The following is a 143282-nucleotide window of genomic DNA, read 5'->3' as shown; positions in this document are numbered from 1 at the left end:
GGTTGGAGGCACATTTTGAGACGGCTGTTACAGACAAACTTGCTCCTCGTCTTACCAACTGAGAGGTGAGGATACAACTGTTATATGATGTAGTTACACCTGCGTACAGTGGAATGTTTTCATCAAGATGTTGTGATGTTTTTTTAAAGATAACCTCGACATGGCACAGGGCAAAGAGATCTTGTTTCAGTTAGCGCTGGTGCTGTCGGTCGCTCTGACCTCTCTGAAAACACTCGACTCAGACCAAGAGCTGCAGGACAGCGGGTTCGGTCAACCGCCGCCTCGCCACGGCCTCAAGCTTCTGGTGTGGTACGTTCAGGACTGCGTGGACAACAACATGGTGGCTCTGTGCGATCCCACGCTAGGAGAGTACGGATTCCATGAGTTTAAGAACCAAGGGCCCAGGCGTCTGCTTCCAGTAATAAAGGACAAAAGGCAATACAAGTACTACACCGTTGGAAACCTCCACGCTGCCCACGCCGACAAACTGCCTTACGAAGTCAGGAGGTACTACAACCGCAGCGACCCTGAAAGTAACAAGGACAGAGTTTTGGTGAGATACAACATGAACAACAAACACATTGAGCAGATCTACGCATCTGGACATTATCAGCCAAGAGAGACGTACATAATTGGCCCCAATCTTTTTGACTCTCTTCGACGGCCAGCAGCCAACATAGAAATGTGACCTACCCCCCCCCCCCCCCCTCCAATTTTGCCTGAAATATTTAGCTCGTGCTTTTTGTTTTCAGAATGTGGAAGAAAAGTGCCAGATTACTTTGATTATTGTGTCAAAGCTTCAAAGCCAGCCTGCTTGTAGAATGTAAAGTGTACAATGACAATTTAAATAAATGTTCAAATGTGCTGCTCAAGAATATTGTCTTTCTTCAATAACCGACACATTGGTGTTTTGTGTGTGAAATACCGACGCTTGGGCATTGTCGCTCAGCATCAGAGGCACCCTTTAACGTCTGCATGTGTTTCAACTAACTCCGATCTAAACCCATCCATGTCATCAGTAGACACTCAGAACAACTGACGTCATTAGAGCGAGAAGTCACAGGGTTTACATGACATTATGTCCACAGCTTACTTCAAGATGCTACACAAAAGGCTTTATATGACAACCTGGCCAATCAGAAGTGAGTATAGCACCAATATCTGAAAATACAAGTGAAGGAAATGAAAGAGACAAATCACGTGGAGACCAGATGGTACATCCTGTGTACACAGAGCAAGAAGACAACATGCAACTTGATTAAAGGAAATGAGAAAAGCACAGGAAACAAACATAATGTGTAATGTGTTTGTCTGTACTTTTTTTCTAAGGCTCTCAGGTGTTATGACCTTACTGTCGAGGTAAAAAAGTACCACCAAAAGTATAAAAACTCTCAATGTGAAAGTTCCACAGAGCTTTATAAATTCCTATGAACTCCAATATCAGCTTGAATAGCCGGCAGTCAATCAAAGTGTTGACTCTAATGAGTTGTGAAACAGGGCGGCGCACACCTTCATGGCCAAAAGGCACAGACTCTCGCAAAAGTCACTTTCAATATTATGATGACAAAGCACCCTCGTGCCTGCAGTCGTCAAAACCCACAGAAAGGCCTCATTCATCTTCCGCTCTCCTCTGTTGCCAATGGGAGGACACCAGTTAGAGCGCCACGCACTCACAGGTTGAATTCAGATTTGATTTGAAGCTCCCACTGAAAAATATAAGAAGGCTCGTGAAAGGGCCCGTGAACAAGCAGGACCAATCTTAACCGATAACAGAGATTTATTGGGTGCTCGCTTTGTGCTGAAATATGTGGCACACTAAAGATACACCGCGTGTTTTTGTTATACTACCCACAGATGGCTCAAACCCCAACATGTCCTCTCAGTTTACTGCTCGTACGTTAAAACTTGATTTCAGTCCCGGTTGATCTAAGTTATTGGTGGAGATTGGTGGAGGAAATAATACAGGTTCATTTTTGAGTTTGCCAACCACTGCAGGCAGCACACACATATTAATGAGCTAGTGTTAGAGATGCAGAGGAAGTCGAGCTAGCGTTAGCACTAGCATTAGCACTGGCATTAGTCAGCTAGTCTGCTACCATGTTTACTGCAGGGCACTTGACTATGGAAACTGATCATATAGGAAACTGTTATAGATCACCATTGGCACTTTATTCTATGGTGTTCCATTAGCTTTAAAGTCCAATCAAAGTTAAGTTGCTTAAAAATGTTGTGTCTGCTATAGCACAGGCTACATATCTGTTCTGTTCTCCTTTAACAACAAAAGTAAGAAAACAACAGAGAGAAAAGGTTTTATACATTTTTTGGTTTTGTGATGGTGCCCCTTTTGCATAAATTCAACAGAATACAGTTCTAGTATCCATCTATGTAGATGGACAACCGGCCAATCACAGCACAATAGGGCGGGACTACATAATAACTACATTTTTATTTTTAATGATAAACTATACAAAACATTCCAAAAACACAGACACATGTTGGTGATGCAGACATGTCAATGCGGTGTCCTTATCTGTGAATTTCAAACTCTGATAAAGTTATGTGTACATGACTATTCATAAATCATGTAATGTTGCTGTCAATACTGAACATAACAAGTTGTGAAAGTATGCTTTTCTCTTGGCTATCATTTTAAACTCTCAGGGACATTATTAATAGTAAGGGCGTCTCTACGTATTACCTTGGTACAATACAAGGTTTATTGTACCAGCAGCCCAACTACCGAAAAGTAGCCTCATGGGGACTTTGGCGGCCTTGGTCACATGACCAGTACATTGTACTGGTCCCTTCAGGGACAACACATGTATAAAACACATCCATACAAACTGTGGCTTCTGAGAATGTTTCATGCCACATTTTAATAAAGAACACGAAAGAAGACCAACAACAAAGAATTGAGGGAAAAGTGCTCACACACTTTCTTCTGTATTCTGTATCGTATCACTGGCTGTGCATCCCTTGGGCGCACAGTGAAACCCACCACGCATGATTTCACTAGTGACGATGGAAACCATATCACAGAGGGGTAATTACACAATGCAAATACACAGAAATAGTACACGGATAGCGTTGATATAATAACTCTAAATCAGAACATTCAAAATATTCAAAACATTCCCTCTATAACTTTTTTTTGCCTTATAATCCTTGCATTATTTTCATATTACTCATTTCTGCGCCACACTGTGCAAACTTTTCAATTCGAGGCTTATTTCACAAAATGTGTTTTGCTCTAAGTCGTATTTGAGGAAAGATTTCTAATCGCTCTCGATTTATTTTTGCCACAAATTTGTCAGAAGTTTAGCCGATTTCTGATTTCATTCATGTTAGCTTAAGGTTGTGGTTTGGGGTTGCATACGTTTTTAGGAAAGCGTAATTCTCCAAATAACGAATGTAAGTCAATGAAATGTCCCCTAAAATGACAGAAGAAATGCCTTTGTGTGTGTTTCCTCCATGACAGCAGCTGAATGCAGATAATAGCACTGATTTACACACTGCACTCCCTTCCCCGTCCTCTTGTTTTGTTCATCTTAAATGGGCTTGAATGGAAATCAAACTGAAGGCGGCTCTTAGTGGATGCAGGCTCTGATGTTTCACTCTGCCTGTCCATGCTTAACGGAGGACATGTTTTCTCTGAGTGGATGGTCGGGGGGGGGGTCCGAGCTCTTTGACAGAATTGTAAAGCGGCAGAATGAACAGATGTCTCCCAATGATTAATGTTCCTCCCTGCCTTGCCTCAGAGGAGCTGCATGCCCATGCATCTCTAACCCTACACCTCCTCCCCCACCACTCCATGAAGCTATAAAGCTAATTTCTTCGACTCACAGCTTTCTCTGTCTCCTCTCTTAAGTTCATCTCCCCTCTTCATCTTTTAGATTTCTCCCTCTAGAAAACATTAGCTCCAATTTATTGCATATTTTATTTCTTTTTAGGGGGGGACTAATAGAAGTGCTACATTCCCTGACTGTTGAATTTCATGGTGAAATGCTGGGTTTTAGTCAATATGTTGGACCTGAAGGACGTCATATACAGTCCAATTTGTACCTACCGTAGTGTAAGGAATTGAATGGAAATCCCCTTGTACTGTAGACGTCAACACTGTGTAGAAGCGATCAATCGGAGAGAGAAGCAAATAGAAACAGCCAGGCGCTTTCCTCTCCTTGAATGTAATTTAAAGAGAAACCTTTGGTCAAGTGGTGTAAGCCTGACCCCTACTGGCAAAGCAGGATTGTTATTCCTTTTTGCTTTAATGTGCATAAGACGAACGAACATAAAAGTGTCTGATTTATGTTTTTAGTCACTTCTCTGTTCTCCTCTCCAGATTTTCCTTCAGTTTGTTCCAGCATGCGTTAAGTGGACAACACACTGGGCAGTTGCCCCTCACATCACACAGCTGATATACACCAATGATTGAAGAAGAGAATGTAACACGAACACTAAAACTGCATCTTTCAGTTTCTCAAATTGTCTCCCTTAGTCCGTCTCCTCCTTCCTTTCTTAATGCATTTCTTTTTGGACGGGCTCCCCAAGAGAGACGCAGTGCAACAGCGTCCCCTGCTGCAGCTCCGAGGACAGGAGGAAACCCACACACGGTCTCCGGGGAAATTGGCCATTAAAATCCAGCACTGCATGGTAATGAATACCGGGCCTATGGTAAAGGCCTCGCATTAAATATTTACAATGTCGGTTAATATTTAATATGGTAATTTTGTATTTAAATTGGATTTAATATTTAATATAAATACAGAGCTAAGTGGGGGTGTACTATTCTCAAACACCAATCCAGACACCATCCGTGTGACTGGGGGAGTGGATGACACGGACAGCATACATATGTAGATCCTCAGAGCTGGAACACACGCACGCTCAGACCGGGACACACGGACACAATATACACCCTGCCTGCAGCACGGGGTTGATCACTGAGTGTTAGAGGGAGCCTGTAGGGGAGAGCGGGGTCAGAGCAGCGGGTTTGATTTTAACTGTGACAGTGATGTCACCAAGTAATAGATTTACAGGATGTTATAGTTTAGTGTGACTCTTCTTGGTATTTCAGGATGTCGTGCATTTTCTGTATATTACCAGATAATTCTAAAAATTAACAATTTGAAAAATGCAACTTGCCAACAGTGGTGTGAGATTAGTGCCAGATAAAGGTTCCACTGAGGATAAAATACTTTAAAGGGGCAATCATAGACTGTGTAGAAGATGATGATACCCATATAGGTCTGAAGAGCCGTTGTGATTCTCAGTGACTCTGGCTGTCGCCATCTTCAACTCTCAAAATGAGCAAAGAGATAGATTGTCAGTGGAGATGAGGTGAACCCTGGATGACACAGCAGAGGAGACAGCTAGTAGCTAGCGTCATGAGACAGCACCCACCTGTCAGTCAATGCAGCCACGCCCTTAGTTATATGTCACTGTAAGGCTGGAAGATCGCTGTATGTTGTACCCATCCAGGTCCATCTCCTGCCCACCCAATGTGAGACTTTGCAGTCTTAATTCTTTATTTTACATGATTATGTGGACAAAATGAGTTTGTGGGATATCTACAAATGACGGCGCATTATTTTCCGTTATCTTTCGTAGCTACGAATGCCACATAAAACCAGCCTGATAACACGAAGCCTGCTCCCAATAGGCCTTTTTTCACAGCAGACATTTTGTCTTGTTTTGGGTCCCAGTTACACTCCCAGGTTTAAGACACTTGTGCTGAGCCTCAAATATGTGTCTCTGTTGAGCTGTTTAACAAAAGACCAGAAGAAGGAGGCAGTTAATAAGTTACAACAATAGCTATTCATGAACTGTTTGGGCGAGACAAAAGTTGTATTACCTTTTACAGATCAATGCTCTCTCCGAGCAGATCATTCAGTATGATTGTGTTCCTTTAACTAGACAGACAGAATGACGACAGCTAGTTTCAGTGTAACTTTAGCTGCCATTATCACAGAGGACAGACCCTGTGTGGCTATCTCCACCCACTGCTTAAAGGGTGCATTTACACCTTTTAAACAAAAGGCTAGAATGTGTCTCACACCTCCTATGATGTGGTGTGAACAACAAGGTTTCAATCCATCTTGAATGAGTTTTTGATGCATTTACACATCTTTTTGGAGAAACATAGGCACTGCTTGGATTAGGCCACTAAAGCACTTGGTTAAGGTTGTGGAAAAATATAAGATTTAAAAAGCTAACTGGTCGTGAACATGAATGACAAATGAATCAAATGACTCATGTGTAATTATCACCAACTCTTTAGTTCACCTCAACTCTTTTGATTTTCTCAATCAAACCCATTTTGAGCCACAGTGGGCACCTTTTTGTTGTTGTTGTTCTTGCAAAGAAAAACTCTGATCATTCGACTGTACAAACCGCAGAGCATTGAGCAGCTAAAGAGCCACGTATGTTTTACAGGTGCTGCTGGAGACGGAGCTAATAGAGAGAGAACAGTGGACAAACACTCATCAGGTGGACACAAACATGGAGCACATTATAAAAAAACTTTAAAAGGCTGAAAAAGAAAAGAAATCTGCCTTCAACTTTGAATGTGTTTTCACTTTCTTCCTGCCTCCCTAATCAATTAAATCAAATGATAGACTCGTGACCAATTTTGAGTGCACTTTGCTGGAAACGAGAGGCGGATGGCACCACTTCTCCTTCAGTTTAACTCACCCAAGTTTCCCTTCGGAAAAAAAATCGAATCCCTTCCCCATATGGCATTGGCAGGCATTAATATAAATTAAAAATGGCAAGAGAGATAGTGAGAGAGAATCTGATCCATTTTGATAAAATTCCAAATTGTAATTTCTTGGTAAAAACACACACAAACGAGACCGAGTGCTTGATACGCAGCACAGATTGGTGAGGGTGAAATTGAATGAACGTCTGACCTATTTGGCGCGGCACGCTTAACTGTGTGGGCACGGCACAGAACTGTGAGCGACGGCATCAGGAAAGATTTCTCAACGAGAGCTGAGATGAGCACACAAGGATGTCTGAGGGCGCGTCATCCTCGGCAGTGGCCATCGGGTAAGCTGTCATATCAGACAGCCGGACCAGAGGAGGAACGGGGAGCACAGGAGAGATCCGTCCCTGCCTCCCTACAATCATCTTTTTTTATTTATTTCTTTTAGCTCTAAGCAGACATTATGTGGTTTGCCCGAGAAGAAAGTGACGGAGAGGATTCACCAGACGTGAGCTTTTCCCATCAAAGCGGATAGTGCGGACAGAACCAATCCATCACTGGAATGAGCTTCAAGCTGATGAGGTTTAGACAGACTGTTAGTTCTCCGGTGTGGCACTTTTCTTTTCACCCATTTATCTCTTGGTTGTATCATTCATCTTAATTTCATCCTTCCCCTCAAAGATCAGTATTCGGTGTCCAAAATGAAACGGCTCTACTTGAAATACAGGGTCAGATCTCCTCACATTCCCCTCTAGGGTTACCTGTTAGCTGTTCATTATTGTCCGTCACTCTCTGATATCAAAATAATACAAGTGTCATTTCCTATTAGGTGCATCATCTCCAGCCATAATGTACCCGTGCATCGTTTAGCACAGACACACCACGTTGTGTGAGAGCATTGACACTGAAACGCACCACTCCACTTGCTTGCTTTACATTTGATGAAATGAAGATCAGATCATATCCATTGCCTCCACATAGCTCTCAACGTGGCCACGGCCTAACTTAAACAATGTTGCATCATGGGAATCAATGTGTCAGTTCAATGCCTTAATGACTCCTCTCCACTCGTGCTACCATTACAGTTTTGACATTTAGCATTTTTTTGTACTTGTGGCTGGAGTTGCCACTGTTTGTATCACTTGAATCACCATTTCTAAGCACATCGCGACATTCTCCAAACAAATAGGGGGCAGCTCACCGCTACGACTGGGCCCGTGAAATTACTTATAAATGACTTAATGAAAGTCACAGTGCTTTCATATGATCTTCACATGTGGCATCGCTTTATTTTATTTTATTTGAACTATCTAAACACACACAGACAGTACCTTCAATGTGGAACCGCTCCGCACCTGTGATATTGGTAACAGGAGGTAGCTGGGAGTGTACTCTGTAGGGTGAGGCCCCAGGGATGAGGGCCAAGCCGGATTCTGCGTAAAACCGCCCAATATTCTGGTTCTGGCACTAAGGCAGGCTTATCACACTTTAAGGAAGGCAATACAAGCTGCTGAGCTACTTACCTCGTATCACGTGTGAAACTTACGACTTACTGCAAGCCATCTCTTCTTTGCCGCTTTAGTATTCAGCCAGAGTGCTGTTCTATAAAAGTTGATAATGTGACTTTGCCTCTCTTGGACACTCCTCCCAGTTAGATTTTCTCTCAGAGGTCAGCGTGTCTCAAGCAGCATTTCAGTCTGCCGTGCAAATTCAATGGGTTCAACTTCCCCGCATGCTTCACGGCCAAAATTGTTCTCCTTCTTTCACGGCTTTTAACTGTGCAACTTCAGTTTCAAACTACCAACTTATTGCACATTTTATATTACTCACATTTTAAGACATTGTGTGAAACGCTGGGATGTAGGAACAGGACGTAGACTGTGTCATCTTCCCACTCTCAGTGGTTCAGTAGATTGAATCGTAAAAATTCAAAGTTGAAGGGAGCGGATAATCCAATCCAAAGCTGTCAAATGAACCCAGTGTTTGAAGGGTATCTGAGGTAAAGCGTGCAATCTACCAAACTGCAAGTCAAACGCACGGCATCCACTCTGGATTCTAATACCCTAAATCAAAAACAGGACGTCGAACGCTGAGGAGGGTGCACTTATATCTCACTGACGGTCACTCCAATTATCTGCGATGGAAGTGCATCCTCATGAGCCACTTTTCTATAAGAAGCTTCCGCACATGAATATGAATCAGAACTAGAAAATGCATTTCCTGCTGAAAATGTGTTGGAATGCTGAAATCTGAAATTAATCTCAAAAACATTTCTGAAAATAGATATCCAATTTTTAAAAAATTGCAAAAAGCTTAATAATTCAAAAAGTTGAAAGATTCCAAATATGAAGTTATATTGATTTTTTTAACAAAAAAGCCGGATTTTGAGCTTGTTTAAATACAGTTAATCCATGGGGCTTTTATTTTTAAAGGGTGGGGCTGGGTGGGGGAGAGGGGGAGAGGAGACATAATCATAAAGTTTGACACACATATACAGAGGTTAGTAAATGCCTGGCTTCATCACAAGCATTTCAGTTAGAATTCACTCTTTTGGGCTTTTATTTTGAAATGGGGTGTGTGTGTGTGTGGGGCGGGGTTCCTCTAAAAGTCTCTAAGACCTGAATGACTGTATGAGAGAGAGGGAGCGAGCAAGAGAGAGGAAAGAATTAGTGAGAGAGAGAGAGACACAGACAGTGAGAGAGAGAGAGACACACACACACACAGACAGCGAGAGAGAGAAGAAAGAATTAGAGAGAGAGCGAGAGACTGATATCTCTGGCAAACTTTCTTATTTGGAGATTGTACTATGTTTTATCTTTTACAGCTTACACGACTATTGTCCTGCTCTGCCATGTCTTTCCTCGCCTCTCCCTCTTGTGTCGCGGTGTGTGTAAATGCCACTCGAATCAGGAAACTTATCAGAATACCCACATTTGATTGGCTGAGCTGCAACATGTAACAGCTGCAACAAATCATGTGTGTGCGGCTTTTATTTTAAAATGGGGTGGGGGGGTCCTCTAAAAGTCTCCAAGACCTGAATGACTATGAGAGAGAGAGAGAGAGAGAGAGAGAGAGAGGAGTGCATGTGTGTCTGTGTGTTGATCAACATCCCTAATTAGCTTAATCAGAAACACCTGTGTCCTTGCAGCTTTTTCATGGAGATAAAACAGGGAAACACCTCTCAAACAAATCCTCAAAACTCCCATAACCGTAGCTCCTATTGCTCCGACATTAATAAATGAGAGGAAGGATGAGTTGAAGAACAGATCTTGTAAAAATTGTGTCTGTAGTGTAAAAAATGTGGCTTAACTGGCGATCTAGAAATGGGGTACTGTGTTCTGTGGAAGATGTTTTTGAAGCAAAATTTAACATTCGTCTCTATGGAGCAGAAAGTTGGTTTTCCTCTCAATTAACGGCTTCTGTGTCAAATGTGGAAATCTGTGGGATTCCACAGTCATTTTTCTACAAGGACAATATTAGCTACTTTTACATCCAGAAATGATGCATGAAGAGTGAAGATTGTGGACACAGTGGCAAAACACAAATGTTTTTTTCACAAGAATCGCAAACTGCTCTTCACTCTAGCGGTGACATCACGCACTCTAAGCTGGGCAATACACACCCATTATAAAGTCAGAAAAGGGCTGAAAAATCATAAAAGTTAAATTGCTGCAGTTCAAAAAGTTGAAAAGATATCGGAAAGCTGAATGATGCGGCAATAGTTCAGGGTTTTCTCAACATTTGAAAGTTGAAATGGTGTCTTTAGCTGAAAGTATGAGGAAGTTGAAGGATTTGAAAGTTGAAGAAGTTTAAGAGGATTTGAAAATATTCTCCACAGACATCCCATTCAAAAATAAAGTTGCTAAAAGCTTAATAATTCAAAAAGTTTAAAGGTTAGAAATAGAAAATGTCATAGCAGATATGAGCTGAAGGAGCTGAACATTTTGATAGTTGAACGGTTTCTGTAGCTTAAAAAATGGGGGGGGACGGAAGAAATAGTGGAACTAGAAAAAGCATTTCCTGCTGAAAATGCGTTGGAATGCTGAAAACTGAAATTAATGGCAAAAACATTGCTGAAAATAGATATCCAATTCAAAAACAAATTGCAAAAAGCTTAATAATTCAAAAAGTTTAAAGATTACAAATATGAAAAGTCATATCACACCTCTCCTGAAAGAGCTGAACATTTTGATATTTGAACAGTTTCTGTGGCTTAAAAAAATTCATCAGTGGTGATATTTGTAGTAGTAGAAGTTGTAGTATAAGTATTATTAGTAGAAGTATTAGTAGCATTAGAATAAGTACTAGTAGTAGTGATATTTGTAGTCATAGTAGAAGTTGTAGTTGTAGTAGAAGTATTATTAGAAGTAGAAGTATTAGTAATTAGAAGAAGTAGTAGAAGACCTCACAACTCCGCAATATAAGCTTACAAGTATAGCGCATATTATTTAACACTGAATCAATATATTTTATTTACAGTAGAAGTATTAGTAATTCGAAGAAGTAGTAGAAGACGTAGTATCAGTAGTCATAGTAATAGCTGTAGTATTGGTCGTAGTATTTAATATCACAGTAGTAGTAGTAGTAGTAGTAATAGTAATGGCAGTAGATGATGTAGCAGTAGTAGTAGTACTAGTAGCAGTCGTACTAATAGCTGTAGTAGTATTACTACTTTTAGTAGCATGAATAGCAGTAGTAGTAGTAGTAGCAGTTGTCGTATAAGTAATAGTAGTAGTGGTAGTAATAATATTGATGGTAGCAGTAGTAGCAGTAATAGTAACAACAGCAAAAGTTATAGTCGAAGTAGTAATACTATATTAGCAGCAGCAGTAGTAGTTGTCGCAGTATTAGTAAGAGCATTCATTTTTTTAACAAAAAAGCCTAATTTTGAGCTTGTTTAAATACAGTTAATCCATGGGGCTTTTATTTTGAAAGGGTGGTGCTGGGTGGGGGAGAGGAGACATAATCATAATGTCTGACACACATAAACCGAGGTTATTAAATGCCTGGCTTCATCACAAGCATTTCAATTAGAATTCACTCTTTGGGGCTTTTATTTTGAAATGGGGTGTGGGGGGGGGGGGGGGGGTCCTCTAAAAGTCTCTAAGACCTGAATGACTATATGAGAGAGAGACAGACAGGGAGAGAGAGAGAGAAGAAAGAATTAGTGAGAGAGAGAGAGAGAGAGAGAGAGAGAGAGAGAGAGAGAGAGAGAGAGAGAGAGAGAGAGAGAGAGAGAGAGAGAGAGAGAGAGAGAAGAAAGAATTTGTGAGAGAGAGAGAGAGGAAAGAATTTGTGAGAGAGAGAGAGAGAAGAAAGAATTTGTGAGAGAGAGAGAGAGAGAGAGAGAGAAGAAAGAATTTGTTAGAGAGAAGAAAGAATTTGTGTGAGAGAGAGAGAGAGAAGAAAGAATTTGTGAGAGAGAGAGAGAGAGAGCAAGAGACAGAAGAAAGAATTTGTGAGAGAGAGAGAAAGAGAGAGAGAGGCAGAGAGAGAGCGAGAGAGAGGCTCTGATATCTCTTATATAATATATAATCTCTTATATAATACAAATCTTTCCGAGTGCCACATTAGTGATGTCACTCTGTCAGCAGTGGTCCAGGTCTGCACTGTTAGCTATAGCCATCCATCATACTTAATGACTCTGTGCTAATGTACTAACGATTAAACACGCTACGCTGGAATAATAACTCTGTCTCATAATGAAACCATTTCCAAACACAGCGCAGCAGTGTTTCTATTGGTCCAAGCAGCACGTCCACTCTGCCAAAGTTGGACACATATATAGTCTGAGCTGCGATTCGTCCGGAGCTGGATAGGAGATGCATGCTTGAATTTGTCCAATATGACATTCATGCATTTCAAAAAAGGTGAAAAGGATCTAATATCTAGTTCCTCCACAAAATATTCAGCTTCCACTGTCTTTGTTCAGATCAGAAAAAAACATCAAATACATGATTGAAATGTCTTTATTGTTCTTCTATGAGCTTCATTTCCCCCAAAAAAGAGCACAGTATAACCAGACATTGTGTGAGTAGAGCATTATGGTTGCTGTGTGGCCATCAGCAGTTTTTTAAGGGCACATAAACTGGAATGAGACTGCAGCACAGATCAGCAAAAACAGAGCAGCCCGTGACTCTCCCTCCTTGCATCCTAGACACAGTGTGAGCGTCGAAGGTGTGCATGTGTGCAGGGTTGTGAGAGACAGAGCCATACAGGAAGGCAGGTTAAAACAGAGTTTATATGGATCCGTCCTGACCTCTGAAAGAGAGAGAGAAAGCGAACAGGGCAGGGTTTATTAGATTACTACTGACGGACTGCCCTTCTACGCGTACAGACACCGTGAAGACAGAGACTGATCCTCGGCTCAATACTGCCACCAAGTGGGAAAAAATACAACAACTTACTGCTAAATAACTAATTCTAACACTTGGAGGTATTTTTGACTGTGCAAATCACTCATTTAATTAATAATTGATTCAGTATGACTCTTCAAGAGGAAGAAATGCTGCTTTATGAGGAATGTATGGGCAACATCAGGATATATGAATAACTCAATTATGATAGGTGTGACTTGAACACTGAACAATTTTACAGTAAATGCAACTCTTATTATCTGCACAAAGGTTTTAAAAAAGACCTTCACACGCTGGCTGGTAACTAAATCTTTTTTCTACATGGACATGATGGACAAATGTTTCCATCACAAATGGTCTAAACTAGAGTAATGGTCCCCGATGAACGCTGTTTCCTCTCGCTCGCATAATGTTTGCAAAAAAACTAAAGTGAAACTTACGGATCCTTTTATGAAGTTCAAGTGATTGACTTGTGAGGAGGATGTTGCGCTCTGCAGTCTTAAAAATAACGAGTATAAATCAAATAAAAATATATATTATATATAAGATAAAATAATTAATATTTCTCTCTTTCTGTCTTGGCTAATCACACGCACGCACTCACTCACGCACGAACGCGTCACTGAATGCCATGGAAACGGACCGACCGAGGTTACTTGAGGCCTCAGAACGTTCTGATCGCTCACTCTGCACTTGGACCTGAGCGTAAACACCTCTTGGACATATCGTGGAGAGCCGACTCTTTGAGTGTTTAACTTCTTGAGAAAAGCTACTTGATTCGAAACTTGTTGGGAAACTACTACATCGCTACTCTCGTGGACAACAGAAGCGCCTGAAAGATCTTCGGCTGAAGGAGGAGCACCTGCGGGGAGTGTGCTGTGAGAGATGGCCCATACCTGTGCTGGTAAGTCAACGTATACATTTATTTGAGCATTTGTCTTTTGATTCACCCCCTTCAAAGCATTTAAAGCATTCTCAGTTTAGAAAGCAGTGAAAGGTGAACAGTTTACACTATATTATCAGGCCTGTCGGAAACAGACACTCGTGTAAACTGATTATTCGAGTGACAGAATGTCTTAAATGTTGCGGGACATCTGTGTAATGTGTTCACAATAGTGTAGATGTTTAATTGTTGGAATGCTGTTAAGCATTCCAACAACGTTTTGAATTATTAAGCTTTTTATTTTCAATGGGATCTCTATGGAGAATATTTTCAAATGGCTTCAGGCACACAGGTGTTCGCGATTGAGCCAATTAGTGATGTTGATAAACACACAGACTCACAGACACACGCGCACATACACTCCTCTCCCTATCTCTCTCTCTGTGTCTCTCTCATACAGTCATTAGGTGTTAGGGATCTTCAGAGGTCTCTCTCTCTCACTCACTCACTCTCTCATTCTTTCTTCTCTCTCTCTCTCTCTCTCTCTCTCTCTCTCTCTCTCTCTCTCTCTCACTCACTCATTGTTGGAATGCTGTTAAGCATTCCAACTATTGTTCTTCGAATCTTTCTTCAACTTCTTCTATTTCTTCCGTCGCACCACTTCTCCTCCTTCATTTTTTAAGCTACAGAAACCGTTACTGCTACTACTGCTACCATCAATATTATTACTACCACTACTGCTATTACTACCACTACTACTATTACTTATACGACAACTGCTACTACTACTACTGCTATTCATGCTACTAAAAGTAGTAATACTACTACAGCTATTAGTACGACTGCTACTAGTACTACTACTGCTACATCTTCTACTGCCATTACTATTACTACTACTACTACTACTGTGATATTAAATACTACGACCAATACTACAGCTATTCTTCTACTTCTACTTCTAATAATACTTCTACTACAACTACAACTTCTACTACGACTACAAATATCACTACTACTAGTACTTATTCAAATGCTACTAATACTTCTACGAATAATACTTATACTAAAACTTATACTACTACAAATATCACCACTGATGAATTTTTTTAAGCCACAGAAACTGTTCAAATATCAAAATGTTCAGCTCTTTCAGGAGAGGTGTGATATGACTTTTCATATTTGTAATCTTTAAACTCTTTGAATTATTAAGGTTTTTGCAATTTGTTTTTGAATTGGATATCTATTTTCAGCAATGTTTTTGCGATTAATTTCTGTTTTCAGCATTCCAACGCATTTTCAGCAGGAAATGCTTTTTCTAGTTCTTTCTTCTCTCTCTCTCTATCTCTCACTCATTGTTAGAATGCTGTTAAGCATTCCAACTATTGTTCTTCAAATCTTTATTCAACTTCTTCTATTTCTTCCGTCGCACCGCTTCTCCTCCATTTTTTATGCTACAGAAACCGTTCAACTATTAAAATGTTCAGCTCTTTCACCAGAGGGGTGCTATGACTTTTTATATTTCTAACCTTTAAACTTCTTGAATTATTAAGCTTTTTATTTTTTCAATAGGATCTCTATGGAGAATATTTTCAAATGGCTTCAGGCACACAGGTGTTCGCGATTGAGCCAATTAGTGATGTTGATAAACACACAGACTCACAGACACACGCGCACATACACTCCTCTCCCTCTCTCTCTGTGTGTCTCTCTCATACAGTCATTCAGGTCTTATGCTGCGTTCACACCGGTCGCGTTGATTTTTTGACGCACTGCAAAATCGCGTCCAACGCACTGCACAATCGCGTCCAACGCGCCGCCGGTCGTGTTCACACCAAACGCCGCAAAATCTCGTAGCGCCGGAGAGGGGGCGTGGTTTATCGTCCTGGAAGCCGTTCACCTGGCCGCCATTTCTTTCCGCTGTCAACCATGAAAGGAATAAGGACAATTGCTGCTTTGTACGTGTTGTGGAAGTCCCTCAAACATCGGAATGCCAAACGCCGTCATGTCTGGTTCATAAATTGTTCAGAGGAGCTCCGTGGATTGTATCGAGCTGTATTCACTGTCTAGCAAGCCACCGGTCGCTGTTTACTACAGCTGTAGGAACACAAAATAAACTGATTTGGCTGTGATTCAACGGCAATAAACCGACAAAAAGGGACTCCGAAATAACGACATAATGATGCCGATTTGTACTTGTCTTCTCCGACAAAAAGGGACTCCGAAATAACTACGTAATGATTCCGATTTGTAGGTTACTGGTCTTCTCAATGGAGCTCTGATGGATCGGTGCTAGGCTATGCTAACATCGTAGCAGCTCCACCAGCACTCAATAACGTCACGTAGACGTAAATACGGCAGCGTCTATTCATTGTTTGTACCGTATGGTTTACACACACACATGTATACACATAGTTTGGTCCGGTCTCTGTTGATATGAGGTATCGTAGAGTTCTGGGTGAACACAGACGGCTACAGGATTTATTTCCTGATTCAACAACGGCAGGAAGCCAGTGATGACAGGGGGAGCAACTCAACGCTGATAGGCTATCGCGCCTCAGCGTCACGCGATTATGTCGCTGAAGTTGAAAAATTTCAACTCGCGCGTTGGCGATTTTGCGGCGTCCAACGCGTCCACCGCGTCCAACGCGCCGCGCCATCGCAAAATCGCGGCGCGCCAGTCTCATCGCGTCTGTGCATAGACTTTGTATGTAATCTCGACGCGCGTCAAAAAATCAACGCGACCGGTGTGAACGCAGCATTAGTCTTCGGGATCTTTAGAGGTCTAAATACTAATACTTATACTACAACTATGACTTCTACTACTACTATTACAAATATCACTACTGCTACTACTACTACTAATTATTCTAATGCTACTAATACTTCTACTACTAATAATACTTCTACTTCAACTACAACTTCTACTGCTATTACTACAAATAACAATATTTGTTTAAGCTACAGAAATTGTTCAAATATCTAAATGTTCAGCTCTTTCAGGAGAGGGGTGCTTTGACTTTTCATATTTGTAATCTTTAAACTTTTTGAATTAAGCTTTTTGCAATTTTCTTTTGAATGGGATCTCTATGGAGAAAATCTTCAAATCCTGTTATACTTCTTCAACTTTCAAAGCCTTCTTCTTCCTCATACTTTCAGCTACAGACACCATAGTTAGTAGTGGTTTCACGGATCACGGATCGATCCGTGATCCGTTCGGATCACCCCTCACGGTTCGGATCACTCATGAACCGCGGATCAATCGAGTATTGTTTTTCTTTTTTACAGTGTAATCATAGTGTGTAATAAAGTTCTACTGCTGCTGTTCCTTTTCAAGTAACAAGTCCCCGAATATCAATGCAGAGTGTCAGTGAACAGATATAAAGCAGTAGTGTGTTCACGTGAACGGAGCAGCTTAGAAGCATTTGACGGTGAAGTCATGGCGAGCGGAGGAACGTCAGAAGCCGCGGCGGGGACACTCCGGTGTAGAAAACAAAGGATTTCTAAATCTGGTTAAAATGCTTGAGCCACGCTACGAAGTCCACTCACGCACCCACTTCAGTGTGAAGCTGTTCCAGACCTCTATGAAAAGGAAAAGACTGTAGAGACTGCTTTCACCACGGCGGAGTGATTCTTAGTCCTGTAGATACGCCCCCTCTGTGAGAGTCACACACACACACACACCTGGGGCAGGTGCTGTAGACACGCCCCCTCTGTGAGAGTCACACAGACACACACCTGGTTCAGGTGCTGACAGAAGTGTCAGAGTGAAGCTAGACAGGCCCAATAATATTCCAGTCACCACAGAAAGGTCTACCCTCTCCCCAGACAATGGAGATATTCTCATCTAACAGACCATTACGTTCCCCTTTTTGGCATCTAAGGGATGCGGGGAGTAACGGTTCCCGGGGAAAGAGAGACTGAGCAATGATGACGGTTTAACAAAAGAGTATTTATTGTGAAAAGGCCAGCTGCCTGCACGGCAGCAGAAAAAAACTACTTTCTTATAGAAGTAAAGCGACACTATACATACAACAGCCCACAAGACTGGAACAAAGGTGCAAATGGTCCACAGCAACACACACGCAGCTCCACCACTACGCATTTCTCAAGGGTTGTCAGCTCCAGGTAGGTGGGATAAAGAGGACTTTTGTAACTGTTTGATAAACGGCCCAATGATTACAATCTCTCTTTGACTTTCTGCTTGACTATCTGTCTCTTTGACTTTCTGCTTGACTCTGGTTGACTCTGTCTTTATGTCTGTCTGTCTGTCTCTCTGACTCTGTCTGTCTGACTTTCTGTCTGTCCCTCTCATTTTTTGACTGACTTTCTATCGGTCTCTTTGACTCTGCTTGACTCTGGTTGACTCTGTCTTTCTGTCTGTCTGTCTCTCTGACTCTGTCTGTCTGACTTTCTGTCCGTCCGTCTGTCTCTCTGACTTTATGCCTGACTTTCTGTCTGTGTGATTTTTCTGTCTGTCTCTGACTTTCTGCCTGACTCTTCATACCATAAGGGAGAGATAGATAGTTGATAAAGGGTTGTATATGACTCGATATTAAGTCCCTGGATAACCTTCTATGAGCCTCTGGTGGTGGATCGGATTAAGAGGACTTTTGTAACGGTTGTACAAGTCCCGGGATAAACCTCTATGAGCCTCTGGTGGGGGTAGGTCGGATAAAGAGGACTTTTGTAACTGTTTGATAAGTCCCTGGATAAACCTCTATGAGCCTCTGGTGGTGGATCGGATAAAGAGGACTTTTGTAATGGTTTTATAAGTCCCGGGATAAACCTCTATGAGCCTCTGGTGGTGGTAGGATCGGATAAAGAGGACTTTTGTAACTGTTTGATAAACGGCCCAATGATTACAATCTCTCTTTGACTTTCTGCTTGACTATCTGTCTCTTTGACTTTCTGCTTGACTCTGGTTGACTCTGTCTTTATGTCTGCTGTTAAGCATTCCAACAATCTTTATTCAACTTCTTCTATTTCTTCCGTCCCACCTCTTCTTCTCCTTAATTTTTTAAGCTACAGAAACCGTTCAACTATCAAAATGTTCAGCTCTTTCACCAGAGTCGTGCTATGACTTTTCATATTTCTAACCTTTAAACTTTTTTGAATTATTAAGCTTTTTATTTTCAATGGGATCTCTCTCTCTCTCATACAGTCATTCAGGTCTTGGAGACTTTTAGAGGACCCCCCCCCCACACACACACACACACACACACACACACCCCACTTTAAAATAAAAGCCGCACCCACATGATTTGTTGCAGCTGTTACGTGTTGCTAATTAGTGTTGCTAATTAGTGATGTTGGTAAACATCCAGTCTCACAAGGCAAGGCAAGTTTATTTGTATAGCACATTTCAACAACAAGGTAATTCAAAGTGCTTCACATAAAACCATTAAAATCATCAAAACATAAGGCAAAAGAAAAGGAGATTTAAAAACAATTAAGAACATTCATTAAAACATTTTTAAAAAACAGTGCAAGAACTAAAATGCAGTAGTAAAATGCAGAAATGCAGGAAATTGATTAATATATGAATTGAATGTGGTTCAATTAAAGGCAGCAGCAAACAGAAAAGTCTTCAATTTTGATTTAAATGAGCTGAGGGTCTCAGCAGACCTGCAGCTTTCTGGGACTTTGTTCCAGATATGTGGAGCAGAAAAACTGAACGCTGCTTCTCCATGTTTAGTTCTGACTCTGGGAACAGAAAGTAGACCGGTCCCAGACGACCTGAGGGGTCGGGATGGTTCATAAGGTAGCAGCAGATCAGCGATGTATTTTGGCCCTAAACCATTCAGTGCTTTGTAAACCAACAGCAGGATTTTAAAGTCAATTCTTTGTTGGACAGGAAGCCAGTGCAAAGACATCAGAACTGGAGTGATGTGATCCACCCTCCTGGTCTTAGCGAGGACTCGAGCTGCAGCGTTCTGAATCAGCTGCAGCTTTCTGACGGACTTTTTACAGAGACCTGTAAACACACCGTTACAGTAGTCCAATCTGCTGAAGATAAATGCATGGACAAGTTTTTCCAAATCCTGTTGAGACATAAGTCCTCTAATCCTTGATATATTCTTCAGGTGATAGTAGGCTGATTTTGTAATTGTCTTGATATGGCTGTTCAGGTTGAGATCTGAATCCATAACTACACCTAGATTTCTGGCTTGGTTTGTGGGTTTTAACATCAGTGACTGAAGCTGAGCGGTGATTTTCAATTGTTCATCCTTGGTACCGAAAACAATTACTTCTGTTTTATCTTTGTTTAATTGAAGAAAATTCACACTGAAGAAAACTCACAGACACACATGCACTCCTCTCTCTCTCTCTCTCTCTCTCTGTTCTTCTCTCTCTCTCTCATACAGTCATTCAGGTCTTAGAGACTTTTAGAGGACCCCCCCCCCACACACACACCCCATTTCAAAATAAAAGCCCCAAAGAGTGAATTCTAATTGAAATGCTTGTGATGAAGCCAGGCATTTAATAACCTCTGTTTATGTGTGTCAGACATTATGATTATGTCTCCTCTCCCCCCCACCCAGCACCACCCTTTCAAAATAAAAGCCCCATGGATTAACTGTCTTTAAACAAGCTCAAAATTAGGCTTTTTTGTTAAAAAAATGAATGCTCTTACTAATACTGCGACAACTACTACTGCTGCTGCTAATATAGTGTTACTACTACTGCTACTACTACTTCTACTATAACTTTTGCTGTTGCTACTATTACTACGCCTACTGCTACCATCAATATTATTACAACCACTACTGCTATTACTTATACGACAACTGCTACTACTACTACTGCTATTCATGCCACTAAAAGTAGTAATACTACTACAGCTATTCGTACGACTGCAACTAGTACTACTACTACTGCTACATCTTCTACTGCCATTACTATTACTACTACTACTACTACTACTGTAATATTAAATACTACGACCAACACTACAGCTATTACTATGACTACTGACACTACATCTTCTACTACTTCTTCTAATTACTAATAATACTTCTACAACTTCTACTACTACTACAAATATCACTACTACTACTACTAGTACTTATTCTAATGCTCCTAATACTTCTACTCATAATACTTCTACTACAACTTATACTACTACAAATAGGTGGAGCCCGGCGTGGTGGGTGGAGGTCAGGTGGAGCCAGGCGTGGTGGGTGGAGGTCAGGTGGAGCTCGGCGTGGTGGGTGGAGGTCAGGTGGAGCCAGGCGTGGTGGGTGGAGGTCAGGTGGAGCCAGGCGTGGTGGGTGGAGCTCAGGTGCAGCCCGGCATGGTGGTTCGAGATCAGTTGGAGCCCCTCGTGGTGGGTGTAGGTCAGAGGAGGCTCGTTGTTGTGGGTGGAGTTCAGGCGCTCCGTGAGATGCTTCAGGTGTTCTTCGCGGACGACGTCGACGAGGACGAGGAGGACAGCGACGGCAATTCCGGGTACGAAGACTCTTCCGATGACCTGCCGGAAGTGGATGATGAGGAGGAAGATGATCATGAACAGGACCGTGTTCGTTTCGCTCGACGTTTTGTTGTGGAACGTCCTCAAGATGCTCCGCCCCCAGTCCCCCCAGAGGTCAGAAGAGTCCGGTCCGGTGGACCGGTGAGGACGACCACGAGGACGCGACGCCCTCAACTTCAGGCCTCGGATCCTCCATGAAGAGGACCAGAGAAGAGGACGACAGGGAGTCGGCACCCTCCACTTCAGCCTTCGGTCCCTCCACAAAGAAGAGCAGATGACTACAGATGGTCTCCAGAGTCTCCACCCTCCACTTCAGGCCTCAGCTTCCCCCCACCTAGAAGATACTGGCAGCTGGCTGAAGACAGCGACTCGGATTGAGACCGACAGCATGTTTGCTGCAGGATTATAAAACCTTTGCGTCTGGCAGGACTGATAAAGCACCAGACAGCCTTCCCTTGCGTCTGGCGGGGTTGGCGATAGGCAGCATCCTGCAGCAGAGCTTTTAAATATCTCTTCTTTGTTGATTTTCCATTTCAAAAATGGTTGATGCTGGACGCAGAAACCAGAGGTAAGTTAGCAGTGAAGATTCTGTCACGGGAGTTCAAGATCAGGACCCAAAAGCAAGACTACAGGACACAGAATCTGGTAAAACTGATTTTATTTTACCAACATAAAGGACAGGAATGTGTGGAGCCCGTGGTCCGACACAGGGTGCAGGCCGGATCGACTGTGTGATGTCCTGTGGATCGACACCGGAGAGGAGAGCAGGGGAAACACGGGTAACACACAACTGGTCAGACAGGGATCCTGACAGGTTGTTCACTTTACTCACGACTCGGATTGAGACGGACAGCATGTTTGCTGCAGGATTGTAAAACCTTTGCATCTGGCAGGACTGATAAAGCACCAGACAGCCTTCCCTCGCGTCTGGCGGGGTTGGCAGAGCTTTTAAATATCTCTTCTTTCTTCATTTTCCATTTGAAAAATGGTTGATGCTCGACGCAGAAACCAGAGGTAAGTTAGCAGTGAATGGTTGTTATTCTGTTGTGTATTTTTCTTTGTAAAGTCTAGATGTCATTACCAGACAGTCGCTGGATGGTGCCCCATGAGTGGTTTAGGTTCTGCATCTCCTTCTCCACAGTTCTTCTCTGTGTGTTTCTTGGTCGGCCTCTTTTTCTTTTCCCTTCTGGTGTCCAATGTAAGGCTGTTCTTGTAATATCAGCAGGAATTTTTCTCAACACATGTCCCATCCATCCCCATCTTCTGCTCATTAGGATGGTCTCCATGCATTCTTGTTGGCATTTGTCATACAGTTCTTTATTTGAAATGGTGTTTGGCCAGAAAATGTGCAGTATTCGTCTTAAACTCTTGGTGTGGAAGGTTGATAGTCTGTTAAGGTCTTCTTGTGTCATTCTCCAGCATTCAGAACCGTACAATAGGGTGGATAAAACACTGCTCTGATACAATTTAAGTTTGGTCTTGATGGCGTACTGCTGTGACCTCCATATGTTGACTTGTATCAGACAGAGGTATGGTAAAAATTACTAACGTAATGAAAAGTTTTCCAAGTCTCTTTTACTCGCGTATCGATGGCTGTAACACAGGAAGCAACATCCTGGATCTCCTAGACAACAGAGACCACAGGACCAGATGAGAAGGATGGATGACCACAGGACCAGATGAGAAGGATGGAGGACCACAGGACCAGATGAGAAGGATGGAGGACCACAGGACCAGATGGAGAGTGGCGGTCGCCTTTCTTTCAGTGGGCTGAGTAAGTAATCCCTCACTAAGACGACAGTATCAGTAATAAGATTCCATCATTGAACAATGTAAAGGTAGTTGAGTTAAAAGTATTCATCTCTTGTGTTTGTGTCTCACAGGGCAGGACTCCTCTGTGCTTTTTTCTCACTCCTGGGGCAACTGAGAGTGGACGTCTTCCAAACCATCATCCCAGGAAGACCCACCACAGACCACTGAACCACTCTCAGCACCCCAGTGAGTCTGAGACCCAGTGAGTACGGTGACATCCTCCCTGCCCCTCCCACCCTCTGACACCACCCGCTCCACCCACCAGCCCGGAGGACGAGGAGGGTCCCGTCCCCACCGGCACAGAGGACGTAGTTTGTCTCCGTCTGCTTCTTCTGTGCTGGTGGGTTTGGGAAGCACCTCACACACACAGGAAGCCGTCAGCAGCTCTTTGCATCTGCTCACAAGTCAAGAAGGAGACAGATACATTTGTCACATAGAACACAGCATGTTCATGTAAACTGTATGTACTGTATGTATACTGTTTACAGAGGAGCACAATACAAATAAATGTGTGACAAACTTTCTAAATATGTCTTTGTATTGGAAACAATATCATATTACTGATATAGTTCAAAAATCTGACAATGTACGACAATTAATATACAATAAATATTGTGCAAGTGATCATTTTATATCTTTTGGATTTTCATTTGACTCAAAGGCTGTTAGTGCTGTTAAGGATTGATAAATATAATATTACATGTTGATATAAATAAAATAGGGAAAGCTTTAGATTACTGCCCCAACCTACAGCATAATTCTTGCCAATTTAATTATAACTAAATCATAAATAATTGAAATCTTTACTGATTGTTAACTAGTACAGAACTGATGACACATACATGTAGGTGCAAGGGAACAAGATGTGACGTTAATGAATGAGGGGGAAACAATGTGGGAACTTAATTAATTCATGTCATTATTATAATTTATATGTACATTTATGAATATATATATATATATATATGTATATAGGTGTGTGAATGAAATAAAAAAGTTATTAATAAATACATTTTAATTACAAGAACTATAAATGATTGAAAATGAGTTATTGAACATAGCAACTGATTGAATTATTAACTGATTATTCATTTAGAAAAACTATATTATGAAAAAGAACTATGAATGAATTATTGAATATATGATTGAAAAACTGATTAAAACTAAAAATCTTTACAGTATATTAATATCTGTACACAGTAATCCTTCTGAGCAGGCATTCTAGGCAGGAAACAGGAAGTCCTCTGTAGCGTAGGCCGTCTCATTTCGGAGACCGCATGGTCCAGCCTTCGCGGTCCTCAAAGGACGGCTGGGTCCTCCGAAGGATGCAGCCCCTGAATTGAGACACAGCTACTGACTCCAATACAGTGGCTCGGATCAAATGGTTCATCATCTGTATAGAGAGTGTAATGAACCCAGCTTCTACTACCCTGGAGTTCAGGAATTAAATTAAACACCGTGCAACATTATAATTGAAACTAACTGGTGGTCAAAATCATAGCTGCTCAACATCAGGATCCATTATTACAAAATGGAAAGAATATGACAACAAAACAAATCTTAAAGAGAGGGCCAAACCCCAAGGACCAGACAAGGAAGACATTAATCAGAGAGGCAATGAAGAGTCCAAAGGTGACCATTAAAGAGCTGGAAGAGTCCACAGGGAGGATTTGAGTTTCTGTCCACAGGACCACTTTAAGCTGTTCGGTTCATTTGGTTGTTGTAAAAAGATAGAAAAGCTCCAGAACGCTTTAATTAGCAATGCCAGCTAGTGACATACAACACAGTGCAGAAGGGTCGGTGGACTGTCACTACACAAGTCCTGTTTCATGAATGGAGCATTTCTTCTTCTTTGTGTTGTTGAACAGCAGTTAGCACCAGCTGATGCGCTATATCACCCACTTTGCATAACTATTATGTCGGTCAAATTCTGAAACGTATTCCCCAAAACTAGTCTTGTTGAGCGGCAACGTTTGGAAATAATATGACAATATATGACAAGTCTTGTCTTTAATTTGAATTCCCACTATAATAAATAGTATAAATTGACCATGCTTACCCATATTTCTGTTCCATAAAACCATATATGCAACAAAATGCTGATTGATAAGTGTTGTTCACCTGCATCGGAAATGCTGACTTAAAGTCCCTCTCTTTGTTGTCCGGTTGCAGTCTTTCTCTCCATGAGCACAGCTTTTCTCACTAACCGCACACTAACAGGTGGGACGTGAAATACGTTGAAGGCAATGTTGCTGTAGCCTTCAACGAAGGCCAGAGGCCGATGCGTGTCCTGGAGCAGTTGTATCTTGGTGACGTTCGCCTCCATCAGCAGGTGTGTGTACATTTTCATGTCGAGATTCTTGAGACTCAGGTCCTCACGTTTGTCATATCTGTTTAAAAAGAAAATAAAAAATACAAAAATGACTGCGATAGTAATGTTGGGTGCATTATTTTTGGACAGATTTTCGTTCAAAACGAAAACACTAACCTCCAGTTTCTGTTCTGCTCTAAGAAGCGAGACACTCCAGTTTCAGCAGCATAGGTGTCGATATGGACAAAGACATCTGAGGTGTCAGAGGCATGGTGTAACAATGTGAGAAGCATGCATTCAATGACTGATGTCAGTATACAGTCTTATCATAAGACTGGTGGAAAATTTTCGAGGTAGGGCCATCCTATCAATTTCAGCAAACATCCCAGTATGATTTAATGCAAAAAAAATGAAAGTATCAAACACGCATTACTACTTTGCAGTTAAATATTTAACATTTATTCCAACACGAAAAAAGCAGTAAATAACACTTATATAATATAATATAATATAATATTACATGTTTATTTATTGAGATGCCCCTATGGACCTTGTTATAGGAGGTAAAGATCAGGAGAAGTAACATGAAGGGTAATTATGAATACTGATGTTAAATTAAGCTATGATGAGTTTTCACTGTTAATTTAACATCTCTATTACATGTTGATGCCTCCATGACCAAGTTAAGCAGATGAGACTGAGGACAACTAAATACGTTATTAGCATGACGTCATCCAGCTAGCCAAACCTGTCTGGTGTACAGCTAGTACAGAAGCTTCGCATGTACTGCTTCCCTTTCCCGCGAGTCTGCTGTCTGATTGTGAGGTCAGGCTGATCTGATATCAGCTCTTTGGCTGCAGAATCTCCGCCAAAGTTCTCCTCTCAAACGGGGGTTGGAGGAGGAGTGCTCGCGCTGGCGCTCGCCTGTAGAGACTTCTCCTGACAAGAGCGCGCAGCTAGGGGGCCAAATCTTTCTGGCCCCACACTGAATCTATTTGAGGGCACTGATTGGCTAAATTGTATGTCACTCATTTATATCTTGAATCAGCAATTGGCTAAACTGCTTTATAGACCCGCCTCTTTTGGGCCAAAACGATTTGGCCCCCCTAGCTGCGTGTTCTGAGACGTGTCGTGCACACTGGCGGAGAGGACGAGCAGACGAGCACACAGGCGGAGAGGACGAGCAGGAAAAGCATATATTTTGCGCAGATATCATATTTTACACATATTACTGGGTACATTCCATAGTTCAAAAACACAAATATTGACAATTTGTATAATTTATGATTATAAATACCATTTACATCATTATACATATTCAAGACGTCTAGTAGTAGTAATGTCTCTGTGTAGTAAACAACTGTCAAATCAAATAAAGAAAGCACACATTATATTTTAACAAATATTATTCTCATTTTTCAAATTTAACTGGATGGATTATAAATACATAGAAATACATGAATACATGTTCTTCTCATTTCAAGTAAAATAATGGCTGGATTAAAAAATTAATTACGTAATGAAATTCTATTTAGAAAAAATATTTTCACTGAATTGCCATGCAGCTTTAAATTCAGTTCATTCAGGGTGAAGTGAAAAATCCACAATATTATATTTTTCTCATCTTCCAAAAAGAGAAATTAGTGTTTGAAGAATTCACCTATATGAGTCTGTCCAGTCAGAGTCTAATGACTCTGGTCTCTTTGGCCATTTCTCTCTTTTGGAGATCATCCTATGATTTGACTTTCACAACTCACACCACAAGTGCCGTAAATGCTGGAATAATTCCACTGCATAAAAAATTCCCTTCAAAATAAAATCACAAATTCTTTTTGTTTGTCAGGCAAAGGCCCGCGACCCACTGAAAACGGGTCCGCGACCCACTTTTGGGTCGCGACCCACCAGTTGAGAATCACTGGTCTAAAGCATGTGAAGGTGAAGGTGAAGGTGTGAGCGCATCAATGTATAAAAAATATGGAATGATATGTCATATCATCTATAACTTGGGTAAGTGATTACTTCAATATGAAGGAAATATTCCTATTCATTGAATCATCAATTGATCACACTAACAATGTGAGCTGCAACTAACAATTATTGTCATTATTGATTAACCCGTCAATTGTTTTTTAATCGACTTGCAGATTAAACGACTAATCGTTTCAGCTTTGAAGAATATCATATCATCTTTAAACGTAATTTAAAAGTACAGCATTAAACGCATATACATTTTTAAGCAACACTTTTAGGCAAAGGAAAGGAAGACAAAACGTAAAAAAACAAAAGTATCAGACACTGATATAATTGTATATTTAAAAAACAAAGAAACACAAACCAAATTCTGCGACCCATTGTGTTTGCTGGTGGCAGCGCTCCTGGAGAGTTTATGTGTGATATGTAACTTAAATATATTTGTTAAGTGCACGTGGCACTGTTTTCTGGAATATGTAGAACTATCTACATGTTATTAATTTGGCTTCTGGTGGTCAGTTTATCTTAAATAAAATGCAGCCGATCAGAATAGCATAATAATGGTGAATTGATCAAAGTATTTTGTGTGCGTCACATTCTACCTGCACAGAGGTACAGCGTGTCCACATACTTTTGGCTATGTATCGCCACAAAACCTTTCTCGGTCTGCTCGTCAGTCCATTGGGTATTCATTTCCGATGACGGATTTCTTTCGAACCAATCAGGTTGGTTTTGTCACCCGGGTGCTGTTGCGGGAACTGCCAGACACTCAAACTAGCAAACCACGTCGGAGGACGTCTCAATCCACAAGTGTTCAGCAGAGAGGAGAGAGCTGACAAAGTGGAGTCTGTAAGGTGAGTTCTGTCGATGCAAGACTGATACATGCCGCTAATGAACGGGTAGTGGGTAGAGCGTGTTCCGCATGCAGTGGGAAGAGTTAGCTTTTCTAGCCAGCTAACGTTACTAGCAAACATAAGGAGATGAGCTGCTTAGCTACTGCTAGTTGTATCAATTTTCCTTAAAACACCGGAAGTAAGGTCAAACTTTCTTCAAAATAATAATTGATGCTCTACGTAACTGCTCTAGCATTTGTGCTACCGGTGCTAACCCTTTATACAACTAACCTAGTAGACAACTTTATTTTGACAGTTGGACGGTAAGTGGTAACGTCAACGTTTAAGTCCGTCTCTTAAGACCTTGCTGACAACGTCCCGTTCGCTCTTAAATGTATTTCAAAATGCATATCACTATTCGTGTTGTGGTGCACTGTAACCACGTATAAATCGTCAGGTTATTATGAAAGATTCGGCATAAGATGTATGTTTCTAATGCTAGTCCTGTAATCAAAGCGAGTGCTCTTCTGTGTATTACATGTTTATTAACAAAGGAAATGATAACTTAAACGATGTGATTACACTGCTTTGCTTAGCCTGTTATTTACAGTCACAAACATCATCCATAAGTTATAGGCAACTATTGTCCAATTATGTCTGTCATAAACTAAGGTATTAATAAAAGCTTTGTAAATAGTTATTCCTCAAATTCATACCTGAATAAATAGGAACAAACTGTTACACTTGTAAGTGAAGTTGAATGTGTTTGAGCTGTTTTCGCAGCACTTCTGTTGAAGGCTGTCTAAGGGATTTCTGTTGTCTGGAGTAGAACTGGCTGATATTTAATATATGAAGCCTAAATCTTTTCACAAAGTTGTGGCAATATTTTGGGTATACATTTTGGTGCCTTCATACAGTATTTCATCTTCACTGAGGATGAGTTGGGAGGGAATATCTTCACCATTCAATTCACTTGAATACATCGGTCATCAACCCCAAATGAATATCTGCACCACATCGGCCGACTCATTGATCGCCAGTATTTAGTGTTGGCATTCACAAGGACAAGAACACATTTAGCCATTTAATGCTTAACGTATGTAACAACATTTGTTTCAAAATATTCGACACTCGTGAGGTGTCATTTCTTTCCCTAAATTCTTCTTGTCTTTGTCAGCTGTCTTGGTTCCCATTGGCTGATGGGGTGGACAGCATCACTATGTCTCACAGACTGACCATGGAGGAGCTCGATGACCAGTTTGAGCTGTTCTTGAAGGAGGTAATGTAACTTAATGTACAGTATGGAACTGTTCAAAGATTATCATGACACACATTTAGATGGCATGAATCACACTCACAAAGACACGGAGATGCAACATGGCTGGCTTCATCTGCTTGTTAAAGTGATGCCTGTCCTTCATTTAGACATCGATGTCTTTCAATGTTTGTTGTGGCTCAGTTCAGGACAGGACATTTATAGAAAGAGAGAACATAGTGTTTGAACACAGTGGATGTCCCGTTTGTTTGTTTTTTGTTGATATTTACTGCTATATTACTTCTTTACTTATTTATAATACTTGTTTTGATCTTGTTTTTTACTATGTCTCTTGTTTGCACTATTCTGTATGCTGTATCTCTCTGACGTAAACCTGATTTCCTGTCAGTCCGTTTCAGATGACTCTGACAAGCAGCCCGGCGCTAAAAGCAGTCAGAAAGATGAGGAACACAGCGGCGGAGGAACGGGGAGAGGTAATAACGAGGAGAGGATTCTCCATCAAAGAACAGCATGGACGTGGAAGTATCTTAAGAGCGATGCCTCCCCCTGGGGCTGGGCGGTATACCGGTTTCAATTTCCCGTACGACATGAATTTTTCATATACCGTCATACCGGTGCACAGCCGAAACAACTTCTGTTGCTCTTCAACAGGCAGCAAAATATATTGTTCGCAGCTAGGAGTGCTCTGGACGGAGCTAGTTATCGTACCTGTATTGAGAGGGAACCCTACTCATGGTTTACTTTTTAACTTTATAACAACAATTATTATAACAACAATTAACAACCCACAACGAATGCTCTTTAACAGGGCAAAACACCACGACACAACAGTTTGTGACAGATAAACAATTTGTAGCACGAATAATTGTACATTTATAAAATTTCTCCGCCGAACTGCATGCTGGGTAAAGCATGGAAATCGGAGGTGAAGGAAACAGGAAGTGACGGAAGACACGCCCACACAAACAGCTGTTCACCGCTGAAACTTAACAGCCAGCCAGCAGAGGCTGATGGCTGATGTGTAGTGAATCACATCACGTGATGCAGATAATCCAATCAAAATGCATTCTGACTGAGTTGAGCTGCACCATGATACAACGTTCAAGTTGTGTAAAGTAAAATCCCGTCTTAATCTCTTTGGGTCGAGGCTTGTCATTAAGGAATGACTGTGGATTCCACAGCCAGACCAGCTGAGAACATTATATTTTCCTGAATTTAGGCTTTTGCATTTTCTAAATGCTCGGTACATAGTTACAGCCTTAAAAACGAATAGAAGCTGTGGCGCCATAATGTGGTTATAAGGTGGTATTTCAGCTGCAGGACCACTACATTGAGGCGGAAAAAAATACCGTGATATACCGTGAAACCGGTAGAGTCTTAAAAAATACCGTGATATGGATTTTTGGTCATACCGCCCAGCCCTACCTCCCCCATCAGGTGGAAGTCATTCCTTATTCACAGGGCAGAATGAGATGCAGGAAGAATCTCTTTGGTTTGTATCCTACTCCAGGAGCGCATTGTCACTGACAACATACATCTATAATGACTTGTGCTGTACACACACAATTATTTGGAATTGACGAAGGCATAAGTGTAATTTTTCGCTGTATTCATGTCGGATGGGAGTTACGGACAACTGTCCAGAAGCTTTTGTTGAGGTTATCGTTAGAACTGAAAACATGAGTCAAGTGATGAATTTGCAGCTTTCTCCTTTTTTAAATGTATTGATAGTGAATTGAATATATTTGGGTTTTAGACTGTTTGTCGAACAAAACAAAACATCACTGTGCATTTTTCACTATTTTCTGATAATTTTTAACTGAAAATAATATGCAGAATAATCGATATATCTACAGTGCCTTGCATAAGTATTCACCCCCCTTGGACTTTTCTACATTCTGTCATGGTATAACCACAGAGTAACATTGATTTCATTGGGATTTTATGTAATGGACCAACACAAAATAGTCATTTGGAAGTGGGGGGAAACATAGCGTTTGGCCTCAATGCAAAACGCTATGTGTGGCGGAAACCCAACACTGCTCATCACCCTGAGCACACCATCCCAACAGTGAAACATGGTGGTGGTAGCATCATGCTGTGGGGATGCTTCTCTTCAGCAGCTACAGGGAAACTGGTCAGAATTGAGGGAAAGATGGATGGAGCCAAATACAGGGCAATCCTTGAAGACAATCTGATGCAGTCTGCAAAAGACTTGAGACTGGGGCGGAGCCGGAGGTTCGTCTTCCAGCAGGACAATGACCCTAAACATACAGCCAGAGCAATAATGGAATGGTTTAGATCAAAACATGTTGCTGTCTTAAAATGGCCCAGTCAAAGCACAGACCTAAATCCAACAGTGAATATATGGCAACACATGAAAATTGCTGTTCACAGACGGTCTCCATCCAATCTGACTGCGCTTCAGCTGTTTTGCCAAGAAGAATGGACGAACATCTCTAGAAGTGCAAAGCTGGTAGAGACATACCCCGAAATACTTGCAGCTGTAATAGCAGCGAAAGGGGGTTCTACCAAGTATTGACTCAGGGGGGGTGAATACATATGCACTCAACACTTTTCAGATTTTTATTTGTAAATCATTTTGCAAATCCCCCCACTTCCAAATGACTATTTTGTGTTTGTCCATTACATAAAATCCCAATGAAATCAATGTTACTCTGTGGTTGTACCATGACAAAATGTAGAAAAGTCCAAGTCTCTCTCTCGCTCTCTCTCTGTCCCTCTCCTCTTTTACGACTGATGGCTTCAGATGTCCCACTTGACAGTTTCCCCGATTTCAGCCAGTTTAGCATATTTAAATTAATGTTGCTGAATGCATGAAGTTCGCTGTTAGCGGAGGTTAGCTGCACAAGCTAGGCTGGCTAGTGTGTACGACTGGCGGCAGGCGCAAGACTGCCGGAAGGAGCTCAAGTGCATTTATTAAATTGTACGTTTTTAATTTTAAATCTTACAAAGGGAATGTTTTTATTCTGTGAAAAATCCCACTTTTTAAATTAAAATTACATTTTTTTTTAATATTTAATATTACACCATCAGACCGCCATTACACTTTTCCTCTCGTGCACCCCCTAGAGGCAGCTCACCACACTTTGGGAATCCCTGGAATAGACTAATGAAAAACAATGACCGTCCAGCTTATGTTTGAAGGAAGGCCTCTGTATTGTCAGTCTGAAGAACATCTGAGGTACTCGTATGTATGTTAAAGGGAGACAGACTCCCTCTTGCGCTCTCTTCCTGTGCCTGTAGGCTCTATCGCAGCGAAGCACAGAGAGAATGGCCTTCTTTGGGATTACGTTAGAAGACTGAAAACTAAAGTAAGATAAGTCCAGTCCATCCAGCGGTCTGTGTTAAAGAGGAGAGGGGGAGCAGCCCCCCCTGAACACTACTAAATGAAACCAAGCAGCCATCTTTACCTCATAGGGATGTGTAACCACTTCCTGTCCATTCAGCGTCCATCCTCCTTGAATACAATGGGGTGGGTGTCAGGTCCGTGCTGCCCTACCATGGATGGGTCCTCCTGGAGTCTTGCAGGCTGTTCTCTGACACAGAACTCTGAGTTCTCTGACACAGAACTCTGAGTTCTCTGACACAGAACTCTGAGTTCTGTGTGGAAGATGTAGAATTGATGTCGCTACCCCTGTTGTGTTTACACCGCCAATACATTGCTGTTTGAAGTGAAATCAACAGTGAGATTGATCTTCTTTTGAAAATTGGCTTTTCTTTGAAATGGGCAACACAAAAGCACAATCCATTGCAGGGAATTTTAATAAAAGATGGCCAGTGTGTGTGGATGAATGTCAAAGCCTGGTGTAGTTTAGATGTTTCATTCTGATAGCTATTCCAGATTTCATTTGACAGTTCACCGACATTATTTACTCTGTTTCTTCCTGCTGTCCGAAGTCGTCAGCGCGGAGCACTTTTATAGGCCGGTCCCCAAACCTCGCTGCAAAGCTTCTGATAAACCGGTTCAATTGGACACGACCCACAAAGATACAGCTTTGAGGGTTTGCCGAACCGTGGAGAGACACAGAACTCCGTCCGATGGCGCTGACAGTGTGAGCAGTGTGTCAGGAGAGAGGAGCCCTGATGAGGCTCCACCAGCCAGCACTGATAGTCATTCCCAAGATGGTAACTTCAGCTCGAGTTCTCAAACCCTCTGGTAGTAGAGTAGTACCACTAGTTCTGTTACGTTTCTGCCTTTGTCTCTGTTAAGCTTTGAGTTTTTAGATTTGATGTTGATGTTCTTCTGCCTGCCACATGAAACTAATAGTCTTGTAAGTTTGCTTAGCGATACATTAGATATATCTGTTGCATCGGATGTAATTGGTTGTGTCATTGTTCACTGCCTGATGGAGGTTCTTCATTAAATCATTTTGATAAACTGGTAATTACATTTAACTTCCTTTGAACTTAAATGTCTCCAATTTAACTTTAGCAGAGAGTGGTTGGCAGTACAGGGTCATAGTAGTAGTACACAGTGTGTGTCCTCCATCCATCTCAACATAAATGGGAACACGTGAAATTGTGATATTTTTCACCATTTAGCATGTGGTTTATTAAGGATGACCACAAACGGCCTCAAGCTGGAAAGAGAGAGACAAAAGTCTAGTAAGTTGTGACGGCACTGACCGATGAGGAGAGGTGGGTACAGAAAGGAGAGGAACGATATTCATTCTAAGAAAATGTCCTTAATATTCACACACTCTTTTGGTTATATAGACCTGTGTCAGCATCGAGGCTTGAGTCACAGATTCATCCAGGTTCCATCAACCGGTACTCGCAATCAGTCTCCACCTGCAGCTGATAGTCCTCAGTGTTGAATTACAGTTGACACAAGAGGAATAAATGCTCTAGAATAAATACCTCCAAGTATAATAAATAGCTTACAGCTGTTAAACAGCTGTTAGTCATAATCTCTGAACAAGGTTCACTCCTGCTTTTCTATGACACTTCCCTCCAGGACTGCTGGGATCTGGGAAGACTTTCAGGAAGTCTGTTCGACAGGAGGACGAGGATCCAGGAGATGCTGGTTTGAAGGAAGACGGGCTGAAAGCAGCTGACATCAGCAGAGACAGTATTGAGCTAGAGGGTGAGTCGAGGACAACAGATGAGCAGGGTGAGACATGGGGACAAATACTTCAATGCCTCCCTGTCAATGATAGCTGTGGCGTTTTTTACGTCCGTCATTCCATCTATTCCGTTTTCATGAACGCAATATTTCAAAAACATTGTGAGGCAGATGTCCAACTGGATCAAGGATGAACTGGATCGATTTTTCACTGTGACCTCATGTCCGTCCCATTCTCCTGAACGTGGTTTCTCAGGAACTTCTTGAGCGAATTTCCTTACATTTGGCACAAATGTCCACCTGGACTCAAGGATGGATCAAAGGTCTTGGCCATAACTTATGAATCCATATACTAATTATGACAATTTCACACAAAAGTGATGACATTTTGGACGGATATGGCTGTAAACTGCAACATGGTTGGTGGAGGCATACAACCTCAATCTATTTTTGAAAGTCCATTTTGGCTGGCAGTTAGTTGGATCACATTTCATATCGAAATCAAAACAATGCTAGTTGTCTATGGTTGAGGTTTTCTAAAAATATCTGACTAATAATTCAGTTGAGAAATATCACACTGCTCTCTTTTTGTGTGCAGACTCAGTGACGTTACCAGCTGCTAACACGACCGGCTTGGACACGATCGAGGAAGAAGAGGAGAAAGCCAGGTTCTTTGCCCAACTAGAGGCAGGAGCTCTGTCATCTATAGATTACTCCATTCTGAACAGAGAGCTGGACTTAACAAGTTCTGCCATCGCTACTAACCTCAGGTATGTAAGCAGCCATGATGGCATATTACACTATGTAAGCACTGAATTAGTCTGAACAGATCAACCATGAAGGAGTCCCACGTCCAGATGTTTTGGTGCCAACACATTTGTGTTTGCTAGACTAAACCTGCTTGTTGCTCTTCTTGAAAGTGGCGTTTGTTTTCCACTCCATCAGTGTTCTCCAGTTGCTTGCACACGTTGCTTGTACAATGCACAGTACTGGGCTTCCTTTTGGCAGACAGTTGGACCTCATGCAAGAACATTTTCGTATTCATAAAGGTTTTACTCTTTCTGTGAGGGTCGCTCGTACAAGGGTTCAACACCAGATTCAGCAAATCCTCTTGAAGACACAAACTTGCTGTGAATGGCTCGTTTCAACTTCATCAATGTACTTGGGATGTTTGTAAAAATCTGATCATTAGCATCAACGCCTCTAAATGACTTTAACAGGCCACCGGGTCTGCCATGAAACAGAAGGAATACAAAGTGTCAAACTGCGGAGCTTCAAGTCCTGCTGTTTGTCAAAAATGTATCATATTTAACTCTGCAGCTGTCATTGTACAGTCGTACTAAGACAGAAAGGTTACTTTGTTGCAAAGTGGGTGGTATGTGCAAAGATACAAAGCCGGTTCCCCTTTAAATCCGAGTAGTTCATGACTTGTGAGGCGGTCATGGATTATGAGAGGATACACTCATTATAGGGGATGTTCACCTGTAGAAAGACTGTGGGAGGGTAAGACATTTCTTGGCAACGACTGAATTGCAAACGTTGTGTTGCAAATTGTAAACACACTTTTTCATAGATTGTATCGACGATTGGTAACATTAACGGTCAATCAATGGAGTAATCGTAATATTAAAATAAACTTGCTGATACCAAATTATAGGATAATATTTCCACAGCAACGTATTGCATATTCTCTGGCAGCATTGCCTATGAAAAATATATAGGTGTAGAGGCCAAGACATATATAACGCATTCAGTATAATTAAATAATGGATTACATGAGTAAAAATAATCTCTGCTAACGTATAGTTTTAAAAGATAGACGCTCAAAATCAACTAAATGTAACGATGCAACAAGAGAGAAGATCCTAACAAACATGTCAGCATCCTGATTTCTGCTTCACTTAGCATGTCGACATAGTTGAGTATAACATGGTACAACCTGGTCCTCATCACTCCAGCAGCTGGAAACACTACGGCTGTATCCAATGAAGCTTAGATTGAGGTTTACAAATGAACCTTTCTAATGTCTGTCATCATATTTAATGAAAAGATGAGGAAATATGGTTTATACGTGTTATTTATGGATATCCAGAAATACTGGTGTGCCAGCTTTGCCAGTCCGGGGAATCTGGTTGACTTATCCAGTCTGTCAGCTTTGTGTACAAGGATGGGTAAAAGAAGACGTTCTAGACCTCCTTGTCTCCAGCTAAAGCCATGTCAGTCAAATATAAAGACACAGCACACTACCAGCAGTCTGGGTTAACTAGATGTAGCTTGTAAGTCATAAAAGAATTTTCTTCTAAATTTACTGGTGACATGGGTCATATATTGTTTTGGAAAATCCCCTTGTCTGGTACAAAGTAACTCCTGCACTGGATAGCTAACGTTCTGCTACGGATCATGAGTTTAGTAAATATTGGACTACTCTTACCTCTGTGATATTAACTGTAGATGGGGCTCGGAGGTTCCTCAGCCCTTGACAGATGTGCCAAAAGTTAATGTTGAGCAGTGGAATTGCACACTAACGGACCACATGCGTACTTAGGGGGTCTTGGACACCGTGTCTTTGATGCTGCTCTGCCCTTGGAGATCAACATGGTGAATGTAACGTAATGAGGATGAATGTCGTCCCTCCAGGAGAGCTGAGGAAGTCGTGGGGCAGAGTGATGATGAAAGCAAGGCCAGAGTCCCAGAGACGGTCAGAGAGTCTCCAGGTAGGACTAATACACCTTTGAACCCCTTTAAACCTTCATCTCTGTCTGTCATCTGAGTATCTCAATCACATCCTTTCTCTCTCTCTACAGGATCTCCTCACTACAGCGAGGACTTTGAGGAAGAGGAGAGCAGAAAAGAGCTGCTGGAGGAGGTTTGTAGTTTATGATTAAACTCAGAATGTGTTCTTTGGTAAGTTCGGACTTTATTAATAAACAAAACTATTTCAACTTGAGGTTCACTCACTAACTTTTCAGCTTTCAGCTACATGACTACTGTTGGGATCTAAAGGAGCGTGTTTGGGTTATCAGCATTTAAGAAACTGAATTCTTGACATCAATAGAATTATTGATGTATGTAACAATTATTAATGATTATTAATAAAAACGGGGCACCACCCTGCGAACAGGGACCAATAACCAAACGATAAAACTAAGTCTCATAATTAGTAGTCACTCATAATGTCAATAGTCTGCGTATGACTACACATTCAGTGACAGTGAAGGTTTTAAGTTCGAGCACAGGCTACTACATACAGTCTTATCAAATACATATGCACAAGTAATCACAGACGACTGCTCCTGAAAGTATAACAGAGTTTATTGAATCAAAATAATAAATGATCAGATCAATTACTATTGCAACCAACAAACGTTATCATACAATTTTATATGCCTAAACTAAAGAATGAATAAAATGGATGAGAGTGTATGTCTGTGTGTGTGTGTGTGTGTGTGTGTGTGTCTGTGGGTGAAAAGGAGGGGGAGTCTTACAGCTACAGCTAGAGACTACAAAGATGGCGGCGTCGAGTGACGCTGGCCAAAAGGGGAGGGGCCTTAAGAACTACAGCTAAAAACTACAAAGATGGCGGAGTCGAGTGACTCGGACAAAATGGCAGTTAGGCTGCTGTATGTAATCACGTGTGCCGATGCAGCACGTGTGTTGTGAGGCGATCGTTTCAACGGGGTTTTCCCAGGGGTAGAGCTAGGAGCTGTGTGTGTGCGTGTTACGTGAGAGGAGGAAAGAGAAAAAGGAGCGAGAACTCTACGTGAATCACACTTCGGCGTGCGATGTTGTAGGGAGCCTGAGTTTGCTGGTTCTATCATGCATACGTATACCGCTGTCGTCTTTGAACTGCCGGTAACTTATGCCGTGATAAGCCACGCACCTCAGCTCACTCACAGAGTCGAGTTAATGAAAAGAGAACTTCCACACGGAGTGGAAGACAATGAATGAAAATAATCCCAAATAAACAGTCATAGCAGTTAATACACGAATACAGCGGCGCTTCTCTGCGCCGTAATGATTGCGCAATATCTCAATATCACGCGACAGTAACTTAACACACAAAAACACGGGAATATCAACATATAAATGAATGGCCTGAATTAAACTTCCGTTAATTTAAGCTAAGCTATGCCCAAATGCCAAGAATCTTACTTGTCGATGCTTCGTTGCAACGTGGAAGTGTTCGTGGCAAAGTTGTCCTGTTTCCTCGAGAGGAAGGGGGGGGGGCTGCTTCTCAGCGCGGCGTTTGAGCTGGCGCTGTTTCGGTCCGTCGTGGCGTGAGCTCGCTCGGGAGCGAAACGCAGACGTGATCAATCCTCGCTGCAGGGAGGATGACCTAACTTCGGCTGAGACGACGTGGTCCGTAGGTCTCCCGGTAATCATCGGTCAGGAGAGAGGCGTTGTCGTCTTTCCTTCGCCGGAATGTGTGCACCAAAAAGAAAAAGGAGCAAAAAGCGCTGAACGGATCGCTGAAGCAGATTCGTTATCGCGGGCTGTTTCGTCCAGCGAAATGGCTCGTGACCTGTCAGGGTTTGAGTAGGGGAGAAGGGCCGTTGCGTCCTCGTGGCCTCCGTCGTGCTGGAGGGGGGAGGAGAGGCCGATGTATCTTCATGCGTCCAGGACGAAGGTCCGGGTGAAGAGCGGTTGCGTGCTCCCTAACTCAACCGAGGTCGAAGGGAAAAAGCCATGAGGTGGGGGAAGCAGACAGTTTTGTAGAACAGCGGCTGAACCACAGGGGTCCTGGGCCTCTTGGCCTTCGGCCAATGAGATTGCAGCGGTTACCATGGTTTTTTTTGGGGGGGGGGGGAATTCACACCCGAGTGTGAAATTCCTTTGCTCTTATCAAACTACAAATCAGGATGAAACCTTTGCTTGAAAAAGTTAAGGCCTGATTCTCTTTGTCCACAGCACATATTGAAGCCATTTGGTCAGACCCCAACACTACACAGCGATTGGCTCAGTAGTCATCATGTGACCTATGTGTGGAACTTCAGTTATTTGTCAAGTGGCCATATATTTTGTAAGCCCTGTATAAAAACTTGTTGCTTGAAAGTTATTCTAATTATATGGATCTTGTGCAAACAAGATAATACATTGTGTGCATAAGTAATTATCGTGTGTATAAAATAATTTTTTTAAATGGAGGCTGACTTCCAAAATCTCATACTTTACTTTTAGTACGTACTTCAGCTGCCCTTACAAAGTACCTACTGGTGCATGTAGTATGCATTCAATGGGGACATACTACCTGGTAGGGCTGCACGATTATGGCCAAAATCATAATCACGATTATTTTGATCAACATTGAGATCACGATTATTCATTCATTTTAGGGACATCTTTTTATTGCACTTTCACGTTTAAATGAACAAGAACACTGCTTCCACTTCCATTGTTGTGCTACATTCTGACTAATGTACAAATCTTTGCATCAAAATAAAACTTATACGGTTCTTATTCACCTGAAGCAAAATATAAATGACCGTCTGCTCTCTGTTCTGTTGTCTGTCTCGCTACTAATACTGGAGTCTTCAGGGTGCGTGCATGACACCTCCCATCTCGTTCTCCCCCCAGTGGTCGGCTGACTGTTAGTTGAGGAAGCGCTTGATTTGATATGTAGCAGAGCACGCACTTTAAACGTCAATATTGCTGACGATCATGCTCATTTAATTGTGGCAGCCAAAATCGTGATCGCGATTAAAATTAGATTAATTGTGCAGCCCTACTACTTGGTCACAAATTGCGCATTAAACTTTAAGCCTTTCGCCTCTATATCTGCTGCAGTCCATAGCTGTCAGCTGTCATCAGACCTTCATCTGTCTGAGCTGCCGTACAGACTCAGCTGAGGGGTGTTGTTATGATTCAGGGACCTCCTAGACTGTGGGGAAACCACATGTGATCCAGCCTCTGATAAAAAGACAGCCAGTTTCAATTATAAACAAAAGCATTTGATCCTTCTGATGCTAATACAAATACAGAGTTCAGTACATTAATTACAGTATCTATAGATATATATATATATTCTCTGCGCAGAGAGGCATTTTACCCTGATCCCAGTGGAAGCACGGCAGTCCTCCCGGTGAGACCAGAGGGAAAAAAAAGAGGCCGAATTCTTTCCCAGCAATTCCTCATACAGTTTGAAATCCCCTCCCATACTGTCTATCTCAATTCCTATTGGCTAACTTCGACTGGCTAGGACCCTCGCACGGGTGTGATCTGTAATTGCCTGTCTAGAAATCTCGCTTTCCCTCTGCTGTTCTAAATACATTCAATGACTGTCTTTTATGGCTTAACACTTCTATGATAAACATTCTATATAAAGTTTTGCAACTTTTGGCAAAAGCTTCACAAGTTTCACAAACATAGACATGAAGGTGCTACAAATTATACGAAGATGCACTTCTAACTACAAATTCTAAAAATTTCCACAATTATGAATATTCTAATTATGTGTTTCCAAAACACTTCTAATTATGATTTCTTAACACACACTTCTAAACCCAAATTTCCCACAGTGTCAGAGCTGCAAACAGGGTCAATACCATTAGCTATGTATCTCTTTATACTGAAATATCACAAACTGACATCTTGCTGCATTATTCAGTAATGCATCCTATGATCTTTTTCTTTTTTCCAGAAGTCTAAAATGTCTACAATTCTTGCCAAAGGTAAGAGAAAAAGACTGCGGTCATGGGTGGGTGTTTGGAGGAACACAGTCTTTCAGTAAAAGACTGTGTTGAGACAAACAAGCCGTACACAACACTTCTATCATTAAATAAAGAAGCACTACAGTGGAAGCCATGTTAATACTCATGATGAATGTGCGTAGTCTCACTCATGTCTCAAGTTTCCAGTTCTCTGTTATTATGTGAATCAACAATGACAGAGAAGCAGTCGTTGGCAATGAAAATCTCTATCTCAGGCTTCCTGTAACAGTGCTCATTGAATGTGCTCATTAGTTTTACTTGGAATGACAGACTGCCTACTCAATGTGTATACAGTATATTACTGCTATGGTGGGTGAATGGGAAAAGGTTGTGACCATGAATAATGATCTGAGCTGCAAACAGACAAACCCTAACTTAACTGTTGTCTCAGTGTCTCTCCATGATTCCCTGGATGACACCGGTGGAGAGGATGGAAGAAAGGACACAGCAGGGACTCTGGACAGAGGTAACACCAACACATAGGGTCAAGTAAGGAGGAGCACAAAATAAGTACCAAAACATATAATATAATGCAATCAACCAATAAATATTCCAAATTTACAAAGAGCAAGCTTTATTTAAAGCCATTGGGTGGTGTACTATTGCCCCTTTCTTATTGTTGGAATGCTGTTAGGCTGTTATTAAGCTTTTTGCAACTTTTTTTTGAATGGGTTTCTATGGAGAATATTTTCAAATCCTCTTAAACTTCTTCAACTTTCAAATCCTTCAACTTCCTCATACTTTCAGCTACAGACACCATTTCAACTTTCAAATGTTGAGAAACCCTTAACTATTGCCACGTAATTCAGCTTTTTGATATCTTTTAAACTTTTTGAACTGCAGCAATTTAACAATTATGATATTTCAGCCCTTTTCTGACTTTATAATGGGTGTGTATTGCACAGCTTAGAGTGCGTGATGTCACCGCTAGAGTGAAGAGCAGCTTGAGATTCTTGTGAAAAAAACATTTGTATTTTGCCACAGTGTCCACAATCTTCACTCTTCAAAAAATTACTGTGGAATCCCACAGATTTCCACATTTGACACAGAAGCCGTTAATTGAGAGGAAAACCAACTTTCTGCTCCATAGAGACCAATGTTAAATTTTGCTTCAAAAACATCTTCCACAGAACACGGTACCCCATTTCTATATCTTTCCCCCCCTCCTCCAACCCCCCCACCCCACACACACACACGCCATTTTTAAATAAAAGCCCCACAGAATGAATCCTAACTGAAATGCTTGTGATGAGCCTGTCATTTAATAACCTCTGTTTATGTGTCAAACGTGATGGTTATGTCTCCTCTCCCCCTCCCTCCCCCAACCAGTCCCACCCTTTCAAAATAAAAGCCTCATGGTTTAACTGTATTTAAACGTTTAGCTCAAAATTAGGCTTTTTTGTTGAAATAATGAATGCTCTTACTAATACTGCGACAACTACTACTACTGCTAATATTTCTAGTATTACCACTACTACTACGACTTCAACTTTTGCTGTTGCTACTATTACTACTACTGCTACTGCTATTACTGCTGCCATAAATATTATTACTACCACTACTGCTATTACTACCACTACCACTACTATTATTACTTGTACCACAACTGCTAATACTGCTATTCCTGCTACTACCAGTACCAATAACCAGTACTAATACTACAGCTATTAGTACGACTGCTACTAGTACTACTACTACTGCTACTTCAAAAACTGACTTTACTACTACTACTACTTAATGACTGTAGAATCCCACAGATTTCCAGATTTGACACAGAAGCCGTTAATTGAGAGGAAAACCAACTTTCTGCTCCATAGAGACCAATGATAAATTTTGCTTCAAAAACATCTTCCACAGAACACGGTACCCCATTTCTAGATCGCCAGTTAAGCCACATTTTTTACACTACAGACACAATTTTTACAAGATCTGTTTCTCAAGTCATCCTTCCTCTCAATTATTAATGTCGGAGCAATAGGAGGTACTAGGGGTGTCACGGATCACAAACCTCACGGTTCGGTTCGGATCACGGTTCAGGAGTCACGGTTCGGATCAACAAAGAAAAGGGGAGGAGACAAACATAACTTTGCTTTCCATTTATTAATTAAAGAACTTCAAGAACACTTAAAGCAAAGAACTTTGGGCTATAGTCTTACATGAAAACAAAAATATTGAAGATGTCCAATTTGAAACAAAATGAAATAAATAAATAAAAATAATACATTCAAGAATTCTGTTAAGTTTAAGTGCAACATGAGGTATGTTGATATCCTCGTCCTTTCATCAATACTGAAAGAAAGAAACAGCCAGTGAGCTTCCACTGTTTACACTGAACCGAACTGCTCAGCAACAACTTGGGTCTGTGTTTACTTCCTGTCAGGTTATGCCATTCAAATACACAATAATGTTACATTACTGTGACATTATTTTCAAAAAGATGAGAATATCTCCATTGTCTGGGGAGAGGGTGGACCTTTCTGTGGTGACTGGAATATTATTGGGCCTGTCTAGCTTCACTCTGATGCTTCTGTCAGCACCTGAACCAGGTGTGTGTCTGTGTGACTCTCACAGAGGGGGCGTGTCTACAGCACCTGCCCCAGGTGTGTGTGTGTGTGACTCTCACAGAGGGGGCGTGTCTACAGCACCTGAACCAGGTGTGTGTGTGTGTGACTCTCACAGAGGGGGCGTGTCTACAGCACCGGACTAAGAATCACTCCGCCGTGGTGAAAGCAGTCTCTGCAGTCTTTTCCTTCTCATAGAGGCCTGGAACAGCTTCACACTGAAGTGGGTGCGTGAGTGGACTTTGTAGCGTGGCTCAAGCACTTTAACCAGATTTAGAAATCCTTTGTTTTCTACAACGGGGTGTCCCCGTCGCTGGCAGACGGGATGGTGGCTCTTCATATGTTTTGCTGTTGTCGTGTGTCTCTCTTTTAAATAACGCCGACTTACCGTAACGGTTTGTCCACCACCCTCATCCGTCATTATACGTTACAGGGAAGACAAAATGTTCCCAAACTTGCGACTTAAATGACGCCGTGGCTTCTGACGTTCCTCCGCTCGCCATGACTTCACCGTTAAATGCTTCTAAGCTGCTCCGTTCACGTGAACACACTACTGCTTTATATCTGTTCACTGACACTCTGCATTGATATTCGGGGACGTGTTACTTGAAAAGGAACAGCAGCAGTAGAACTTTACACACTATGATGATTACACTGTAAAAAAAAAAGAAATACTCGATTGATCCGCGGTTCACGAGTGATCCGAACCGTGAGGGGTGATCCGAACGGATTACGGATCAATCCGTGATTCGTGACACCACTAGGAGGTACGGTTATGGGAGTTTTGATGATTTGTTTGAGAGGTGTTTCCCTGTTTAATCTCCATGAAATGGCTTCAGGCACACAGGTGTTCGCGATTGAGCCAACTGGTGATGTTTATAAACACAGACTCACATACACTTCTCTCTCTCTCTCTCTCTCTCTCTCTCTCTCTCTCTCTCTCTCTCTCTCTCTCTCTCTCTCTCTCATACAGTCATTCAGGTCTTAGAGACTTTTAGAGGACACACACACACACCCCATTTCAAAATAAAAGCCCCAAAGAGTGAATTCTAATTGAAATGCTTGTGATGAAGCCAGGCATTTAATAACCTCTGTTTATGTTTGTCAGACATTATGATTATGTCTCCTCTCCCCCCACCCAGCACTACCCTTTCAAAATAAAAGCCCCATGGATTAACTGTATTTAAACAAGCTCAAAATTAGGCTTTTTTGTGAATAAAAATGAATGCTCTTACTAATACTGCGACAACTACTACTGCTGCTGCTAATATAGTATTACTACTACTGCTACTACTACTTCTACTATAACTTTTGCTGTTGCTGCTATTACTACTACTGCTGCTGCTATTACTGCTACCATCAATAGTATTACTACCACGACTGCTGTTACTACCACTACTACTATTACTTATACGTAATAAGTAGTAATACTACTCCAGCTATTAGTACGACTGCTACTAGTACTACTACTGCTACTTCTTCTACTGCCATTACTATTACTACTACTACTACTACTACTACTGTGATATTAAATACTACGACCAATACTACAGCTATTACTATGACTACTGATACTATGTCTTCTACTACTTCTTCTAATTACTAATACTTCTACTACTAATAATACTTCTACTACAACTTCTACTACTACTACAAATATCACTACTACTCCTACTAGTACTTATTCTAATGCTACTAATACTTCTACTACAACTTATACTACTACAAATATCACCACTGATGAATTTCTTTAAGCCACAGAAACTGTTCAAATATCAAAATGTTCAGCTCTTTCAGGAGAGGTGTGATATGACTTTTCATATTTGTAATATTTAAAATTTTTGAATTATTAAGCTTTTTGCAATTAGATTTTGAATTTGATATCTATTTTCAGCAATGTTTTTGCGATTAATTTCAGTTTTCAGCATTCCAACACATTTTCAGCCGGAAATGCATTTTCTAGTTTTTAAATGTGTTTCTCCAGACATTATTAAGATTGGTTCACAATGGATCATTTATGCCCATCTCATCCTTTTGAAAGATGTAGCACACTCATTCTAGAAGATTCTAGATCTAGAGCAACCAGACACGATACGCAGTAATGAGCAGACTAGTTTCCTTCATGTATTGATGCATAACTCATGCTGCATTTTGTTTTTCTCAAAACATATTGGCTGTTACACATTAGTAATATATAAACATAACTTAAAGGGCCCGTCTAAAAGTATTACATTTTTTGAATTAAATATTGAGATGAATATCATTCCATAGTCTTAATAAATCATAGCTTATGTTCTGATGAGGTCCACAAACAGCAAACTGTTGTTTGGGCAAAATATATTCTCTCACAATAAATCATTGAGCTTCCTTTGTTTCTTATTAGTCAAATCCAAGACCTCACGTTTTTTGCCGTTCATTTGAAGCCATGTCATTTTTCATCATTAAAATGTCTAAATGACTTGACCTGCGTTGTATATTTTGTTGTGTTGTTTACTTTCATAATCCCACTATTATGATGGAGACACCACGAGTGGCAGAAAATTCCATGTTGTTTTTGTCACAGCGTTCTCTAAGTGAGTTTCCTTCCAGGCCAGTCGTATGTGCAGAGTGGAGCCTCAGACATGGAGGCTCTTCATGAGGCCTACAGACAGATCCATGTGGTGGAAGATTCAGATGACCATCATCACCATCATTCCTCTCTGGAAGCGAGGGGGCGGATCCACAGACCTGCGTCTCCATCGTCTCCTCCTCAACATGCCACACAGTGTCTTCAGCCTGCATCGACCAACGACTCAGGTCAGACTAACAACCTGGAGACCGTGACAATGAGGAGCATTTCAAAACCAGAGCAAGTGTCTCGGGGTTCTTTCCCAGAGAAATCACATGATTAGAGACTTTGCGTCCTGTATTCTGGTCATTTTTAAAGAAAATAACAAAACAATAAGTATACTGAAACAGAATTTTTATGTTAAATACTTTCAATTTTACTTTTGATTCTCAGGAAAGAGAATCCAATAATTTGGCACTCTGGCATTCATCAGTTTTCATTCATTAATTTTTGCCCTGCTCTAGTGTTTATTTCTCTTCGTATACATGCTCTCCATTTATCTCTTTGTCCTTCACTTACTGAAGGCCCTTTAAGAAGTGTTGTGCTCTGAACCCATCATTTCTAATGGCTTAGGGAAACTGAACAGAAATGGTGAGAACTATGGGACGGTGAAACCGTGAGAGGGCAATGGAGAATAGGAGTCTCCCAGAAAATCATGAGGGTTGTCGAGTGTAAAGGGTATTTGGGGGAATGGTGGACTCCCTCTGTCTGTCTGTATGATTCACTGCACTACCTGGAGGAATGATGCATCTACAAAGCTGCATCCCAGTTAAAGGCATGGTTGGTAATCTTGAGAAACCAGAAAGAGTACGCTCGATTTCAGAAATCATTCAACCTAAAAAGCCAGCCCAGTGTTGCCAAACCTTTTCTAATGAACGTATCTAGCAGCGCTAGCTCCAAAAGTTGCTAAATCTAGCGGAAAGCAATCGGCAACAATGATAGCCCGCCCCTTCAGGTCTTCTTCTAAAGCCACTCCCCCAAAATCATCATAATGACTGTAAACAATAAACATGGCTGTTGTTGGTATCCACAGCTGTTAAGAGCATTACATTTTGGCTGAATGAAATGATCGGACGGGCTCATCACAGTCCTTCAATAGCCACAGATACCGGTGTTTCTTTTCTTTCTTTTTTGTCAGATCATTTGATTCATTGATTTCTTATGTAGTGAGAATTTTAACAAAATATCAAAAATATGTCTGAAGAAGATTGCCAACCCTGCCTTTAAGGGACGGACTCCTCAGGAAGACACGACCAGTGTATTGAGTGAGACATTCAGGAAGTCCTTTTCACTGGTGCACACTGTATGCTCATTACAGGACTGAAGTATGTTGACTATCTGTTGTTTGTGTATCCAGAGCTTCCCACTGCAGAAGAGTTGATGAGACCCATCAGGCCAGAGAAGGACCATATCAGAGGCTTCACCCTTCAGCCTGTCAGGTTAGGACCGTAACATCTTACTCGGAATTATCCAAAATAAAGACTTCACAGAACTGTTCTGTACATGCTATGAATGTGTAGTAACAGAAGTATTGATAGTAGAGCATGCATATCAATAGAACTGTAATCCAGTTCAGACTGAGCCAACATCACTTTCAAATGAAGCTTTGAATCTGTCGTCATATTTTAAGACCCTAAAAAAAGAATCCTCGAATAGTTACATTCAATTTGAATAAAGTGATTTATCGGATTGAATGAGCTTTTTTATTTTTTATTTAATCAACTATCCTTAATTAATATAAGTCGTCCGTTTCGTTTCGTTGCTGCAAGACCGCCCCGTTAACACCGGTCGTCCTGTGTGTGGCGATCGGGAGAGCAAACTGTCTGACCGAAGTGACGGTAATGGTTTTGAAAGGCCAAACGCCAACAAATATGGAATGAAGCAGAATATTTATTGAGATAAAAGCATGTTGTGAGTTTTTGAATTGATTACACTCTGGAGTTATTGGAAATGTTCGGCTAACAAGAGTGTAAAACAATCCTACGCAGGCGCTGTGAGCAACACACAGACACATTCTCAGGAAGCGGGCGATAAGGCGTCGCTCCAACTTTTTATTTTTAATACGCTCTGCAAAACATCCTTACACTCCCTGCTCACTCGTGCTCGACTCCGCCCACATGCTCTGACATATCGTCCTTTTTCTCTAGATCTGGACACAAAAAGGATCGATGGCAGTTATTGTTTGACTGAAGAAGATTCAATACTAATTTGTACGGGATTATTTTGGTGGGAATACCAAATGATAAATAATAATAATAAGCCTAGATCAATACTAATAATGCCTAACAATAATAAGCCTACCTGTGAACAAACAGCCTTTTCTCTGCACCCAAAGGCTAAGCTTGTGTGTTTGTGAGTTCATCAACATGCAGTTAACCAGAATATCTATCATCTACAGTCTGAGGTATTTGTAGGATGCCACCTGTTCAATCGGAGATTGACTCAGGCAATATCCAACACTGTACCATCAACATCAGACACAGATCTAAGTCGTGCTTTATTTGACTTCCAAACCTGAATTTAGTTCTCAGCACGTCAAAAGAGGAACACAAACTGTTTTTGAAAAAGTTCAGCGAGGTTGTCTCTTTACATTTTCTGATTACAGTGCTGTAGGACTTGAGGACCGAGAAAAGACACCCCGCTTCTTGGAAAGGACTTTCCCAGACCTGGAGCGAGCAGAAGAGGCTGGCCCCGAAGCAGGGACCAGCCCCCCAGACCCTGCCAACCTGATGTGGAGCATCAGACAGGAAGTAGAGAAGCTGATGCAGGATCAGAACAAATGCTTGTCTTCCACCTCCTCTCAAGCTGGCAAAGCCTGGAAACAACAGGTGAGGAACACTTCACACTATTCTCCATCTCAGGAGTGCTTGGATTTGTAATCGAGTCAGACAGATCAGATCCAAAAGAGCAAAGGCTAAGCTGTAGCAGTCTGTTGTTACTGAAATCAAGTGGGCCTAATGTTTTCCCCAGGCTTCGCACGGATCCACAGTTCCTCATTCCTCTACATCCTCAGTGAGGAAACCCACGGTGGCCCCTATGAGAGGCAGGAGAGTGGAGGGGAGAGCAGCAGGGGCTTCCAGGTCCTCAGGGCTGAGTAGAGCTGCTGCAGCTAAAACCCAGCCTTCTGTTTCCCGTCCTGTGCAGCATCCACCAGATAAAGCCAAAATCACAAAGAGCCAAGAAAGAGAAGACTCAGGTTAATGATGGCACTCACACACAAAATATCAAGTCATTTAACTGCTCAGATGAGTTAGGATTAGGAGCTGTTTCTCTCGCTACAAAAGGTATATACACATTTATTTTTATTTGCTTTTAAATCCACGCAAACTCTTCTATCTTCCTCGTGTTATTTATTATCTTTGGAATTGATTTTCTAACCTTTCCGAGTCCCTTTGTGTCTTCATAATGCTCCTGCATGGCGTGGAGCTGTTTGCATCGATGTGTCATGCTTGGAGTTGTGTGTTTGTACATAACGGAGCTGAATACCTTCTATGTTTGTTTGATAAGCAGAGCCAGGTCTGAGGGTGAGCGGTGAGCTGGTGGCGTCTGTTCAGTCCTTAGTGGCTGTCCTCCAGCAGCAGATCGGCACCAGCGGCCACCAGGACGCCACCGACGCACAGGAACTCACCAGACTGACACATCGTCTTCCAAACAACGTAGGAAATACTACATCTCCAGTGTTCAAATGACATGCGTCATATAATGCTAACTCAGCACAGAGTTGAGCTCTTATTGATGGTCCACAGAACTATGTATGCAATCCAGAAGAATTAGATCGATTGAAAACATGATAGAAATGATGAAAAGAGAACAAGTCGGCATGCTTTGTAGTCGGGGATCTATGTAAACGAGAGGGTCTGTAAATGAAGGAGAAGTGTTGTTCCTGTATTGCAGGGCAGAGATACAGTTAGTTACTGTTATAGTGCTGTTTTACTCGGGCAAATGGAAGTGTGCGGTCGCTGTTTGGAGAAGCACGAGTTGTCAGTGTGCGCCGATGGGATGCCAGTGAGGGATCATGTCAGCGTGGCTGCGCTAGTTAATCCTACTGGCCAAAGTGTGAACCTCTGTGCATGTTAACAGCACATACCGTGTAAGGGTTGGTTCACCACAGTTCATGATGCATGAGATGTCAGTGTTGATGTCTGACTTGCAGAGGGAGGAGGACGGCTCTCTGGTGGAGGAGCTGAGAGTCCAGCTGGCTCACAAAGAGAGGGAGCTGCAGACGATGAAGGAAGGCGAAGAGGAGCTCCACTCACTCAGACAGCAGAACTACCTTCTGCAAAGCAAGGTGCTCAAGCACTCGCGGCTCAGGCCCTTTCAGCACGAAACATTCCTACCATGCCTTGTAATCTTATTGATGGCTGGACACTCCTTTATTTGATTACATGCAAAAAGAAGAGTCTGCACATCTGCAGCAGCAACAACGATACAGCAATAAGTTGTGTTGTTGTTTTTTCTCCTCAGCTGCGAAGTGCAGAAGAAGCCAGTCAGAAGAAGAGATGGGCCGAGGCCACCGACTCTGCTGCAGAGGCAAAGCTCCGGCAGATTGATAAAGAAATCAAAGAGCAGGAGACGCTCATCAAAGGTTACCAGCAGGTTCGTCTCCCTCAGTCTCTTGACGTGGTCGTCTTCACTGTTCATTCCTGTCACGGATTAATCAATCTTTTTCTGATACACTGTAGTTCCAAGCTTGTCGACTCTGTTGTGCTTTTGTGTTTACAGAACTGTACTTGCTTTGTTAGGGTGCCAGGATGCCGACAGAAAGACCAAACTACGTTTAATGCTATCGAACAAAGAGAAATTCTCCCTCCTCCTTCTAAAATGCTTCCCAATCGATAATAGAGTGCGTCCTTGTTTCATGAATGAGGTGGTACAAGAGTAGCAGCAGCGGCGCTGTGTGTGTCTGATCCCTGAAAGGTCCTGTACTTTCAGAAAGTACTATCCCTGACCACAGACTGTTTGGGGGTCAATGACCCAGGAACTTAAGTTAGACCCTGATCCTTGCAGTCAAAACACAATGAGTTCCTCCACAGGTTCCTGGGAAAGTTCTATTTTCTGCTGACTACAGAGTAAACGGTGAAGTCTCTGGTGTACAGGGACTAGTGAATCTGTGAGTGAGGGAGGGATTTTGGTCACAGCCTAAGTTACCTTGTTGGGCTCCTGGAAAGCTCACCTGCACATACAGTCTAACTGAGATAATGTCACATTCCATCGAGGTAAAACTCAGTAGTCTTACTTCATTCATTCTTTAAATGAAGCAGGCTGGTGTCTCAATTGCATGATGTGTCGTTTTTTGTGTTCCTTTTCTGCTTTTCTGCCTCTTGCAGTTTGAATAGTTGTTCTTATTCGAGTGCAGTCAAACTCGGGCTTCTTTTGCAGGAGAATGAGAAGCTGTGTTTGCAGATGAAGGCTCAGCAGGTTCAGAGTAAGGCCAACGAGGAGGCCATGTTTAATGAGAACCAGAGGCTGCTGAATGAGTTGGCTTTCACTAGGTGGGTTCAGTAAAGGTGTGTGTCAGAGGGGCTGACAGGTGAACATCCCAGTATGAATGTCTATTGAAAGTTGTTCAAAATGTTGGCCTACTTTAGAAAATGCACATGATTTCCTTTTGATATGTATGTATCCATTTATTTCAGAAAATGTATCGTTAAATGTTTGTATTCTTCACCAGGAAGCAGCTGAATAAAGCCTCAAGGACTGTGGGAAGTGTGTGCTTAATGGATCACACTCACCGCATTACGGACTTGTTGGCTCAGCTGAATACATTCCAGGTACGTACCACAGTCACTGACACGCTTCAGGTCACCTGTTCTGTTCTCCAGCCCACACGGAGAATTCACTACATCTACATGCACACATTGAGATATTCTAAACTGCCAACAGTAAATGAGCGACGACGGCCCATCATTGTCTTTCCTGTGCTTACCGGACAATGTGTGGAGATTGCAATTACAGCCATAGAACCAGCACCTTCAAGGGTTCCTTCATTCGTCATCACCGAGGGCTCAAGTTGAGTATTCAGTAAACCAGTTCGATGTGTTTCTGTGTGCAGAGGAATGAGGCCAAGCTGTCTGAGGACCTCCACATACTGACGCAAGAACAGCAGGCTCTGGAGGTAGACCTGCAGCTGGTGAAGAAAGAGAGGGACCTCGCTAAAGCTCGGGCCGTGTCTGCCTCAGGTAAACTGGACCTCGCTAAAGCTCGGGCCGTGTCTGCCTCAGGTAAACTGGATCCACAAAATCCAAAGACCAAGCTTCTTACAGACTTTTATACTAACAAAAAAGCGGAAGTGATCTTTGGTCTGACTGACGACGTGTCTCCATATTCTGAATGTGTCAGGTGACAAGACCTTTGAGATGCGCGTATTGGAGGACAAGCACAGAGAAGAAGTGGCGGCGCTGAAGAAGAAGCTGCAGTGGTTTGCTGAGAACCAGGAGCTGCTGGACAGAGATGCAGGCAGACTGAAGGCTGCTACAGCTGAGATACACCAGCTCCAAGAGCAGGTGAGGCTCACTTACCTCTTATCCATGTGTCCTTGGGCAAGACACTTAACTCCAAACTGCTTTGCTTCAGTGTATGAATGGGTGAATAAGTGTTAAAGTGCTTTGAATGATCTGAAGACTAAAAAAGTGATATACAAATACAGTCCATTTCCCATTACCCTTCAGTATCTATTCATCTCCTCCTCTTATGTTCTGCTCCTCACAGTAGCACATTCATTCATAGCATTTATCTACCGTACTTCAAAGGGCCACTTCATTTGGTCACATAATGATCTGTGAAGGGTTCCAGGCCCTTAACAAATCCTCCCAACCATCAGCTGGTCTGGATCACATCTGAAGCCTGGTTACTGGGTGGCCTTGTAAAGACAGTGTAGGGTTAAAAACACAATCGTGACTTGAGAATCCACCAATCAGTCTGACTCAAAGGGCGCCATTAAAGCGTGTTCCTTCAGATCTTTGACATTTGTAAGAGTAAAAACAGAATAACGTCTTTAAAACTTGTCAAAAGACATTTTTCTGCAGAAGACTTCGATTGTTTTGTGATGTGTTTTATCATCATTGTTCTAGTTTGCTCAGTTGTGATTTTTGCCGGTTTGTGTCATAATTTGTCAGTATGGAGAGTGTTAGATCCTGGGATACTTCTGGCCCGATACGGGGCTACTTACTGACTCAGCTCTCTATTAAAAGATTGTCGAGCTGGTGTTCTTGCGAGGGAACTCGCCTGGCTCTTCTAACTGCCGTTACTCCCGACGTCTACCCTGCTTCCTCCGGTCTGAGCGCGCTCGGCCGAGAGACCAGTCCTGGCCCCGGGCGCTCTCACCAGTCGCGTCGGTTATGGCAGCTTCCCTCTTATGGATCCGTGCTCTTGGTAAATGCCAGGTTAGGTTTTAACGGCTAGGATTACTTCTTTCTAAAACCGTAAGGGGTTGTTAAGTGGATTCGATCTCTAGGATAACCTTTCAGAACTCAGTTGTTAGACATACAATGGCTTTAACTTTTTACTGCCACGAGGAACTTTTTACGACTTGAGCAAATGAATGCACTTGAGAAATTTACTTTAAATGCAGATTAGATATTTATTGCAGGTTATATTTAGTTAGTTGCAAGGGTTAAAGCTACAGCTCACATAAAATGTCACTACACTAGATTCGTTACTTTAATTTTCTTCTTCGATTATACTCATTAGTTTTAGATGCCGAGACGGCTCGGTTGGAGCTGGATGTCCAATGGTGCGATGAAAAGGTTCTTTTGGAGTTGTTAGGAGCGAAGGTCTGGCCAGACCCTCGGTCCTCCTGCTCTGCAGCGAAGTCCGTTCAACAGTCCTCAAAACTCAGTACAAAGTCTTTCTAGGGCTGCTGCGTCTTCTCCGTTGTCCAGTTGTTAAGAATCGAGCAGTGGGGAGAGGAAAACTTCCGTCTTTAAATCTTATTGTCCACGAACAGCGGTCTTCTTTCCGTGAACAGAGACGAAGTCCTCAATACATCAGTTGCAATCGTCCGTATCTCCTCATCGGTGCACTTGGACGGCGCCCGTGTCGAAATCCCAGTGTGTTGCCTGCAAACGTCTCCTTTTATCCATCATTTGGGCTCGGTCGGCCCCCCCCCTGTTCAATACATGATCTCATCTCCCCACCCACTTGAGTGGGCGTTGGGTCCTGAACATGTCCGGACAAGTCCAGGCTTTATCCTGTATTATGCCCCTATGACTCATCTCTTGCGACAGTCTTTTCCTAACCCCACCCATTAACATCTGTTCCTATCTTCACTCTTTTTGCTAACTCATCCTGACAAAACACTTTTATCGCAGCTCCGGTCACACAGAACATTTGTTAATCAGTTTTTACATTTGTTAAATCACTCTATGCATTAAACATTCGTTACATATTGATTAAACATTTTGTTATATAATGATCATACACTTTATCTCTTGATTACACTTTATTCTGAGTATATACTTTGTGCTTTTATATCCTGACTCTCCCTTAAATGTGCAAGCATGTTACCGAGGCAGCTCTGTGGGCTCAACTCTTCTTGACAAGATGCATAGGTTTAGGTCTTTCACCACACTCCTCCATACAGATTAATACAATGATAATTACAGAGATTATGGATTTAAAGAACTTTTTCAGTATTAGAATCCCTCCACAAACACAGCTCCAACTTCCCCGTGTCGTCTGTCTGCACCGGCAACACTACAGCATGCGGTTCTCTCAGATAACTGCAGCCCGACCGTCGTTTCTTCTCCTTCCATCGCTCTCCATCTCTAGTCCGAACCATAGTTATGTATGTACCTCTGCCCCTGAGAGAGGATTTCTCTTTGTGTATGTATAGGTGGACATGACCCAGGGGGAGTGAGCGTGGTGGAGCTTTCTCATCTGCTACACTAATATTTAGTGTGTCTGCTGTGTGGGCATCAACTTGAGTTCTTGCAGCATCAGCAAGGGCTGAACAATTAATCTGAATTATTTGAAATCACAATATGGCCTCCAACAATTTTCTAATTCTAGGAGGTGATTTGTGAAATACCATTTTGACACACATACATATTGTGGTGCAGCAGAGATTCCTGGTCTACACATCATATTCTACAGACTCAAGAAAACATCTTTATTTTTGCAAAGATCACACCACAAGTATTTCATGTTTTTAATGAAAATGAGCATAATGATGTAAAAATCATTATTCCCTCAAATATCCCAAATCCTCTCACATCAGTAAATTAATTGCAATTAGATGTGTTTATTTTTGAATGGTTCAGCCCTCGGATCCGCGATGACGTGTGACAGAAAGCCAGTTTAATGCTGCTCACTGTGTTGGAACTGACAGCTTTCTGTCTCTGTTTCAGGTAGAGAGGCTGAAACTGGATGTGGGCAAAAGAAGCAGTGAGCAGCAGACGAAGAGCAAAGAGAAAACAGCGCACACGAAGAGGATGCTGGACCTTGAGCGACAGGTCTCTCACCCAAGCAAACAAGCTTACTAAACACACTTGTTACGCCCTCTTCCCCTTCCCTCTGCAGTTCATGTCCCTTAATTATTGCTAAAGAGTCTTTCTCTCTCCACCAGGTGAAGGAGCTGGAGCAGATACTAAGAGGCAGGAACCCAAACTCGCTGCCCGCTCTGATCTACGCTGCAGCCGCGGCCGGCTGTCAAGAGGACGTGGCCTCCGAGACGTCCCCTCCACCCAGCAGGATCAGCGCCCTGCTGGAGCGCAGGATCCAGCGTCTGGAGGCGGAGCTGGAGGGTCACGATGAGGAGGCCAAGCGCGGCCTGCGGGCCATGGAACAACAGTTCCACAGGATCAAGGTACAGCTGAAGGCAATACAGATGTAACAACCGCTGTGTGATGTAGTCACCTCTGTGTCAACTATTGAAATGACATCGTCAGATCAGTATCATATTATTGTTAAAGCAGCACATTGTACACTGCAAACATGCTCAGTGACGATGTAGGAACCACGAGTTACAATCTAACCACCAGGTCTGTGTTAATCATGCTTAAAGCTGGAGAGCAGAACTTTAACGTAAAAATAATCCTCCGTTATGTTCAGGTCGAACAAGGCCACACAGGGCTGATTAAGCCGATTGACTGCAGGAAAGCTCTCTGTGTTTAGCAGTATAAGGGAGTTGTGGTGTCTGTGGTGACTTTGCCGAGCTGGCGCACCTGAAACGTGCATTTTATGTCAACCAGCCTGAGAGAAAGGTGATAGGAAGGAGGGAGAGGCCCTTTTAGAGACGGGGCAGCAGCTCAGAATATGGCCCACGCTCTGGTTGGAAATCCTAAGAAGCATCCAAGAAAGTATCTGAGTGGATGCTCCAGACAAATATAGAAGCTTTGACGTTCAAAGGAAGGATTAAAGGACAAAAAGAGAAAGCGATCAACAGTGAGGACACTTCTGGGGGGGATGTGGCGAGTTCCCCTGCAGGCATATGTCTTGAGCACGAGCCTCCGCTGTTGGTGCTCGAGCTGCGAGCGCTCACAAAGGTGTTGATGCTCATCGCGCTGTTCGTTACATTACAAACAGAATGTCGTGTGAAAAAGCAAGATAAAGAGTGAAACCCATCGACAGTCGGTGTAACCGGCAAAACCCCACGAGTCAACCTCCACTATGACGAGGAGGAACTGTAACCATCTGTAAACTCATATCTCATATTCATGGGCTACAGAAATGAAGGTTGACTGTCCTGTAAACAATTCGATTCGGCTGCAAAATATTTACTGGAATTTAGATTATTAACACCTCCATAAAAAACGAATTGGTCTTCTATGGAAAATCTTCAGACATGTTTCTGTTGCTTTTGTCAGTGAACTATTTGTCACGTCGCGCACGCCAAGTCACAAAAATTCAGAGGTGCGTGACCAAGCTCCCCGACCACTTGCAGATCCTTTGCGCAGGAAGTGATTACGTCATTTTCTGGCGCACACCTCGTACCGGCGACTATAAACCAAGCTTAAAGCAGTGTCGGCAGTTTTAGTGTAATTCCTCTCACTGCCAGCGGGGGGAGACAAAGGATTCACTTAAGCGAGATGTTTCTGCTGCTGTTAGATGAGGAATACCACAGAATACATGTAATAAGAGGGATTTATAACCACATTGACCAGTGCAGACGATGAATGGGCAGCCAGTTAGCTTTAGCTGGACCACCTATTACATTACATCTGTAACGCTTCTCCCTGCACATAACAATGTTTGTCTGCATGGTCCCTTAAATATACTACTGCCACCTAAATCAATGCCAGCTTGTTTGTTTGTTTTCATGCCTGAGGAATAAAAAAGGAAAAGTGGTGGATCCTATCAGATGCTCAAATGCAAAAAACTGGCAAATCTACACTATTCTGAATTAAACGTTACATATTACCTCAGAAAATATATAAATGTGTCTCGTATACAAATGTATCTAATCAATAAAAATGTCTTTGGTTTTAACAGTCAAGTGCTGAAGTTGATCACCAGGATTTTCTTAAGTAGTGAGAGGAGACAGGATGACAGGATTGTGTTTGTTATCAGATTGATGTACACCAAGGACAAACACATTGTCATACACTGCAACACAACGCCATGCAAAACAAAGTGCTTTATGAAAGCATTCACATTGTGCGCACCGTTTAGCTCCGCTACGAGCAGCAGATCTCCGAGCTGGAGCAGCAGCTGGAACAGAAGCAGCAGCTGGAGCCCGGGATGGCTCGGGCTGGAACACTGGAGGAAGAGCTGCAGCGTGTGGAGGAAAGCCATCAGGAGAGAGAGAAATCTCTGCAGGACCAGATCCAGTGTCTCCAGCAGCAGCTCAAACACACGGTTGGCACAGGAGCATCCCAGGTCATTACCACGCAAAAACACCTTCCTCAGCTTTCACTGATTCAACACAACTCACAGAAATGGGAGATTCTTTGCCGACTGTGTAAGATATTGGTTTTAATGTGATGATTATGAAAACCTAGGGGCTTCCACAGGCCCAACCCAGTCCAGGCCGACACCAGCGCCAAGCCGAGGCAGCGTTTGGCGCCCGGATAGAGCGTCTGAACCAAGACCTGGCCTCAAAGACGCGGACCATTCAGGACCTCTGCCGCACGGTGGAGAGACTGCAGAAGGAGAGGAGGAACATGATGTCTGTCCCCAACCCACGAGCAGAAACGAAGAGACAGCCAGCCTCAGCCAAAACTACTGCAGGAGGAGAAGAAATGTTTCCAGCTGCTCACTGTGAGAAGACCTACCAGCCCACTGTCTTCACAGGTATGGATGTGGACGTTTGGCAGCAGGGTGTCCATTCATGTCTGATAACGGACACCTACAGAGTAGTTCCAGTTGAACTGTCCGTTCACGGTTCTGAATTAATGCGCTGGCTAAATTAAGTACAAAAACTATAGTTGAATGTCATGAGTGTCGTCCTTCAGTGCCTCATCCTCTGAACACCACAGGGAGGAGGCTGGAACACACAAGCTACAAAAAGAGTACCCGTCTCTCTGAACCTAAGGATATATGGAGCAATAGTGAGCTAGTCTTGTTGTTGAACTGTCAAATTATATTTACTGTTTGTTTGTCAGCAGTACTGTGTTGTTGACTTTGAATCGTATTAGCATAATGTTATCTTGTATCTGAGGTGCGTCCTATTTACTGGAGTAGTGAACAACGTTTCCATCCCATAAGTACCTGAGGGGATGCTAATGGTTGTTCCAGGTATTAGCAAACCCTCAGGTGCTACCAGGGAGTTGCGATTTTAGTTGCAGAACACATGGGAATATGAATAAATGGTGATCAATTTACTTAAAGGATAGATTCACTTTCTTGGGGTCCATCTACTCACAAAGATAGGATGTTAAATGCATATGACCGTTACTACCGTTATCACAGTCATCACTTCTGACGCGATGTAAAGTTAGATGTCTGGTGCTGCATGAGTTTAATGCTACGCCTGAGGGAGCCTCAGGTACGCTCACAGTCAGCTGAGCATTTGAACACTCATCTTATTTTGGTTGCACGTCTTTGACAGGCAGTCACATCTCGGAGGTTCTGCAGGAGAACGAGGCTCTGACGCGGCTGCAGCTGCACAGTGAGCAGGAGAGGGAGGCGTTCAGGTCGGACGCTGAACGAGCCAAGGAGAAGCTGTGCAGGTGCGTATCAGTACAAGCACATCAGCTGAGGTTTCCTGCAGAGCGCGGCTGCGATCAGACTGCTGACGTGAATGTGATCTGTTAGGCTGAAGGGCCACTCTGCAGAGCAGCTGTCCTCCATGAGGGCAGAGCACCTCAGGGTGCTGGACCAGCTGCGTGCCACCCATGCCCTGGAACACTCGTCCTCTAAGGTCGCCGAGCTGGCCAATAAGCTCAACACTCAGGAGGTACGGGCTCACTCACTGGTCACAACATCGTGAAATGACGCTGTCGCTTTAACCGTCACGTTTACCTGCAGATAACGGTGAAACATTTGCAAGAGCAGCTGAAAGAGCTGCAGGGAGCTAAAGATGCTCTGGCAATATCCAGGACCCGAGAGGACGCTCTGCAGAAGCAGGTGATGCTAGAAACAGTTCATCTGTTATTCATTTATTAGAATATAATGTTGGGACTATTTCGCTTGTTGTTTATCTTCTGGATTATTTTGTATTTGAGATTTCTTTTCATTATTTAGATTTCCCACCTTGACTCCAGTGGTGACCAAACCATGCAGTAGCTCTTAAATGCAGAAATACATCATTTAAATATATGAAGGCACCGGATACACATCGGAATGCTCTCACGAGATGAAAACACTGTATGCAACATGCTTCACTGGAAGTAGATGAAGGCAAAGAAACATGAAATGTGAGGGAATGTGGATCTTACCAGCATCTTTTTAGCAGCTGTAACATTAGCTGGTAATATTATTTTCATCCAGGTTGGGAGATCTAAAGAAGAATCGCTATTGAGAATCAATAGTTTAGGACCATGAGTCATTTAGGGCTTCCAAAATGCAGAGATGAGTGAGTGAGCTGCAATGCACAGATGTGCTCGGCGTCCCTATTGAATGGCGAAATGGCACAAAACATGCTCTGGATTGGACTTTTTTCCAACAGCATATCTTTTGAGAGTAGCAGAGAGCTCCCTTCCATTGATATGTAAATATATATTTCAAAATGTTTCCCTACTTGATTATCACATTTCATTAGAACCAAGATAAGAAGTGAACTCTTCTGTTTCTCATCATGTTAACATCAAGTCTCTGTCTTGTGTGTAGCTGACCAGACTTCTGAAGGAGCTGAAGGAAGCTAAAGAAGCTCAGAGCCCAGAGGTGAAGCTCCTGTGTGGCCTGGAGAGGAAGATCCTCAACATGGAGCTCAGACACCAACACAGAGAGAGAGAGCTGCAGCAGGTACACGTGATGGCACAGTGATGATGTAGAACTCTGGAATGACTTTTAATGTGGCGAGCTGCTTACTCATAAGGCTCTCACGTGCCTCTTGGTGAACTCCAAATGTGTTTTTCTTTCTATTTAATCATGAGACTTCTGAAGGGCATTGATGTCACCAGATCTTATTGAGGGGCTTGATAGCAAAGGGGGTGAATGCATATGCACCACTTTCCACTTTTTTATTTTCATTTCACCGATGTTGACTAATTTGTGTAGGTCCATTACATAAAATCCAAATATCCATCCGTTTCTTTATTCAGGGTTGTAATGAAACAAAATAGGAAAAACAGCAAATGAGGTGAAGACTTTTGTAGGGCGCTGTATACACGTACGTCAGTATCATTCAATGAACAGAAGGGTTTCGACAGAACAGAGCAGAAAGAGAGTTCACAAGACCGGCTCTAGACCATCTGAGCCGGCGCTGGGTGAATCCTTCAGGACAGGTTGCTCCATACCATCAATCGTCAGCAGCATGTCGTACTGCCCCGCCTCTGTCCTCCGTTATTAATTACAAACCAGCTGTTGCACCAACCCGAAAATAGCTAGAGTTGGAATTATTATATTCATGAGCTCTGTTCAAAATGAGAAGCTCAGTGGAGACTAAAGTTCCTGTGCTGAGAAAGGCCCAACAAGTATGTTTGATGCATCATCGGTGATGTAGATGACATACATAGAGACAGTATCATGAGGTGGCTCATGATTTTCACCCCCACTAGCCAACATGTTTGAAGACTCTGGAGGATATAGTGAACAAAGTTACTCCTCCCCCCCCCCCCCCCCCCCTCCGCAGGTGATCGGGGGCTCGCTGCAGACGTTAGAGGCCGGTCAGCAGTCAGAGGTGGAGAGCTGGAAGCGTCTGGCTCAGGACAAGAGCAGAGAGTTGGAGGCTTTCCGTCTGGAGCTAGACTCCATCCTGGACATCCTGAGACATCTCCAGAGACAGGGAGTGGTTCTCCCCCACTCCTGACCCCCCATCACAGCCCCCCTCACCCAGAGGAGTTAATGCACATGCAAGGTTTGACTGACATCTAGTTTGTGAAAGCTAATGGTAATAATGGTGTATTGAAGCCAAAGACGGACGACATAAGCAACAATCACTGTCTCAGTGTTAGAATGAGTTCACGTGAAGCTTCTATTGGCAGCCAGTGTAATATTAGTCAGTAGCCCCTCGAACAGAGATAGACCTGAGCCCTGGTCCACATCAGCAGTTGCTACTTATTATTAAAACATACAAATAGAAATAAAGCTTCAATGTACTCCGAGAGGTTGTTGGGTGTCAGAAACAGAAACATTTAAAGCCATGAGTGTGTAAACAATAGAACACGCATACTGTACCCGTTTCTGATTTTTGTGTGTATTTTGTAGCTGTTATCTATTTTTTAATTTAAATTATTGTAACTTATTTATGATAAAGTGGAAATAAATGTTTGTTTTTTCAAGTCTAAGCTGTGATACTCCTGACACGGTCACCTTTTTAAGTAATCTAATCCTCTTCATCCTAATCTTAATGCACAGGATATATTTGACTCAGGTTTTGCATTCTTTTGGATGCTGAATGGTAGGGATGAGCGGGTCGACCCACAGCCCGCAGGGTTTGGGTGAACTTACGGTCAAATATCACGGGTTCAAAAAGTGACAGCGCAGCGTTCAGAGTGAGTTATTAGTAAGTTACAGAAACGTGTGTGTATATATACACGTTTCTGTAAGTTATTAATGGATTGGACCATCCAAAGCTTTTTTGTTTCCCTCCTTTCCATTTCCCAACACAGCTCTAAAGTGAGTTGTGTTGGGTGATCATGATTAAAATGAATCCAGTAGTTCAGTGACAGTTGTATCCTTCTCAATTCGAATTGCATTTCTCTCATTTCCACATTGAATGTTGCTATTGGGTTTGATTTAAATGCACCGTACATAATCTCAAAGCCTGATATTTAATATCTTACTTTTTAAGAGATGTGTTTACTGCTGATCTGTACGCACAATCATTAAATATTGCTATAATTAATCCACCGTATATTGCCTTCAAAGCAGTTCTATCTGCCCCTCATTCACTTTCAATTGAACACCTCATTGCATTCAGTAGTTTCTTACCTTTGTCCTTTCTCAATATGTATGAAGCATAGAAATGAGCTGCTGATCAGTGTGCTCTTTACGGTGAATCACTGCAACTACCGAGAGGAAGACCACTTGTTCCCTCCTAATGCTTCCATTGAGTCCAAACAGTGCCAGTGCATCCGTCATGCAGCATTACACATTACAGCTGTCCCCACAGTCTTTATACATCAGCAATCACACTGATCGGTACAATCAGTGGATCCACCACCCTGGATGTCATTTAAAAACAGGAAGTTTGATAGGAAAACATTTATTTATTTATTTATTTACTTGTGTTTTCTTATGCCATTATGATTGGGCCTGATATTGAAGATAATGAGTGGCCGTACGTGAGGTCACTGGCTTTATTTCCACACTTAGCTCATTGAATGACCCTTATGTGCAGGTGGTGATGCTTTGCCAGGTGAGGTGACTGGAGAAGGCATAGCATGTGACAGTCACCACGGTTACGCCTCTGCTCTGATGCATCAGATAGCTTTTTTTTGTCTGCGTACAGTATGCTGTATATGTCATTATGGAATAAACCATGAATAAAGTTGTGTTCACTGCAGCCATTTTACTCACAAAAACGAATCATACTTGGTCATATATGCACAGTATTGGAAGATTTTTGAAAACTACTGTTCTGCAGTTCTTTAACACTCGGTGATGATAACAGATGATACAGATGATAAAAGCAGTTTCTTTTTGGCCTTGGGACCATATGATCTGACAAAACAAGCAACTTGAAGATGTCACCTGGATTCTAAGAAATGTTGATGGGTAATTTCTAACTATTTCTGGAGATGTAGACGAAACAATTAATCGATTAATTGGGAAATGATTGACAGATTAATTGATAATGAAAATCAGTCGTTGCAGTGATACAATATATTGGAGATAACATACACACATTGTTCAATATCTGATTTAAAGTAGCTTTTAATGGAATGTATAGCATTGCTTTTACATCATAAATGAGAGAATAGAATGTGGTGATGCCTAAACATTTTCACGTTAACTAAACTATGTCGACACATTTTTCATCGGGGTTTTATTTTGAAAGCGGAAGTCGCATTTTCCCCTCCCGTTAACTTGACGCCGCTCCGTTCCGTTAAGCTGCTCGCGGTGATAAGTAACGGACAGGTCAGAGACGGTCAGACCCCGTTCGTCGTTAACGAGGACCGACGCTCAGCGGACGTTAACAGGACAGCGCGCGCTCTTTCCGTCCTTAAACGCCGACGTCGTCGCTACATGCTCGCGCGGTTGTGAGCAGACAAGCGGACAAGATGATGCTTTCCCCGTGGGACCGCTGGTTCGCCACAAGCTGCTGTCTGTGCTGCCATGTCCGCACAGGAACCATCATCCTGGGGGTCTGGTACATGGTAAGCGCCGCCTGTCCTCATGTCCTCATGTCACTCACTGCTGCTACGGAGACATGCAGAACCCCTGAGGGGAGACGACTTCATCACAAAGCGTTCACAATGTGTGCAGCACTATTATTATGCGGGCTTCTCCCAATATAAAGCACACATTTGTACTCACAGAAAAGGTTTGAATTATTATTCTTTTTGAACAAATCTTGAATCTGCATAATTCTGGTATACTAAGTGACGGAGGCCTATAAAGGAGGGTTCTGTATATATAAACTATTACTCACTTCATTTCAGGTGGGTTTATCCTTCTCTACATCATTTATCTTACGGTTATACTTACGATTGGGAACCTTTAGAAATAACTCATAATGTGGTATTTCCTCTCTTGATTGCATCCCTTTGTTAAACTGAATGTTCAAATGAGAGGGTTAGCTGAACCAAACACCACATGTGGAGATATCCTGCCTCGCTCCTATGAATAAATCAGCATTTGGCCTCTTCAGGTAGCAGCTTTCGTGTCAGGCCTATTGACTGCCGAGAATTTTCCATTGCACTCACCTGATCAATGGGGATGTATGAGTCATCTGCATAATGAGCTGCGCCACCCAGACCGATACAAAGGCGTATGAATGTGGCTGGACTCAGAGCTGTTGCTGCAGACGTGTCGTTTAGCACACCTCTCGGAGAAGGTCTTGGTATCATTATTCGGGTTTTCTAGATTCTCTGTGTTGTGAAATATTTACGTGTCAGAATATGTGCGTGTCTGTCCATGTTGCCTTTAATCTACCCGCATGTCCTCTGTCCCTAAGCTCATCAATGGCGTGGTGTTGCTCATCCTGCTCACAGCGCTCAGCGATCCTGAGCAGTACCACCTGACCAGCGCTGAGCTGGCTAATGACCTGGATGTCATGGATGACGCCAGTAAGTAGCCCAGAGGGCCAGTAAATGTACTCTGTATCTCACAATACCACTATCGGCTGGGTACTTGTTGTTTTTAGCATTCTAACATCTTAACAGTTTCTGTTTCATATAATTACATTTGCTCAGGTCAGCGTCTTATTTGCATTCTGTAAGAAACCTGTGTGGTGTTTGTGTTCTACCTGAAACTAAATCTCCTACACCTGACCGTGACCGATGACTTGATCTCCACGTCAGTCAGCACTCCTTTTTAATCCAAATGCCCAAAGCCACAGACATGTCCAATGTCCATCTGTGCAGAGCATTTGAACAGCTATGCTTAACGGACCAGGTGCCCACTGGAAGTGTTCCAGTCTGACTGGAGGTGGGCCGCAGCACACGCTGCTGTTAGCCTCTGATTGGGAACGACTGTGCTGTCCCAGTTCTGAGGGATTAGAGTGTCCGCCTGTCCGTAGGGACAAGATCACTATGATACTGCTCAGATATGTTAGGGTTGTTGAATATTCAGATTTGACAGACAACAAGCTGTAGCGACAGTTGTTTGTTGTTTTATGTTTCTCTGAATGTTTGTCACTCCATACGGGTTGGAAACATGCCACTAATCCCGCTGAATAATAAATCGCATAGTCAACACATATTTTGGATGTTTTATTTTTAGCCATAATAACTCTGCGTGTGTTTGATGCCGTGCTTTTCTTGAGTCCCCAGTCATTCTTTTTGGGACATTGGCTCAAACACATTCAGCATCAAAGCCAACACAGCAGCCAGTTAGAGCATCACATTCAGAATAGGACATAGAGCTGTGAGACAGACAAGAGAGATAAGCCCAGCAGCCAATGAACAGGACGACTCTGCTGTTCCTGTGTTATCATATTCCTCTGCTATGTTGTTGTTGATGTTGAACACTGAAGGGACAAAATGTAGGATTTCTCACTTCCATGGCACACTCATTTTTTTGCGCATATGTGACTCAGATGTTTGTTTGTTTTTTCATAACCGTGTGAACAGCTCAAATCATTATGGAATCTGATCTTCTCAATTCAGACAAGTGGTCCTTAACCCTCTGGACCCCAAGTCTGTGGCCTTGGTTCTCACATTAGGATAGAAGTCCTGCACCTCTATGGAAACACAGCCATGGCTAGAAGTAGAGAGAACTAGAGATACAAATGTCTTTTGTGCAGTATAACACAGTTACATTGCCATAAAGCATACAAAAGAAAACACAAGTTGTATTCCTTTGATCATTTATTTACAAAAATTGTCAAACAATCTATGTATACAACTTGTTTTCAAATTGCTGCAAGTGTTACCAATGTTGGAACAAATGGAGGCTCTACGTGCGTCATACGTTGAACTATTTACATTTTTACAACCTCTACTTGCAGCCTCTCCTCAATGCACTGTGTTCAGAAGTCTGCAGTTCAGTCCAAGTTTCACGGAATTTTTGTCAAGTGACTGCTGGTCTCAGTCAAATCAATCATGGCTTCCTAGTTGCGCTGAGGAGCTCAGAATTTAATGTTTTTTTACAATATTTGGTTACTTTAAACGGTTTATTCGGTGGCGAGACTTTAAATGAGACATGTAGAATCAAATATTTTTGATGAAATGTCCCAGTTTTGAGCTTAGTTTCGTTTGCTTTTTCTGACGGAAGCGTTCGTCACACGTGATGTGTTCAGTGAAATGGAAGCCAGTGGAGCATCGAGCAGCTGAAGAGACTGTCAGCAGTGGGAGGAGACCAAACACAGAGCCAAAAGGAGAGTGAATATTGGACTCATCCATAGCAACTTGACGTGACTGTCAGTGGCAAAAAAAAAAGAAAATCTCATTCAATCTCAGCTTTTTGACCGACTGTTGAAGCTGGCCACAGTTTATTCTGTTGATGGCGTTTTAGATTATTGGTTTGGAATATTCCAGATGTCTGCCCTGTTGACACGCAGCTAAATTCAAACTCTGAGAAAGAAATGGTGAGAAAGAAATACTGCCTCTTTGTACACTTTTATGAGCTAGTGCGAGTCCATGACATTCTACCGGGTCACAGGACGGAGAAATGGACTGCGTTCTGGCTTTGTTGCCCGGCGCTCTCCTTATGCAACACGATGATTACTTCTGTTATTTTGATATGAGGTCAGGCTGACATGGCGCCTAGAGCTTAATGCCTTGTCTGGTTGACAGATGCAGCTCGCCATTTATCTCCTGCACAGAATTCGTTTTCAGCTGAACACGACGTTGTCAACATTTTCACAAATTAGATTTTGAAATCCGAATGGCGTGGCTGAGCTAGCGTGACCTCACGCTGACGTGTAACCGCTGCTCTCTCTGCCTCAGACATGTGCATCGCCTCCGCCATCTCTCTGCTGATGATACTGATCTGTGGGATGGCAACATATGGTGCATACAAGGTAAACTCATGATTCCTAAGATTATACTCCATTTCCATAACATAAACCGTTTTAAACAATACATTAATGCTGCCAGGCTACTGCTCTAAACACTTCTACTACATCTATGTTTTAAGTCTTTGAAAATAGAACGAATCCAGATTCCATCCCTACCCTTCTGTATTATTTGTGAACAAACTTCACGCTGTGATTTATGTCCACAGAGCTCAGCTTGTTCCTCTGCTGCTCTCGGATAAACACATCACCATAACTATACCGAAACAAAAGACATATCTCTGTTTCAGCTGCGCGCCGCTTGGATCGTCCCGTTCTTCTGCTACCAAATATTTGACTTTGCGCTCAACGCCCTGGTGGCTGTCAGCATCGTGGTTTACCCGAACACCGTACAGGATTACCTGCAGCAGCTGGTGAGGAACCTCAAGTGTTGAGGACAGAAATAGTTGGACATACAGCTGCTGATGCCGCTACTGTCCAGCGACTGGTGCTCCTTTAACCTCAAATGAACCGTCTGCTGCTTGTGTTTTTCCGGACTGCCGTGCAGCCTGATAACTTCCCCTACAAAGAGGAGATCGCTGCTCTCAGTAACGTGTGCTTGGTCCTCATCGTGCTGCTCTTCATCGGCTCTATTCTCAGCTTCAAGGTAAAGTGTTCATACCTTCCTTTACACGTCGTCTTCATGCAATTAGCAGCACTTATTCCCTGCCAGAAAAGATGTATGATGCAACATGTTACACATGCACCTGGTTATTTGATGTAACTTTTTGTACAGGTGAGGCTTTACATAGGCCCCATGTATTCTTTACAAGGTTTTTCTCTTTTACTTTTTGGAAAGAGTCGTGCATCTCTCAGCAGAGGCTGTCCAGTAGGCCTTGTTCAGTCGATTTTTTTAAATGTTTAAATATTTTATAATAGTAAAAAGAAAAGCACGAATGGAGATGACAAGTGTCCCCGGCAGCCATGAGAGTGTGACAGCGAGAGAAACTGAAGCAGCTAAATGTCATTATTTCCTACTGTGACGTGTTGAAATGTGAAATACGCTGAAAGTAGAATGGGACCTACTGATCCGTACTTTGTCGCTGTTGGGTTTCCCACTTCTGGGGAAGGATTTAATATCGAAGCGACAGACGACTAGTCAGCCTCTTGTACCTCTTCAGCCTGCATGGCTCCAGGGATGTCAGCTGATCCGCCTCTCGGTTGAGGCTGAAATATCTCAACAGCTGCTGGATGGATTGCCATGACATTTGGTACAGATACTCATGGTACCCGTCGGATGAACCATAATGACTTTGTCGGTCCACTGACTTTTCGGCCAACGGCAAGTACATGTTTTCACTTATCGGGTTTGCACAAAGCTTTGTACAGACATTCATGGTTCCCACATGATGAATCCTACTCACCCTGACTTTTCCTCCAGCACCACTATGAGGGTGAAATTTAAGTGAAGTATCTTATTAGCATTGGATTCATTAGCATGAATACCATTAATACCATTTATTGTGAGGACGACATGAATGTAATAACAACAGTGATCCCCTGACTTTGCATCTAGCGCCATCATTTTTTAGGATGACATCGCTATAAGGTCCCAATGTTATGTTTGTATATGCATTCATGTGCATATATAGTGAAGCATGTGTACGGGTATATGTGTTTATACGTCCATCTGACTGTATGCATGTACACATTATTGATCTGCTCTGCGATGCTTTGTGTTAACACTTACCTTATTGCTTTTATTGTCTTGTGAAGCACTTTGTAATACCTGGTTTAAAAAGTGCTATATGATTAAATGTTTTATAATAAATGTATATTATTATCATTATCATCAGGTAGAATTTCTCAATTCGTCCAATACGTGATTTATGACCAAATACCTGCAAAACTACTTCCCGTCAGCCTGACACGCTAAACTAAGATGGTGAGCACAGTAAACATTAAACATTAGCATGTTTAATACTGCTACTGCATACTGACATGGCTGTATACTGTGTCTTGTGAATATGGGGTTTGTGTTGTGTAGCTACAGACGATCCAGCAGAGCCCTCAGGTATGTTGTTGTGGTTATGATGCAGCTCTGCTGACAACCAAAAACATTTGTATCAAGTCTGAGATCAGAAGACAAACGGCTTATTTTAATAGCAGCAGTTATGGTTTGGAATGTGATCGATGAGTCATTTTAGATTGTATACGTCGCTCCTCCACCTTAGTGACCCCCAGACTCTGTTCTGGCCGATGGAATAACTTGCTTTGCACAATCAGCAGCATTATGACACTGTTTGCTCAGCGGAGTGGGAGCAAACTTAATTAAATGATCTCTATGCAAATGGTTCTCCTCAGATTCCCGCGGAGGCTGTTCAAACCTCTGTGAGCATTGAAGCGGCTTCTGAATTGGGTTACTACAGGAGTTAGAGAGCTCTGTCTGCCTTTGGTTTGTGCCAGCGGATGGATTCAGCAGATGGTGTTGTGATTGGCTGGGAAGTTCCAGTAGCATTCCTGGATGACGGAGAACAACAGGAACTTGTTTTTGCTCCTCTGAAGTGATGTACTGAGCCTTCAGATAGAGTCTGAATTCAGAAAGTGGGTGAATAGATTGTTTTCTGTATTTTCTGAGAGTCATTGAGAGGTTCTCTGAATAACCTACTTGTATTACAGCCTCTGTAATGTGCATGTTATCGTGGGGCCATCTGTGTGTGTTCCTGTGCAGAATATATGGGACAGGAACGTTACACTGACACCCCAGCTTCTCTGGGGATGAGCGATGAGAGGAAAATGGAAAAACTGGTTTCCTGGAACTAAAAACTATAGCATGCTCACAGTCGAAGACACAAAATGTTATGGCAATCCAGTCAATAGTTGTTGAGATGTTTGAGTCTTGACCAAAGTGGAGGTCAGACCAACACAGCCATCCATAGAGCCGTGGTGCTAGCAACCATTTGTGTGTTGTCAGGAGAAGCTAAATATGTTTACTTAGACACATTAAGCAAAGGCTTCATCACGTACCATGACCCTAAGTAGTGTTTTAGATTTTTGCTAAATAAGGTGTTGCCATAATGCAGTTGAAGCTTCTAATCTGCGATGGTGTTCTCTCTCTGTGTGATTTCAGGCCTACCTGTTGGCGTGTGTGTGGAACTGCTACAGATACGTGAGCGGCCGCGGCGCTTCAGAAATCCTGCTCTATGTCACGACCACGGTAGGTCACCTCTGCTGCTTCATACCATCAGACCCATATCACCATGATGACTTCATAGTTTAAAATCAAGGTTCAAAAGATAAGAGTGCTGATGATACATCCAGTAGTGTTGTCATTGTCAACAGGTCCTGTGAAAAGAACAAAACCAACAGTGTGTGCCCCGAACTCCTTTTACTGACAGAACCATGGCTGAGTCAATTCCTAAAACTGCTGAGCACTGTCGTTTTTTGCAACTTAAATCAAACAGGAAGAAAGTCTGAGACTGTTTTCAGCAGCGGATTCATTTATTAATTCATTTCTATCACCTTTTCCCCTGCCAGACCACCTGTGTGAGTGTTCATAATGTTTTCTAATGAGGCGTTGTGTTCTATGGACAGATAACAAGTCATTCCTCGTACGCAGTGTACAGCTGAACAAATACTTTAGTCAGCGTTAACTGTAAGAAATATTACCTCAATGCATTCAAATGTCTGGCTATCAAACCAAATGATTCACAAGTCACCACACGTTGATCAAATGTAGAAGTGAAAAGTACATCCACTGTGTGCATGTGTGCAATATGTTACATATGTTACCCTCCGGCCAGGCCAGTCTGTCAACTGTAAAGTCATCATGTCGGGGGAGGCAGGAAGTATAAAGATGGGCTGATGGGCTGTAGTAGCAGCCTGTTTCTCACGGGCTAGCGTGGATGATTGGACAGACTTGGACTGGCGGATCGGGCTCCCAGCTGGCAAAGCCATTATAACGTGGCGGAGGCACAGTGGTAGTACAGGAAGTGAGCTCTGGGTCGGTGTCCTGTTGCTCAGGCCTGACCGCTGTGACCCCGCTGCCCACACACTTAGTATATCTACTTCTACTTTGACAGAAAGGAGAAGAACAAAAAGTAAGGTGTTGAAACACTAATGACCTGTTTTGACTATCGGGAGAAGTGTGTCGATATCTGGCCTGCTCTGAGTGCAACATTCCACCCGCCACACTCGACACCCTTAAACACCGTGTGGCTTTATGTGATGTTTAGGATTTAAAGAACCAGAACAAAACAGCAGCCTCTTTATTTCCGAACACCCGACTCACCTCAGCAGGTATATGGTTTTTCAATTAGAGCCTAACATATTCAATTAGAGCTCCCCACAGACAACAGGCAGGTTCGTGGCAGCTAGTATGGCTATACATCAGTAAAGCAGCGGTCAGGTCAAAGGTCCACTAATGGGTTCCGTATGAGCCAAATTCCTTCACACATACAGAACTCACACCCACACAGTCAGGTGCTTTATTTTGCAATGAAGGAACAACAAACGCCTCATGGAACAAAATGAGAAGAATTTCTGTTTGTGAGGTTGGTATGGAGGACTATCACCCAACCGTTAGCTAACCGTTAGCTTAGTCCCGCTCCCTCAAATCACTGTTAGTCAATGTTTCCGTTCTCGCACAGCACACAAGCAGTTCACAGTGATAAATGGTGCAGATTTAATAATTAGTCATCTTTGAAACATGGGTTCTTTTATTTCACTCAGGGTTTTCAATTCTAACCAATGAGATGACGACTGACGCTAGCAGATTTCATCAGCTGTAGCTTGCTAATGCAACTAATGCTAATGCCAAAACTCCATGAGTTGGATGACTGGAAACTGTCTCTAGCTTAATTTCTTTATGTTTTCACCTGATTTGTTTTAAAATACAAAGCTTGTGAAACGGTCTTAAATAAGCTCTTGATGTGTATCGATACATGATGTGGTGCTAGAGGAGTGATGCTAAAGCTACATATCCCAGGTAAAGAGCTATAATTAGGTAAAAAGTTGTTTGCTTGATTTACTGGCCACTAGTTCAGGGCATTGATCCGTAGGAGAGGCTTTTAGAGGTTATTGATGACTGAATGCCCACATCATCCTTTAAGAGTTAGGATGGTTCACCTTCTCTGAGGAAAGAGTCTGTCTGTATGGACTGAAACCTCCAATGACACATTGTTTAAGACATGGCAGACACAGGACAGACACATAGTCTTTTTGTATTGAGAGAGCCTACACTTCTGTTAGCCATGGTGTCAACAGCAAAACTAGAATGTTGAGTCACACCTCAGACGTTCTGCCTCCACAGTCTCAACGTTGCTTCTTCTACCTGAGAAAGAGACGAGCAGAAAGCTTCTTGTCATTGCTCATAAGGCTGCTACGGGCAATTTTAGTTGTTCATTGTCTGTTTGTTGCATTATTGACTTACCTGCTGATTATTTTCTCAATGAATCGATACATCTTTTGGTGTATGAAAAGCCATCATAGCCCGTATTTAACAGTCCAAAACCCAAAGATTGTCAGTTTACTGTCAGACAACTTAGAAAGCTGTGACCAGTACGTTTGGCTATTTTCTTTTACTTACGACACAACTAAACTATTAATCCATTATCAAAAAAATGTTTTACAATAGATCTTATTTGGATCAATTGATCAATGTGTTGACAAATGGTTCCAGCTCTAGTCGATCAACAGTAGTCTGCTCATCCACGAAGGAACCAAATATCAAGCTGCTGTGTACCTCCCCGAGGTTATTGACATTTGCTTTGGCCCCTCCCCACTATGATCTCAATCTTACCATGTTAATGGAACAATCATTTTCACATAGAGCAAACAGCACATTACAATTTGATGGACAATTTCCAAAACAGAAGAGCACACTAATGCTTCATCCACTAGTTGAACACACACACAGTCGTCTGTTCCGTTATGACGTAGAATAAATAAATGTCTCTTTAGAAAGATGATCTTTCACTGTTTCTCAAACCTGACAGAGTTCTATTGTGAAGTGGAGAATAAATCTCCTTTACCGAGGCATGATTGTTGTCCTCTGCATATGGCAAATGCACCTTTTATGATCGACAACGTTTATAAAGGCTTTTTTATAAATGTAACTAATATATGTAATATATACAATGCAAATAAGATACAAAGAAACAAAGACCTGCTATCTCAACAGTAAGACAACCCTACCTTCGGTAAAAGAGAAAATATATAATAATCTTTGTGACACCATCCTAGCATGCAAGGTTGTTGTTGTACTTCATTAAAAAGCTTGTTTTCCATTTTATTCTATTCATTTCATGTAATGTAGTCTGTTGTTTTCATGGTGAAGTGCTTCCTGTCCACCAGTTTAATTCTCTCTGTGTTAAACGTGCCATACGATGATAGATGCCTTGTCTTACATACTGGATTGTACGTTGTAGATGTTATATCATGGAATTTGGTTTAAATCCTGTAGTTTAGCCTATTCAATGGGAAATCATCGCCATGTTTCTACAGTAGCCCAGAAGGGACAAACCAAACAGTGTCTCTAGATAGGGGACATTCACGTTGTTGCGTTGACCACCATCTTTCTCCTTCACACTTCACCCACGGGAGAAGTTTCAGTTGGTTGCAAACTGCAACCTCACCGCTAGATCCATCACACTGCCCCTTAAACCCAAAGGACCTTTTTACTGTTTCATTCTTGTGTGTGGTATTGCACCAAAGCTGGTGTCATATCATGTCACTTTAACAAAAAGCAATTGACAGAGTTATCAACATTTAGCACTGCTTAACACTATTCATTATGAATTGTACCTCCTCTCTTGCAAAGTTCACTCGTACTAATTAAATCATTTTCTCCTCCTCTTCGCCCCTCATCCCCAGGTGCTGCTGCCTCCGTATGATGACAGCGTCAGCGTCCCTCTCAAGCAAGCTCCTCCCCCCTACACCACCGCCACAGCATGAAAACATTCCCAGCATCCTGCTGACTGGACCCTGCTGTCAATATAACCCCCCCCCCCCCCCCCAGCAAGATGTATGCACCACACTGCCTCTCCAGTGTACACAGACGACACAGACATTCCAGTACACCCATGCATGCACCGACGCATATAAAATCATCGTCTGCACATGCACACACCTGCCACCGCCGTGACCTCTCATCCCTCCCCGTTATTTTATTGGCGAGCTCGTATTCTCTTCCATGCGTCCGCTCTGTTTCTGTTTCCAGACGTGATGTGCATTTCACTGCATTTGAACCTGGGTGCATAAAGTGTTAGATTCTATGTATTTGTATTGATCCTGGTCACGCTGCGTGTACCCGTAATAGTATTTTGTGTCCTATCTTTGATTGTCATATCTAACTTATGCCCAAATGATGGTATTGATGAGTGTACAGTGGTCGCGTGTTCCCCTCTCGTCTCTGCTCGTGATCAGGGTCGGATTGCCTTTATTCATAACTCTCTCTGATGGGGGCCCTTCATGGGGGTGACCCATGTGTGAAGTGTCACCTTGACTGGAAGTTGTCCCAAAGAAACGCATCTGCCTGTATTCTGACATGATCACCAAGCAACCTACTGTATATCGAACATATCACCTTTTACCGTTTTACTCAACTACAAAGCCATCAGTCTTGTGTTATCAGGGGGGTTGAGTTGTGCTGGTTGACCTTCATAACCTTTAAATGTAACCGTGTGTTTCTACTGATGGACGAGGAAAATGTATTCCCGGCTATTTATCTCTGTCAAAAGCACAGAAGCAGCGCTGATCTGGAATCAGTTTGCTCTATAAAGTTGCTATGAATGAGTCGCTCGAGGGAACCCGGGGCGGTGACTCTGGATCGGGGCCTCTCTCTGTCCAGGAGCTCAGTAAATACGGGCCCTGCTTGTGTTTTTTCAATTAAAACCAACGGGAGCTTCTGTTCTGTGTAAACACAAAGTCTGCTCCACCAGATGCAGCTATTGGCCGGCTGCTCCCTGGTCAGAAACATGTTGTGCAAGGACACACAAGTCAAACCAGAGGGCTGCTGCTGTATGAAAAATACAAGATGTGACATTTATTTGTGTATTAAAAGTCTAATTTCACCAACAGATGGTTGTTTCATTTTGAATGTACAAGGTATGAGGTTGTGCGTGAACTCAAGGTTTTGTGAGAAGAAGTGTTTGTGTTGCCTAACGGGCAGATGTGCCCCTGGAAACTGTTGGTAAGAGGTGACTGTGTGCAGGGTAAATGTGCTCATTGTGTGGAGGGCAGCCCCAGAGTGGTTAGAATTATGATGACTCTACTTACAGTCTTTCCATAAACTGCTCAAATGGGGATGTGTGGAGTTCATCCAAGCATCAATCAAACATGACTGACCACCTCGTTCACTGTGAACCTGTTAGACTGCAGGAGAGTATAAATGTATTTTCTCTTAGAGGATAGACTTCAAACATGTTCAAACTGAAACTCCAACTTTATAACAGTTTATTTGGATTATTTTTAAGAAGCAACACGGGAAAATAAGTGCAACGTCTAGCTTTTAAATAATAAATATCCCCGCTCCCTGTTAGTGAAAGTCTCCACAGTTTTTCTGAGCCGAACAAGAGGCGTCTCCATGGTTTAGTATGAGGGGGAGTGGACAGGGGAACTGTCTGGACAGATAGAAACAGACTGCAGGCTGGGATGCGTGCATGTTTACTGTCTGGAGCTTCTGGGGACTGATTCTTCCTGCTGGAGCTCCTCTCTTCACTCACTGAGCGGATCTATTGAGAAACCTGCAGGAGTTGAGGAGACATTTGATCACAGGGTGAGTCGTTTTTGATTTATTTTCCTGATAGCATGAGTCTGGTGTGTGGCTGAGCACTGCAGCCTCTATTTGCATACTTGGAACATTTTTTTATTTTTTTTAGGATAACTTGTCATTTTTATTTGTAAAACACATGGTAAAAAAGAGAGGAATCACCAGCTGGGACCTCTTTAAGGTTGCACATCGTCGTAGTTTCCATCATCTGCATCGTGAAAGGCCATCAAAGGCTGGGGGGGGGGGGGGGGGGTCCCATAAACCCTGTTAGGTACACGCTGTCTCTGTGTTTGGTAGTAAACACACAGCCTTGGCTTTCACTCATCAGAGGGGTTGCTCTGTGACGAAACCATTTCATCACACAATTTGTGAAATCGCTGTAAAAAAATCCTATTTAAAAGAAAAGGTAAAGGATAATTACATGTTTCAAATGATGTACATATTACATGAATCATCTGTCCACACATGACAGAGATACCGGACTGACTTATGGACAGTGAAACACATTTAAGCTTGGTACTGTGGTACAGTATGGAGGTCTATGGACCTTTAATTATTATTACATAAATAATAATAATAAACTTTATTTGTGTTTATCAAAAAAATACAAGTGCTTTACAGATACAAATAAAATATCAACACGTTTAAAAGGCTAAATTAAAAAATGTAAGACAAGAAATAAAAAATCAATCAAATAAACAGGCAGCTCAGATCTAATTAGAATATGCTTCCATATAAAAGTATGTTTACAGACCAGACAGCCTTATTTCTCTGTGGGATGCCACATGCATGTGTGACCCCTGCAGGTCTCAGGTCAGCTGCTACCATAAACTGCCTGGGCGGCAAACAGACACTGAGCGCTGATTGAGTGTCATCACCCCGAATCCTTTAATTCTACCATCTTACATGTTGCCTTAGAATTAAGATGTGGCCTGTATGACCAACGCAACCTCATTCTGCTTCTGAATGTGGACATATTGGCTACTTCTACACCGATCACAGACAGGTTTCAGACAGCAGTGGACATGACGGGTAACGGCTCTCCTGGGGACCGGATGGGGAGACAGTCTGTGCTTCTTGTCAGCCTCTCTTAAATCCCTTTAAACCACCTGTGTAGCAAAACACCCAAAAGCTCATTCATTGAGCGTTCTGCCGACTTCATATAGCGGCAGATGGGAAAACTCTCATGTGGAGCCCACATGAACCCAAAACACATGTCAATATGTTGCATTTCATCAGACATTTGAAATGGGCTCTTTCCTCTAGAAAACCGATGCTGTGTGCGCTACATTGATAGACTAAAATGTGAAATCTGAAGCTGAGGGGGTCAATCATTCAGGAGGTGAAAGTTCTCTCTATTTATATCCCTCATTAACTTAAATGTGGCATTTCACTCGTTACCTTACTGATACAAAGTCGCTATACTTGTTTCCTATACCAAGGAGCTTATGTTTTCAGACCTGCACGGTTGTTGGTATGTTGGTTAAAAGCAGATTTCAACAAATAATTAACAGATTTCAGGGAAATTTGGTGTATTGAGGAATTATGGATTTCTGGTGTAAATAGCACCGCCATGTGGCCATTTGTAAAGCCCATTACATTTTTATGGATTTCTGATCCCTGGAAACGCATCTCAATCAGCTTCTTACTACCAACGCAACATTTCCTGCCAAAGCTGGAACAGTTTGGGTTATTTCTATACAATAAGTTATTTCTAGATAAGAAGTACTACCCTGAGCCATCCACTTAGCACTTATTGTATTCATATTAGTTTGTTTCTGGACTGTACTTTTGCTCTGGTTTATGCTCTCAGGTGCTTGTTTAAAAAAGGAGATGCACTTTTGACTACTAGTGACGAGCAGTTCTCTTGAACACCAATGTTGAATAAACTTATTGTAAGTCGCTTTGGATAAAAGTGTCTGCTAAATGACTGTAATGTAATGTCATTTAATTTCACATGAGAGATTTCTGTATTTGTATCTTTTCAAAACAGATTTTGTTATTGTTTACCATTCCTCCCATAAGTTGCATGTGAAGTTATTGATTTGCTTTTTCTGATGTGTCATACCATTTGGATGCCAAACTCTGGGTGCAGCCTGATTGGCATAGACTGCCCTCACATGTTATTATGAGATTAAGATGACAGGTGCACAATTTTGGACAATCCTGCAAATTTTAATCGCATTCAGCAACGTGATATATTTTAATGCCATCAATTAGGAGTCTGACTTTGCATCAAAATCAAATAGGGCTGTGGTGTTCTTTAAACGTAATGACAACCATCAGCCTGACTGTTATTGTGTTTATGTTGATGCAGATTGAACATTTTCAAAACGAAAATGATGTGATGAAAATAACACATTTCCTTATTTTCCCTCTTGCCTTATTGCCTCTCTCTGTTTCGGTCTCAGTCTTTCCTGTTCAATGCAGGCTTGTTCTCTGCTTGCACTGCATTGTGGGATTGTTTCTATCAGTTCTTGCTCTTCTCTCTCTCTTGCGCTCTCTTAACGCTGCAGTTGTCACATCTTGTCAGAATGAGGTCCCTGGCTCTCTGCCTCTTCTGCCTGTTGTGCTGTAACACAGTCCGACTGGACAGACGGCGTCCCAGACCCATCGCGGCCAGAGGTCGCAATGAGAACACTGTCCAAACCAAACCAGCGGGTAAATCATCAGTTGGTGACCAATATGTGTTATGCCAACTGCATTCTCAATCTAAGATACAAAGTTGAACATTTTTCTAGAATCGAGTTTAGATATTTCCCCAAACTGAGCTCTGTGTTTGGAGCGTTTGGTTCCCTGATCCAAAACCTCCATGTCTTTGATCACAGAGAACCCCTGCAAAGCAATGCCGCTGGATTTCGTCTTTGTCATCGACAGCTCCCGGAGCATCCGCCCCAACGACTACGAGAAGGCCAAGGCCTTCATCGTCAACCTGCTTCAGTTCCTCAAGGTGGGCCCAGACGCCACGCGGGTCGGCCTGCTGCAGTACGGCAGCGTGGTCCAGCCCGAGTTCTCCCTCAACACCTACACCACCAAGGCCGAGGTGGAGCAGGCGGTGAGGAGCATGGAGCACCTCGGCACGGGAACGATGACCGGCCTGGCCATCCAGTACACCATGGAGACGGCCTTCACCGAGGAGGAGGGGGCACGACCTGCAGACCTGCTCATCCAGCGGATCGCCATGGTCGTGACTGACGGACGGCCTCAGGACACGGTGGAGGAGGTCGCGGCTCAGGCGAGGCAGGCTGGCATCCAGATCTTTGCTGTCGGAGTCGGCAGGGTGGACATGAACACGCTGAAGGCCATAGGGAGCGAGCCGCACTCTGAGCATGTGCACCTGGTGGCCAACTTTAGCCAGATAGAAACCCTCATCTCCGTGTTCCAGTCCAAACTGTGTGGAGGTGACGAATCCCATCGATTTATTTCATCCTCGTGTACGCATGCACATGCGTTTGCGTCCCTTTTATCTGAGTGTCGGTGTTGGTGCGTTATAGGGTCAGAGATGTGTGAGGTGGTGGACCACCGGTGCCAGCACATCTGTGTGAGCAGCCCCGCCTCATACAGGTGCAAGTGCAGGAAGGGCTTCACCCTCAACCCCGACGGCAAGACATGCACAGGTGGAGGAAGTCCTTTTTTTCTCTCTTCTGATCTGCTCTTTTAAAAAATGTTTTGAACTAAAAACATTGTTGTCTTTTTTTCGTTCTTCATGAACAGACAATGTCCGTCAGCTCTGCAGAGTTTTGGTGTCTTTCAGCTCTTTGTCTTTCCCTCCACTGTCACCCTGTAGCTGAGGATATGTGTGCTGTGGTGGACCATGGCTGTGAGCACATCTGTGCCAACCTACCAGATGGCTACGAGTGCCGCTGCCGTCCAGGGTATCAACTCAACGTAGACCTGAAGACGTGCGACAGTAATGATACATTTCCTTCTTCACCGGGGACGTCTCTTCCTGCATCAGTCGTGACCTTAACCTCTTCCTTCACTCGCTTTATCAGCTCCATTCTGTTTCAGAGTGCTTATTGTTCCACTTGAACCAGTTCAAATGTAAATGAATCCTTCGGAGAATGCACACGTAACACGGTCTGAGGGTTCTGTTGTTTCTTTTCACACAGCCCATCAGTCAGTTATGTGACTTAAATCACCATATTACTAAGTATACAAACCAACGTCAGCATGATCTTTTTACGATATTTCTACAATATTTACTCCTAATGGGGAAAGGACCACCTTGAGGAAGGCGTGATAGCCGAAGACGTTTGGCAACTAAAACATTGGTGTAAAGATGGACCTCCAATCCTCCAAATGAGAGCCAGCTCTCTTCCCACCAGTGACCCTCCGCCCACTGTTGGAAAGCATCCTCTGGGGGACGTTAACAGAAAGCAAAGTGGGGGCGATCTCCTGAAGGAAGTGTGCTTTTGCGATCATCAGAGCAGCAGCTGAAATGTGGAGGTGTATCCAGCATGTCATAGTATCCCCGAGTCAAAACAAGAACCGTTCTTTCCCGTCTGGGGTTCACAAGTCTACACCTTTACCAGTCCTTTATGAGAGTGGGTTTATATGTTTGATGAATTGTGGTTTTCTGTTCCTGTATACTGGGTATATGTGTGGAGCTGAAAGGCCTAAAACCATTGTGATAACTTTTAATAGATATTCTACAGCAGTCATTACTGCTTATTATTGCTGTAATATTAGTATTGTAGTAATAAGTATTCTTGCATGAACAGAACAGACCACTGTGACCTTGGGATTCATGGCTGCTACTGACTCGACTTCAGGCTACATCAAGCTTTCTGTCTTCTACGGTTATGTACCGTCATTTGTTGTTGTTCAATCTCTGTTCTTGTCACCCAGAGATCGATCGCTGTGCTGATGGCACCCACGGGTGTGAACAGGAGTTGATGAGCACAGAAGACGCCTGTGTGTGTAAATGCAGGAAAGGCTACACACTCAGAGCTGATGGGAAAACGTGCAAGAGTAAGTGTGAGCGTAGCTTATTTCCCTTCATTGCCGTTATTTCTTTCACGATGAGGTGTAATGCTGCATACATTAAGAACGTTTGTACACAAACTGTTTCATCCGTCCATCAGGACTGCAAGCATATTAACTGTAGCACAAGAGGACACCTAACCCAGATGTGATGCATTCACTGTCATCAGCTCTGCTGATAAGTGCTTGGATGGGTCTGCAGCACGATGAGATGTTCTCAGGCATCATGTCTGTTCCCTGCAGAGACGGACCACTGCGCTGACGGGAGACACGGCTGTGAACAGGAGTTTATGAGCACTGACGACTCGTGCGTGTGCAAATGCAGAAACGGATTCTCACTCCGACCCGATGGGAGAACATGTCGGAGTGAGTCCAGGCTCGTCCACTGTCATGAATATGACGTGAACTGCAGCCAAAGGATATTTCAACAGTGATTTGATGGGATACATATCAAAGTGTTTTCTGTCTTGAGGCTTCTGATTTGTTTTCATCAATTCATTTTAATTTGTATCAAACTGAAGAAAAGTGAGGAAAAGCCTAACTCTGACTCTCTTCATGGCTCTTGAAGAGACAGAATTGATATAGCGTGAGGTAACAGTGAACAAAATGCAGAATCTCTCATCATCAGCAGGACTGTTTGTCCGTTTCCTCCGGTATTTAAATGTTACATCATTTTTGGATGCATTTGGAACCAGTCATGAGGTCCCTCCTCATCCGGATTAAGGGGATATTCTGTGTTTATGATCCCGTCATGAAGCATTCATATCCCAGATAGTTATTAGTTTGTTATGTGTTTGTAGCCTCCTCCTTCCTTAACAGAAGACATTTAACTTACAGTTACAAGAACATGCCGTTAAGAATACAATTTTGCGTGATAACAAATTGTAATTTGAATGACTTTCACAATATATTATAAAATAAAAATGTATCATTTCGACACTTTAATGCAGCACAGCCAGATCGTCCTAATGCTGTGTTTCAGGTCTGGACGTGTGTCAGACAGTGGACCGTGGCTGTGAGCACCAGTGCGTCAGCACCGCTGACTCCTACATCTGCAGATGTTTTGATGGATTTATGTTGGCTGAAGATGGGAAGAGCTGCAAGAGTATGACGTCAGCTTTCTTTCATGTTGACCTCCTGCTTAGTAAACATACCTAAAACATGTGCTCGATGTCCTTGTTCCTGACAGAGCCGGAGTGCGGCGATGGAGTCATGGATCTGGTTTTCGTAATCGATGGCTCGAAGAGTCTGGGCCCTGCCAACTTTGAACTGGTGAAGCGGTTTGTGAACAGCATCGTGGACTCGCTGGACATTTCCAGGACGGGCGCCCATGTCGGCCTTCTCCAGTACTCCACCAAGGTGCGCACGGAGTTCACCCTGGGCCAGTACAGCACGGCGCACACTGTCAAGCAGGCCGTGACCCGGATGCAGTACATGGGGAGAGGCTCCATGACGGGCTCCGCCTTGCGCCACATGTTTGAGTCCAGCTTCTCGGCCAAAGAGGGAGCCAGGCCGAACGTCCCCCGTGTCTGCGTTGTGTTCACTGATGGGAGAGCGCAGGACGACGTGTCCGAATGGGCTGATAAAGCAAAGAACTCTGGTACACTCAGTATACACAGTTCTTAACCAAGCTCGTTGTAGCAGTTCTTTCCTTTCATTATTCTGCTTTCTGTCATTTGCAGGGGTCACGATATACGCCCTGGGTGTTGGCAAGGCCATTGAACAGGAGCTGAGAGAAATAGCTTCACAGCCCGATGAGAAGCACCTTTACTACGCTGAAGAGTTTGAGACAATGGGAGAGATTACAAAGAAGCTCAAGTCCAGGATATGTAAAGGTACTTTAGCAGTTTGTCAAAAGAAGCATCGAACCACCAAACAGAGTGAAAGTGCTCAAGGATGTCGGATTCGAAGTAGCACTGTTCCTTCCATTGAAATTGTGCATCGCTGCCACCTGCTGCTGCTGCGATGACTCACTGAATCAAGCAACTCCATACAATTTGAGACAGCACTGTGCAATTATCGATAACGCATAACTCATCAGTATCACCCCCCCCCCCCACCACCACACACACGCACACACACACGCACACACACACACATCTACTACATTCTGTACAGGCAGAGACAGAACGATTAGAAGAGATGTGGTGAGCAAAGGGGTAAGAAACTGATCCAAGGACAGGGAGATCTTCTCATCTCACGTATTCTTTCCCTGCAGACAAACCATCCGGTGACAACATCTGCCAGTGTGAGAACGTGATGATGTTTCAAAACCAGGTCACCGAGAAGCTGAAGAAGCTGGTACAGAATAATATCCTTTTCCAAATAACTGTGGACTCCACAGGTACACTCGGATTCAACAGGGATCTTTGGCAGTCTTAGGTCGATGTGTGTCTGCCAAAGAATCCCTCAAGTGCTCATGAATGGTGTCAACAGTCAATAGTATTTAAATAGCCAAATATCACAGATTGTATACAAACGTATAAACAGCTACAAACAAATAGACAACTACAAGCAGGTGTATTTAACTGATCAGTTAAACACAGGTAAATACCATGATGTGTCTCTTTTCCATTTCAGAAACAATGCATATGAATGTCTTCACTCTGACACATGTTGCGAGGGACCAAGTTGGACAGCAGAGTCAATCTAAGGGTTTTATCTGCCTGCATTTTCACTGTGAACACGAACACATTCAACAGGGCCAAGTCATGCAGCTCTTATAGCTCCCAAACTGACGTTCAGCTCATGAATGGAGCTTAATTAGCAAACGTTACTATCGTCCAAAGTAAGCAAACACCAGTCTGCCCCAAATGCCTGAATATGCGCTGTGATATGCCCAACATATGCAACACAGGGCATGTGACTTTACACATAAAACAGTCATTTTGTGGGTTTGGAAAATAACTTTTGGGGAAAAAACGTGATTATGAACTTAAAAATAAGGGCGACCTATAGTGAAAAGCAACTCTAACACTTGGTATGTAGGTTGTGTTTTCTTTTGTTCCTGCATCTTTCCTTAACTTGCCTACTTGAAGCCATGACAAAGAAGCTGGACACACTCGAGAATCAAGTCGTAAGCAAATGAAAGGCGGAGACTCACCTCCCCAAACCTGCAGCGTGGCGTTCACAGGGCCCTTTAATCCTGCTCTACGAGTCGCACTGAAACATGCCTCATGCGATGCTTTCTACTGAAGCTATTTATACACTTCTTTGTACACAACACAATGCATTTTTGTCTGTAGTGTTCTTTGTCAAGTAATGCCAAATGAAATCAATAACTTTGTACAGTAAACATTTTACACTTCACATTTCTTGTGTATGTTTTTTTTTTAATCAGGCTGTGTGATCACTGTAAGGGACAAGTCTAACAATTTTCACAAAATAAATGAAAGCTGCTCAGTCAGCAATACAACTGCAAACCAGTAAAACAGCATTCACTGACACGATAAACATGGAACCACTCTAAAGAAATGTGTATAGGTTCTACATGTGTTCCCCATGGAAATGAAAAAAGATGATCAGTGGCATCAGAGTACCTAGTATAGAATTCATATGAAAATACCCAGATCTTGAGCATGCGCACTAGCGTTTCTTTTACCCCCCCCCCGAACCGGGGAAGGAAAATAAATATATTTTATCACAATTTAGGACATAATCATTCAAATAAGCAATATTAAAGTGTAAAATAATTGACAGAAGTTGTAATACCACCATTTGACCACTATAGCTGTGTCCCAGCGTTGCATCCTACGTAGGCTGCTATTGTGGACGGACCGAATAGTTTAAAAAAAAAGTATAACAATAATAACAATACAAATTCCGATATTTTCTTCATCATCAGAGGCTAACATTTAAATAATGTTATAAATAATATACTTTTTCGTAAAAATGCCAATATTTGAAATTGACACAGATAATATCTTGCCTCAAAAATGATCAGAAGTGAATTTATTGATAATATACGAAAATTGCAAATGTAAAAAACCTATTGTTGGTCAGACCGGGTAGCCAAACTAAAAGCAGGTTGTAGCCAATCAGAGGTGGGTCTTCCCTCGCTCCCTGCACATGCGCAGAACGGATCGGGCACTAGCAAAAACCACCAGGTGGAGCATTTCTTCCAGAGGGGACACCCCCACAAAGGGGGAGGACACACTTGACACACACGCTTTTGCCTCTCCCCCCTCCTGTATGAATAGTTTGCCTGTTAGCATGAGACAGTCAGTGGACATTCATGCATAGCTGCTTTCAGGGGGGGTAGCGGGCCATGCGCACACACACACACACACACACACACACACAGACCAGGGGAGATAATGGTGCCCGGCTACTCTTAGCGACCGATGAGCAATAGCGGTCTATGCGTTCTGTCTCTGCTAACAGAGAACGGCGGGACGTTTGTTTCTACAGAGTAAAAAGTTCCAAGTTTGTTTGTTTTTGAATTACTACTCGTTTCAACGCTTGTCTTCAAACATGGGGTGCTCCTCATCCAGCGCTCAGACCGTGGACCAAGAGAAAAGACCGGGTACGAAGCCAGAGGAGAGCAATGGCGATACCGTGGGTGAGTAGTGATCCCCCGTGTCGAGGTTAAAAGTGCTTATCTGTCATTTGCATATCTAGTTCTATAACCGGTGAGCATGCATTATGATTTAAACCGCTACTGTAGACATGCACAGTAACGTTAGTTGCTTTTAAGTGTCCTTCACTCAGTGGAGCCTTGCAGAGGGGTGTGTGTGTCTGCTGGCGGCTCTGGGACACGGTGTGCTTTCTCACTCCACTGTGTAGCACTCCAGAAACTCCTCCCGGAGGGACTTCTGTATGTTAACCCACGAACTCAGCAGGGCTCACAATATGGTTGGAGTTCATTTGTAATCGGCCACCTCTAGCTTGATGTCCGTAGAAAGTGTGTGGACCAAACATAAGAAACTGTGTCACGTGATGAATTGATGAAATGAGAGTTGTTTATTTTCTGTTCATGTTTAAATGAATTAAACATGAAAGCTATATGTATATCCTCAAAGCTATATGTGCATTTTGCATGTCGGTGAACCTAGACTGCTATCCAGGATTGCCAGCTGGGAGTTGTTTTTATTTATTTTGGAGGTCCTTCTGCAGCCTGAGGCAATAATTGCGAGGCAATAATTGCAACCTAACCTGTTTTCTGCCACGTACAGTAGTCTGATTTGTGGCTAGACACGTTGGACACGGAAAAAAAAAAATAGATCAACCTGATGTCTGCCAGTCATGCTTCCGAAGTTTGTATGCAAAGGTATGCATGATAAGAAGTGTTTGAAATTCGCTCCAGGAATTTACAACTCACACACGCACACATACATGGTTACATAGATACACACACATACACATGGTTACATACACACACACACACACACACACACACGCACACACACGCACACACACGCACACACAGTGGATGCCTGGTTGCCAAGGAGAAAGAGGAGGGGCTGGCAGATGCCTGAATGCCTCCAGGCTCCTCAGAGATTCCTGTGCACGGGGAGTTTTACATCTAAACGTGCAGTCGTGCTCTTTGGTTTTGCTCACATGGACTCTGTGGTTCTCAGACTGTGCAGACGCTCACCGAGCAGCCTGACACAGACCGTGATTGTTAATTCATGGGTTCAGCCCACTGGTACATGGCTATGTCATGTCTGGCACAGCTGCATGTATGTTCTCACTCCATCTCACCACATATGAAAGACAGTTACGCGCCTTGTCAGAAAGTGTTCCTTTCACTTTGATTTGAATGAAGAAAAGATGTCACTTTACACCTTTGTTGAAGGAAAGTGAGCGAATGAGCAAAGCCTACTCAACTGTCACGTCCTCATTACACATGGCCTACTTCCTCTGTATTCGTGTCCAGCCTTTCCATCTCCACTACGTCACCGTGTGATGTTTGCGTCGGGGCATTGTCTTCCTCCAGCCGGCCAGCATCGGTCACCTGGAGAAGCTCGGGCCCCTCTCCAGGCTCTTACATCACCCAGACAAGAGAGCCACTTATTTGCCCAGGCACGCTCCTCTAAATGTGGGTGGAGGTTTGAAACCATGCAGCGTACAGTGTGTCTAACAAAACCAGCTGTATGCCATCCAAAGACACCACTGGTCCCATCCCCTGTCCAGCACCCCCCCGCCCTCCTCTGTGCACTGTTTTGACTGGGATCTCTGTCATCTGTGGCTGCTGAATCATGTTGACACGCGAGTCATCCATGCCTGGCGAGGCCGCCCCCGTCTCGACCGAAACAGACTTTCAACAGCAGGGTCTGGCCCAAAGCTTTGCTTTGTCTGCGGGAGTCTGTGTGTGAGGGGATCACTGCTTAAAGAACGGCACGCTGATGGAGAACATGTTTCTCAAAAAGGAAAGTCAAAGGATTTAAATGTCGTAAAAGCAGTTGTCTGAAAACGCCTTCGAATTAGAAATAGTTCACTTCACACGAACACTTGTTCCGTGTAACGCGTTCGCCCACTGGCTCGTTTGAGTTGCCAGACCGTCGCATTCCCTTCCACCCATCACTCTCGGCTCCTTTTACCACCTCTGACAGACACATACAGTGAGGAAGCTGCAGCGTCCAAAGTGTCCACCCACTCCGCTCCGTCAACCCATTCCGGTTTGGTCTCATTTGTGAACAGTGTGCAGCCAGTTGTTTTTGCAAAGTCGTTAACTGTGATACCGCTGCGGAGGGGAAACCTAGACGAGACACTGCAAAGCTTCTGTTCGGCTCTTCCTGTAACTGAGATGTGCGTTACAGTTCCTGACATTTGAGTTCAAGTATCCAATTCCCACTATTCTTCCTAAACTGCTGGATTTTCACCTGAGGGAACACAGTTCTAAGCAGGGCTGAGGGGTACTGAGGGTGTCTCTTCAAAGGCAGCAAAGCCATCGTCACGTGGATTTCATTTCCTCCTTGAGAGACTTGGGCTTTAGACAAACGCAGGCTTCAATAAATCATATTTCGAACTGCGGAAATGAAAGGATGTTTTCTCTAGATCACAGACTGTGTGCCTCATTGCCTTTCTTCCTGATTGCCATGCCTTCCATGTTGGATTAAGCCATTGTTTAGATGTTTTTGCGGATCATCATTTTGAAACCAGTTTATAAATGAACACATTGTATTTATTCAAGACGAGAACAAACGGGAACATCCATAAACCTTGCATTATCGCAGATGACTCTTGGCTGAATGACGCAGTCGGGACACATTTTTACAAATGTTGATGAAGAATGTTGTCATGACAAATGTGGTAATTTATTCACAAAACCATTCAATGCATAGATTATCTCAAGGAACCCCCAAGAAGTTTCAAGCTCAATCAAATCAGGAATGTTCTTTAAATGTTACAGATTAACAGGGTATCACAAACGATGAGTGCCACGTGCTCACCAGTGGTAAGTCCTAATCAAGCTTCCCTTGTCGTCCTGTGTTTACAGCGGCCAGAAACGGCATCATCGCGGAAGATGCACAAACCATCGAGGACCAGATGCAGTTGCCTGTGCAGACGGCCCTGCCGGACGACCTCCAGCGGGGAGCCGATGATGAGGCGGAGGCCGTGTTGGTAGCCCTGGAGGCCCAGGAGGATCTCGGCTCTGGGGAGGACCTCCTGTCTGCTCCCGAGCCTCAGCCAGAACCTGTCAGCCCTGCAGAGCTGGTTCCAGAGGCTGCCGCTCCAGCTGAAGTTGCTACTGAAGCGGTGGAGGCCCTGCAGCCTGGGGAGGAAGCTGTCCCTGTAGAAACTGTCATGGCCGCTGCGGAGGTCGAAGCCCTTGTTGAGGCAACAGAGGAGGCCCCTGCTGTTGAATCTGTTGTGCAGACCGAGGCCCCTGCTGTTGAATCTGTTGTGCAGACCGAGGCCCCTGCTGTTGAATCTGTTGTGCAGACCGAGGCCCCTGTTGAATCTGTTGTGCAGACCGAGGCCCCTGTTGAATCTGTTGTGCAGACCGAGGCCCCTGTTGAATCTGTTGTGCAGACCGAGGCCCCTGCTGCTGAATCTGTTGTGCAGACCGAGGCCCCTGTTGAATCTGTTGTGCAGACCGAGGCCCCTGCTGCTGAATCTGTTGTGCAGACCGAGGCCCCTGCTGAATCTGTTGTGCAGACCGAGGCCCCTGTTGAATCTGTTGTGCAGACCGAGGCCCCTGCTGCTGAATCTGTTGTGCAGACCGAGGCCCCTGCTGTTGAATCTGTTGTGCAGACCGAGGCCCCTGCTGTTGAATCTGTTGTGCAGACCGAGGCCCCTGCTGTTGAATCTGTTGTGCAGACCGAGGCCCCTGCTGTTGAATCTGTTGTGCAGACCGAGGCCCCTGTTGAATCTGTTGTGCAGACCGAGGCCCCTGCTGTTGAATCTGTTGAGCAGACCGAGGCCCCTGCTGTTGTTGAGGAGGTGACCCCTGAGCTGGCGGAGGCCTCCCCTGAAGTTGCCACCCCTGTTGCTGAACCTGTTGTATCTGAGCCAGCGGAGGCTCCAGTGATTGTGGAAGAGGTGGTGGCTACGGTGGCTGAGGCCCCCGCTGAAGTTGTCGCCCCTGTGGAGGCACAGGCTCTAACTGACAATGCTGCACCAGCTACTGTCCTGACAGCCCCATGTGAATCCTCAGAACCAGGTGAAGCTTTGGCACCACCACCAAGTGAGGCTGCAGCAGCAGGTGAAGATGTAGTACCGGATGAGGCTGAGTCCTCAGCCGCCGTAGAGGCAGCACAGCTTCTGATAGATGCAAAGATTGCTGCAGCAACAATTCCAGAGATGCCTCCGTTGTCTCCAGTCACTGTCGAGGTCCAAGCTGAGCCCAAGGTTGCTGCTGAGGAGCCAACAGCACCTCCTGCCGCCCCCACAGCGATCACCCCACCAGCAGAAGCACCCTGCCCCACAGAAGCCCCCCCTGCTCCAGCTCCAGGCGCTGAATCTGCTGCTGCTGAGCTGGTCCAGAAGGCTGAAGTTCCAGAAGCTCCAGTGGCAACTGCGACCTCTGCCGGGGCTGCGGCAGAGGTCGCAGCCCCGGCAGAGGCTCCCGTGGTGGAGTCCACCTCAGCACCAGCCCCTGAGCCCTCACCCGAAGGTATGAAGCTCTGACTAACACCACTATGTGGCTCTCATTTGACTGTTTTCTCTCCCATTTTACAATAATGGAGAGATGAATAGATTCTATGTAGCTAGCGATTTAAATCAGATTTTTATGTGTATTCTACTCGTGTCCTCCTTCCTGACAATATGATTCCAATGTAAGGTGGCTGCATTTGTTGGGAATGAGTTCTGGCTCAGTGATTTACAGAATGAAACACTGAATCGTTTCTTGACAAACCCGTCGTGTTAGCTCTGACTTTAAGACGTCAAGCCATGCTTTAACATGCTTGTTGATGAGGCATGATCCACCTTTACTGACCGATCGCAGGGCTGGTCCAAATAGTTTGGAGATCTATGCAAACATGCGTTAGGCACTAAGCCTGTGCAGGCGAGCAGAGACAGAAAAGCTTAAGATCAGAGTGTGTTCATACAGGTAAACAATGAATGGTCTTTGTCAGTCCCACCGGCCAATCTGTGTTCAGTAAGATTGTTTTACAACATCACCCTCTCAAAGGGGCTGCCATTGGTAACTAAGCATGTACCCAATGCACACATGGTTAGCAACAGCAAACTCCCAGTCAACTGTTCTTTTGATAAAGGATCCTTCTCCCCCTGTGATGGTTGGAGCTGGCAGGATGAACAGGATATTGTTGGGCCGAACACATGACGCAGTGTGACAAATAGAAAGCAACCACACACACGCACACACTCTCCCTCTCAAGAGTGAGAAGTGAAGGCTCGCCATTCTCGAGCGTGTCGATTATAACAGGATGTTGCATGTTGTCAGCACAATGGATCCAGTCACGCAACTCTCGCTCATTGTCCTCCATTGTGAAGTGACTCCAGAGTAATCCTGGCCTGCTGCTTCCCATTACTTAAAGCGATGTAAGAACGCTCCGCTCCACTTCTCTTTGTAGTGCAATGTTACAGCAGTCGTGTTTTTAGTTTGGTGATGGTCAGATCACGTGTTTAACAAGCTTAACGTTCCCTCAGCATGAAAGACTACAATGTGACCTGTACCGTATTGTATCGTGCATTGATTTCTTCTCAATTTGTGTTTGTGTCTGCAGCTGAGGCCTCTCGGGTTACGGAGAGCGAGAAAGTCAAAAAGGACGATTGAGTCGGTAAGAGCACAACAATCCACACCTAAACCCGACACACATACTGCAGGAGCAACTCCGTATCGAGTACGCTGAGTAGTCTCCTTTGAATGTACAGTGCCCATAAACAACTTTTTGGGGAGTGAAAACTGGGTGAATCTTTTACAAAAATGTTCACTAACTATCAAACTGTCTTCTTTCAGAGAGAAGAGTTGCACCAAAATGACAGACAACCCCAAAGCTGCCATTGTTCGGGAACAAAAACAAGACGACGCAATAAACGCTACATTTTTCAGCATTGTCACCAGCGCGCACCACACTGTTCAATGCATGCTTTAATATGTGCTGTGCCTTAATAACATGACATTTTTCATGACAAACCTTAAGTGCCTTGGGCCACATATTCTACACACACAAACCTGTGCAAAGAAAATGTTCTACAAACACTCGATGGGTGCAATATTCTGTGAACTCTTATGACAACGTGATGAACTCGGGCAAGGAAGTGAGTCCTGGTCTATTACAGCTGCTTCTGAGGAGTACAAGCCGAACCCAACTGTGAATACAATTATGCAAGGAGTTTGAGGTGATGGCGACACCAAACTGTGGATGAACGGCACACTGGCTAGGTTCACATTGCCACCTTCACTTTTTATCACCTGCATAAAACAGATTTTAAAGTATCACATTTTCACAGATTGAATTTTTAGGTGTTATGAAGTCTCAATAACGTGTAAAACACCAGACAAATGTGTATTTATGACAGAATTTAATTGCAGCCTTCATTTAATTAATAGGAGTGACAGTACTAAATGTTGACTAACAGTGTGTGCAGTGCAATACTGATAAGCACTACTGTAAGTCAAATCATGTTTCCTTCAAAAATATTTTTTTGATATTACCTCATCAAATTCAAAGGAAAAATCCTGAATAATTTTTTTTTTACATTTTTTCTTTTGCATAAGGATGAAAAAAATGCACGCAGATGATAAGATCATTTGCAGAAGTTCAGTAATGACAACAGGAGTCACTGCGAGGTTGAGGATGCAGATGATCCAAGTACTGATAAGTCACCTTGCTGCTCCATGAAGCCATCTCGTGCAGCTGCACATGTTATTAAAACTCTTCCTGAACTCAGAGGCCTCATTAGGGGCCTGGCAGCGCTGATGTCACATGCACAGTGGTTTGGGCTTGAGTGCGTTCCATAGATCTCACGTTTGTGCTTGCAATTATCATTTAATGCCATTTATCTCGAGATCAAGAGGTAATTGTGTTATCTCGAGACAAGAAAGCTTGCTCTCACGTGTTAGCGGGGTTCATTTATGTTGATTCAGAAAACAAAAGGCAGACCTCTCGAGATAACGAGGTGCTTCATCACGTGATAATTGAGAACTCGAAAATCTGTGTGGTTAATTTGATCACACCTACGGAAGCCGAGAAAGGCCACGCTTGCTTTTAATGTCTGTCAATAAATCACCAGTTCATTCTTTTTCTGATCTTGAGATAACAAAGCTTGTTTTCTCAGAACAAAAGGCAGATCTCTCGAGATAACGAGGTGCTTCATCATGAGAAAAACGTTTTCTTGAGATCACAAAATAATTATGGGGAACTCAAATGAGTGATTTGTTTGATCACACCTGACACCTGTGTAATTAATGCTTTCACTTGTTTATTTGCAGCCGGGCTATTGAGGACTGATCAGCATGTGATCTCAAAAAGAAGTAATAAGAGGAACTCACCCTTTGTTTTCCCTTGATAACTGGAAGATTATCTTGTTTTCCCCGAGATAACAAAGCTTGCTTCCTCAAGATAATTTAATTGTTAATTTGTGATCTCGAGATTATGGCATTACAAAAAATATGTTCTTGCAAGCACGGCCTCTCTCTGCTTCCGCAGCAGATCACCCAGTGGACATGGTTTTAAATGATCATTAGTTATACATGCTGTGTCAAATCTCTTAGAAAATGATTTCAACTGTGGAGGATGTGATGGACGCTGTGGGAACAAAATTTGAGGTCTGATATCTTTCTTTTTTTTCATCCATTTCTTTCTCTGTAATATATTCCTTTTGTGATCTTTGTCTATGATTCTGCTAACCTAGTGTACAGAATAAAGTTGTACTCACTAATACATGAAACTGTATTTTAGTTATGCAAACACCATGTTACATATTTTCAAAAAAAAACATGCACACGTCACAACCGATCGCAGTGATACAAACATGGCTCCAGAGTCGAAGCATTGAGAAAGAGTCCATATTTGTGCAGTGTGTTGGTCTTTCTCAGGGGACTATTGGTTTGAAGGGGCCAAATCGTGAAAGACTCACTTTTGTCCATGTTTGTGCACAAACATTTGGGCATCTGGAGTGCCGACCAAACTGAAAGAAGACAACTCAGATTTTTTTTTTGTTGCCTCCGTGATCATAAGACATAATTCAACAAGGGAATAGGGGGTCTTCAGGCGCTAAAACGGAGTCTTTCAGACAGACAGTATGAGAAAAATAAAGTGTTTTATGAACACATACATGTCAACATGTTACAGTCGAAACCCAAACGTAGGAACGTGAAAATGAGCATGCAGTGTGCCCTTTAAGTCAAATAAATGAAGGAATATATTTGATAAACTCTAAGCTCATAGTATAAACCAGAAAAAGTTTAGTTAATATCAAGGAAACAAATCGCCACTTAAGCAAATTAAAAACATTTATTGTTGAGTAATATTTGATCATCCATCCTCTGATACAGTGAGCGAGGATACACAGTAGTGTCATTTAATAAGAGCAAGCAAGCTTGGATACTGATCAGCTCGTGTCAGTGAAACATGAGCAGAGGGAATTTAAAATACAGCGTTGTCTCCACACACGTCTCATCAACATCAATGAGAGGAGAAAGTGTGCCGGTTAGTGCTCGGTAGGAATTTAGTTTCATCAATTGTTGACGGCTCCACAAAGCAAGACACACGCTGTATAATGTTAAGTCATCATGGTTTTTCTTTGGGGGGGGGGGGGGGGGGGGGTGATAGATGTTCTTGTTAGGAAGCATCGGTCAGAGGGCCCAATACAGCAACTGCTTCAATCTCAACCAGTCCACCCTAGGAAAGAGAACAAGACAGAACATCAACGCTGTTTCCAGTTTGATGGATCCACCATAGAATCAATGGAAATGATGTTCATCAAATACTCACTCTGGGGAGAGCAGCCACCTGGTAGGCAGCTCTGGCTGGGTAGTTAGTGCTGAAGACTACAGAGCAGTACGTTTAATGCTTACGACACACACATTTAAACATCTTCAAATAAAACAGACTGTGAAACAATCCTGTGAACAGGAGCGGAACTTGTGATTTCTTATAAAGGATGTGTTATTTACTCCAAACATGAACTAATTAAAGATCCGACACACCAAGTTATAACAGGCAACATGTTAACATGAAACGCTCATCACTGATTAATATGAAATAAAAAGTATTTTTTGCATTTGACTTTGACTGTCACAGTAGGTACAGCACAGGTGTAACCAATAACACTAATTAGGGGCTCAGTCTGCTCAAGCATTCGTTAGAGTTATCACCTACACCTGTGCTCTTCCTGCAGAGGCACGTCGGTGAACAGCTCTTTTGTTACGGAACCGGCAGTTCATGAAAGCGTTTGTTGATCCTAACATTTAGTGTCAGGTAGGAGTCTAATGAAGAAAATCCTCGTGTGTTTTGAGACAACACTAATGCTGAACAGACACGCAAAGTCAGAATGTTGACTCTCAAAGAGAAAGCTAAATCACCTCTCAGTGAATTGGCAGCACCTTTCCAAAGTTTCCCTTTTACTGCAGCATGTGCACATTTCCACCACTTCCTTCTGTAATAAACCTGAAGGAGCCCTTACGGAAACGTCATCATGGAAAATCCAAATAATTCCTTTTGTTTAGAAACTACTTCCCATGACACTGAAATGGACACGGTGAATGTAGACGAAAGTCAAACTCTCCATGTTGAATATTTCTGAGTTTTGTTATTAGAGTATTTGGTCTGTCTGTGGAGCATCAGATGTGCGTGTTGTCTGGCAGCTGCTTAGTGACTCGGCAAACATCAGCTGTCCCTGTGCGGCGTGGTGATAAACAGCTTGTTTCATACCTCTGACTGGGCTCTCTTGACATATTTACAATACAAGGAGACTAATTCAAGGAGAACAATTATCTCAAGGACATGCCTGGACAAATATAGTAGCATTTACAGTGAATGAATAAATGGTGTATAACAGCAGTTTAGCACTTAAAACATGTGACGAATGAACCGTGTGAACAGTAAGAATGAAGCCAGTATGCAGCAAGGCTGTGACGAGGAAGCCTTCAAGTGACCATCACCTATGTAGTAACCAGTGTGTGCGCCTGGTTAATGCCGGTTCCCTGGCTTGTGCTGACACCCAGTGGGGAAGTATGTATTGCAAGTAGAAGTGTTGAACCTAATTAAGCTCAAGAAGTGTTTGTTTTTACCATGGCTCAGCAGCGATTAAAAATCCCATTGATAAGTGAATGAGTGATACTTACACTGCTTGTAGACGTCGTTGACACTGGTGAAGTCGTTCATGTCGGCTAAGAGCACTGTGGTTTTGACAACTGCAGCGGACAATGGAAAAGTGGATGTTGACACCTGTGACAAAACAGTTCTCCCCGTGTGAACTTAAGAGTTTATTTTTTCCTCACCATTGTCATAACCGCACCCAGCCACTTTAAGGATCTCACCCATATTCACAAGAGCCTGCGGGGAAAGAATCTCCAGATGTGAGTGCTCCCTTTTGTTTCATTTACATTTGCTCATTTGTGAGACTAGCTGCTGATAGAACAAGAGATTTAAATGAGATGCAAGCACCTGAAGACCGGATCAATTTACTCTCAATAATCAATTCTACTGATACACGTAGCAGCCTCTCGAATAGACTATGAGAAACATTCGAGATTAATTTAGTGACCAGAATAAAGTGGAGGAACAATAAACCACATCCCTACATTACTACAGTAAACAACCTAAAGATATTGGATTTTGCAGTGCTCCTTGTTTATGAATGAATGACTGATGGGAGGTGTTCCGTGGTGGGTCACCTGTCTGGTTTGGGCCTGAACACCTCCTTCCACCAACTGTCCACTGGCAGGATTCATCCCCAGCTGTCCTGAGATGTACATGGTCCGATCCACCAGCACCGCTTGGCTGGGTGACACACAAACAGGGACAAAGGGTCACCTACATGGGATTAAAGGCCGGGTTACCTCGATCAGAAAGAGTGTAAAATCCTCTTGTCCTTTATGGAGTTTTTTCACTGCTGCAGATGGAGAGCAGATGGACAGTAAAGATTTAGCTTCAAATACTATACCTCCACTTGCTTTGCTTTTCTCTCTTAACTCCCAGAGTCCATGTAATGAACTATGAATTAATTAGTATATTGTCTGCAAGTCAAGGTGAAGCCATGTACAATTTGACCCAACGTGTTGTTAATGCTGTCATACTACACTTCATAAGGAGCACTGCCAATACTTTGAGCACAGTTTGCTGTTTTCAAAGTTTATGCAATCTCATCTAAACAATGCACTTTGCGCCCAGACATCTCATTGGGTGACTGCTGCCCGACCTGCAGCCACTAACGACACAGCGCACTCTCCAATGCACTTAAACACAGCTATATGATTATATTGAGGAATACCAATAGCAATGACTCTCTTAACACCGTACCAACAATGTTGCTGAATGCTATGAATGTCATTTGACTGCTACTGAGTCAGCTGTTTGTGCGAGCTGTAACTCGGGCCGAGCTGTCCTCACCTGTACGGGCCGATAGCAGCAGGAGCTTTGGTTGTGCAGATAATCCTCCTGATTAATGCAGCCATTTTATTGAGGAATATGTGAACGAAACCAAGTGAATGAAACAAGTGCTGTAGCGGAGCTGTAAGCAAGGTCAACAAGAGCACTGGGTTACGTAAGAGCGCGCTACTGTAAATTACGTTTTAGACGCGCAAACACGTTTTTTATTTTCTATTTCTGTTCACACTATTTGTCATACTATTGAAATATGTAGTGCTTAATCAACATTTAACGTTACTCGTGACGAAAGTCCATGATTTCAAGAAAAATTGCGGTTCGGTTTGCATTATAATATTTAGTTGCGCCGATACACTACATTTCCCATGAACACCACGTGTCAGGAAGCAACATTACGGCAACCAACGTGAGGAAAACTCACATGGTAAGTGCACTATTTGTAATGTTACTGAAGACGTGGAGCATGTTATCCTGAAATGTCAAAGACACAATTCAGACAGGAACATCTTGAAGCAAAAAATATGTCAGTTGGGACGGAAGTGGAGTTTGGAGGGAGTTCTGGCAGTGGACGGAGAATGGCGGGAGTGCTGCAGAGCACTGTTGCGACTTCTTAAAGAAACGGGATTAGACCGTAGGATTTAGTTGGAAAACAGTGAAGAAAAGGTTACCCTGAAACTGCACACTCCGGTACAGTAGGTGGCGGTATGCACCTAACGTTATACAAGTTGGTTGCGACCCGCCAATCAAATTTAAAGAAGAAGAAAACTCACATGGTAGCTGACTGGAAGTAGAGAGGACGGCTACACTTTGAGCAACGTTTCTGACGTACTATAATACTCTATAGGTGAACATATGCTGTGGCACCATGCTTTACCTTCTGTTAGATGTATCGTATTCGTTGTTGTTAATTAGCTAGCTAAACAAACCACAACTTAACGTGGAGTAAAGGAGCTTAGCTAGCTGCTAACGCTAGCAATAGCTGATACTGGCAAGTCACGCTGGTGTTTGAAGTGTCAGCCTCTCGTGTAGCTAATCAGCCAGGCTGTCAGCTGGCGTCTAAAACGTGCCCTGTTGTTTTCTGTAGAAAATGTCTGCAGCTAAAGTGAAGATGCGCGAGAAGAAGATGAGAAACCAGCCCGCCAGTGTTCAGTACACATCCTCGTCCCAGAAGTACGGGGGGGACACTCCGGTCACCGGTACTGTGTCTTCTCTTTTTATCTATTCTGGTCCAACATGTCTGACTCTGTTCGTGTGATGCTGTATGCGCCCTCTTCAGATATCCGCCTGCGTCCTTACCGACACCATCGTTTAATTATATCTCTGCATGTCTGTGAATCAGTCAACATGACCATCAACACATCTCTTATATACAGGACACAGTCCATGTCAGCTCTAAGTATACTGCCTTCAACTTCTCCATTCTCCGACTTCTCTGGGCCAGAGTGGATCTTAAATCTCGAATTTATTCGAATGAACTCATTAGGGGATCTCTGGGTAAAATGAGCTGTGGGCTCCTATGCTGAAATATTCAAAACACAAATTAGTGTAAGAATATGCTAAGATTGCAAAAGCACAGTAATAATAACAATGATAAATGTTAAGAAACAGATTTTTACACAGGCTCCTCTTTCGGTCAGAACCACATGGATAGGCTACTATACATAACCCTGACATTTCTGTGCTTCTTCAACAAACACATTCTTAAAGCATGAGGAATGTGACAAAGTAATGATCTTCCCACAGGTGGTGGTGAGGGTCCATCTGGTGTCCATCCAAACACGGAAAGGACAAAGAACCGTCCCCAGCGGGGGGGATGGGTCCGAGGACACCAGTGGGATGGTGGAGACTACGCCAAGGAGATGCCCAAGTACATCACTGGTAAAGACGTTGTCCCACTCCTACCAACTCACATTTTACTGCATGCAGTAAATAAGGTGTTTTTTTTGTTTTCAAAGAATGCATAATGTCTCCACCGCCCCATGTGAATAGCTATTGAGATCCATCGTACACCATTTCTTATAGAAAATGATCAGATTTTACTCCTAGAGCCATTGCTTTCGTGTGTAAGTAAAGACACACGAACTTGGAACACTGCAAATGCAATGTGATAGTTGGATTACTGATGCATTACATTCAGTGCCTCCACCCTTCTCCCCTGCTCCCATCCATACTCAGCTGGACCTTTTGCCAGGGTGAGGGCGGCGGAGGTGAGCGCCATGCTGAAAGCCGTGACCAAGACAACGGGCAGCTGCCATGTGTTTGGAGCCCTGCCCAAACACATGAGGAGAAGGGCCATGAGCCACAACACCAAGCGGCTCCCTTGCAGGCTGAGAGATGTGGCCAACAGAATGGTAAAGCTCTGAATATTTCTTCTTCGCACCTTGACGTCCCACTGTCGTTCTACGTCTGGTGTTCCATAAGCCGGCCGTCCTTCTCCGAGCACAGTGACATTTCTGTGTCCTCCCTCCTCCAGCGAGAGAAGAGCTTCCAGGCCGGCTCCAAGAAGAAGAAGGAAGAGGCAAAGGGCAGGAGCCGCAAGGCCCGCCGCCGGCACGGAAATCTGCTGCTGGAGTTCAACCGCCGCCAGAGGAAGAACGTATGGCTGGAGACGCACATCTGGCACGCCAAGCGCTTCCACATGGTGAAAAAGTGGGGCTACTGCCTCGGGGACAGACCCACATACAAGTGCTACCGGCCTAGCTACAGGGCAATGAGCAACCACTGCCTGCTGCAGGTAACTGGCTTTCGTTTTTGTCCCAAAATTAGGATGTCATTAACGGGATTTCACTGCCAGTACGACAAGCTTGACCTTGTTTTGGTTTTGTTGGCTCAGGACCTGTCTTACTACTGCTGCATAGAGCTACAGGGAGAGGAAGACAAGCTGCTGGCTTCTCTGTCCCAGCTGACCAGCAAGGAGGCTGGTGAGAATACGCCCTACACCAACTACAAATACACACATTTGGTCTTCAATGCTCCAAAATATTAGGAATGTGGGCCTATTTTCCCAGAGGTAAAATTTTAAAAGGTTTGTTGGAACAATTGGTGTGATATGGGAGTGGTGTGTGTCTTCCAGGTCCCACATTTTCTGCAGCACTGTGTGTATCAGGGCAGAGACAGGGCAGTGTGGTGGTGTACAGAGCAGGACAGTACCCAATGCAGCCCCTGGGCCCTGTCACCTTCCTCTGGAGACCCCGTGCACAGGGCTCAGCCCACAGGCAGCTATGGATTTGGGCTCATCCCACTATTAAACAGGTGCAGTGGGTGCTTTATGAAAATCGAAAATATTTAGGATGTAATATTCTGACAATAATGTTTGGTGAAAGGTTTAATTGTAGTTGATATGATAGTGAATGGAGTGACAGCAAGAGGTTAACTCTACGTCGACGTGTGCTCCCTGCAGGACCTTCTTGCTGAGTTACAAACTGTCTGCCAGTGTTGTGAGGCTGTACTTCCTCCTGCTGCTCCAGCGGTGACACCTGCTGAGGTTGTTCCCGCCTTAGAACCGGAGACAAAACCTGAAAAAAACCCTGAGGCTAAGCAGATGACTGGAACCAAGAGAAAGCGAACCTGTAAAGATGCCAGTGAACCTCCTGCCAAGAAGATCCTGGGAGATGGAACCAGATCTCCCACCACCCCAGTTACCTGGAAGTCCAGCTCAAATGGGATAGTTATAAGGTTAGCGTAGTTAGTATGGCATTTAATTGAGACACAAACCGAGTAAAGTTTGGCTTCAATTCATTATTTTCACTCCAAATGGTGATGTGGATTATCTTATTTGACATCTGTTGCAGTGATCTCACAATGGAGATTGTACGCTATCGTCTGATTGGACCACAGTCCCATTCGGTTCTGGCGGAAACTATGGAAGCGGCTACAGACTGTGATGTAAGACTTATGAAATCTGTTTGCATTGCACTGTGAAGGACTGTTTTACATGAGGTTTTTGTTCTTCTTTGAAGGAAATGACTGAATCCCCGCCCTCTTCCCTGTGGTGGCCGGAGCACTGCAGAAACGAGAGCAAGATGAACCTGCATCACCAACAAGCCGACGTCTTTCGCCTGCTGAAAGGTCTATTGTTGTTGTTTTTGTCAATGTGAATCGAAATAGTATCGCATTCCATCAGATAATAGTTACTTTGTGCCGTCTAGTGAGGTACAGTCAGGGCCGTAGGTTTTGGACTGTGACACAATTTCTCTAATTTTGCCTCTTTGCTCGACTCCAATGGATTTGAAACGAATCAGTCAATATGTGGTTAAAATTAGAAAAATTGTGACCCAGTCCAAACACTCATGGCCCTGACTATGTGTGCATGTTCATCTGACCGTGACTGTGTGACTCATCCAGGCATCTGTTCGACTGGAGAGCTCCCCTCGGGCACAGTGCTGGGTCTGACTGTTGATGACCCCAGGCTGACTTTACCAACAACGAAGGTTAAAGCTTTACCCTGTGTAAAGCAGGAACAAGGTACAATCTGACCGAGCAGACACGCAGTGGAGTGTGAGCAGTTAGTTTACAGACACACCGGGTTAGAAGGCTATGCCACCATAGACAATTTGCCCAGACTCAAATCATACCCTCTGTTTTTTAATGTTGAATTGTTATACTTCATATAGTGTGCAGATAGACTGAAACGTATATACATAGTCAAGCTAGCAGAAACCTGACCATTAAATAAGACACACAGTTATTCTGTGCCATTTTTTATCAACCTCACGTTTATGCGCGTGGTGTTGAAAAAATAGATTTGAAGCCTAAATAAAGGCTTCAGTAGCTGCGATTCATTCATTCGATCAACACCACAGCAGCGGTCGTTGCAGACACACCTGGTGGAGATCTGCACTCGACTGAGAGCACCTCTCTAGACGAGCATAGAATCAGTCTGTTTCTGGTCATGAGGCTGTTTCAGTGAGTACACATCTGGTTCTGTGCTCCAGGGGGCCTCTGCCTGGCCATGCAGATGTTCCAGGTTCGAATCCTGGCAGGACCCTGTGCTCCAAACACAGTCTCAGTGACCGACAACAACTGATTCATTTTGCTCACTTCTGATAAAACGTGTAGTCCATCTCGTTACTGAAGAGCTTTTCTCAGTTTGCACATTTCTAGATCACAATAAGAGGCCAAATAAATCCAGTCAAACTTAAAAAATACAGAGAGAATGACATTTCATTGATGGTACTGTAGTTCTCTCATAATGTGTTCTGACCGTGCTTACACACATCCTTGTTTACTTTGCCAGTGCTTTGTCACTAGATAAAAGTGGTGTGGGGGAGGCGTACGGGTCATTGCAGCGCCTCAAAAGGCATCTTGAATTTCACACGAGGGATTCCACACATCTACAGTCTTCCATTGATACAATAAACGATAAACCAACACAAACATGTTTTGCTTTGCGTTTACCAGCAGCTTGATCAGCATTAGCAGCCAATTACATCCAGGATAATAAGGCCCGCCCTTAAAATAACCAGGAGTATTCAAGTCTGACTTGATATCACAAAATAATGATGTCACTAGTTTAACACGGGAGATTCACGTTTAACGGAGCTGCTGACATGCATTGGGGTTAAGGTTGCCCAAAGTGTGACTGGTTTTGTAGCATTTGCCAATAGATTGTGATAGTTACATGTTGAATCTATTTTAATTTTCAGTTTCAGAGCTGAGACGGTATCTGGAACTTCTCTCATTCACCAAAGTATTCTCTGATCACCACCAGACTCTGTACCATTACGACAACCATATCCTGTAATGATTGTCTTCATTGTAGCTCCAAGATCAATCTCATTTCTGCACACTCATTTTAAGAATCTGCAGTATTTACATTGTAGATTTAAAATAGGAAATGTCGTATGTGAACCCCAGTGGATGTGGCTGTTTGTCTGGCTGCGTGTCTTCACCAAACTATTCATGGATGCTCAGGGTTCATTACACCTGCATCATGTATGAATAATGTTGGGTGATAGATCAGACGTAGGGAGCTTCACACGTCTCTTCTGACGCGAGTGATGGCGGTCATACAGGAGCGTGCCATGTGTGTGCTGTGTGTTTGTTTCAGAGGTGGAAGAGGAGCAGAGGAGGGAGCTGGTGTTACGGGGAGTGCCAGCACACTGCTGTCAGAGTTCCCTGTGGGAGCGGTCTGTCCGGGACAACGTCACGGAGAACAAGATATCCGAGCAGGTAGTTAAATGTCATATCGGACTTTTCAGTGATGGTTATTGTACTTTTTCTTCACATCTTAGCCCATCGTCTCTATTCCGAGAAGCACAGGTGAGCTAAGATGTATGTCTCACCTCGAGCATGTTCTCCACATTGCCTACAGAAGCTGAACCGGATGAAGACCGAGGTGCTGGTGCCGGGCTCCAGGCTGAGCCCCACTCCGCTGCAGGGCCGAGTCCCCGTCCTGCTGGTTCACCAGCCTGGCAAGCAGGTGGGGCATGAGATGAGCTCCTGGGGTGCTGGGTGGGACCTGCTGCTTCCCAAAGGATGGGGCATGGCCTTCTGGGTCCCACTGGTAGGTAGCATGGACAGTGCAGTGAATTTCACCTCATTACCTTTTCATTTCTGCCTACAGTAGTAGTAGTATGGAAATAAAATAGGAGTAGAGGGGACATTCCTACTTAAAAAAACTGTGTGGAACTCTCCACTCTAACACATTTTTTGTTGTGGTCTTGTCTTTTAACACAGTGATTTTCAATCTTTTTTGAGCCGCGGCACACTTTTTACATTTACAAAATCCTGGGGCACACCACCAACCAAAATGACACAAAAAGACACTAACACAGTACATATAATACATATAGTTAATAATATAGTTTCTAAATCTATTTGTACTCAGTGTGAAACCTGGGCCTGTTTCGATGAACACAACATGGATATCCTGGCAGGAATGGTAGAAAGACAAATAAGCGAGATTTCAAAGGTCGCGTCTTCACAAAGTTCACTAAGCGCACAACATCATCCAACACAGGACCTAGATCTGCTGGTAAGGTCTTTGCAACGAGGGCCTCACGGTGCAAAAAACAGTGCGTAACAGTAACAGCTGGGTTTCTTTCTTTGACCCTACTTACGAAGCCTTTGATGCGCCCGACCATGGCTGCGGCTCCATCAGTGCAGACACCTGTGCAGTTTTCCCACGTAAGCTCGCTTTTGTCAAGATATTCCGACGTGACCCGAAATATTTCATCTCCTGTTGATTTTTCTGGCAGTGCCTTGCAAAATAGGAAGTTTTCTCTAATGGCTTCTTCATCCACAAAACGCACGTTGGCCAAGAGCTGACAATGTCCACTAATATCCGTCGACTCATCAAGTTGCAAGGCTAATTTCTTACTGATGCGCATCTTTTCCAAAACAACAGTTTCTATGTCCGCAGACATGTCATCAATACGTCTGGCAATTGTGTTATCTGAGAGAGGCACTTTAGCGATCTCTTTGGCCGCGTCAGGGCCGAGCATCTCATTCACAATGGCTTTACAAGCTGGCAGTATTAATGTTTCTGCCACGGTGTGGGACTTTTTTGTTTTAGCTACGAGTTCAGCAACAAGGTAGCTAGCTTTGAGGGCTCTCTTGTTTACCTTTGTGGTTTTTCTCAAAACAGTTGCCCGTTTCTCATTGTTTGTACGTAAGCGTACAAAATAGTCCATCGACTTGTTTTGAACGGAAGGGTGTTTCGTTTGGAGATGGCGTTTAAGCTTGCTTGGCACCATGGCGCTATTGGATAGCTTCTCACCACACACCAAGCACAGCGGACTCGGTGCCGTTGCATCCCCGGTGAACGTAAATCCAAATGAAAGATAGCTTTCGCTGTATTGCCTCGAGCTCACCGTCTTGTCTTTTTTATTTTGTCGACCACTCATACTTGGGCCTTCATCTGGGTCAGAATTTTGTCCAGGGCCCTGTTCGGCATTTGCATTTTCCCTTCTCAAAAACTTCTCCATCACTGTCACCTTTTTTTTTTTTTTTTTTCATCACTGTCACTTGCTCGTCTTGCTTTGATCCCAAACTGTCACTGTCACGTGTCGCGCAGCACTGACTATTATCTTTACAGGTATTTAAATCCCTCTGCTGCCACCCACTGCCATAGAAGAGTATTACATTATCTGCGACACTTTATTACAGCACAGACACCCGACAATGGTTAATTAGGTGATATTAGAAAATTTCCCACGGCACACCTGACGATCTCTCGCGGCACACTAGTGTGCCGCGGCACACCGGTTGAAAATCACTGTTTTAACAGATAATCTGTAAAGATGTTTAACATGGTTATCACCACAATTTCCTGTGGAATGCTGTATCTTCTTATGACCCATATGTTTCTCGCCCTCCATCGACCTTTTACACAGTGAACGACTGCCCTCCATTTGTTAGCCTCAGCTGTTCCCTTTATTTGTGGGCAGCCATAAGCTATGTCATTGTAACAATGCGGAAGTCTGTACAACGCTTGCAGCCACGGTGACACTATTGACCAGACACCTCTGGCAGCAGGACATGACCAAAAAAGGTGTTTTCGTGTTTCACTATCACCACAGGAAGGCCGAGGGCATTTTGCACCGCGGGTGCACAGTCTCCTCTCAAACACTGATTTACAACTTGCCAGGCCAAATCTCTGTGGTTATTTGATAGGATGGAGTCGTTCACGTTGGACCATACTATTTCTGTTTCATCTTCAGTTAGTGTGCCCACAGGGGGACATGTTCTACTTCTGTTCTTGTGATTTTATCATGTGACAGTTGGGTTGCACCTTGTTTTATGCATGAAACACTGTCATATGGGATGGTTTGTGGTGGCCTTTTGCCCCATGCTCTAAGCACACCAGGACTGACCCAAAACATAGCAAAAAAGGCCCAAGTTGGGGCTGCTTCAAACGAGCTTTCATGATTGGGGTCACAAACAGACTTTAGCTTGCTTTCAATGTCTGGGACACCTTTACCCGCTTCTCTAAAGGCCTGTACATTATTTCCCCTTTTAGCTTCTGGTGTTTGCCTCCCCATATGAATTGAAAAATGATTCTCCTCAGGGTCATCGTGAACCTATGTGGGATTGGAAAGGTTGTTGCCAAAGATGTCAAGGAGGCAAGAATTTCTGCTTTTATAACCAGGTCATTGAAAGATCCCTGTTTTGCTATTGGAGGAGCTTGCCCTTCACTTTTGGTTATTTGGACTCCCAATTGGTGTTTTCCATATCTTTTCCTATTTGTACTCCTAAGACTTTGATTGTATCTGTTTTATGTATCAGCCCCAGATGTTCCACTGGCTCCCTCCAGTTTAGGCAGAGAATATCACATTTAGCTTTATTAGCTTTGGTTCCGGAGGCCGCAGTCAAGTTGTCACAAATCAACTAATCTATGGAACACCTGGAGGGAAGTTCTTCAAATTTGGAACAAGATTCCACTTACCGTGCTTTCCGGACGATAGAGCGCACCGGTATATAGGCCGCACCAGCTGATTTTTAAAAGAAGAAAGAAGCTGTACATAGATAAGCCGCACTGGTCTATAAGCCGCAGGTGTCCCCGTTGAACAGCAAGATGCTTTTAACAGTACTAAAGTTGTCTTCTTCTATGAACATCATAGAAGAAGACAACTTTAGTTATTGCCTCATTGCTTTTCGTTTGGTAGCCGTGAGAGACCTTAGTCTGTAATGCAAGTATGTCTGCATGAAAATATGTACAAAGATATGTTATATATTCGCTAATGCTAATCGCAGTTAGCATTTCCCCATTGGCCGTAATGTTAGAATTAGCTTAGAAGCTAGCGCATCTTGCCGTTCAACCTTTTTTGTTAACAGTCCTAGTGAGAGGTAGGTCAAAGGTACTTCATCCATATTGTAGCGACCCTGTCAGTAACAGCTGGTAGTAGAGGGGTTGCTGGTAGCAACTGTTCTGTGTCGGGAGCTAGTAAATGTTGCGTTAGACCGGAACCGGAAGTTGTGGTTGTTGTTGTGGTGGAGAAAAGCTACGGAAAAATCCGTATATAAAGCGCACCGGACTATAAGCCGACACCTTAAAGCGTGGGGTAAAACGTAGCGGCTTATAGTCCGAAAAGTACGGTAACACGTTTTGGGCCATAATTCATGTGTTAATTATGACAATTTCACCTGAATATCTAATAGGATGAAATGATGAAGCTATGACATTTTGGGCAAACATGGATGTGAACCGCTGGTTGGTGGAGTTCCACAGCTGAGAGGCAGTAACTCTAGTTCAAACTAAACGTGCAGGGTTCCTGTTATTTCACCGAGGAGCTGCGAGGCCGCATGTGTACCGTGTATAATACATTGGATGTCAGTATGAAAGCTCCATGAGAGATGTTTTCATTACGTGGGTTGCCTTGTTCGTTCGTGTTTTGGGGCAGTTCCATTTAGTTTGGACAGGCACTGTGAAATGTTAAATGTACCTTGAAATTTAACGGCGGACTAGAAGCCCTCAGGTTTGCTCACTTTGTCAAGTTCCATGAACTCCAGCGTCCACCCGTCTCTGCTTTTTCTCTCCCTCTGCAAGGTGTACAGAGGCGTTCGCATCGGAGGCCTGACCATGAGTCTGAAACACTGTCAGAATAAAGGAGCCGCACACTTCCCCCATGATTACCCAGACTGCCCTGCAGGCGTTCGCTTTCAGGAGGAGCAGGAGGCCCAGCTCCTGGACAAGTTCGAAAGGTCAGCTGAAAAACTGCGCAGGAAAAGAACCCAGAATATGAACGTTGTGTTATTATTATGATGATGATCACTGTGGGGCCATGTTGTGCTGCCAAAGCTTTTGTGTATCTTGTAATGTTGTTTTGGCATATCACTGGTACGTCAGCCTGCTGATGGACAACAGAATATAGGACGTCCGTCCTACTGATGGAATTGTTTCAATATATTTGATTCACATGAGCCTTTTTAAACTGAGGGAAAATATTCTCAGTTCAATAAACACAGTGAGGTGATAATGAGACCATGCTGGAGGTGCTTTGTAGTGTTCTGTCACTTTATGACTGCAATCATCTGCTAGGAAAGGGAAACATTCACGAGCCGAGGTAAGTGGTGAGAACGTCTGTGGATTAGAGGGAAGCACTCCAGAGCTCTGACTCCGGTTAATTCCCATTATGCAGATCTGTGCCCACACTGCACACACGAGGATAATAAAGGCGCCATGCTGCTCTTCCTGTACTATCTAACCGAGCAGCAGTCATGATTGGTTTCATAAATTAGCAGCTTGACAAGGGTTTGACCTTCTGACCCCCCCCCCAACACCCCCCCCCCCCCCCACCCGCAGGCGTCCGCCCGCCAAAAGGACCAATTATATTAAACACGGCTGTCTGGCCCCGTTCTGTTGCCCGTGGCAACAGCTGGCCGAGGAGTGGGAGCTCATCTTGAGGGAAGGAGGAGAGGAGACCCACACCGCAGCGGAGGCCGACGTGGTGCTGGAGGAGGAGACGCCATGCCGAGACGTCACTGTCACAAAGCCTCCGAGCCGAGTCACTGTACTGAGGTACATGTTTGTCTCGTATACTTAACATTTGTTCTCGTCTTTTTTTTGTCATCCTCTCGCTTGTCTTATTGTGAAAATAAACTTGTGTCAGTATTGACTCAAGACACAACTGCTCAGTTTTACAAACTCCATTTTACATCGTGCACATCTAAATCACACTTCTAACGATATCAATGCGCTTGACTTTTAAAGGTCCCGTGAGAAGAAAGGTTCACCGTTTTTAGTGTGGGGGGGGGGGGTTTATTGGCGTCCAATCATCACGTTCCTGTTTGTTTTATAAAAGAACTCGACGCAGCTTTTGACAGGCGAGATGCATGGTGCTTCTCCTCCCGTCTACCTCCCTTTCATCATCACGTCCCTGATGAGAATACCCAAAGTACATCCAGCCTTAAATTGCTGCAATACATCACGGAGATTCGTGGAGGGGGAAGAGCTGCATCTATCCTCATAAAACCATCACAGCAGATTTGAGTAACGACTGACTTTATGAGGAAAAAATGAGATGGATTTTCACTGTCCATTGGCTGCCTTTTTCTTTTCAGCATTAGGAATTTAAAAATGTGCTTCAACCAAATTGCATGTCCCTCTTTGCATATCAATCACTTTTCTAAATGGATATTTTTTTTTGTTTCTTTTTTTGATGCTTCCCAGGAACAGAAAGTCGCTGAGGTTGCTCTCCAGTTGGTGCAGACCCACGACATCTAAAGGTCAAAGGGCGCGCGGCGGCGGGATGTCTCCTCTCGACCGGGCGGCCATGACGCCGTTTCTCTCGGCACATGGGACGAGTCTGGTGTGGGTGCGCCTGTCGCTGCTGTCCAAGGGCAGACCGGAGCGCCACGCCATGGTGTGCGTGCCGACCGCGGAGGACCTGAAGCTGCTGGACAAAGAGCCCGGCGGCAGCGGCCCCCAGGAGCCGCCGCACAGAGACCACTTTAAAAGTCGAATTAGACACCGAAAGAAAAGCCCCAAGACGGCTGCCGCCTCGTCTTTGTGTTCGGATGAGACGGAGGGCAAAGAGTCAGACCCTCCCCCGGCTTCTGAACTAAACCCCACCACATCTGAAGGGCCCAAATCCTCCCCCCAGTCTTCCCCGGACCTCACCTTCGGGCTGTGGCCGGACCCTCTGCCGAGTGTCACCGCTCACTGCTCCCGGGTGACGCTAGGCTGGGTCACCCAGGGCGACTTCTCCCTGTCCGCCGGATGCGGGGAGGCGCTGGGGTTCGTCAGCGTGGCCGGTCTCCTCAACACCCTCCTCAACCAGCCGGTGGGACACAGAGGGACGTTGCTGTTGCGCAACCCTGCGTCCCTGCACTACCGCTTCGCTAAAGTCAACCTAGAGGTGTGATTGAAGATCAACACGGCTTCTGTCCCGCAGAGGCCTGAAATGATCTGTAATGAAGTCGCATGCTGCTTCATTCACGCAGTGATCCCTGTGCCCTGATGGGGCACTGACGACTTGATGGCATGCAGTTACTTGGTGGCGTTGTTGGACAAATCTTTTTTTTTTTTTTTTTTTGTGTGTATATTTAACTCTGGGAGGCATCCTGGTGGTTTCAGTTGAGAGAGGCTGTTTGTGTTTTCATACAGACGCCTGTGGCCGAGGAATGCTCCACAAAAGAGATACAACCGGGTTTCCAAAATGATTTTTATGAATTTATGAATGAATTTTACATCCTTCTAAAATACGCTCATTATGGTCTTAGATTCTTTTCTTTTCTTTAAAGGTCAAATTAATGTTTGAATTTGAGAAACGTCTGTTTCGGTTTGAAAAGCGCCACTGAATTGAAACTTGTTTGAACATGAGCTAATAAAACACCCATGCTGCATTTAGCAGAGTTTGTCCTCTTTGGTTAATTGCTGTCACTTCCTGTTGAAGTGTTCCAGCACCGTGGCCTGGCCCTGGTAAGCAAATGCACTGAACTGATGCTTTACTGTTCTTTTCATAGCTATACTGGCATGAACACTGCTTTCCCACACATCCCATAATGTGTAGGTGGCAGATAAGAGTTCCGTTGCTCTGCAACACTAAAGTTTGGCAGCAGTTGAGTGTGGTAGAGTGAGGTTTATGTGAGGGAAAGATGGGCGGGCACTAGTGCGTTTGAAGAGAGCTCCGTTAGATCGTCCTGGAATGTGGTTTGAGAGAGATGCATGCTGGAGGATATGAGTGAGCAACAGACACCAGAGAGGGTTTACAGTGTAGAACTTCTACTGAGCTACTTCTGTCATTTCATATGAAGATAATCCACTTCACTCCAGATCACCACCACACATGTAGGCGTGTGCCCGTCTTTGAGCCTCCCCCACCAGTAGAGGGCAGCAGTGCACTTGTTTTGCTGAATTTCATGAACTCTACACACTGAAACAGCAGATCTTGTTTGACAACTGATCTCACACACAGACCCATTTACTGAACTGTTGAACTTAATACATGTTATATTGGAAGACATTTACCACGGTGCCCTCAACCCTTTTTTCTCAAATTATGTTTAAGTACCCGGGAGGAATTATGCACACACACACAACTCCACCCAATATTGCAGCCGTGACAGATGGCGCGCCCCTATAAGTCGTCGGGGGTCCGGCTGCACAGGAGTTTGGCTGTCAGCGATCCGTATGTCTGAGTCTTGGCCTCCGGCTGCACGTGGTCTGTGTGGCTTCTCCCTGTGAACAGACAGCACAGCTCATTAGATGGACCCTGCTGCCAGGGCTGCACACATTAGCGGTCGAAGAAATCCAGGGTCACCGCTGGCCAATCAATACAGATGGAGTATGTGTGTAACACACGGCATTGTGAATAAGAGCGGATTTAAAAACTCACTTGGAATCTTCTCCATTGCGATGAAATCTTGTTTCGTTATTTTTGGCCTGTTTCGGGCTATCATGAAAACTCCGAGGAAAGACAGGAGACAGCTGCAGGGAGTTTCAGGGAGTGACTGTAAATACTGCAATTTAATGAGCTGCAAATACTGGCGTGTGATTGGATACTTACCCGAAAAGAAACATGAGAATGTTTAGTAAAGCCAAGCCTTCAAATTCCTGGTAAAACACAATCCCTGCAAAACGGAGACGGCACATTAAAATGCATTTCACTTCTCATAGAACACCAACCAGCCTAATGCCCAGGGGCGGACTGGCCATCGGGGATACCGGGGGAATCCCCGGAAGGCCGACGGGGTTTGGGCCGGTCTCTGACATCGCCGGCCCGACTATATTATATGCTTCACAGAACACGTTCAATTGACTCGAATACCGAAAGTCAATAATCAGTGAAAACTGCATCAACAGTATAAACTGACATTATACTACTCCTCGCGATCCGAGGACGCCATAGCACGGCTGGACACGACGGTGCTTTTAAAAACTTTTCTCCATAACCGCGGTCTGCGCCGTGCGCTCGTGCCGGGCGACGGTCGGGGCGGGGCCGCGGAGGTGCGAATGGCCGCCGTAGACCGGCGAAATACAGGGGCGGCTCGACTGTCACGGCGTCCATGAATCGAGAAGGACTTCTTACTGGAACTGAAACGATGTACTGGGATTCAATTCTTTGTCAACAAAGAATTTGGTAAGTGACAACTGCGTTTGTTTTTTTACATCTGCAGTAACGTTTTTATGACTAATATTTGATGGCTCGTGCTCTTGTGTGGTGGAATGCGTGGATCCGCTGCAGGTCTGCTGGATTGATGTGCTTTGTTGTCATATGAATATATGTGACTGGTTCTTATGACTTTGTGGCTGTCATTGTGTTAATTACGTTGATTTGACTATGCGAGTTACAAAGCGAGCTCAAACGTCTGGCACGACAGTGGGATAGGCTGAAGGCATCAGTATTTGAGGAGTACACAACCAAGACAACAGAACCCGGGCCGGAGGATGCTGAAGATGAGGCTGAAGATGAGGCAGAGATGGTTTACAAAAAGTGCTCATCTTGCAAGGACTGTCCAATCTGTTGCTACCGAGTTCTGAAGCAGTACAACCTCCTGACAGATGCATACCACATCATAGGTCTTGCATACAGGTTCCTGATTATCCTCTCTGTCACACAGGTAGCATGCGAGCGAAGCTTTTCGACGCTGAAATATATCAAAAACAGGCTCAGGAGCTCGCTCTCTCAACAGCACCTGGAGGCTTTTATGTTGATGGCTACTCAGACAGATGTTTTGCAGATGCTGGACAGTGAGAAAATCATAGACGGTGTTGCAGAAAAGAGTGAGCTGCTGCAAAAACCGTGCATTGAGTGGGCAGCGCGCCGTGTATTGAGTGGGCCGGTCTGACAGTATCCCGGGCCACTTTTTCCCCCCAGTCCGCCCCTGCTTATGCCGATCATCTGGAGTGCTTTGTGAAACAATCCTGAGCACACATCACACTGGGATGACGAGAGGAGGGAGTTTGATTATTCACTGAATGAGGAGCAACATGTTCGGCGGGTCACCGATTAACCCTCTCCAACAGAAAACTCTAATCGACTCACTTCTCCTGTGCTCACGTCAGCGTCCCTGAGAAAAGCAATCATTTTCTTCAATGTGGAACAACAACTAATCTTCGAGGAGTCCACCCCCAGATGTTCTTATGCTGCCAGATATAATACATCAGCAGTTTGTTGTTCAACGCAGTCAACTGCTGGTTATGTGTGTGGATGGAGAGCAACATCAGAGCGGGAGATCCTCAGAAAAAGATGAGTAGCTCAGATCACCACACGTCTTGTGACGGATGAGTCTCTGTGTAATGACACAGGACGTCAGTGTGGAAATGAGCCGTTGCTCCAAAAGCTGATGTTTTAGACCGCTGGATCATCGGCTGCTATTACACTCCACTGGAGCTAACTAGCAATGACGTCACGTCATCAGCAGTTGATCGACCAGAAGATTAAAACAGAAGGTAATGGATTTGGTAAGGACGGGTCCATTTAAATCCTAATAAAACTAATAATTAATAAAGCAAAACTGCTTTTTAAAAACAGCCTGAATTGATGTTTTCAGATTGAACAAAGAACATTATTCCTGCCAGGATAATGGAGACCTGACCTGGCAGAATACTGCTAAACCAGGGCTCCTAACTTCACACATACGGGAGTGAATCACCATCTTGACTGCGTTGTGTTCGGCCGTGTTGTGTCATGAATCGATTTCAATCATAGCGAGCCAGCACATCATCAGAACAAGTGTTTGAGCTGGGAATCAACACACCATGAATCAACAATGCCTCGCAACACTTTCTGACTTCCTCAGCCCATTGGTGAATGCAGGACAAGAACCTTTAGCGCATTTAAGAAACACTTCCGAATCATTTCTCAGAATTTTCCTGGAAAGAATAATTCATTTGGAAAAGCTGGAATCTGAACTGTACCATACTATCAACGGTGAAATAAATTAACTCGTTAGAAGCTTTTGGGTGGAATAATCCTTTAAAACTGCAAATTGTTGGACAGAAATTTGAAGTATTTGGGTGAAAAACAAGCCTCATCCTGAGCTTCCTCTTTTTATTTTGAAAAAACCCCACATACAGAGTTCCCTGTTAGGAAACATTTGCCTCCTGTGGCTTTTATATTGAAACACGAGGGCCAAAGAGGGGTGTGTCCATTCCTTTTAACGGGGCAGGGTAAACACAGGTGTAATTGATAACATTAATTGTAGCCCTGTTCCATTTAGGCCCTGGTGTTGAGCCTTTTACATGCGAGCCATCCAGAGTTAGCGAGCTTTGAACTTTGAACTAAAACTGTTACCATCGTCAAAATGTCTGGCTGTTGCATGTTCAGTTGTCAGGATGAATATTTCCAACAGAGTTCTGACAGGATCAGAGCAACAGGTGTTTCATTTGGACAAGTCACCGTGTTATCTGGTGATTTTCATCGGATTTGTTGACAATGTTATTACTTCAGCAGGAAAACAGAAGGCAGTGAGTAAAACGTGACGGCTTTAAAGGTGACATACCTGCAATAATGGCACTGGCGGTGAAAAACACGAAGTTGATAGGAACCACCTCGGTGGCATCAAACATTTTCATTGCCTGATTGAGAAATCTGTGGAGAGGAGATTTTAGAGCTGCAGTGAACAGAAGGACTTTGGTTATAGAGACAATACGTAGCGGCCTATTCATCCGCCATGATACTGCAGGTGCAGTGTCATCATTTCCCTCAGTTTGTTCAGGAACTGGAAAGTCCAAATTACATCCACAGCATGTGGCAAGCACGAGGGATTTGAGCGAAGAGGCTGAAAGAGGAAGAGGGAGGAAAACCTTGACTAACTTGATCTGGAAGGCGCAGGACGCGATCATGATGACGAGCATGACGTAGAAGATGGAGTAGGTGAGCTGCAGCTGGCCTGTTATGGACTCTGTGATCATCCCTGACAGGGCTTTGACTGAGATGACTGTCTGAGAGGCTGCGGCAACAGAGAAGCAACAGAACACATCAGCATATAGCCACAGAGGACTTGCTCATCGGGTCATGCTGATTTGTAGAGGAGTTTTAGTGAATTACTAGGTCCCCCCCCCCCCCCCCCCCCCCCCCCCCCTCCATCGTGCTCCACTCAGCTCTTAACTAAAGCGATCCGTTTTCGGTAGCCGGGCAACAAAAGCATCCTCTGACTGCCTAAAAACGGCTTCATTCAGAACCTCTGCCCTCAACCAGACAGCTTCCATTTGTTCATACCGAGCAGGGCCACCAGCAGCATCACAACGACGATGTTCTTCACATTCCTCCTCTTGTACACGTACAGCAGGACACAAAAGACGATCACCTCTAAGAGCTGTTGAGAGAGGAAGAGAGAGGGAGCGGATACACAACTCGTTAATCCAACTCGTTTCCTCCAACTCGTTTCCTCCAACTCGTTTCCTCCAGTTTTGCACAATCTGAATTGCACTGGACTTGTATTTTATACTGCCCGTTTTATCTGTGTAACAAAGTGCTGCACGCGGGCAGTGAGCGGCAAGCTTTAATTGAAACAAATGGCCGTGTCTTTAATGAAGAGGGGCCCGGGGCCGTCCTCGTGAGTCCTGCAGCATTCTGCTCGAATGGATGGAGGATGAAGAGTACAAAGGTAGGATTGAGGGGACAAGCTGACCTTTTAAAACCACCCGTATCTGTGTAAATATGCTAATCAGAGGGCCTATTTAAATGGTTTTAGAGATACATGTCGAACCTAACACTGCACACACTGTGAATAACACCGACGCTGTTTCATAGTCTCCCAGATGAAATAGTTTGACCATAGTATGACCTCTGGGAGTAACGAGAAGACAGCGCTGGATATTTCCCTTCGCTCTGATTAATCTTCATCCCGTGCAGCCGGAGGTTGTTCCTCCGAAGGGCTGATGTGTTTTCACGATGCACTGCCAGAAATGGAAAACAGCGCACCCTCTCACACACCATCCATCACTGCAGCCCGACCCAGAGGCTGCGTCGATGTGAAAACATCTGTCCGTCCATCTGCCTTTTCCTTCCATCCGTTTGAACATTTCTCTTTGGGTTTGCATCCGGCAGCTCTTTGGTTTCTCAGTGTGTTCACACGAGTTCAGCACAGAGGGCTCGACGAGAGTGGAAAGTGGAATATGGTTGAGAGAGACGCTGCTCCCTGAATAATGACAGCACTGCTACCCGGGGCACGCATTCACGCGAAATACTGTGAAATGAAAAGTGTATAAATGTCAGAAATGCAAACGGCTACATCGGCTCTCTGCTGCTATCACGGGAGGCCTGGCATCAATGGAGACGCAGCAGGACGTGTATGACCTGCTGCTGCAGACATCCTCCTTTTAAAAACATCGAAGAGAACAGCATCAACATTTACATTTTAGCGCTGAGCAGGTTTTCAGAAAAAGCACTTTGTTTGAAAGCCATCTGTATGGTAATAGCTATGTCTGAGCCATCCCTGCCTGCAGGAGAAAGTTGAAGTAGGAGAGCCTATGGGTGTGTGTTCATGCACTTTCAGACCATGAGGTGGGGGCAGTATTTTTTTAGATACTGAGTGGAATAACATAGAGAATGACTGGACTGGCTCCACACTTCACAAACTCCATGAAACACAACGGGCTGACTGACAGCAGGTCAGCAGCAGGTCTGTATGCAGGGACACGTTTGAGGACATTTCAGCAGTCTGCTGCTACAAACGGGCGTACAACGAGCCGTCTGGACAACAGTAGGTCTGAGACCAGGCTTATGTACAGGTGTAATTACTGGACTCATTAAAGGCTCACATACAAGGTAAAGCAGGAAGTACCAGCTGACGACGTAGTGCTGGATCAGTTGGGCTGTGATGGGTGTGGTGGTGTGGGGGGCAAACGTCACCAGGACATACGTCCCTGTTATGGCCAGGGAGCCACCTGTGGAGGAGAGACAGCGGAGGGTGGTGAGATTCTGGTCAAATGGTTCTAGTCTCAGAACTGCTGCAGTGGCAAATAATGTCATGATTTCAAAATCTAGACAACTGCATATGTTTGGCTGTTCATAATGAAGGTGATTATAAGATCTGCTGCAAAACCTGAAATTTCTCTTGTCGTGCAAAACATACACGCATGTTTTCGATCTCTGGCAGCCACAGTAGTTTATTTAGGCCTGGCCCGGGACTAGTTGTGTTGTCTGGTTTGACATATCAGCATGTTGCTGCTCAATTTACTGCACAGCAATTACAAGTCAACAGCTAAGGTGCTGATTATTAACCCAGGAAACCAACAGCAGGCTGTGTGGTGCTGATAGACATTTCCAATCCAGCAGTTGAGATGCTGCGCCATTGTGACGACCAACACGGCATTTAGCAGCCCTCCACAAATTGTTATGACAAACAGTAGCTTCTCATAAAACAATAGGGTGTCTGTTGAATAGATTGTGCCTTCTTCTTCTTCCCCCACTGGCAGAGACAGACAGCAATTAGACGTTTTAACAATGTTCGATACAAATGATTCGATCTCCGTCTCAGGATGGATTTCACACTGAGATAAGTCACTTTGACATGTCTGAGCTCTTTGGATGCTACTCCTCAGGTAAGTCCTCAGTGATCCAGACGGGAGCGTTTGCTTACCAATGATGTCAGAGATGCGCATCTTCTCCTTGAGGAACATCACAGATATGAAAACGCTGGCTGGGAAGAGAAAATATTAATTGCTGTTAGTTTGACCATCAATGAAACACAGTTTATATTCAGTCTAGAATATCATCTGAACTCGTACACAGTTCGATCTCACTTTATTTAAAGCAATGAGACCCCTGGTCTAGACACTAAATCATTTGAATTGTAGATAGATCTCTGTTTATCACGACCACAATCGATGCTTGTCCCCTGACAATAAAAACATAATTGGTGTTTTTTGTAGCCTCATATTCTGGATTGATTTTTATGTTGATGCAACGTGTCAGTTTAATCACAAGCAGGGTCGGATACTTGACTGACAATTGTCTTGACGAACAAATACCAACAAACAGCGTTGCAAGCACGCTGGCTGCATCCTTGTGAACTGTCATTGGATGAGGAGTAATTCTATTTCACTGTGAGAATATCACCACAATGTCCCATATGTAACGTTTGGACAAACAAACCATATGCAGTACACACAGAGCACTCAGGCATGCACGCGTGCCGTGCACACAGTGAGACTATGTGCAAATGTGCATCTGCATAAATTGATCCGCACACGATGCTTGACAGGTTTGTAGCGATCAGCCTGATAACATCTGTCAGCTTGCTCCGATGAATGGAACTCGTTAGGACTTCATAAGCATCACATCAGTGAGGTGCTATTCCTCGCCACACTTTTCATGAAGCCATGCGTCAATATCACTGTCAAAAACAGCAACGCTGCAATGCAATCAGTGTCACGTGGCCCAGATTAATCTTCTTATGCAGGGGGGGGGGGGGGGGGCTGTGTACGACTTTTGGCTGTCGACGGATAGCGAGAAAGGCAGACGTGTATAATGCAGAAACACAGACACACAGATCAACATGGGTACGGATGGGTGGACTAACTGCCTGAGACAGAAGAAAACTAACTGGAAGATAAATTGTCAGTGGACAGACTGACGGCAGCATGTCAGCCACCAGGAGGTCAGTTTATGTAACACGCTGTGGCATCCATGGTCCTCAACACTGAGCAGCACAACTACACCCTAGTTGTGCATCCTTTACTGTAATTGTTTACAATTATGTTGTAACAACATAATCGTAAACAATTACGTAACAACTTGTTACGCATTCCAACATTTCAGCTGGGGCAGATGGGAGATTTTGGAAGCGGCATGTGACGGCACGCAGACAGACTGAAGAGGAAAACTTGCTGCATGACACTGAGAAAGCACACAGTTTGAGTTTGTGTACAGGTTATGGCACCATAATAAGATTAGCTACAGAGCATAAACAGCTCAATATGTTTATGCTCGCACAAGCGAGCCACTCTCGGGATTACTGTGGTGTTGTGGCATGATGGACACTTTATCAATATGGATGTTACTCATTGACTGTGGAGCACGATTGCAGTTTTATTCGCGAAATGCTTCAACGCGAGGGTCGATTTTAGTCGACGGTAATAAACCTGAGCTCATAGAAAAAAATAGAAAAATTCAAGTTGAATGAAGCCAAACTTCCCCTGAAGTGTGCTCAGTCAGTGTCTGTGACTCTGAGGAACATCATGCTGATGAGTGTCCAGAGGAGACGTTTAAAACAAGGCCTGGTGTGCATGATGCCGCGGGACATTACTGTCAAATTGGAAGTTTATAAAGTAATTCTTAATGGTATTCTGATGAAACAGTCACTTGTTCAATATTTCATACTGTGAGCGTGTTCAAATATACATTTAGGAATCCTTCTTTGCCTCTGGGGCCGGCTGGATCCAACAAGTAACCATGGCAACTCCGTACGAAGTGAGATTCACACGGCTTGATAAAATGAGGACTGTGGTAACCTCTGTCTGTCACTGCTCCAGTGTGTGTGTGTGTGTGTGTGTGTGTGTGTGGACTGCCACTCTACGTGCTCTCTCAGATGTGTAGTAATGGGACCATCCCTGTGGGAAAACACACCGCGTCAAACATCCTTCCCCCACATGCATCTGACATGAATGGATGAGAGCAGTGAAAGTTGAGCTGTCATCTCCCAGAGAGGATATAATACAGGAAGTGTTGCCATGCTGCACATAATGTGTTGTTCACAATGTCACAAAACAAATGTTGACTTTTGAAGGCTCTTTTGTCCCATGAAGACACGAGTATTGGGCTCGGCTTTCACAAACTCAGAAATTGTTAAATGTTGTCGTATAGATGCTGTACAGGTTTTTTAAATGTAATGTTAGATCTTATCAAATGAAATGTGCTAGTTCTGAGCCTGAAGGACACATCTAACTGTGAAGTAACCAGGCTGTTCTCACACCTACAAATAAATGTGCTGTAATTCGTAGATATCCCAAGAACCCAATGTGTATGTAATCTTTGTAATCATGAACCAGGAAGAATAAAAACTGCAAAGAACCCACAGCGGATGGACGGGAGTATTGTAGGACGGATCAAAGAAATATCTGTCTTTCAGCCGGGACACTGCTGTTCCTGCCGCGTGTGAAACGAGTCGTCAACCATGATTTATTAGTCATGTAATTCCTGTATTACCTTTGTTACCGAAACTTGATATTTTTTTTCTGAGTATTTTAAGATCTAAACTTTAAGAAGTATTTTAAGATATTTTCCTAAACCTAACCAAGTATTACACAATATTTGAGTTCAAGTAGTTTTGTTGCCTCGACCTAACTGAATTGTTTCCTGTGAAGTATATTTTGAAAAGACAGTATGCATGTTGTGAGGGGAAGTTGACTTTTATAGGAAAACGTAAAGAAAAATGAGGAGTAACCTTTTTGTGAGATATCATACGACTCGTTGTAGGAGGATACATTGAATACATTTTCACAGCTTTCATATTCCCAATGAAAGCCAAAGATCTATTCCAATTGATTGAAACCAGACGGCTTCACACAGCGACAGCAACACATCTAACTCAAAGATACAAGCGCTGCAGGGTGAACAAGGGGAACAATGCTGATGCAGTGAGTGGATCAGGTTTCTGTGTATCTCCAGCATCCCTCCCTCCTCTCTCTGTCATCTGACGGAGAGAGAGCCGATGCTCTGCTTCATACAACAAAGATTTGGGGAGGCTGCTGTCATTCCTCACAGAGAGCGGTGGGCTCCGTGGATGAAGACAGCGGTAATCGCTCGCCGTGGAGCGTCGGCGTGACATGCGGTGAGAGGCGGCTCCCCCAATCCCGTCTCTGTGCTCCTCTCACTGGGTATCTCTGCCTGTTGTCTCCTCTCATTCAAATCTCTCCCCTCCCATCACCATCCTTTCTCCTCTCCTCTACCAATTGCCTCCCTCTTGTTTACTCATCCAGGCCTCCCGCTGTCCTCCCCCCTGTGAGCCTTCGCGCAGCTCTTGGAAAACAGGCACAACAGCGTCGCGGGAAGTGTGTGTGTGTGTGTGATAAGCGTCTGTGGTCTGAAGAAAACCCGCTAGACCTGGTTGTGTTTACACACCACTACAGTTATGCACACATTTCTGTGTGTGTCTGCTCATTTGCGTACAATATGCGAGTCAGCGTGAGGCGAGAAGGGAGTCCCGACGCAGACAGCATGCACATTCTTTTATTCCCCTCGGCTCCACTTGTTAGCCCTGAGGGGGCAGACGTCATCCTCTCCCCTCCTTTTCACCCCTCCCTTCATTAATTCTTCAAGATGCTCCTTCAAGAAAGAAAAATGTCATCAAGATGGTGGCAGCTCCTTAATTTAATTACATCTCTATGATGATACCAGTAACCATTTCCGAGGGAATCTTTAAACAATGTAATTATCAAATTAAGGGTTTTTTATGGAATGACAAAAGGCCGAGAATTAGTATGGAAAAACTCTTTGCCTCAAGAGATAGTGGGGGACTAGCTCCTCCAAATATGGAAATATATAACATAGCATTTGAAATGAATAAACTAGAGCGGCACTGGGCAAATTATGAATCGAACCCCATGTGGGTAAAAATGGAGCGGGTACTGACAGCGCCATCTCAGGTCATGGACTCGCTATCACAAAAACACAACAAAACAACTCTCTCAGTGGACATGGGCAAGAGCACACAGGAGTCTGGGGATCTCTCAATACAAAGAAAGCTACTCCTCCATATAACACGCCTCTCATCAGGGATTTCTATGGGATACATGGCTGGCAAAGATCTCTATGGAGATGGCTCATTTAGATCATTTGAGGACCTTAAAGAAACATTTTATTTTAAATGAGAAGTAGGATTTCTGGAGGTATTGACTGTTGAGGAGCAGCATAGGTGTTTCAGTGTTTGGAGTGAAAAGAGAAGAGACAGACGATAATGAGATTCAAGAGCCTCTAAGTGCTTCCCGTACATTACACTCTGCCTCTATATTTTAGAGGAAAATGTCAAATTCGAAGGTTCGAAGGTGATGCCTTTTTGGAAGGTGTTATGGAAGAAACTAGAAGGGTCAAACGGCCTTTACCAGAATCCCCACAACTTTGTCTACTCGGAGAGAAATCGCTTATGCCACCAGGCCTTACCAAAACAGAGATCAGGCTGTCATTAACTGCTTTTATTGCAGCAGCAAGGCTTATTCTGCTAAAGTGGAAGAGCCCACACACGGCCGGCTTCACAGAATGGCTCAAAGTCATGACAGAGACAGCTGCATTTGAAAATATGATTGCCAGGGTAAAGAACATTCCAAGCAGAACTGACCAAGCATGGGGACATCTGATGGCTTATACAAGAGATTCACTATCTTAGAGGAGGGGTGGAGTACTCGTGTGTGGGATTCACGTGTATGGATATGGAGGTACATGAGAAAGATAATTAATGGGGTGCCGGGGGTGAGAGAGCTCTTGTAGCTGCCTTTTAAGTTCAGTGATGAATGTCAATTTTGTTTCTTTTATGTCATCCTTCAAGACACACTCTAGCCGCACGTTATTCACGCCCACTGCAAAGCAACCCTAGTGTCAAGCAATTAGCGGTTTTCATAGGGTCCATAATGATAGAAAAGGGAAATGAGCACAGTAATTGTTCACCGAGAGGTCACCGCTCGCTCAAGCCAGTACGACGCCGCTCACACAACGACAGCGAACGAGAGGTGCAGCCTTCTTAAGCGAGATTAGTGGTTTTCGTTCAAGGCTTTTATTTAACACCATTCATCTGCTTGGTGAGAGGCGACCGTGGGGAAAGAAATGGTTGGAAGCGTCGGCGTGATAGCTGTCATTTACATCATTTATATCCATGACTCACCGCCACCTCCTCCGGCGCGGTGAGCGATGGGTGGCTCGATGCAGGAAGCGGGCCTGCTCAATATTAAAACCCCTGTTCAACGTGTTTGCATTGATCGCTGTAGCAACCGGGCTGGCTTTTGTTTTGATTGGCTAATGAATCGGGCTGAGCTCATGACAGCTTGAGTTCACACTGTGGGCTGTAAAAAATGTTTTTAAAAAGTCAGAAGTAATTGAGCTCACCCATGAGAGTTGAAGGCTGGAAATGTATATATTCATCTTAATTGAGCTAGGAAAAGAATAAAAAGGCAGCGACACACTGACCTGCTGTGTGAGGCTGTGTAGAGCGACAGCTGGTAGTGTCTTTATGAAAGCAACGTTTCTGTGCGTCAGAGAGCCACAGCATCAGCCTCGCCAGCACAGATGTGTAGTCGTGAGGATGGAAATAGCACTACTACTACTGTCAATACAGAACTTCATTAATGCAATGTCCTGTTTATTTTTTTACAAGGTGCTGTATAGATTTGTTTCGTCCATAAGTATACACCAAGAGACTGCACTGATGTTTAAAATACATAAGCGAGTACCACCAAAAAAGACAGGCATTGTTGCAGTTTCAACACTTATCGCTCTCACGCAGCAAGCTTTTCAGACCACTGCCTTGTATTTGCTGATTAAAGATTAAACAATCCCTTATTAGTCGCGCAGTGGGGGACTAATAATGCAGAGGACCCATCCCTATAGGGAGCAGTGAGCTGCCCATGACAGGCAGTTAGGGGTTCAGTGTCTTGCTCAGGGACACTTCGACACAGGACACGTAGCAGCTAAGGATCGAACCGCCTTGCGGTTACCGTACGAGCCTCTCTACCCAGTGAACCACGGTCGCCCACCCAAAGATGGCATCTTTGGGATGTAAGATGTCCCAAAATTGACTTTGGTCAAGAGGTTGTGTGATTCATTCGATCGACTGTGAAATGATTAACAGGACAGAAAAGCAGAAGAAATTCACTGTGAATTGCTGAAAAGGTTTACATTTTAAGGCATCTAAAATAATTCACATAAAACAGGGAAACTCAATCTGTCTTTGGTCGATCTGGTAAACTTTAATCTAGAGGTGACAAGTCAAAAAAAGGGATGGAACCACTGCATGAAACAAATGCATTTTTTATGAATTTACTGCAAACTCATTTCATATCAGTCAGATGTTTAACCTTGTTTAAGTTCACTCTGGTTATTAGGCAGACTTCAGTTGGAGTTGCCTTTGTAATCAGTAGTACAGGACATTTAGGCTGCGTTGTTGATTCCTTCTTTTAAACCTGATTAAACCATGGTTTAACTTTAAATCATGTTGAACCAAATACATAAAACATATGAATATATAGTCGTAGCTCAAATTTCATGCATGTACCTGTATGTATATATCGACTTGAAATACATTTGTTCAGTAAACTTGACCTCTTTGATTAGATTAGATTCTCCAAAGTTTTCCAGTAAATGGTAACTGGCATGGAAGGGAAAATGATGAAAGGGATCATGACAAATTGTATCCATCTGTTACTGATAATGGTTTTTAAAGTAAAACGTGAAAAGCTTGAAAGTTCAACAATGCCTATTTTTGAAGTCGATTTTTTTGGAGTGACAAAAAAGTCACTGAGACTTTGTTTGGAAATGTGTATCTGTTCTGTACTAGCTCCCTTTTTGTATTCATAATGCATCTGAATGAGCTTTTTTTTCCCTCCAGATAATACCTGACAGACTTTCAGCAAGGCAACGCTTCCTGTTGTTCCCAGAGCAAGCAACCTTTCCTCCGGCCTTCGTGCATGAATAATGTATGAGGGGGAAAAAGGTCGCGCTCACCTATGACAGCCACGCAGCCCAGCGGGGCTATGAGCGATGCTGGGGCAAAGCCGTAGGCAGCAAAGTTCCCCAGCTCCCCGACACCCATGAGGGCCACACCGCACCACCACACCACAGACATGTAGTAGGGCTTGGAGCCTCGCTGAGTCTGACGGATGTGGGCATATTTCTGTCAGGAAGAGAGGGAACGGGAGCCAGAGGCATCAGTCAGATTCAGCAGATCTGGAGAGCTACACAACATACACCACATTCATACATAACTTTACAGCTTTACACAGCCACATATATTACATCTGACAAATATGGGCAAGTTTATAATTTGATACAGCATTACAGAGGCTGTCACACCATGACACTGTCTGCTGATTAGCATTTCATCTCGGAAGTGACATGACACTAATTAAGCAAATCAATGAGGTGGGAGGCCATACAAGGCAAACTCAAATGTACACCTCTTAATGCTTGTGATGAAGCCAGGCATTTAATAACCTCTGTTTATGTGTGTCAAACATTATGATTCTGTCTCCTCTCCCCCTCTCCCCCCCACCCAGCCGCACCCTTTCAAAATAAAAGCCCCATGGATTAACTGTATTTAAACAAGCTCAAAAGTAGGCTTTTTTGTTAAAAAAATGAATGCTCTTACTAATACTGCGACAACTACTACTGCTGCTGCTAATATAGTATTACTACTACTGCTACTACTACTTCTACTATAACTTTTGCTGTTGCTACTATTACTACTACTGCTACAGCTATTACTGCTACCATCAATATTATTACTACCACGACTGCTGTTACTACCACTACTACTATTACATATACGACAACTGCTACTACTACTGCTATTCATGCTACTAAAAGTAGTAATACTACTACAGCTATTAGTACGACTGCTACTAGTACTACTACTACTGCTACATCTTCTACTGCCATTACTATTACTACTACTACTACTACTACTACTGTGATATTAAATACTACGACCAATACTACAGCTATTACTATGACTACTGATACTATGTCTTCTACTACTTCTTCCAATTACTAATACTTCTACTACTAATAATACTTCTACTACAACTACAAATATCACTGCTGTTACTACTAGTACTTATTCTAATGCTACTAATACTTCTACTAATAATACTTATACTACAACTTATACTACTACAAATATCACCACTGATGAAATGTTTTAAGCCACAGAAACCGTTCGAATATCAAAATGTTCAGCTCTTTCAGGAGAGGGGTGGTGTAACTTTTCATAGTTGGAATCTTTAAACTTTTTGAATTATTAAGCTTTTTGCAATTTATTTTAAAATTGGATATCTATTTTCAGCAATGTTTTCACAATTCATTTCAAATTTCAGCATTCCAACGCATTTTCAGCAGGAAATGCATTTTCTAGTTCTAATAGACGTTCAATTCAATGAGATCCTGACGGAGTCTGCTAAAGAGAGAGCAAACTGTCAGGAGAAAGGGAGTCTGTCAGCGCTTAAGGACTAGAAAAAGGGTCTTAACAGGCGTCAAGTGCCTGCTGGGTTGGAGTGTTTGCTGTACAGCTGGATCCCAGTGCTTCCTACCTGTATGTTGAGTGAAATGCTGATGAGCATATTCCCACATATGGAGATTATGATTCCCAGGAGATAGGTCTGTGGGGAGAGAACAATAAACAGGCACAAGATTAGGGGTCGCTCTACTTGTCACACAACAAACACCCCATAATACTTTTAGCAAGCCTTCCCTCCAGCTGTCACATCTGTCATTTCCGTGACAATCACAAAGACTTGCTTCATTGGTGCTCTGTTCAAACTCACTCGTGTGTGTGTGTGTGTCTGTGTGTGCTCCTGTGAAACAGAGACTTCTATAGGGTTTCATGATATCAAACTTTTAATTCCCACACACTCAAATACAGTAAAAGGCAACACACACAAACACACATATGCCAAAACACAAACACCCCCTCATCCTCTTAACTCTCCCACGATATACAACACCTCACAAAGGTGTAAGGATGCAGGTTGGTACACAAATTTGGGCACACAAACACCCTGGTCGTGACACATAAGCAAAGGTTTGGGAATAGAACTCCGGCAATGTGCCGTGCATTGTTGGTAGAAAAAATGCATGGCATTGTTGGTAGAAATTTGGACAAGATTGAAGTGTCACACAGCCATGCTAGTGGCTCTTTCAGGCTGTACTTAGGCAGCTAAATGATAAAACGTCAGCATACTAACAATGACATTGCTAAGATGCTTATGTTTGGCAGGTAAAATGTTTACGCTGTTCACCATCTTAGTTCAGCATGTTATCATGCTAACATTTCCTATTTAGCAATAAATGCAGAGAACAGTTGAGGCTGATGGGAACGTCACTAGTTTTGCAGGCATTTGGGTCGAAACCAAAGTATTTGACAAAGTCAAATTGTGGGCTTCATCTTCTGGAGACCGCGAAAGTCTGCATAAAGTTTCGTGGCAATCCATCCATTAGCTCTTTGGATATTTCAGACCAAAGCCGCTAGAGTGGCTAACACGCATGTCAAGCTCTTGAGAAATGGCAATTGATTATGCTGAACTACCGGTTCAGGTCAGGTCAAAGGACTGCCAGGGTGGTGAAGTGTGAAACAAACCGCCGGTACCACCCAGACACTTTTTAGCAGCTCATGGACTGGGCATTGGAGGGAACAGAATCCTTCACAGGTGCCTACCTGGATGACATTGTTGTTTTCAGTCTCACGTTGGAGGAGCACATATCTGAGAGAAGTTCTACACTGGCTGCAGCAGGTAAGCTTGCTGAGAGTTTTTTGCTGAATGGGTACTTTTGTTTTGGGATTTTGTTGCTGTTCTGCCTGATGTGGTAGATCAACTGCTCAGCAGCTCAATCAAGGAAAGTGGCCACAGGTTTGCCTGATTATGTCCTGTTAGCAGGGAGAGGCCGAAGATAGTTCTGCAGTAAATCCCATTCTACAATATTTGGTGTGCTCACTGGTGTTAATGGCTGCCCATAGACATTGAAATGTCAGCAGTAGCTTAGAGTTCATGTATTAATGCTATGTTCATTATTCTGTGTGATTTGAATGCTTACTCTGCTGAGTTCACCCTATTCTTACCTGGGCAGGTGGTATGTTCCAGTTAGGTGAGCCTGAGAAGGCTAGAATGCCTTTCACTGGAGCAAAGGGGGAGAGAAGAGTTGACAGCTTGCTGTGAGGCTGCAGCCTTCTTTTGTTTGGTGTTTGATTCAGTTATGTTAAGTTTCACTGGCTTTCATTTTTGCCCTTTGTTTCAGTGAACTTTTGAAAAAATAAATACCACTTTGTTTGCACTACTTGGGCAATATGGCCATGTTATTGTAGCCAACTCTCAGCAGGAAGGCATAATTCGTGTTTAAGTGATGGAAGGAGAAACAGGATCCACTTGCTTTAAGTGTTCAAGAAAACGTCAAGCTACTTTCCCCCCATATACTGGGAAAATGATTGCCAAGAGGAAATTCAATTTTAGACCATAAACATACTGGTAGCTGTGCGCGGACCAAGTTTACAAAGAAATGAAAGTGTGCAGTGGGGGTGGAATGTGAATGATTAAAAACCTAAAGAAAGAAACTCAATCACTGTAGAAAAAGTAACAGCAGCCAAGCACATCCAAGTATTTATCTCTTGAAAGAGCATTATGAGAGAGAGCGAGGGTAGAAAGAAAAGAGAGAGGGGATGCACAGTGATGGGAATTAAAACAAAAGACTAGGAGGAAGAGGAGCTGCAGAATAACAACAATAATAAGGGAGGGAGAACAGTATAGTGAGAAAAAAACGGGAGAGGACAGCAATACCAGGTATAAATCTAGTGGACTGTAAGACGTCGCAAAAGACACCTCATTCAAACGCAAAGACAGGCTGTGACATATGCAGGCAATTTGCTCAAAGTTGTTGGAAGATATTTCGTTACCAAAACAGAATTCAACTCACCCAGCTGTCTGCCCACGTAGCAGAGGCTGAGTTGCGGCGATGTCCTCGAAAGTGTGTGTACTGGTAGTTGTGTTAGCTGATAGCCAAACGCACCGTCCAGAAGAACTACTGGAGTCAGCAGGCCGTCGATGGCAGTATAAAACCGGCAATAAAAGTTGTTTTGAGAAAGTGAGTCACCGCAACCATGAGAGGTTCTTGAGCATGCAGCCACAACTGGCTGAAGGTATTATGCAGTTTGCTGCAGCAGAATGCTAAATCAGCCGTGGACAGACACAGAGTTGCACACACACACACACACACAATCACATGATCCTCCTGGCGGAGATAATAAAAATAGAAAGAGAGGAGAGGGAGTCAATGCTCAGGTTCAGTTGTCCATTCTGCGAGATAAGACGGGCAGTGGGTTATTGTCAATAATATCCATCTGATACAATGAGACCAATACTGTGATCAAATGCTACCAGAATGAATGGAGTGTAAATGAATTTGTCTGGTCTCAAAACACAACAACTGATCACTATCACATGATCCAGAGGTAGTCTAGAGCTCTGTCAGAGCACATTATTAGGCATCCTCAGAGAGAGTATGAAACATCTCTTCACACCCCTGAGGGGAAGGATCTGTCATCCTTCCTCTTTGAGTCATTACGCAAAGACCAAAGCTCATTCTGCTTTTCCCGTCAGCCTCAGAGACTACAGGGAAGCATACAAAGGAATGCCGGACAAAACAGTTTCATAATATTTTCTTTTAATGAGACAAGGTCTTGTCCTCATGTGTGCTTCATCAGTTTCATGGTAGTGCCTTCGTCACTGATCGCCCAAATCACTAGATTTGTCCTCATCATTGGCTCACGAATGTCCAATCAATATTACCGTATTCCTAGAGCCATACCTGGCTAGCTTGATTAGCAGAAACTTGACATCAAAAACATAAAGTGATGCATTTCATCCAGTATAGAATAAAAGGCAAGGAGGGCCAGGGTTACCCAATATTCTATTGTCCAATATTGTCCAGAAAAATCATATGACAATAACTGAGTCCCACATTTGCATCGCGGATTGGAGTTCAATTAGGGTGTCACTTGTATCCGTCTACATGTGTACACATGACAGGAATACACTATCATGGTAGCCTGTAGCTGATACAATGGTTGATGTGATACACCCCCGTCCACTGCCATGAGAGACAAAAGTCCCTTACTCACTTTTAAGCACACAAGACTTCCCCACAGCCCATTTTCAATTAGTTTTGACTTATCTGGCCCAACAGCCCGCTTTAAAGTCAGACCACTTGTGTTGTACCCTCTTCATTGCATGACACAACTCATCATGTCCTCACCAGCCTGATAAACATTTTAAGCCTGGTGGATTTCTGAGTAATTTTGAATTCGAAACCAGCGCATACGCGCCTCTATCTGACAGTGTGCCTCTATCTTCTCCTTGCCCTCTGCTCACCAAGCCGGATGAGTCCACTCACCTGTAACAGAGGCAAACAGGATTTTGACTCCAGCGTGTGTGTTTCTGTTTGTCTATACATGTGTGTGTGATAATGCTTGCGATGCATCAGAGGTAAAACAGGATTTAGGAGGAGGTGGGGAGCAGATGGGCTCCCTCGGAGATTCCTCTGGGAATGATATCATCACATCAAGGTAAACGTGTGCGCTTGTGGGTGTGCAATGAAAGACTCCATCCTCAACTGTTGAAGCACAGACGCCGTCATCCATCAGGCCAGCTGTGCTCCGTGCACTAAAGCAAGATCAATAACCCTTGTCAAGCTTTACAGGACGAGGAGGGTAAGTGGCCCGCTGCTTTGCTGTTACGGAGGCCACGAGGAGGCTGCTGGTTGACACTGAGAGGAGCCAGGAGGCATAATGAGGTGTTGTGTGTGGGAGCAACAGTGTGTTAAGAGGACACTGCTGGAGGTACAGACTTCACACAGGAGATGTAGTAGTTTGAAGTGTGAGGACAGGTGGAAACCTCTGATTCTCCTGAGTGAAGCTAATGCAGAAGTGTCTTAAAACTTGCATTATCTCTAATGTCCATCAGGGGGCGACTCCTCTGGTTGTATAGAAGTCTATGAGAAAATGACTCTACTTCTCTCTTGATTTATTACCTCAGTAAACATTGTAAACATGAGTTTATGGTCTCAATCTCTAGTTTCAAGTCTTCTTCAATACAGCATGATGTTCATTTCGTAAGTTATGGTCCATTTAGAGTCAAACAGACCATAAAGCGGGGGATGCTTTAGGGCGGGCTTACTGTGATTGACAGGTCTCTATACCAGAGCCGTATATATGGCGTGTCTACGTCACTCCTCCGCAAACCAAATATGGTCATTTCCGTTCATTGGTTGCTAAAAAAAACAAACGGCCGTAATTCAAGATGGTGAAGGCGAAAACACTGAACCGGAGGCTTCATACTGCAGTCCACAAACCAATGGGTGACGCCACGATGACTACGTCCACTTCTTATATACAGTCTATGTGTGAGGGGGGGATTCATCTCACCGGTTTAACTGGATTCACTAATGTTAGATTAAGCTTTGCCAGTCAGTGAATTCAATCTTATTGCAGTAAAATGATTCTTTGTCTCAGTGTTGGTGGGAGAGAGAGAGCCTGACACTGAACACCACAGAGGCAGAGCGAGAGGAAGATAAACAGAGAGAGGGAGAGAGAGTTTTCCTGTCACAGGAAGAGCAAACAAAAGCAGTTGAGGCAGGCGAGGCCGGTACACTGGGAGTGGCGTTGGTTTGTAGCTTACTTAGCAAACACTACCCACTTGACTTTACCAAAGGAAAGCAGAAGCAGTGCACTGTGCTGTACTCCTTTGGGTTTCACCCATGAAGTTGTCCAGAGCTGAACATTGTTTCTGCTGTTACATTCATGATAATTCATCTATGCCATGGTGGAACGTAACTAAGTATATTTGCTCAACTACTGGACTTAAAGGGTATATATAACTCACTTTTTCAGTATTTGTGCACATACATATCTGGAGAGTATCTGGAGCGCCTACTAACCACACAAACTGAAATAATACAACACAGTCAGTTTGTTTTTGGCGGCCTGGATCAGAAACCATGTGATTCAACAAGCCATTTAGATTTAGCTCCCCTTCCTATGTCACATGCAGGCTCATTGGAATATACTGCCCACAGCTTACCGTTGCAAAGGAGCGCCAAAGAGGTGAAAATGAGCATGATGTTCTCTTTAAAAACTTTACATGAGCATTAGCATTCACTTCTACTCTATAACACTTCATATTTTAGTGTTATTTACTATCTATGATTTAAGCATTACAAATGAAACTACTTAGAGAGAGCAGTTTAAATTAGCCACAGCACATTCATAACACAATATTGCATCAATAATTATAAACCCATAATGTAATGTAGGAAGTTATTAGCTAGAGGTGATGCAGTGGTTCCAGCTCCATGGAGAGGTGAAACTTCACACTAGCATTGCATGATAACAGATACAGGCGGCTGGCCCAACATGGCATTACCTCCTTATATATCATTTGGAATGAACTGGAACCCAGATGTTGGACAGAGTGTGGATCAGCACTTGCACACCATGCCTACTTATGTTGGTAATGAACATATATTAAATTGGGACCTTTGGCAGGAAGGATTCTGGTTTTGTTTAAAAGTGATAACCATCTCCTGGAGATCTTTATGGCTGCAAATAACATACTGCTACCAATCGCCAGCTTCGGAGAAACCTTCCTGCTATGGACCTTTTCATGGGAGACACCGTCGGCTTTCTACCTCATGACTTTGTCCTGTGTATCAGGAGCTCTGTTATATTTAAAACGTTTTATACATTTCATTAAAAAACACAGTTAACACTGGGGCCTTTCTGCATGATGTGCACTTTCCCCTTTGATACTCTGACTGTATTCTACTCCTTCTTTAGTATCTCTATTTGAACTCTTATCCGCTTGTTTTCTGCTGGACTTCTCCTCTACCACTCCAGGGTGTGCGTTTGATTTGTGTGTTCTGTAATTGCAGGCTTGTTCCAGGCCAGCCCAGTGAGAGGGCTAATTATACTCCAGCTTTCCTTTCAGCTTTGTCAAAATGTAATTCATTTGTTCCTAAGTGGGATACGGTTGCACAAAACGTCACCAGAGAACAATTGACACTGACAAGAACTGACAAACAACACAGCGCACAATAACTCTGAACAGCACGGCTATAGGTAAAAATGCTGCTGCCAGAATCTGAAGAAGAATCAACCAAAACCACTGTGAGACTCAGAGAACTGGCTTCTTTAACCCGACATTTGTGCCGATAGTGAGGAAACCAGAAAACACATCCAAGAACGATCCCAGTGTTATCTTAGTCAGCGCTTAAAAGTCATGATGACACAACCTCAAACCAGTCCAGTGGGTTTGAAAGTCCAGCGCTTTTATTCTGTTCCTCTCTGTACCTTTTTTAATCAAATGTCAGTGTATTTGGTCAATTCTATTACATAAATGTCAAAGTTAAAGACAATTTGAGTTTCTCTTAAATTCTCGCTGGACATTTTGCAGCCACAGAGTACATGTTTGGTGTATTATAGGGCTGGACGGAGCAGCAGAACCTGATTAAACAAAAAGGCACATTACTTCTGTGTTCTTGTGGTCTTTACCTTCATTTACATTCTTACTGAAATCCTGTACCCCACGTCTAACCTTTACATTATCATCCTCATGAAGGCACATGAAACACTACACACACAACTTTTGTGACAAGCTATTTTTCATAAGGGAAACTGTGACCGCTGGATCAGAACAGAACACGTCTCTTGCCTGAATCTAAACTAAGAATGAGGCAACAGAATGGGCCTTAAAGCTGCTGGAGGGACTGATCCTCCTCACTAGGACACTGACAGAGAGAGGCAGACAGACAGCATGGCCCTTTGTGTCCACTGACAATGGGGATCTGTCCCCTCCCTGGATGGGCGGATCTCTGGATGAGGCCCATCCGTCTGTAGATGGGCAAGGAAGGATAAAGAGAGAAGGATGGAGAAGACCAACTATTTATGTTGCCAACCTTAGTTTATGTAGTCAGTTTTAATGTTAGATTATATCAAAATATGAAAATTCTTGGCCTGACGGCTAATTTAAGCGATGGATGGATGGATAGATGGATGGGTGGATGGATAGGTGGATGGATGGGTGGATGGATGGATGGATGGGTGGATGGGTGGATGGATGGGTGGATGGATGGATGGATGGATGGATGGATAGATGGATGGGTGGATGGATGGGTGGATAGGTGGATGGATGGATAGATGGATGGGTGGATGGATGGGTGGATAGGTGGATGGATGGATAGATGGATAGATGGATGGATAGATGGATGGGTGGATGGATGGATCGATAGGTGGATGGATGGGTGGATGGATGGATGGATAGGTGGATAGATGGATAGATAGATAGATGGATGGATAGATGGATGGATGGATAGGTGGATGGATGGATGGATAGGTGGATAGATGGATAGATAGATGGATGGATGGATAGATAGATGGATGGATGGATGGATAGATGGATGGATAGATAGATGGATGGATAGATGGATGGATGGATGGATGGATAGGTGGATAGATGGATAGATAGATGGATGGATGGATGGATAGATGGATGGATGGATAGGTACTTTATTAATCCTGTAAGGGTAATTGGTTTTGCTACAGCAGCATTCATAGGTGCAGGGAAATTATAAAGCAAAGCAATGGAAATAACCGAGCAAAAATATTAAATATAAAAATGCACAATATATACAATACATAGAATAACATTAAATTAACGAACTAAACAACAGTGCAAGATTAAACCAAACAAACAAACAAAAAACAACAACATTTAAGTGCAAAGAACATGTTCACTGTCACTACTTAAGCTACTTTCTGATGAAACGCAGACTGTGAGCAAGGTCAACTGTTGACCTGTACTATCAAGGAACACTTGAATTGTGTAATGTACTTCCAATAATACAAAGGTCTTGGGGATGATGGAGCATAATGTTGCTATTCTAAGAACCTTACAGGAAGCCAAGGCCAAAAACATGGAGCCAGCAGCTGTAGAACCACAGAGATGGACAGACAGACTGACAGAGCGACTACCATGTTACCAAGACAAAGATGAACTCAGCACAGTGATGTGGCCAGGTTTGTTGCAGAATTATTTCTGCTGAACAGTTTGTCTGTAGTGGTAAAGTTCCATCATCCACTTTCTCCATCTCCCATGGAAACAGGCAGTGTTGCTCTTAAAGCAAATTCTGCATAAATGTAACTCATTTGCACCAGGCGGCGACCTCCGGGTCTGAAACGTGAAGCCAATGCTGAAGTGCCTTCAACTTGATTTCTTTTCCCCTAATGACCATCAGAGGGAGACTCTTCTGTGGGTCTGGGAGTTGTCCACGCTTTTTGAACTTTAACCCTTTCACAGTGTGTTTTCACTTCATAAAAGTTAATTGTAACATTTTGGTCAACTAAAAATGTCTTATTCAGTGTTCGGTTGTACTTAAGATGGCGACGAAAACAAAACCAAGGAGAGTTAAAAGAGGAGATGCACATGTCATATCATTGGGGTACAACATATGCTGGTCTGCACTTGCACAAAGGCTCACTAGCTGGCGCACGAGTGTACCCGAAAAACGGTTCTATCAGGCGGAGCACAACCAAAGAGAGCCCGAGCGGATACCATCTCTTTATTTCATCGCCGTCCACACAGTCACCCTCCAACATCGCAGCTCTAGTTGCACTGCGCATGTGCCAAACCCCATAGCTCGACACCTTGTTCCAGCCCTCATTCAATAGCCTCACCCAAAAACCATGATGGCAACTGCTAAAAATCAAGATGGTGACGGCCAAAATGCCAAACTCGAGGCTTTAAAACCACAGTCCACAAACCAATGGGTGATGTCATGGTAACTACGTTCACTTCTTTTCTACAGTCTATGATTTTGCACCATAAAAACATCAGACGTAACCACAAACAGCACTTATATTATAAACCATTGACAGACTGAGACGTTTAACTATCAGTGTGCATCACCACAGTCAGTTGTCTCTTTGGGACGTGTGGACGACTCTGTTCACATCCCTTAACAGGTGAGCCAACAATGAGACAAGCTCTCACAACCTTTTCAGTCCACCAGTGCGGCTGGGAGGCGGTCAAAGTGTGAGACAGACAGATATATTGTCCCCTGGATGTCGGGGTGTTCTCTCTGGGGTGGTGGGTAGCTGGGACCATTAGCCAGCTGGCTCAGGACTCTTACAGTAGATCTATTCTCTCCCAGCCCACCCATAGGCCATTACTCATTACTCCCGCCTCTCACTCAGGAAACACACGGACAGGGGAAGATGAGCATGAGGAGAATGTGTGTGTGTACAGGAGTAGGAGGGCAGAAGAATGACACACAGGACATTAGTAAACACACACACACACACACACACACACACACACACACACACACACTTACATTACCATACAGAGCTCAACTCAGCTTGAAAAGTCCACTTGCAGAGTTAAAAGTCCAAAAGAAGAAAAAGACCTTTCAACACAATGACTTTGTCACGATCACTTTGGGAAAGAGTTGTGACAGGTGCCAACACCGATATATCCCGGCGCTGTCTGGCTTCCTCATTCACACTGAGTGCTCATTACCCAAAGAGCTTTGGTGGTGGAGGTTATATTTTGACTTCCAAGATTTCATTTTAAGACTAACTTTATCTCCTCTTAGGGAAGGCAGTTCCTGAGAGTTAGTCGGGGAGGAGCATCCTCACTCTCCTTATCTCTTCAATCCTGATTATTGCAGTAAAGCTGAACAGGTGGAATCGGTTCAGAGTAGGTTTATATCACACACACAGTAAGCAAAGGAAATATACACATCTACATAGAAATAAGCAAAACATACTGGTCTTATTCAGTGACATCTGGGGGAAGAAAGATAAGGGTGACACTGTACTTTGTTTTGTCATTTTTATATTTAAAGGAAGCATTGTGTTCTTAAAATTATGTTCTTTATTTGCCTTTAAATGGCATAAATGCAGCGATATATACAACATACCTTCTTATATAAGTCGACACATAAAAAGATCTATTGTCAAAGAGTAGGTTGGTTTCTCGCACATTACATTCGAGTTCTTATCAATATTATGCATTAACCTATTCCACCATCTCTGAAATAACCAAGTAGTATCTGCTGTTTCACATCACACTATTTATTCTCCGCTCGAAATAAACTTTGTCACCTTTACCTGACCGAACAGTTTGAAAGCTCGAACAAACTCACCCGGAGTGGGTTCTCCAGGATCTCCCCGTGAGCCTGAGGCGTGGTCAAGTTGAGAGCCGCGGCTGGAGCGCTGGAGTTCGCCATGTTGTCCGTGACATTTAATAAGGACATAGTTTAGTCGACTCTCTTCACATCGCCGTCCGCTGTGTCTCACCTCACCCCATCCCGCGCATCCCACGTCCGCTTCAGTGGAAGCCCAGAGAGGGAGAGCTGTTGCGTGCCGGAGTTTGTGCTGACTTCAAGTGCGGTCGGGAACAATGGAACTTTCAATCAAGTTGTGGGCTACAATTATGAGAAACTTTGTTTATTTTAAAGGTTATTTCAATTGGTTTATTTTTTGGGCATGGATTCAAATGAAGTTTCTAAAATATCACTAGTCTGCCTGATGGGAACAAATCCTCTTCGACCAAGTGCATCACTTTCTTTCTAGACCCGTTTTGTTTATATTCATCGGCGACTTCTCTGATATACGACATTAAGAGGTGCCCTTGAATGCAGCACACGTGAACAGGTGCGTTTTCTGTTGCTCGCGCAAAGAGCGCTCCAGCGCAGATAAGCGCGCAGGCCCGCTCTCGTTAAGGACTGACCGTGTATTGGTCTGATGCTGGCCGGTGTTAAACACGGTGCCACCTGCTGGGCGCATTCAGGACGACACATACGACCGACTGTCTCTCAGATAGCTGGACAACACGTCTGATTTGAAAGAGCAGCGTGGAGTCCCGCTCGTTGTGAGGATGATGGTGTTCTAAAGACAACAGGTGTTTCATTGTGTATGAATGTGCTAATGTATTGCCATCCACGCTGCTCATCATGGTCCTTTGTAAACATCAGCAGCAGCTGAAAGGGAGATGATAACAAGAGATGATGCAAACAAGGCCGGCTATATCAGGAGAGGACCTATCTGATCCCCACGGGTCCAGCTGTGGGGGCGCCAGGTCAAAGGATGCAACTGAGATGCATTGTTGTGGTGTCTTATTGTGGGATCTCACTGACCCCGCTCCATTTTTGTGAATAGATGAATGCTTGTTTGTTCTGGGATGCTCGAGATAATCAAAATGATTTGATCTTGTGCAGATGGGGCTGTTGCTTTCTTTCAAATACAAACACACACACACACATTCATTTAGCAGACGCTTTCATCCAAAGTGATTTACAATTCAGATTCTATCACATACACCATAGGCACAGCTACGGAGCACATTTTGGGGTTAAGTCTCTTGCTCAAGGACACATCGACATGAGACGAGCAGAACCGGAGCCGGGGTTGGAGCTGCCGACCCTCTGATTGAAGGACGGCCCTGCTGTCCACTTTGCCACAGTCGCCCGTCACACACAACTCATTTCTTATTGCAAAGATGTCAGCATGAGGAAAATCACTTTAAATAATCTTCAGACTTTAAACAAATCACGTAACTACAAATATCGATCGATACATCATCATTGATAGGGAATCAATCTTCAGGTATAGTGTAGATTTTGTATGTGTTCATTATTTAACCTTAATTTATCCAGGATAATCCCATTGAGATTTTAAATCTCTTTTGCAAGGGGCTCCTGGTCAGGATGGAAGCGTGCATGAAAACATAAAAGCAGATAACATAGAGGCCCAGACTGTTTGCTTGCATGTGCAGTCGCAGTTTACTGAGGCTGTGTGAACACCCTGAGAAACAACATTGATTGAGATTAAAAAGAATGTCTCAAGAAGTCCGTTGATACTCCGAGGGTAAAGGACAGCGAGTCAAAGAAAGTTGTAAGTGTTTAGACAAACAGTGAATGTGAAGGACACCACTGTGAGACCCTAAAGAGCTGAAGCACAGAAGTACATTGCAAGTAGCCATACAAAGAGCCATTTCCTTGTGTGACCATGGCGTTTATATAAGAAGTGGACGTAGTCACCTTGACGTCACCCTTTGGTTTGTGGACAAGGGTTTTGAAGCCTGGAGTTCGGCATTTTGGCCGTCGACAACTTGTGTATTTTGCTTGTGATGAAATGTGACAGAACGATTTCTTTGAAAAGCAAGGCCTGCTATCAATAAGACAGATCTAAGGAGGGTTTTTCAGGAATAACCTATAAGGAATAGTCCCTCCTCCACAAAGCAGCGCATTAAACCAACCGTGTGGGAGAAGAATGAATCAAAAGCAGCCCGCTTCAATGGAAAGCAGACAGTGAATAATCTGCAGATGATGACCCAAATAATTCAGAACAAACAGCTTCAGTAATCCTGAACAAAGTCATTGTAACAAACATCAAGGTTCTTCACCCACACTAATGAAATCTGAGGGTGTGTGTTTGTGTGCGTGTGCCGTCAGAGATACCTTTCAGGACTGATGGGGTTGCAGAGCGGGAAGACGCCTAAATCAGATATGCTGCACAAAAGATGAACATTTCCCAGCACTGTCGCTTCATGTAATCCTAAAAGCTGTGACATCTGAACGCCGTCCAAATGTGCCATGTAAAAGGCCGCCTGTGTTGGATTATAAGGCTTTCCTACACAGTGAGAGGAAACATGGTGAGAAATATTCAGAATAATACAGATCGCAAACATCAAGGAATTTCAGTGAACGGAGGATGATACCCAGGCACTCAATAATACCCCGCTGGACGAGCATAATGAGTGGTTGCGTGTGCTTTCAAGGCTCTTGTTAAGCTTCACAAATCCTGCAAATCAGGTGTAGGCCGGGGATCCATCGATTCCTATGACATAATCTATAACACCTTATTGGGCTCACCTGAAGAGCATAGGTTTAGTTTTCATTAAACGCCCGAAAAGCATCCAGCATGAGGAGACGCCGCGTGTGAATACGACTGTAAAGAACCAATCTGCAAGGGCAATCTTATGGGCTAATACATGCTCATGTTAAGCTCCAATTGTTGGGGAGAAAAAACTAAATGCAATGAAATATTAATGTGCTGGCTGCCTGGGAGTAACAATCTAGTGAAAGATTCTATTTAGGAGTAAACAGTTCCACTGCTGGCGGCGGCCCGCGGTTATGTTGCCAAATAAGTGCTGCAATACAATACAGCAAGTAAGGAAATTGCTTACGATGGTCCTAAATGTGTTTTCAGACGCGACTAAAGCCTGGTGTCTTAAACAGGGTGGCCAACAAATGACATCGGTAAGAGGAGATGGTCACAGTGGCACAGCCTGAGGGACCAATAGATGCCATTAAAGACGTCACTTTAGATCACCTTCAACGGAATGAAGTGACAGTGACAACCTTCATCACAGCTGCTTACACGGGTGTGTTGGGACCAAATATGAGCCGCCTGTGTATTTTCAAAATGCACAAGGCCTCTCATGTTGGTTGTTTTTCAGTGTATCAGCTTAACAGCTCAGACTCACCATGAACTTGTCCTGGATGTAATCAGCATTTTCCCATCACACCTCACAGAACGGCTGCCGACATAGTTGATGGTACACTAACAAGCACCCCAGAGATGTAGGATAAGGCGGCTTTTGTCTGCAGCCGCCATCACCTTCATAACAGCATCATGGTTCTGTAGTGAGGATTAAAAAGCAGTGTTAAAAGTGAGGAGATGTCATCATTCTACTGATCCACACTGCATGACTGTGACTGTGTGATCAATGACCATAGACTCGACAATCAATACACTTTACATGAAGGCATCGCGCCTCTAATGAACTATTTTTACCAAAATGAACCAAACTAAAAAACAAATCAGTGTTAGTCACTACGGTATATTGCATCAAATACATCATCTGGGACATTCTCGCAGGACACGTATACTGTTTCTATGGTTACCTATTTGCTCTATCGTATTGGTAATATTAAAGGGACCTCCTGATGTGTGATGTCAGGGTGCTTTCACACCTGTTGGGTTCATCTGCTCCGAAGCACGGTAACAAAATGATACATTGTTGCTTTTTAGTTCTGGTCCAGTTCATGCTGTTGGGATCTAAAGGAGCGTGTTTGGGTTATCAGCATTTAAGAAACTGAATTCTTGACATCAATAGAATTATTAATGTATGTAACAATTATTAATGATTATTAATAACAACGGGGCACCACCCTGCGAACAGGGACCAATAACCAAACGATAAAACTAAGTCTCATAATTAGTAGTCACTCATAATGTCAATAGTCTGCGTATGACTATACATTCAGTGACAGTGAAGGTTTTAAGTTCGAGCACAGGCTACTACATCCAGTCTTATCAAATACATATGCACAAGTAATCACAGACGACTGCTCCTTAAAGTATAACAGAGTTTATTAAATCAAAATAATAAATGATCAAATCAATTAATATTGCAACCAACAAACGTTATCATACAATTTTATATGCCTAAACTAAAGAATGAATAAAATGGATGAGGGTGTATGTCTGTGTGTGTGTGTGTGTGTGTGTGTATGTGTGTGTGGGTCTGTGGGTGAAAAGGAGGGGGAGTCTTACAGCTACCGCTAAAGACTACAAAGATGGCGGCGTCGAGTGACGCGGGCCAAAAGGGGAGGGGCCTTAAGATACTACAGCTAAACTACCACCAGATGGCAGAGTCGAGTGACTCGGACAAAATGGCGGCGAGCCTGCTATACGTAATCACGTGTGCCGATGCACACATGTGTTGTGAGGCGATCGTTTGAACGGGGTTTCCCCAGGGGCAGAGACAAGAAAGAGAGCAAAGGTGGGGGTCATGAATCAAACTTCTGCGTGCGGTCCGCGTTGTAGTGATAATGGGGATCGCTGGCCGTATCGTACACAACGTGCCGCTGTCGGTAGAACTGCCAGCAGTTATGTACGATAGCCGAGATTCCACACTTCACTCACAGAGCTGATTTAATGAGGAGAGAATACCACACGAAGTGTAATAAAACAAATGAAAATAAAACAAATAAATCCCAAGCAAACAGTCATAGTTAATACACCAATACAGCGGAGCTTCTCTGACCTGAATTAAATTTACGTTAATTTAAGCTAAGCTATGCCCAGATACCAAGAATCTTACTTGTCGATGCGTCGTTGCAACGTTGAAGTGTGTTCGTGGCAAAGTGGTCCGTTTCCTCGTCAGGAAGGGGGAGCAGGGGGAGCTTGCTTGCAACGCGGCTTTGCCGGCGCTGTGTTGTCGTGGCGTGAGCTCGCTCTGGAGCGAAACGCAGACGTGATCTATCCTCGCTGCAGGGAGGGTGATCTAACTTCGGCTGACGGCGTGGTCCGTGCGTCTTACCGGGAATCGTCGGTGAAGGAGGGAGGCTTGGTCGTCTTTCCTTCGCCGGAATGTGTGCACCAAAAGAAAAACAAAAAGCGGAGAACGGATCGCTGAAGCGGATTCGTTATCGCGGGCGGAGTGGGCCTTTACTCAGCGTGGAACACGGCTGTTTCGTCCAGCGAAATGGCTCGTGACCTGACAGGGTTTGAGGAGGGGTGAAGGGCCGTTGCTTCCTCGTGGCCAGCGTCGCGCTGGCGGGGAAAGCTGGATCGTCTGTGGCCTGGACGGGGGGTCCGGGCGAAGAGAGCGTTGTGTGCTCCCTGTCTCAACCGAGGTCGAAGGGAAAAAGCGTGCAGGTCCGGGGCGAAGAGAGTGTTTGCGTGCCTCCTGCTACCCCGGAGGGAATGTTGGAAAAAGCATTGAGGTGTGTACTGCAGGCGGTTTTGTAGAACAGTGGTTGAACCACAGGGGTCCTGGGGTCTCTTGGCCTTCGGCCAATGAGATTGCAGCGGTGCATTCAGGTGATCATGGTTTTTGATGGTTTTTTAATGAGAGCAAATTCCTTTGCTCTCATCAAACTACAAATCAGGATGAAACCTTTGCTTGAAAAGTGAAGGCCTGATTCTCTTTGTTCACAGCACATGTTTAAGCCATATGGTCAGACCCCAACAATGCTCACACTGACTGTTTAAGAGAATTGTCTTCCTCCATCATCAGGACCCCTGTGTCAATCAGTAGATGAGTTTATTATCAGCTTAGCTTTTTCACATATTTGCTATCATAAAGTCTCGTGGTGGGTTTGTTTTTCTTTCACACCACAAACCTGTCTGCTTGGAAGCGAACGATGTTAGCTTGTGATCTTATTGTATGTGACATCACAATAATCCC

General features: G+C 43.6%; 8 protein-coding genes across 12 annotated transcripts in view; 6 read left to right on the top strand and 2 right to left on the bottom strand.

Moving 5' to 3' along the window:
* LOC306781713 (uncharacterized protein) overlaps positions 1-864 on the top strand; it is a 939-nt gene extending 75 nt beyond the window's left edge. Inside the window, exons 1-2 of the mRNA XM_079274692.1 lie at positions 1-65; positions 150-864. The exon at positions 1-65 is cut by the window's left edge and continues 75 nt beyond it. Of these exons, the coding sequence (XP_079130818.1) occupies positions 161-688 (528 nt within the window). The 5' untranslated portion in view covers positions 1-65; positions 150-160 and the 3' untranslated portion in view covers positions 689-864. The remainder of the gene's footprint in view (positions 66-149) is intronic.
* A 27435-nt stretch (positions 865-28299) lies between these two features.
* Positions 28300-62308, top strand: cep162 (centrosomal protein 162). Its single transcript, XM_079275320.1, has 29 exons — positions 28300-28361; positions 29518-29619; positions 30005-30089; positions 34598-34726; positions 35304-35475; positions 37343-37419; positions 37510-37571; positions 41343-41373; positions 41804-41878; positions 46563-46769; positions 47939-48020; positions 49187-49409; positions 49552-49777; positions 50092-50237; positions 50693-50869; positions 51046-51177; positions 51961-52073; positions 52253-52352; positions 52634-52760; positions 52921-53084; positions 55929-56033; positions 56147-56386; positions 58192-58398; positions 58521-58812; positions 59570-59690; positions 59776-59917; positions 59989-60087; positions 60790-60924; positions 61754-62308. The coding sequence occupies exons 2-29, from the start codon at positions 29560-29562 to the stop codon at positions 61928-61930; spliced, it is 3906 nt and encodes a 1301-aa protein (XP_079131446.1). The 5' UTR covers positions 28300-28361; positions 29518-29559; the 3' UTR covers positions 61931-62308.
* Positions 62309-64199: 1891 nt separating this feature from the next.
* Positions 64200-75790, top strand: LOC306781812 (lysosomal-associated transmembrane protein 4B-like). Its single transcript, XM_079274840.1, has 7 exons — positions 64200-64442; positions 65243-65354; positions 67677-67750; positions 68035-68157; positions 68292-68390; positions 70854-70940; positions 74597-75790. The coding sequence occupies exons 1-7, from the start codon at positions 64347-64349 to the stop codon at positions 74675-74677; spliced, it is 672 nt and encodes a 223-aa protein (XP_079130966.1). The 5' UTR covers positions 64200-64346; the 3' UTR covers positions 74678-75790.
* Positions 75791-76393: 603 nt separating this feature from the next.
* LOC306782847 (matrilin-4-like) lies at positions 76394-84775 on the top strand. 3 transcript variants are annotated; one of them, XM_079276323.1, is made up of 12 exons: positions 76394-76499; positions 79027-79154; positions 79322-79894; positions 79988-80110; positions 80281-80403; positions 81345-81467; positions 81723-81845; positions 82462-82584; positions 82669-83079; positions 83162-83314; positions 83698-83790; positions 84512-84775. In XM_079276323.1, the coding sequence occupies exons 2-12, from the start codon at positions 79028-79030 to the stop codon at positions 84565-84567; spliced, it is 2028 nt and encodes a 675-aa protein (XP_079132449.1). In that variant the 5' UTR covers positions 76394-76499; position 79027; the 3' UTR covers positions 84568-84775. The 3 variants fall into 3 exon arrangements, with proteins under 3 accessions (XP_079132449.1, XP_079132451.1, XP_079132450.1); XM_079276325.1 differs by lacking the exon at positions 81723-81845; XM_079276324.1 differs by lacking the exon at positions 76394-76499 and having other exon boundaries at positions 78969-79154.
* Positions 84776-85757: 982 nt separating this feature from the next.
* Positions 85758-93767, top strand: LOC306782220 (uncharacterized protein). Its single transcript, XM_079275472.1, has 4 exons — positions 85758-86040; positions 88921-90540; positions 91616-91669; positions 91849-93767. The coding sequence occupies exons 1-3, from the start codon at positions 85953-85955 to the stop codon at positions 91663-91665; spliced, it is 1758 nt and encodes a 585-aa protein (XP_079131598.1). The 5' UTR covers positions 85758-85952; the 3' UTR covers positions 91666-91669; positions 91849-93767.
* A 566-nt stretch (positions 93768-94333) lies between these two features.
* LOC306782301 (2-iminobutanoate/2-iminopropanoate deaminase-like) lies at positions 94334-97600 on the bottom strand. 2 transcript variants are annotated; one of them, XM_079275601.1, is made up of 6 exons: positions 97448-97600; positions 96733-96838; positions 96337-96391; positions 96181-96249; positions 94829-94884; positions 94334-94735 (listed from the first exon to the last, which is right to left on the bottom strand). In XM_079275601.1, the coding sequence occupies exons 1-6, from the start codon at positions 97510-97512 to the stop codon at positions 94676-94678; spliced, it is 411 nt and encodes a 136-aa protein (XP_079131727.1). In that variant the 5' UTR covers positions 97513-97600; the 3' UTR covers positions 94334-94675. The 2 variants fall into 2 exon arrangements, with proteins under 2 accessions (XP_079131727.1, XP_079131728.1); XM_079275602.1 differs by lacking the exon at positions 96337-96391 and having other exon boundaries at positions 96181-96283.
* Positions 97601-98204: 604 nt separating this feature from the next.
* On the top strand, positions 98205-110736 carry pop1 (POP1 homolog, ribonuclease P/MRP subunit). Of its 2 annotated transcripts, none has more exons than XM_079274798.1 (16): positions 98205-98288; positions 98529-98640; positions 99188-99322; positions 99620-99795; positions 99918-100178; positions 100278-100365; positions 100518-100696; positions 100845-101119; positions 101236-101329; positions 101404-101512; positions 101789-101908; positions 103494-103615; positions 103758-103949; positions 107934-108088; positions 108690-108905; positions 109557-110736. In XM_079274798.1, exons 2-16 carry the CDS (start codon positions 98532-98534, stop codon positions 110248-110250), a joined length of 2925 nt encoding a protein of 974 aa, XP_079130924.1. In that variant the 5' UTR covers positions 98205-98288; positions 98529-98531; the 3' UTR covers positions 110251-110736. The 2 variants fall into 2 exon arrangements, with proteins under 2 accessions (XP_079130924.1, XP_079130925.1); XM_079274799.1 differs by having other exon boundaries at positions 98207-98269.
* A 686-nt stretch (positions 110737-111422) lies between these two features.
* Positions 111423-137382, bottom strand: nipal2 (NIPA like domain containing 2). Its single transcript, XM_079274665.1, has 11 exons — positions 137227-137382; positions 126570-126638; positions 124987-125155; positions 117917-117976; positions 117100-117221; positions 115552-115648; positions 115147-115282; positions 114833-114921; positions 111895-111958; positions 111724-111815; positions 111423-111566 (listed from the first exon to the last, which is right to left on the bottom strand). Exons 1-11 carry the CDS (start codon positions 137335-137337, stop codon positions 111466-111468), a joined length of 1110 nt encoding a protein of 369 aa, XP_079130791.1. The 5' UTR covers positions 137338-137382; the 3' UTR covers positions 111423-111465.
* Between the last annotated feature and the right edge of the window lie 5900 nt (positions 137383-143282).

Source organism: Melanostigma gelatinosum, assembly GCF_949748355.1.
Source record: "Melanostigma gelatinosum genome assembly, chromosome: 9".
Lineage (NCBI taxonomy): Eukaryota > Metazoa > Chordata > Actinopteri > Perciformes > Zoarcidae > Melanostigma > Melanostigma gelatinosum.
The sequence above is the reverse complement of the archived record's forward strand: the minus strand, read 5'-3'. Positions and strand labels throughout refer to the sequence as shown.

Bases quoted from the DNA above. Each gene is read 5' to 3' on its own strand.
- LOC306782847 (XM_079276323.1), top strand. From the start codon at position 79,028: ATGAGGTCCCTGGCTCTCTGCCTCTTCTGCCTGTTGTGCTGTAACACA. The intron at 80,111-80,280 runs GTGGAGGAAGTC...GTCACCCTGTAG, and splicing joins CGACGGCAAGACATGCACAG to CTGAGGATATGTGTGCTGTG. The intron at 81,468-81,722 runs GTAAGTGTGAGC...TGTTCCCTGCAG, and splicing joins TGATGGGAAAACGTGCAAGA to AGACGGACCACTGCGCTGAC.
- LOC306782301 (XM_079275601.1), bottom strand. From the start codon at position 97,512: ATGGCTGCATTAATCAGGAGGATTATCTGCACAACCAAAGCTCCTGCT. The intron at 96,392-96,732 runs GTGACCCACCAC...CTTTCCCCGCAG, and splicing joins TTCAGGCCCAAACCAGACAG to GCTCTTGTGAATATGGGTGA. The intron at 96,250-96,336 runs GTGAGGAAAAAA...TGTCCGCTGCAG, and splicing joins TGGGTGCGGTTATGACAATG to TTGTCAAAACCACAGTGCTC.
- cep162 (XM_079275320.1), top strand. From the start codon at position 29,560: ATGTCTCACAGACTGACCATGGAGGAGCTCGATGACCAGTTTGAGCTG. The intron at 34,727-35,303 runs GTGAGTCGAGGA...TTTTGTGTGCAG, and splicing joins AGACAGTATTGAGCTAGAGG to ACTCAGTGACGTTACCAGCT. The intron at 35,476-37,342 runs GTATGTAAGCAG...TCGTCCCTCCAG, and splicing joins GCCATCGCTACTAACCTCAG to GAGAGCTGAGGAAGTCGTGG.
- nipal2 (XM_079274665.1), bottom strand. From the start codon at position 137,337: ATGTCCTTATTAAATGTCACGGACAACATGGCGAACTCCAGCGCTCCA. The intron at 115,649-117,099 runs GTATGTGAGCCT...CTCTCTCAACAG, and splicing joins GGTACTTCCTGCTTTACCTT to CTCTTAGAGGTGATCGTCTT. The intron at 111,816-111,894 runs GTAAGTATCCAA...AACTCCCTGCAG, and splicing joins ATTCTCATGTTTCTTTTCGG to CTGTCTCCTGTCTTTCCTCG.
- pop1 (XM_079274798.1), top strand. From the start codon at position 98,532: ATGTCTGCAGCTAAAGTGAAGATGCGCGAGAAGAAGATGAGAAACCAG. The intron at 99,796-99,917 runs GTAAAGCTCTGA...TCCCTCCTCCAG, and splicing joins GAGATGTGGCCAACAGAATG to CGAGAGAAGAGCTTCCAGGC. The intron at 101,120-101,235 runs GTTAGCGTAGTT...CATCTGTTGCAG, and splicing joins TCAAATGGGATAGTTATAAG to TGATCTCACAATGGAGATTG.
- LOC306782220 (XM_079275472.1), top strand. From the start codon at position 85,953: ATGGGGTGCTCCTCATCCAGCGCTCAGACCGTGGACCAAGAGAAAAGA. The intron at 86,041-88,920 runs GTGAGTAGTGAT...CTGTGTTTACAG, and splicing joins GAGCAATGGCGATACCGTGG to CGGCCAGAAACGGCATCATC. The intron at 90,541-91,615 runs GTATGAAGCTCT...TTGTGTCTGCAG, and splicing joins CCCTGAGCCCTCACCCGAAG to CTGAGGCCTCTCGGGTTACG.
- LOC306781812 (XM_079274840.1), top strand. From the start codon at position 64,347: ATGATGCTTTCCCCGTGGGACCGCTGGTTCGCCACAAGCTGCTGTCTG. The intron at 64,443-65,242 runs GTAAGCGCCGCC...TCTGTCCCTAAG, and splicing joins TCCTGGGGGTCTGGTACATG to CTCATCAATGGCGTGGTGTT. The intron at 68,391-70,853 runs GTAAAGTGTTCA...GTGTGATTTCAG, and splicing joins GCTCTATTCTCAGCTTCAAG to GCCTACCTGTTGGCGTGTGT.